At 34.3% G+C, this 143,473-nt stretch overlaps 14 protein-coding genes and 1 long non-coding RNA gene across 31 annotated transcripts; 7 read left to right on the top strand and 8 right to left on the bottom strand.

Moving 5' to 3' along the window:
* Positions 1-1,458: 1,458 nt before the first annotated feature.
* Positions 1,459-2,057, bottom strand: LOC122279544. Its single transcript, XR_006229623.1, has 2 exons — positions 1,970-2,057; positions 1,459-1,866 (listed from the first exon to the last, which is right to left on the bottom strand). It is a non-coding gene; the product is annotated as an uncharacterized LOC122279544 (long non-coding RNA).
* Positions 2,058-4,958: 2,901 nt separating this feature from the next.
* On the bottom strand, positions 4,959-7,188 carry LOC122279541. The gene is made up of 2 exons (XM_043090228.1): positions 5,249-7,188; positions 4,959-5,156 (listed from the first exon to the last, which is right to left on the bottom strand). The coding sequence occupies exons 1-2, from the start codon at positions 5,936-5,938 to the stop codon at positions 5,154-5,156; spliced, it is 693 nt and encodes a 230-aa protein (XP_042946162.1). The 5' UTR covers positions 5,939-7,188; the 3' UTR covers positions 4,959-5,153.
* Positions 6,530-7,799, bottom strand: LOC122278435 (disease resistance protein RGA2-like). The gene is made up of 2 exons (XM_043088623.1): positions 7,292-7,799; positions 6,530-7,197 (listed from the first exon to the last, which is right to left on the bottom strand). The coding sequence occupies exons 1-2, from the start codon at positions 7,797-7,799 to the stop codon at positions 6,530-6,532; spliced, it is 1,176 nt and encodes a 391-aa protein (XP_042944557.1).
* A 17,835-nt stretch (positions 7,800-25,634) lies between these two features.
* On the top strand, positions 25,635-26,589 carry LOC122279540 (chlorophyll a-b binding protein of LHCII type 1-like). Its single transcript, XM_043090227.1, has one exon. The coding sequence runs from the start codon at positions 25,687-25,689 to the stop codon at positions 26,479-26,481; it is 795 nt and encodes a 264-aa protein (XP_042946161.1). The 5' UTR covers positions 25,635-25,686; the 3' UTR covers positions 26,482-26,589.
* Positions 26,590-34,314: 7,725 nt separating this feature from the next.
* LOC122279148 (UDP-N-acetylglucosamine transferase subunit ALG14) lies at positions 34,315-41,769 on the top strand. Of its 5 annotated transcripts, none has more exons than XR_006229484.1 (8): positions 34,315-34,475; positions 34,652-34,824; positions 34,905-35,044; positions 35,738-35,884; positions 36,002-36,061; positions 36,148-36,350; positions 37,099-38,534; positions 41,531-41,769. XR_006229484.1 is itself a non-coding variant. In XM_043089530.1 (7 exons), exons 2-6 carry the CDS (start codon positions 34,671-34,673, stop codon positions 36,322-36,324), a joined length of 678 nt encoding a protein of 225 aa, XP_042945464.1. In that variant the 5' UTR covers positions 34,315-34,475; positions 34,652-34,670; the 3' UTR covers positions 36,325-36,350; positions 41,531-41,769. The 5 variants fall into 5 exon arrangements, 3 of the variants coding, with proteins under 3 accessions (XP_042945464.1, XP_042945463.1, XP_042945462.1); XR_006229485.1 differs by lacking the exon at positions 41,531-41,769 and adding an exon at positions 38,615-38,723; XM_043089530.1 differs by lacking the exon at positions 37,099-38,534.
* Positions 37,167-38,264, bottom strand: LOC122279147 (probable purine permease 10). The gene has a single exon (XM_043089527.1). It carries the CDS (start codon positions 38,262-38,264, stop codon positions 37,167-37,169), a length of 1,098 nt encoding a protein of 365 aa, XP_042945461.1.
* On the bottom strand, positions 41,618-51,608 carry LOC122279146 (protein REDUCED WALL ACETYLATION 4-like). Its single transcript, XM_043089526.1, has 17 exons — positions 51,385-51,608; positions 51,194-51,252; positions 49,514-49,605; positions 48,000-48,137; positions 47,860-47,916; positions 47,712-47,784; positions 46,951-47,109; positions 44,919-45,068; positions 44,546-44,801; positions 43,924-44,039; positions 43,750-43,836; positions 43,552-43,640; positions 43,362-43,424; positions 43,159-43,215; positions 42,540-42,636; positions 42,275-42,433; positions 41,618-42,090 (listed from the first exon to the last, which is right to left on the bottom strand). Exons 2-16 carry the CDS (start codon positions 51,224-51,226, stop codon positions 42,275-42,277), a joined length of 1,626 nt encoding a protein of 541 aa, XP_042945460.1. The 5' UTR covers positions 51,227-51,252; positions 51,385-51,608; the 3' UTR covers positions 41,618-42,090.
* Positions 51,609-57,303: 5,695 nt separating this feature from the next.
* On the bottom strand, positions 57,304-59,227 carry LOC122279589 (WRKY transcription factor 71-like). Its single transcript, XM_043090296.1, has 3 exons — positions 58,713-59,227; positions 58,464-58,610; positions 57,304-58,161 (listed from the first exon to the last, which is right to left on the bottom strand). Exons 1-3 carry the CDS (start codon positions 59,117-59,119, stop codon positions 57,762-57,764), a joined length of 954 nt encoding a protein of 317 aa, XP_042946230.1. The 5' UTR covers positions 59,120-59,227; the 3' UTR covers positions 57,304-57,761.
* A 2,285-nt stretch (positions 59,228-61,512) lies between these two features.
* On the top strand, positions 61,513-62,419 carry LOC122278434 (NDR1/HIN1-like protein 26). The gene is made up of 2 exons (XM_043088622.1): positions 61,513-61,533; positions 61,622-62,419. The coding sequence occupies exons 1-2, from the start codon at positions 61,513-61,515 to the stop codon at positions 62,417-62,419; spliced, it is 819 nt and encodes a 272-aa protein (XP_042944556.1).
* A 6,236-nt stretch (positions 62,420-68,655) lies between these two features.
* Positions 68,656-74,622, bottom strand: LOC122279422 (two-pore potassium channel 3-like). Of its 4 annotated transcripts, XR_006229606.1 has the most exons (4): positions 73,041-74,614; positions 69,611-70,251; positions 69,229-69,354; positions 68,656-69,103 (listed from the first exon to the last, which is right to left on the bottom strand). XR_006229606.1 is itself a non-coding variant. In XM_043090079.1 (3 exons), exons 2-3 carry the CDS (start codon positions 74,177-74,179, stop codon positions 70,104-70,106), a joined length of 1,287 nt encoding a protein of 428 aa, XP_042946013.1. In that variant the 5' UTR covers positions 74,180-74,219; positions 74,317-74,615; the 3' UTR covers positions 69,438-70,103. The 4 variants fall into 4 exon arrangements, 1 of the variants encoding a protein (XP_042946013.1); XR_006229605.1 differs by having other exon boundaries at positions 68,656-69,354; XM_043090079.1 differs by lacking the exons at positions 68,656-69,103; positions 69,229-69,354 and having other exon boundaries at positions 69,438-70,251; positions 73,041-74,219; positions 74,317-74,615.
* Positions 74,623-78,829: 4,207 nt separating this feature from the next.
* On the top strand, positions 78,830-82,362 carry LOC122279942 (probable methyltransferase At1g29790). Its single transcript, XM_043090858.1, has 2 exons — positions 78,830-80,480; positions 81,936-82,362. Exon 1 carries the CDS (start codon positions 79,337-79,339, stop codon positions 80,459-80,461), a length of 1,125 nt encoding a protein of 374 aa, XP_042946792.1. The 5' UTR covers positions 78,830-79,336; the 3' UTR covers positions 80,462-80,480; positions 81,936-82,362.
* Positions 82,363-91,563: 9,201 nt separating this feature from the next.
* On the top strand, positions 91,564-93,655 carry LOC122279940 (probable methyltransferase At1g29790). The gene has a single exon (XM_043090851.1). The coding sequence runs from the start codon at positions 92,077-92,079 to the stop codon at positions 93,199-93,201; it is 1,125 nt and encodes a 374-aa protein (XP_042946785.1). The 5' UTR covers positions 91,564-92,076; the 3' UTR covers positions 93,202-93,655.
* Positions 93,656-96,144: 2,489 nt separating this feature from the next.
* On the bottom strand, positions 96,145-111,506 carry LOC122279941 (pterin-4-alpha-carbinolamine dehydratase 2, mitochondrial). Of its 5 annotated transcripts, XM_043090855.1 has the most exons (9): positions 111,392-111,487; positions 111,235-111,281; positions 110,298-110,401; positions 108,968-109,157; positions 97,451-97,536; positions 97,255-97,378; positions 97,076-97,144; positions 96,497-96,620; positions 96,145-96,402 (listed from the first exon to the last, which is right to left on the bottom strand). In XM_043090855.1, exons 3-8 carry the CDS (start codon positions 110,358-110,360, stop codon positions 96,532-96,534), a joined length of 621 nt encoding a protein of 206 aa, XP_042946789.1. In that variant the 5' UTR covers positions 110,361-110,401; positions 111,235-111,281; positions 111,392-111,487; the 3' UTR covers positions 96,145-96,402; positions 96,497-96,531. The 5 variants fall into 5 exon arrangements, with proteins under 5 accessions (XP_042946789.1, XP_042946787.1, XP_042946788.1 ...); XM_043090853.1 differs by having other exon boundaries at positions 96,145-96,620; XM_043090854.1 differs by having other exon boundaries at positions 96,145-96,620; positions 110,298-110,395; positions 111,392-111,485.
* Positions 111,507-112,672: 1,166 nt separating this feature from the next.
* Positions 112,673-117,100, top strand: LOC122278118 (coatomer subunit zeta-2-like). Its single transcript, XM_043088219.1, has 6 exons — positions 112,673-112,831; positions 114,189-114,348; positions 114,709-114,856; positions 114,960-115,037; positions 116,650-116,734; positions 116,886-117,100. The coding sequence occupies exons 1-6, from the start codon at positions 112,829-112,831 to the stop codon at positions 116,943-116,945; spliced, it is 534 nt and encodes a 177-aa protein (XP_042944153.1). The 5' UTR covers positions 112,673-112,828; the 3' UTR covers positions 116,946-117,100.
* Positions 117,101-126,330: 9,230 nt separating this feature from the next.
* LOC122279081 (carboxyl-terminal-processing peptidase 1, chloroplastic) lies at positions 126,331-136,348 on the top strand. 6 transcript variants are annotated; one of them, XM_043089408.1, is made up of 13 exons: positions 126,333-126,841; positions 127,042-127,161; positions 127,763-127,900; positions 128,893-128,997; positions 129,086-129,254; positions 130,101-130,177; positions 131,425-131,469; positions 132,617-132,700; positions 133,839-133,877; positions 133,958-134,020; positions 134,497-134,626; positions 134,705-134,764; positions 135,962-136,348. In XM_043089408.1, the coding sequence occupies exons 1-12, from the start codon at positions 126,419-126,421 to the stop codon at positions 134,755-134,757; spliced, it is 1,446 nt and encodes a 481-aa protein (XP_042945342.1). In that variant the 5' UTR covers positions 126,333-126,418; the 3' UTR covers positions 134,758-134,764; positions 135,962-136,348. The 6 variants fall into 6 exon arrangements, 5 of the variants coding, with proteins under 5 accessions (XP_042945343.1, XP_042945342.1, XP_042945346.1 ...); XM_043089412.1 differs by having other exon boundaries at positions 126,698-126,841; positions 126,994-127,161; XM_043089411.1 differs by having other exon boundaries at positions 126,699-126,841; positions 126,960-127,161.
* The last annotated feature ends 7,125 nt before the right edge of the window (positions 136,349-143,473 follow it).

The raw sequence follows: 143,473 nt of genomic DNA, 5'->3' as shown, positions 1-143,473 counted from the left end.
AAATATTGTTAGAATATTAGTTTTAAATATTATGAGTGTGTTGGGATTTAAAAACGTTAAATTCTTTATTATATTTTATATAAAAATTTGAAAAAGTGTATGTGGATTTGAAAAAGGTGTAATGATGAGATGAAGTGAGTTGAGGAAGGTTTGGTAACCACAAGTGGAAAAAATATAACCTGGACATAATAACCTGCATCTTATACAAAAAAAATATGCATTGGAACGGGGAATCATGGTCTTCAAGTGGAAACCATATAACCTGGATTTAATAACCTGTTCTCCAATCATCGTATGCAATCAATATAGTTTCTCAGTTGCAAACCACTACAAGCAAATCCCAAAAGTACTCATGAACATTCCTATCAAGATGATGCAAGCTGAAAGACTAAATTGTTAATGCAGTACTCATGAACATTCCTATCTCGATGATGCAAGCTAGTGAACTTCTCTTTAAAGATGAATAATCATTTCTTTTTTTGGGTAAAGTAATTGTGAGAATAGTAGTTATATTTAAAGTTGATTAATTATTCTTTACTTCAACATTGTTAATTTACAGAGTTCCACTAGCTATCTCTTGTAAAAAACCAGGGCATATAGATGGTTTTTCGTGGAAAACGTTTGAAGGCTTTTTTTTTTTTTTTTTTTTTTGTGTATAGGCAATTCTCTATTGACAAAGTAGTAGGCTCTCAAGTTATGGATGTTGAAAAAAAATTCTCAACTTTTATTGTCTGGTCAGTTCAATATACACAATATGTAGACAAATTGCATCATGTAGATGATCCCTCCAATTAAATCCAGAATGATCAAGTGCTTGGTGAGTCATCAGCACTGTAGAAAAAGGTATCATCAAACCTACCTATTATTTAATAGTCTTCCTTTTTAACCATTTCATCAACATGAATCACAAGATGTGTGAGTACTAATATGGCTCTGAATTTTGGCTAACTTTCTCGAGAAAATAACCTCATGGAATTGGCTTTAACTTCCATTTCTTTTATGCATTTTTCATTCTTCTTCCAAGCAGTTCCTTATCTAAATAATTGCGAACCCACATCATGAAGTTCTCTCCCTTGTAGTTAAGCATCAAACCCGATGCCAAATGATTATCCAAATACATTAGATTTCTATAGAGACATGCATGCCCATATTGATCCATATATTCATACATACACAAGTCTGGATCCAAGATTTTTGAGGTACCTTTGTTTCCACTCCCCAGGAAAATAATGTGTGCAGCTTTTTAAACTAAAATGGGTGCAAGTTGTATATGCTTTTAAAACAAAGGCTAGTGGGTTAATAATGCATTGTTTTCTACGAAACTCGATATTTACAGATGAAAAAATTTTTGAAGGGTGGAAAAGACATCGTCATAGGTCAAAGCGGAATTGTTTCCATCAGTTGGCACTTTGCACAAAACTCAGTCTTCTTTGAGTTAAATCTTGTCAAATTCACACATTGATGGAAAATGCACAATTGTTTTACAGCTGTAAAACACAGCATTTTCAGAGATAGAGTGACCAAACAAAAATATAAAGATACTGCAACATATGCTGAAATATCTCACATGTTGATCTAGTTTACAAAAAAACAACAGTACCAGGTTCTTCTCCCTACAACGCCGTCACAAACTACCACTCATTACTCTTGGTTTCTCAAAACTTGTAGAATCGAAAGCAAGGAAGTAACCCAAACCAATATTTTATCCGAAGAAAAATAAGAAGTGAAATACCATGGCCAGTTACAAAAGAAAGCAAGGAAGGTCTTCGCATGCGGAAGAACTGGGCCTTAATAGCAAAGCGAACGCCGTTTGCTGCTTACATCTACGGTGGGGCAGGACCAATTCGTTGGTCCTTCGTCCACTAGCTGGTAAAGATGCTCGAGTGACCATCAGAGCTTTCGATATCAGGTTGGCAAGAAGATCGAGAGTTAGATCGAGACTAAATACAGAGAATGATCAGAAGTTAACCTTGGCAGATCTTCCTGAGCGGATTGCGTGCGCCTAGTTCTCAGCGAATTTGTATTTTGGATGAAAATGGTTTCTCCCTGCGAATTCGTATTGGAAAAATCTACTTAAAAACACAACCGTGCACTAATATGTATATCAATTTAATGTAATTGATCAAAAAATAAATTTTATTAAAAACAGTGTTAATTTAAATTTTAAATATGAAATAATCAGTATTAATAAGCAAATTAATACAGCAATTTTACTTGTATATAACAAAACTCATTCGTATTTTTCTATTCTTCACTCTTTTTTTTGGTTTTTGAAAAGCCACGTTAGCCGATCGGTGCACAAACGGTACACATTGCTTGTACAACTGTAGTCTTTTTATTTTTATTTTGTAACACTCACCTATATGTCTTTTATTTTTGGGCGTCAATTTGGCCTATGAGTGTATATTAATGTCCCTTGTTTTGCTTGATTCTGAACTCCTATGATTGGAGACTAACTTATTCCTCAGCCCCTAATTCACGTCATGTTTATTGTTATTTTTTAAAACAAAAATTTTATATGCAGCTATTTTTTAGTACTCCTTACACACTCAATTAATATGATTGGTTGTATTATTTTTTTAAATATAAAATAACTATTTTGACCAATCATATTTGTAAAGTACACAAAAAGTATGTAAAAGTGACTATATGTAGCAATTCTCATTCTTTGTCATTCAAGTTATGAATTTTAACTCTCTGCTATGTGGCTTTACACTTCCCAACCAGAACGGATTGCTTTTTAAAAGAACTTTGCATTTATGTATACATCTGCATTTAGAGCAATGCATTTATTTTACGATAAGGCTCTCTTATTACATCTCATTATTACAATATTTTTTTATTCTTATACAAATTAATATAATAAACAATTCAACTTTTTTAAATCTTAAAATAATAATAATATTTTATTCAACTTTCATCTCATCTCAACTCACTATCCAAATAGCACCTTAATGTATTTTTTTTTCCCTAATAATGGATTTAAATGAATTATGATCGCATTACATAAATCAAGTTGGAACTAGAAACTTTACCTTTAATTTTGATTTTTTTATTCACCACAAATGACAGAAATGTTTGATACCCTGAAAAACTCACATTCGCATATGAATCAAGTTCATGAGACATTTGTATTAACATGATTACAAATATTTAGTTGTTAGTAAAAAAATGTTAAAGAGATTAGACATATGCTCCACTTTCTACCATTCTGGTGTTGGTAAGAGTTAAAAGATTAGAGTCATTAGACCATGATGGATCCATACCGAAAGATCAATTTTGGAATCAGTGTTTGATCTGCATATTAGACTATTAACGGGCCTATTTAGATCCTTTTTTTAACAGATTTTTAAGGAAAATGCTTTGGATCCGATAATGGGATCTCAAGTCTCGATTGTTTTTTTTTATTTTTTTGACTTAATAATTAAGTAAGTGTTTTTTAATAATATTATAATTTTTTTAATATTTAAGAATAATAAAAAAATACATGAAAAAAATAATAATAAATAAATATTAATATTCTATGAAATACTATAATTAAACATCTGAAACAGATATTAAATTGTATTTTTAAAATTTTTATTTCTACGCTAATTTTTAAATTATCGAGATTTAATTTTATATATTATGATTGAATAATAACGAAAAGTCAACCAAGCCAGTCAATCTCGAGCGATTTATTGAATAATATTGATACTCCGAGCCTCATGAGTCACCATTAATCCAAATTAAAATAATAGAAATATTTGAAATCTAAGAATATTGGTACATATAACTTCTAAGAGATCAACCTATGTCATGTTTGCACTGGATGGATTGGATCAGTTGTTGCGCTAATTGAAGCTGCAAATTAACTAATTATTTAAGTATAAACTAGTTATTTGATCATGAGATAATATATATATATATATATATATATGCATGCTATGACTGTAAGCATTTCTATCTCAAAATAAACAAGCTGGAAATTCGAAGTTACAACTTATATATATATATATATATATATATATATATATAAGAGCACTCCCAATAGATGCTTTATAATGTATTTTAAAATTTTTCTTTAAAATATAGAGAAAAGTTCTCAAAATCACCTTCCATCTGATCTTCTATTTTAAAGAGATTATACAGTTTGCTACAGGGAAATCGCTACATTTGGAGGAGCCTGTACATGGTTGTAAACAATTTTTTATTCATTTCTCACATATCTATACAAACCGGAGGCAATGTAGTCAGGCTGCCATTGTCTTTGGAAATGTAATATTTTTAATAGTTTGAATATTAATTATTTGGTTAGTGGTGATATTTTAATATATATTTTTATTATATAATTTTTTTAATTTTTAAATTAATTTATATTTTAATTTAGCTTATAAATTTGGATTAATTTAAAATAGTACATAATTATATGACATTGTATATATAGAAATATTACAAATATCAAGAGATATGAAAATATCATTGATAAATAGAGAAAATATTTAAAATGAATAAAAAGTATTAAAAAGTATAATATTTAAATGATATGAAGAAAAAATAGATAAGCTGATATATAATATATTGTAAAAGTCAGTATGTAAAATACAAAAAATAAATTTAAGTGATGTATTTTAAAGAATAGGATAGAGATTCCATTGTGTAGGCCTAGAGAATCTATTGAGTGCTCTAAATCACAAAACTGCCGTTACTTAACTCATGATTCTCCTCCGATCCTCTTGATCTGCTTTCTATATAATCAATTAAGATCATCGACTTCCATGCATGCATGAATAATTAATGGTGTTGGACCAGTTAGTCTTTCGAAATTTAATGGAAATTGGGATTTTTTTTCTAAAGAAATAATAAAATATCAATCTCTGTAGTACTCATGCCAATCAATTATTCCCCCCATGCATTTACCGAACACTAGTACTGCAGCATCCATATATGTTATATATTGAAAAAAAGATAGAAAGATAGATCAGGCAATAATAACATATATAGGTACGTACAGATCAAGCAAATACATATATACACCAATCCAACTATCTCACACACTTTATACACACACGTCAATACGTGTATCTATTTATGTATTTTACATATCTTAATGCAATTACATACACTCGTGCTGGCATTGGCTTGGACTCGTGGCTGGTGGAAGGCCGATGTTGCTACTGCATGTGTATAGATATAGAAAAATTAGGGGGAGAACAATAAAATCGTGATTATTTCATTCATACTAAATAAAAATACAAAATCATCTTACCTCACCATAAGTTTCATGTCTTCTATAATCAAGTTCGAGCTCTGGTATGTTCGACCAGTCTTCTAAACAAGTATCGAGTTGATCAGAACAATAATGAATCTTCACTTTTCTTAATGTTTTCATATCATGAATCCCCTCCGACAGAGATGAGAGCTCATAGCACGAAATGATCTTTAACGTCTGAAGTGATTGTAGAGTAGGCAACCACTCTGGCAATGCCTTGAGATTTATACAACCTATGATAGTTAGGCGCTTTAAAGTGTTTGCAAATCCTAGGAGCCATTCGGGTAAAACCTCCGACTTTGGTAACTCTTCTATATGCAAGAATTGGAGTCTCAAATTGAGATCATTTGCATCTTCTCCGCCTCCCGTCAAATCCATCTCTTGAAAATAATTAATAACTAATGACTTTAAGGCAGTTAGGTGCTTGATAATAGGTAGCAAATAGGTCAAACTTCTACATCCATAAAAAATCAATTTACGAAGATTGGTGAGGCACCTGTCCATCTGTGGAAACAAGCATTCAAGTTTTGAACATTCCAACACATATAAAGTCCGAAAAGAACTAAAGCAACATACTCCGTTCTCGAGCAGACATATATCTTTTATTGTTATTATAAGAAACCTAAGGTTGATCAAGTTCCTCATGTCTTTGGGCAGTCGTTTAAGGTTTTCACATCCACCAAGCATTAAGGTTTGCAAATTGTGTAGCTTGCAAATGGAATTAGGAAGTTTCTTGATTGATTCATTACCAGATAGGTCGAGATATCTCAAATACTTTTGAATACCGATGGAACTTGGCAAATCCTTAAAATCAGAAGTACTTAAATCAAGCACCCGCAAAGACTTGGATCTCGAGTTGCATGCTTCAACTGAGGATACGTGCGGTATGGTTCAGTACATGATGGTCCGCACACTAGTTAACTTATTCGAAGACTTTGAAACTTGTTGGTCATTGTCTGAAATTGACAAATGATGAACTGTCGGAGTAATTTCTTTGTTGTCAGCATCTATTTCGAACCATTCTTCTTGGGCAATAGAGAGCACAAGGTCATGGACAAGATCATGCATTTTGAAGGAATAACACCACCAAAATTCTTCAAAATCTTGGAAGAAACATCTCGACATTAACTCCTTAATATACAAGTCTCCAACATCTTCCAACTCTTGTTTTTTGTTAGTAGGTGATCGGAGGATTAATCCATGTGCTAACTATTGTTCAATTAAAATGTAATTGTTGAATTCATGATCCTTTGAGAAATTAACACAATAGGCAAAGCATCATTTCAAATGAATTAGCATTTGATTATAATTCAATCGCAATGCAGGTAAGATGCCTCTCTCATTTTCTTCCAATTCCCAAATCTCATTATCTCTAACTGAATTCCACTCTCTTTCATCAACTTTCGAATAAAGTATACCACCTAAACTCTTCACGGCCAATAGAACCCCTTTACACTTTTTCACTATTTCTTCAGCAATTGATAACAGGCCTGGATGTCGTTTGTCCTCTCCTTCCTTGAATGCACATTTCACAAACAAAGACAAAGATTCTTCATTTGATAGACCATCTAAAGAATGTGTATAAATAGGGTCTAAAATAGAAGAAACATTGTGACTACGTGTTGTTACAACAACGACACTTCCATGAGATCCTCCGTTAAGTAAATTTATCAATTCAATCCATTTATTTCTATCTTTGTTCCAAACATCGTCTAAGACCAGTAGAAACTTTTTATCCTTTAAAAGTTCTCTCAAACTAGTCTGCAATGTATCTTCAGTACTTGATTTCTTATCAACTTTACAGCCAGTAGATTTAAGAATTTCTTCCACCAATCTTGTAGCATTAAAATCCTCAGATACACAGACCCACATTCTCAACTCAAAAAGATTATATACAGTTCCATCATTGTAAATTGCCTTGACAAGTGTGGTCTTCCCTAGACCTCCTAATCCAACTATATATGGCAATTATATTAAGATTTCTGCTTCGATTTGGGTGCATCAAACTCTTTTTTATTTCTTCTTTGTCACCATGCCTACCGATGATTGTTGAAGGATCAATAAAGGAATGAGTCTTCCCCCTCCACTGAGGCATGACATGCACCTCTTCATTCCGTTCAATGAGATTAAACTGAACCTTTTCGGCATTAATATCATCTAACCTCTCTCTAATGTCCTTGATTTTGTAAACCAATTTTAAACGGGATATTGAAAGTGCCATAGAGGAAGAAATGAAATGTCGTACCTTTGAACTTGTGCTTCCGTATGCTGTAATCGCTTGCTTCCTTAAAGCTTTGTACTCAATTTCATCTATCACATCCTCTGCATCATATAAGATATCTTTGAGCTGCCGAAGCCAGATGCTCAGTTTGGGATTGTTTGCTTGCTTGTATTCAGCATCCAAGAGCACGATCTTAATGGTGGAAATCGTGCGCTCAAGTTTTTGCAGGTCGCTTTGGGCGCCCCAAGCTAAGTAGAGCTCTTGATAAACTAGAGAGCCTAATTTCTGCAAGAGACTATCAGCGAGGCCAGAGGCAAGATCAGCCATGTTTTTCTTCAGGAAGGAAATGGATAAACTGAAACCGTATTTCTGGCCTTGGTTGATCTAATAAGACCGAGCAGGTATGAATTATTAAGGCGGCTAGCATATAAACATGATCACGATCAAAGACAGGCTACCATTCTTGCAGCTTTTGAAATTAATTAGTTTTTATATTAAAAAATGGTGCAAAATTATGTAAAATGATTAAAAAAATAGAGTTTTGCACTGCTTCAAAATTCCTAGCTTTATAACCTCTATTTCTATGATTTTTTTTCAAACGTAAAATCGGAAATATGTCCAATTAATAATTCAGTCATGAAGTAAACACTTCATTGGTAAACGTGAGATGGGGCATTCAATAAATTTTTAATTATTTGCTTCCTAGAGATAACTGGAGGGTTTTGGGCAGGACTGTAGTTCACACGTTTAGCTTTCAAAACTTAATTTTCTTGGTCCCATGCTGTTCAAAACATGTTATTATACATATATATATATATATATATTTTGTGCATTGATTCTAGAAATTGTAGGGGGCGCGTGTGAATACCTACTATTTTTTACTTTACTGAAGCAGACGACGTTGGAGGTCAGCTCATTGACAATGCCCGCCATCACTATCTTATTTTTGTTGTAAAATAACATTGTAAAATTGTATGACTACCTTGAGTTAGCAATCAAATGCACAGTGCATAGTGCCAACATAGTACTGGCATAGTGAATGGCCGACATAGCACAGTGCGCATAGTGTCAGCATAGTACTGCATAGTAACTGGCCGAAAATAGTGCCAGCATAGTACTGCATAGTAACTAGCATAGTGAATAGCCGACATATGCACAGTGCCAGCATAGTACTGCATAGTAACTGGCATAGTTCCCTTTGTACGCCTATATATATCGTTGAATTCCTTAAGAAATTCATAAGTTTCATAACTTCTCTTGAGTTCTATCTTTCTCTCTCTCTCTCCTTTTAGAAAGTTTTATAATAAATCTATCTCTCTCTTTACTTTTCAATAGTTTCATAACACGTTATCAGCACGAAAGTTCTGACGATTTTGAAGCTAGTAGTCCTCTACTTCAAGTAAGTTTTTCAATATATTTTTATGTTCCTGATTTATATATGTAGAAAAATGTCAAATCTTACAAAATTGGAATTCGTTGCTCTTGACATTTCTGGAAAAAATTATTTATCTTGGATCCTTGATGCTGAGATCCATCTGGATGCAATGAACCTGTGAGATACAATTAAAGAAGGAAATCAAGGGTCCCTGCAGGACCGTGCTAAGGCAATGATTTTCCTTCGGCACCATCTTCATGAAGAATTAAAAACTGAGTATTTAACGGTGAAACATCCACTTATTTTGTGGAATGATTTAAGGGAGAGATATGAACACCAGAAAACTGTAATCCTCCCAAAAGCTCGTCATGATTGGATGCACCTGAGGTTGCAAGACTTCAAGAGTGTTAGTGAGTATAACTCTGCACTCTTTAAAATTAGCTCGCTATTGAAATTATGTGGTGAAAAAGTCACTGATGATGACTTGTTAGAGAAGACATATACTACTTTTTATTCCTCGAATGTGCTCCTGCAGCAGCAGTATCGATAGCGAAAGTTCAAGAAATATTCTGAACTTATATCTTGTCTTCTATTATCTGAGCAAAATAATGAGCTTTTATTAAGAAATCACCAATCACGTCCTATTGGTTCTATATCATTCCCTGAAGTGAATGGTATTAGATTTACATCATTCTCAGAGGCGAATGGTGCATCTTTTCAAAGAAAAAGAGGACATGGACATGGTAAGAAAAACTATAGAAGTGGAGGTCCTAGAAGTGACCACACTAAAAGGGATAATAATAGATATACACCGTACCACCAGAAGTGGTTCATCTCAGAGAAGGGCAAAGGTCCTCAAAACAAATTTTTAAAGAAAGATGAAGATGGATGCCATAGATGTGGTATGAATGGACATTGGACTCGTACCTGTCGTACAGCCAAGCACTTGGTTGACTTATACCAATCTTCTATAAAAGAAAAAACAAAGAAATTTGAAACAAATTTTGCTGAACCATCATATGCTTTAAATTCTATAAATGGAGAAGATATTACAAGTCTTGATATTTCTGATTTCTTTGAGGATTCTAGTGGTAGAGTTGATCATGAAAGTGTTCCTTTTTAATTAATGTATTTCCTTTATCTTATTATAAAATATTTTTATATTCTGCAATGTTTTGTAATAATGAAAGTTTTATTTATTCTTTTATACTTGTTATAAATTATTGATGATATGATTTATCTGAGAATGGAAATGGAGCATCCCTGAAGGATCGCCCTAAATCAATAATTTTATTGAGTATCTCATATGAGTGATACTTGTACCAAAAACTCATTATGATTTATGCACCTGAAGTTGCATAATTGAAATTGTGGAAAGAATATATATTTGAATGAACGTCTCGAATGTGCTCCTGAAGTAGCAATATCGAGTATGCTCCTGAAGTAGTAATATGAAATGCAAACGTTCACAATATATTCTAAATTTGTGTCAGGTATTTCAGTGACTGAGCAAAATAATGAGTTTTTGATAAGAATCATTAGTCACGTCTTAGTAGATCTATATCATTCCCTGAAGTGAATGATAATGAATTTATATCATTCTATTCCCTGAAGTAAAAAGAATGATGCGTTTCATTCAAAGAAACTAAGAGATTGGACATGATAATGAATATCTTTTTGGGCCAGAAGCTCGTATTGGAAAAGCTGTAAGCTTTCTCTTTGAGATGATATTATACAAATTATTGAATCAAATATTATGATGCATCAAAAGGTGATATGATTCAAAATATTTGTATCTTTTCATGGTTATCTTGATCATCCAAAATCAATTATGATAAGTCGAATGATTTTCATATGGACGTCCATAAAAGAACCAGAAGATTCTTTTACTATAAAGTCTTACCACCAGAAGTGGAAAGAAAAATTTGCTTGAAGCAAATAAGATGAAATTATTCGACGTTATCTTGATTATCATATGTGAACCAGAAGTTCAGATGATAATTAAATTTTGGATACAATAAGATAAAAATGTCTCATATTCTAGCTGCTAAAATCCCAGCGATGATTGAAGTCCCTGTATGACAATTAAGAAATTCAGCTGTCTAAAGACATGTATAAAGGCATGTGAGACTTATCGATACAAAAGATAGAGTATCTCAAAAGAGAAAGGCACAAATAATTTGGTGCTCCTGAAGAGGCCATACCCACAAAACAAGCAATAAAGTCCATCCAAATTCTCTGTATAAAATTCTCCTATATAAACTCTTGAAAAGTATAAATCTCCTGAAGAGTGCCTCCTGAAGAGGTTTTTCATGAAAATGTCTTCCCTTGAAGAGGGACAGGTACCTGAAAATAACGAGATCTCGTTACATTTCATGAATAATGGAGAAATTATGGATAGAAATAAAATCGTTGTCGACAACGTATTTCCATATGAGATGGCAATTGACATTACCAGAAGTAATGATGAAAGTGAATCAAGAATCGTCGAAGAATACGACGTAAAATATTGGCCAAATTTGAAAGAAACAATTCCTGCAGAATTGATTCACTAGTAAAATATGATGCATCGGGACTTATAGTCCAAACACCTAAAAGAGGTTATGCTTGTTGAATATCAGTGGGTATTTATAGAAAGGAAATAAAAGTGTGATATATAAATCACGAGTCAGTTTCTCAATTCCTGCAGAATTGATATCATTAAGTAAAATGTGATGAATATGGACTTGAAGTCTAAACACCTAAAGAGGTGATTTTTGTTAAATATCAGTGGATATTTATATACATGATATAAAAAGTCTGAAACTTTTAAATGAAAATGTGATATAGAAATCACAAGTTAGTTTATTGAAAAAACAATATTGATATGCTTTTAAAGTGGTTGAAATCATATTGAGATTTTTATTAACTTGAAAGTTACCGAGAGTTTGGATTGCATGATTAACTGCATATTTATATGGATCATTGGATCATGATATATATATATATATATATATGAAAATCCCTGAAGGATAGAAAATGTCTGAAACTTCTAATCTGAATACATCAAGAAATATGTATTCTATCAAGTTTCAAAGATCCTTATATGATCTAAAGCAATCCAAACGCAAAGGGGAACAAGTTATTATTGCAGTTTATATATATGATTTAAATGTCATTGAGGCTCCAGAAGAGCTCATGAAAACTGCACATATTTGAAATATAAATCTGAAACCCTTGCGGTTTCAAGGGGAAGATGGATGATATTATTAGTTCTGAAATACCATCTTTTGAATACAATTAGTATTTCAGATTCATATTATAGGTTTAATATGAAGTGTGCATTATTAAAGAAGAGATAAAAAATGAGCACACAGAAATCTACCAGAAGATAGAAACACAAATATGAATATTTGTGAAATATTATTTTATTATCTTGAAGCAAGAATTACAGAAATTTGAGGCACTTTGCCTCATTCTTCAAACGCTCTTGTTCTTCAAAAATCTGCATGGCATCCCTATCTAAAGGGGTGGGCAATCGAAAAGAAGATTTAAGCAAGGATTTTAAATTCCTATTCTCTTGCTTTATTGATTCTATCTTCATGTTGGACTCCAGAAGAAGTCGCTGAAGTATAGCAATATTCTCATGAAGATTGTCAACTCCACAAGTTCTGGATTGCAGTCGCTGAGAAAATGCGACAATGGATGATGAGTATCGGGTACCGAGACTCACAAGCTCATAGATAGCTTCATTATCTGACCTATGAGTCAGATCATTATATTGCATGATAGCACCTGTGGTAGTAGCAGGTACAGCTGATGAACTAGGTGCAGAGTACCTCATATATTGGCCACGAGAAGATCGCTGAGCCATTGTAGGATAAGAATGCAGAAAGAGATTGCAGAGTAAAAATGCAGTATGATTACAGAAAATTGAAGAAGATGAGATGCGAATGAAGATGAGCTGAATATCTCTTTTATAGAGAAAATTATGATACAGCATCTCTCGTGAAGCAAGAGAAAAGAGACGAAATATAGCTTCATAGCTCTGCGGTGCTTGACAGCACGTCTGACAGCTGCGATGCCTGACAACACGCCTGACACCTACAGAGGAGTTGAAAATCCGCGGTGCTTGTCTGATCTTAAAAGGCTGGCCACCGTTTTTATTAAAAAATGAGGTTAGCGGTTTAATGTTGATGAATTCTCCACTAACTGTGTTATTTACAAGAACTCCAGAAGAGTACAACTCCAGAAGAGTAGTGATGAGCAGAAAGATCCAGTTGTGATTATTTTATCAACATGGATCAAGTCCACAGTTAGTTGGATGTACAGATGCGAGTTATCTTTCAGATACACACAAGAAGATCATTGCAATTCATGAGAAGAAAGTTGAAATTGATATCAAGAAGGTATGGTCAAGTAAAAATCTGGCAGATTTATTCACTAAAGCATTACCAACTGCAACATTTAAGAAGATTATGCAGAACAGTGGAATGCAGAGGTTTGAAGACCTGTTATCATGCACTACCAACTGTAACATTTAAGAAGATTGTGCAGAACATTGGAATACGAAGACTTGAAGACCTTTTATCATGCACTTTTCAGGGGGAGTAATGTCTTGAAGACTTATGCTGATTGTACTCTTTTTCCTTCGCTAAGGTTTTATCCCACTGGGTTTTCTTTCGCAAGGTTTTAATGAGACAATCTTAAAGCATTTTACGGTACACATGAATATTGTACTCTTTTTCCTTCGCCATTGGTTTTTTCCCACAGGGTTTTTCCTTGGCAAGGTTTTAACGAGGCATATTCATTATATGTGGTCATCCAAAGGGGGAGTGTTGTAAAATAACATTGTAAAATTGTATGACCACCTTGAGCTAGCCGTCAAATGCACAGTGCATAGTGCCAGCATAGTGCCAGCATAGTACTGGCATAGTGAATGGCCGACATAGCACAGTGCGCATAGTGCCAGCATAGTACTGCATAGTAACTGGCCGACATAGCACAGTGCGCATAGTGCCAGCATAGTACTGCATAGTAACTGGCATAGTGAATAGCCGACATATGCACAGTGCCAGCATAGTACTGCATAGTAACTGGCATAGTTCCCTTTGTATGCCTATATATATCGTTGAATTCCTTAAGAAATTCATAAGTTTCATAACTTCTCTTGAGTTCTATCTTTCTCTCTCTCTCTCTCCTTTTAGAAAGTTTTATAATAAATCTATCTCTCTCTTTACTTTTCAATAGTTTCATAACAATTTTTCCTTTTTATGTTATTAAATTCTTTGTTTTCAAAAGAAAAGGTCTGCTGTTTATCATATGTTGTTCTTCCCTTCGGCTGTTACCTTGAATCTTCCAAAGGCCTTCCTGTTGATTGAGCCATGGGACAGGGTTAAGAGGATATATATGGCCCGTATATTTAACATTTTGCACTGTTTTACGTATTTATCACGACCTTTTCTAATGACCAGATTTCAATAGCACTGTTCACCGACCCGACCGGAAAACACGACAAGAGCAAGCTGACCCGATACCGACCCGACTACATTTTTTGGAATAGTGTTCCGACCCGTTTTTTTTTTTTTTTTTTTTTCACCTTTGTGTAAATATTTATATTATACTTGCAATGTGTTAAAAAGAAAATCAAACCGAGAACTTTCTAAGAATATGTTACATGTCTATTTGTTCTAAAGGCAGATTATTTTTATATTAGTAGAATTCATTTCTCCACGAGAATAAGATAAAAAATATAAATTATAAAACATTCCCACCAAGCAAAACTCCTTCAAGAAATTTCTCATTCCTTAATACTAATGAATGGATACGAAAGTTTTGCGCAACTTCTCGTCTTGTATTTAATAGGATGATGTCAAAAATGTAAATTAATTTAGTAAAATTGTTGAATATATTGATTGCAAATTAGTAGCAACTTAATTTTTTCCAATCATTCATACAACCAACTTCCCTGCCAATGCTTTCTAAACTAACGTTTTAAAAAACAACTACAAAAAATAAACCAATAATGTTCATGTATACTATTCATTTAATAAACCAATAATGTTGTATAAATGTACTTTTAGTAATCACACTAAACCGTAAATCCATAGGTCCTGTTTAATTTTTAAAATACACAAGCGGCTTCAGTGTCCATAGGTCCAACTCCCAAAGAATTGTGTATTCTTCAAAAAATCTTCAGTCGACCTCATTCAAAATATTCTTCAAAGTTATCTCTACAAGAAATAAAAAATAATGTTAAACATATATTTAATTGAAAGGACTATAAGAAAATATTCTTCAAATATAAATCTTACCGGTTTCTAACTTGTAACTTTCATCATCTTCCATTACATCTTGAGAGTCATAATTAATGGAGGGAGCCATCAACCAGTTTTGTGTGCAAATAAGAGCTTCAACTGTTGTTGGGGCCAATGAGCTACGAAATGAATCTAAGACCCGACCTCCAATGCTAAATGCTGACTCAGAAGCAACAGTAGATATCGGAATAGCCAACACATCTCGAGCTATATTGGCAAGAATTGGATATCTAATTGAGTTCACTTTCCACCATATTAGAATATCAAAGTCAGGTGTCGATCCTTCAACACTTTCCATGAAATACTTATCCAATTCTGATTTAGACTCTACCACACCTTTTGATGCTTGATATTGCTGAAACATATTGAATATATCATCCTCATCATTATAAGAAGTGTTACTTTGGGTTTCACCAACACTTGATTGGCCCCTACTTGAACTTATATTGGATTTTGAATATTGCTTATACATCCGCTCAATCATCCTCTTTAACCAATCAACAAGTTCAGATGCTAGCTCATGGCCAAGAATATTTGTAAAACAAAACTCCAAAACTTCCAACTTGAAGCGCGGATCAAGTATAGATGCAATAAACAACATCTTGTTCAATTTCCCAAAATCTCCCCAATACTTGTCATATTTCAACATCATCCTCTTCGACATGGTTTTCAGCACATTACTCTCACTCATGGAAAATTTGTTGAAATGTTTATAGATTGTAAATATTTCTTTAATGAACAAATTTGAAGTTGCATAAATTGAGCCTAAAACCCGCAAAGTCATATCATAAAAAAGCCTCAAAAATTATACAAAAACCTTGATGCTTTCCCAATCATGTAAAGTTGGTATTCCTTGTCCAACCTCACATAAATATGGGCCAAACTCATTGTCTTCATCTTACAGCACCTCAAACGCTGCATAATATTTGAGAGCCGCACTCAACATTAGATATGTTGAGTTCCACCTAGTTGGAACATTAAGACAAAGAAGCCCACCACCCAAAATATTTTGTTTCTCTGCACATGACTTGAACTTATTAAGTCTTGCAAGGGAAGACTTCACATATTTAACTGCATTTCGAATCTTCACAATTGATCTATCAATTTCTTTTAATCCATCCTAGACAATGAGATTCAAAATATGTGCACAACATCTTATATGCATAAGGTCATTGTCTAATACCATACAGTCTCTAAGTTTAGCAATTTTCCTCAAATAATCGATAGCCGTGGTATTAGAAGATGCATTATCGACTGTAATTGTAAATATCTTCTTTATGCCCCATCCAAGTACAGATGACTCAATCTCTTTTCCTATTGTTATCCCTTTGTGATCAGGAACTTTGTTAAAATGTATAATTTTCTTATGCAAGATCCAATCATCATCAATAAAATGGGCTGTTATGCACATATAATTTAGATTTTGAATTGATGTCCACATGTCAGTAGTGATGCAAATCTTATAATCGGATGTCATGAACATGTTCTTCAACTTTTCTTTTTCTAACAGGTACATCTTCATACAATCTCGCATAACAATAATGCGAGAGGGAATTAGAAATCTAGGCTCAACTACGGCCATAAAGTCTTTAAAACCTTGTTTTTCTACAAATCTAAATGGTAGCTCATCTACAATTATCATTTTAGCTACCGCTGACCGTATTTTCTGTTCGTTGTACTTGGCAAGTCCAACACTAGGACTGCTAGTTGTACCATCCACCCCCATCTTCCTAGTCCCAGTCATTTTTGATTGGGGGTTATCCCTTCCAACCCCACTAGTATTAAAGGCTCTACATCTCTCATGATGGTACTTCAAGGATGAAGTACCTTGTCGTTTAGGATGGCATAACAAAACCTTACCACAATAATCGCATTTGGCTTTAGGCTCATCGGGATCCTCGACATCCTCAACCCTCGTAAAGTGTTGCCATACTTCAGATCTACCCCGTCTTCTAGAGATAGGAGGACGAACTTGAGGACTAGTTGTAGGGAGAGAGCTATCCAAAGTTGGAGGTAGAGTGTTATCCAAATGAATCACATTGGGCATTGATTCAGACTCAGATGAAAGCATAGGAGCACTAGGTTCCATAGCGTTCAACTGCAATTTAAGATAACACCACAAATTTGTTAACAAAAATCCCAATACATATGATAGAAATATTGATAAAAATAAGAACTGCACACATATAAAAAGAAAATCCTTATCTTTTTTTAATTTTTTTTTTTTTGGTGGCTAATGTCAATTATAATTTCTGAATCTCAGATTTTGGAGGGTCAAGTTAGAATCTATGTATGTGACTTTCACCTAAATGAAAATATTTTATGGATTGGTTATGAGAATTTGTTCAGAAGGTCACTAAAAAACAGAAGGTCACTAAAAAAGTAATCATCAATGTTTAATATGTAAGTTGTCTAGCTACTTTTATTGGCTCCAGGCTAGCTACTAATAAACTTCTATAGATTCTTAACTTGTACCAAAATTTGTATTGGGCTGGTTTTATGAAGGATGTACCTTGCACTAGTGAATGCATGCCTTAGAGGTAGTTAACATTTTTGTGTCTCTTAATTCGTTTTTTGATGTGGGTTTTTGTTGGTTTTCAGATCTTCTTCACATTTTGTCATTTCTGCCCAAAGATTTGAACTTTTTGAATCATTCAAGTTACATTGGCTGGAGAGAGTATGATATAAATACTGAGCAGATTTGCGTAGTTTTTTTGTTTTTGTCAAGTTTACTGGGTTGTGTAAATTCTAAGTTTGTGTGTTTTTGGTGGTTTATAGATCAAGCAAGTTGAGACCAATAATTGTTGATCCAGGCCTTGACCCTGACGGCCTCAATCATCTCCCAAATGACGCTTGTTTTTTCTTCCTCGTCTTCTTGTAATAAGTCACACTCTCTCTTTCATTTTTATTGTTTTTTCTAATAAGCCTCTTCCTTGGACTAACATTCGTAAATAAAGCTTCTAGATGCCGTAAAACTCACTATTTTGAGGTATATATCAAATAAGAATCCAGAAAAAAGTGTACGATGGCCATTCTTTCTGTGCACAGAGTTGATGTCCCCCCCGAAAAACAAACCCAGCATTTGTTTACTAAATATACCATTCAGGTTTAATTCAAACCCAAAAAACAAACCCATCCAGCTTTAATTCAAACCCAGCTCCAAAAACAAACAAGCCATTCACAGCTTTAATTGAATTTAATTCGTGTCCTGGCAGGCACATTCAATCGAACAGCCTGCAAGCAGCTCAAGTCTGACGCCTTGATGGACCAGATGAAGCTTCACCTGGCCACCGATGCCGGCAAAGAACTCACTAAGAAGATCAACCTCGTTTATCAGATCAATATCGCTCCTAAGGTACCCCCCCACACAATCACAGCCTCGTTTATCAGATCAAACTACTTCCAAACACCAACTTTCGCCAACCCAAAAGCCCAAATCTCCCAAACCCGAGAGAGAGAGAGAGAGAGAGAGAGAGAGAGAGAGAGAGAGAGAGAGAGAGATACCTACAGATAATTTCGAAAATCTGGTGGAGACTTGAGAATGATGAGGGAGAGCTTTGAGCAATAGAGCAACGTCGGCAGGGAGAGAATCACTGCGAGTGCAAGCTGATTTTTGTGCAGGAAACGGGTATCGGGTATTACCCGATTAAAATGGAAACGGTTACGGTATAACCCGTTTCCGATTATACATGCAAACGGGTCGGTATTTTGGTTCGGGTCGGGTACACGGGTTATTTAAACAGCCCTAGATTTCAATAGAATCCTAATTCGACTAGGCAAAATTTAATTTAATTAAGATGTGGTCGATAATGTAAAAGTGAAGGTGAAAGAGGGTGGGTCTTCCTTTTGGTTTGATCATTGGTAGGCAAGTGGGCCTCTCAGTGTTAGCAGGGATGATGTGTCTGCTGATATTAAAATACAAGATGTTTGGGTGGATGGCTTTTGGGATGAAAATTATCTTGTAGAACTGGTCGGCACAGATAAAGCCAACGAGATTATGCATGAAATCGTGGCGGGAAGAGAAGGCAAGGATATTACATTTTGGAAATCGGTAGGCGATGGACTTTTTACGTCTGCCACTACTTGGGATATCATTCGTATCAAAGGCACTAAACAAATGGGCATGGATTGGATTTGGCACCATCTTCTTTCTAAAAATATGTTCGTATGTATGTGGAAAGCTAGATTTAATGGACTGGCTATCACTACAAGAAATTTAATTTTTAGAGACGAAATTTGTTAGGGATGAAATTTATTTCGTCCCTAAAAATACTTTTCAGAGACGAAATTTAAATTTCGTCTCAAAATATGGAGTACCTTATAAATCCGTTCGAACTAATACATATTAGTTCGAACCGGAGATTCTGGGACGAATTAGATCGTCTCCAAAAATCTTAACCGTTCGAACTAATAAAATTTTATTCGAACGGATAATTAATCTATTCGAATGAAAAATAATTAGTTCGAATGAGTATTACCTTGTTCGAACGGTATTATTTAATTGAAAAGATATATTGTTAAAATTGTAATAATACATATTTTTTATATTAAAAAATATAAAAAATATGTAATAATTAATTTAAAAACATTTTAGTTAAATAAATATTATTTTAAAGATATTGTCCTTTTTTTAATTATCGTGAACATTAAGTGTAATGAGAAGAAAATATAATTAATAATAAAGAGGCTAGCAAACACTAAAAATAAAAACCATACATTAATTACATCCCAAAAAGAGTTAGACGTTCTATACAACATAAAAATAGTAAAATAATAACTAACAATATCTATTTATTAAGTAAATCAAAATCCTCATGTAAGGTATGTAAGCATCCTTCCAAGTCCTTTAACTTTTTCATAATGGGCTGAATGAATTCCCTCAATATAAATAACAATAAGGGCTGTCAAATATTATCTTTAGCTCGAATGATTAAAATTCAATTCGATTGGCCGAAAATTTCATTCGAATGGCATTAAAGTCCATTCGAATGAACTTATATTCCATTCGAATGACAATAAATTCCATTCGAATGGTCTTGAATTTCATTCGAATGGAATTTAGGCTCATTCGAACGGAACTAAGCCAAACAAACATGGTTGAGTCGACTCAGTCCCGAATCTACAAACTAGTTTTTCACCATAATCCAAGATTTTAATTGGTAGAAATGATTTAGGAGTAAAGCCCCATCATTTCTACCGATTACTTTTGTGTCATTTAGCCCCAAAACAACAAAATGGGGTCAGAGAAGAAACTGTATCGCGGCATATATAACATAATTTCGTTCGAACGAAAAGGGTATAAGTTCGAACGAAAAGGGTATAAGTTCGAATGAATTATATAATAATTCATAAAAAAAATATATAAGTACAAGAGGTAAAACAATACGTTTTATATTACTAATACTAGTATATAATACTAATATTAGTACTAATAAAAAATTTCTGGACTAGTATATATAATATAGTATATTTATAATATATATTAGATATCTATATTATATAGTATAGAGTATTTAATTAGTTACTTATATATATTGTAAGTAACTAGTATATATATTATGCATTAGATGAGTATAAAATAATATTGTGTAAAGCATTGCATTATAAAGTAATATACTAAGTATATAGTAAAACATTGCATTAAATATAAGTACAAAATACATATATCTAATATATTTAGTTTGTATATTAGTAATAAACCAAGTACTTAGAATATATTATAAAATATTATAGTACTATTAGTTTTCATATATTTATGCTATCTATACTATAATATCACTTAGTATTATACTATTAGTGATACTTAGTATTATACTTATAGTGATACTAATTATAAGTATAACACTATAAGTGATACTAAATAAAATATTATACTATTAGTAATACTTAATATTATAGATTGGTAAGAAACTTAGTATTATGCTATTAGTGACACTTAGTATTATATAGTGTATATATTTTTTACAAATACTAATAATAATATTGAAAATATTATGTGTATATTTATATATTTCTAGAATTATCTATTCGAACGAATATAAAATAGTTCGAATAGAGATAAAGTATGTTCGAACGAATTTTTTTTTGTTTGGAGGAAAAATTCGCACCAAATTATCGGTATATGCTGGAGAATATTCCATTTTTTTGTTCGAACGCTTATATTATTAGTTCGAACGGGAAAATATTGTGGGAAAAATTAGCGGTCTTTTTGAATTTTCGCGTTCGAACTGCTAAAAAATCCGTTCGAACGTAAATTCACATATTATTAAACCCATCATTTCACTTCATTTTCACTCGGATTGAAGTTTGAAAGAATGAGAGAGAGCGACAGAGGCTTTGAGAGAGTGTTGTATAGAGAGAGAGCTTAAAGAAGTGAGAGAAAAGAGATTCTTGAGGGAGAAAAGACAAGGACAAGAGGTAATATGTTTTTTTTTTTGTTATTTTTCATTCCGATTTTCTTTTACAAGTATCTTGATATTTGCTGCATTTATTTGTTGGGATAGAACAACGGTTTAATGTGTTTTATACATATAGGTATTGTGGATTAATATTTTTATTAGATTGCAAAAATTAGAGGTAAGTTTTTATAGTTTTCTAAGTTATTTAATAATCATATTTAGGGATAATAATTTAGTTTTCAATATATTATATTGAAATATGCTGTAGTGTATGGAAAAATTGTGTTTTGTGGATCAGTTTTTTGCTATGTTTCGTGAATGGTTTCTGGCTTAGTCCCATTCGAACACTCTGAATACCGTTCGAATTGAATTTTCTCCGTTCGAACGGAATCTAACTTGACCAGAATTTCGTTCGAACAGTTTGAGTGTTTGTTCGAACAATACCAATTACGTAGATATTTATAATGTAATTATAAAATGTAATTATAATGTATAATTGTAAATATTTAAGTACTATAATTAAATAGATTAATATGTTAATTAGTTAAAATATAATTATAAAATAATTAATTAAAAATTATAATTAAATATTTGAAAATATTTAAATGCTCTAATTAAATAGATTAATACTCTAAATACTCTTATAAAATATTTAATTAAATAATTATAATGAATTATTGAAAATATTTATGTACTCTAATAAAATATAATTAAAATATATGATTCTGAGACGAAATTTTAAAATATTAATTAGTTAAAATATAATTATAAAATAATTAATTAAAAAATTATAATTAAATATTTAAAAATATTTAAGTACTCTAATTAAGATGATTAACATGATGGAATATACTTATATAATATTTAATTAAAGAATTATAATGTATAATTAAAAATATTTAAGTAGTCTAATTAAATAGATTAAGACTTCATTTTATACATTTATTATAATTTCAAACAGAAATGCCTCCTAAACGCAAAAGAATACGTGAGCCATCCCCACCACTTACTAACTCCCGTGTGATTCACCTGTCAACAATGGTGGGCCAACATCACCAGCGCCAGAACAAGGTATTTTATCACTGCATATCTTTTAAATAAAATATGATATTATTTTTTCGTATTGTCTCCATTAAATCTTAATATATACACTTTTTCATATAAATTATGATATTAATTTTCATTTTGCAGCAAGAAGAAAATCCTATTGATTATGATCTGACCCAATTGTATGCTAAAGCACATAAAAATCGTGATGGTGTTTGGAGCAATCCTGAGGCAGAGGCAAATTATGTAAGTTTAAGTTTATTTAATTTCATTGTCTAAATATATTTTTGTTACATATACTAATTTTAATGTTTTTCTTTTTCCAGGACAAGATGATATCTCTTAAAGACACTGTTGCGGATCCATCTGATGAATCATCTGTCAACGATGCTCAAATCTTTTCTCAAGTTCTTGGATCACGTTCTGGATATTTGAGGGGCTTAGGACGTTGCGTGAAGCCATCCTCAACATCTTCATCATCTTCTAAAGCCAGATCGAATGACGACAAGACTAAAAGATTAGATGAAGTTGCACTTGAGATAGAACGATTGAGATCGAAGGAAAAAGAGTTGCTGACCCGATTAGATCAAGCAGCAGATTTAGAAGCAAGATTAGAAGAAAGGCTACAATTAAATAACCAAAAAATGTTTGAACAATTTCAATTAATGATGTCCCAAAACCCTATACCACCACTACCACCATAATCATAATTCATTTGGTTTTTTTTTTTAATTGCCTTTAATATTTATGATGTTTGTAAACATTTGAACAATTGATGTATATAGATTACAATTTGATGTATATAGATTACAATTTGTATTAGTATCAATTTCATTTTGTTTGATCAATGTCGTTCGAATGGTAAATTACCATTTATGCATACATTCGAACAAAAACATATCCATTCGAACAAAAAAATTTCCATTCGAACAAAACAATATCCATTCGAACCAAAAAATTTCCATTCGAACAAAAATATACCCATTCGAACTTACCGGGAAATACAATCCATGCGTTCGTTCGAACAAAAATATTTTCGTTCGAACTTGATTCTGAGACGACATTTTTTTGTCTCAGAAAAAATTTTGCGTTCGAACGGTTTCGACCGGTTCCGCACAATTTCATCCCTAAAAATACTTTTCGGAGATGCAAATTGATTTTCGTCTCCGAAAACTTTCTGAGACAGCCTTTTTGAGACAAAATAGAGACGAAATTTTTTCGTCTCCCAAAATTTTTAGGGACGAAATTTCCATTTTTTGAGACAAAATTTTTTGTCTCAAAAAATCATATCTCTTGTAGTGTATAGACTCTCAGGTGCAATTCTGGGAATTCCGTTGGCCTCTCGATTTGATTGTTGTTGACAAGGTCAAGCCAAAACTTTGAACCATGTGTTATGTTGTGGGAGTATTGCCTCCAAAGTCTGGAAGATGGTTGCACTTATGCTAGGCATACCACATTTGATAGGAATGTCATGGTTGGCAACTGTGATGCAGTGGTTTAACATAGCAAAGAAATCAAGTCACAAGGTTATTTTACTTGGCATTATACCTTATATTATAACATGGCGCCTCTGGTTCCGTCGCTGCAAGGCTTAGATGGAAAACTCTCAAGATTCAGCATCAGGAGTTTGGTTGGCAGTTAAGGTTTGGCTAAAGAAGCTCTCATCTCTTATGGTTAAACGCTGGCCTCTTTCTGACAAAGATGAGGGGATTCTTCGAGCACTAGACGTCCCTTGTGTTTCCCGTGCAAGGACTTGACCGTGACTTGTTTTCTGGTGGAAACCTGCTGAAATGTGGATCAAACTGAATGTAGATGAGAGTTGCTATGGTAACCCAGGTAATTGTGATGAGGAGGAGTCATTTGGGACCATAGAAGAAACTTCAAAGGAGCCTTCCCTTCTTATTTTAGACACAAAACAAATAATGAGACCGAATTGAGGGCATTAATTGCTGGCCTTGCCTTTTGCAAAGAGTTGGGTTTCAATCAGATTTTTATTGAATGTGATTCCATGTTGGTGGTTTCTTGGTTTGCTAGTCGTAAGTGTACGACTTGGTACTTATGGAATTTTTGGGATGATTTATTGCTTTTACTAAGAGATGTGCACTTCACAATTGAACATCAATTTAGAGAAGGGAATAATGCCGCAGATTTCCTTGCATGTCGGGGAGTGGAAGGTCATAATAGTAGATTTGTTCATTATGCTTCTTTGCCACGTAAGTTGAAGGGTATGCTTTAGTCGGATAAGGTTGGATTACCACACGTTAAGAGTTTAAAGGAGGGTTGGTTTCGTTTTGTTTGTTTATTGGTGATTGTTTTGTTTTGTTATAACAAGGTTTTCCTTCTCAATAAGTGGGGATCTTTTTAATAAATGTAAGAGGGGCCGCCCTCTTTGGTTAAATATATATATATATATATATTTTCAACAACATGCTTGACTTCTCTGTAAATGTGAGAATAAATGATAGACAATGGAAAGATTTATAATTCATTATTACTTAAAAAAAAAAATTTAAAAAAAGTCCAATTTCCATGAAATCTCGGCTTTCTAGTTTAGATTAGGATTGTACATAGTCTTCTAAGTGGAACTGGAAGAACGAGATGGAGAAAATAATAATAAAAATTGTTCATAAATTAGATCAAATTAAAAATAAAATAAAAATACTGCAGCCATAAGATATTTCTGTTTTGTACGTGGTCCATTCCAACCCACATGACCATCATATTTCTAAAGAAAAATCTCCTACACTCATAATGCGAGAAGTTTCGACTTTGCACATCATGAATGATACATCTGTTGCACTAACTTACAAAGTCTGCTGAAATAATATTCAAATATCTGGTGAGTGTAATCTGAAAGTTACATGTGTAGCGCCTGCATTGGTTGGAAATTGCAAAATTGAAACCAAGGACTGGTGGGTTTGAGAGTGCCATGTGTCACAAAGAAAAACAAGAGCAAGATCTTGAACGACCAATGGGGTTGAAGATTTGGATATTACAAGATAAGAAGCCTAGCTCAAAACCTACTATATATGGTATTAAATGACGACTCATTTCCACCACCAGAAGTTCAAGAACAAAGCTTTCTTTTTCATTCAACAATGGCTGCCTCAACCATGGCTCTCTCCTCCCCATCTTTCGCTGGAAAGGCGGTGCAGCTTGCTCCATCAACCCCCGAGCTCGGTGTTGCTCGTGTCAGCATGAGGAAAACCGCCAGCAAGTCTGTTTCCTCTGGAAGCCCATGGTACGGTCCAGACCGTGTCAAGTATTTGGGTCCATTTTCTGGCGAGCCCCCGTCTTACCTTACGGGAGAATTTCCAGGTGACTATGGTTGGGACACTGCTGGGTTGTCAGCTGACCCAGAAACTTTTGCCAAGAACCGTGAGCTTGAAGTCATCCACTCTAGGTGGGCAATGCTTGGAGCACTTGGATGTGTCTTCCCTGAACTCTTGGCTCGCAATGGAGTCAAATTCGGCGAGGCTGTCTGGTTCAAGGCTGGAGCACAGATCTTTAGTGAGGGTGGACTTGACTACTTGGGCAATCCAAGCTTGGTCCATGCACAAAGCATCCTGGCCATCTGGGCTACACAGGTTATCTTGATGGGTGCCGTCGAGGGATATCGTATTGCCGGTGGGCCACTAGGTGAGGTAACTGATCCAATTTACCCAGGTGGAAGCTTTGACCCACTTGGTCTTGCTGATGACCCAGAGGCTTTTGCCGAGTTGAAGGTGAAGGAACTCAAGAACGGTAGACTGGCTATGTTCTCTATGTTTGGATTCTTTGTGCAAGCCATTGTGACAGGGAAAGGACCCTTGGAGAACTTGGCTGACCACCTTGCAGACCCCGTGAACAACAATGCCTGGGCATATGCCACAAACTTTGTCCCTGGAAAGTGAGCTTTATAAAAGAAATGTCAAATTTTCGTTTTAGACTGATGTTGGCGATGTAATTATTTGTTTGTTTGAAAAAATCAATGGAGAGATTGATCTGGATTTTGTGTTCTAGTAGTACCCATGATCATAAAAGTTGGGTGTCATCTTTCCATATAAACTGCTAATGGTCTAGATTCCCAACATAACCATGTAAAATCATGATTTCGAGTTGTAACTTTATCCGGAAACTTGGTTTCTTGAATCTTGATCCCAGTATCTATGATGTTCAGGGTTAGCTCACCTCTAGTGAACATTAGCATAACTTCTGATGTGTAATCGCCATGCCCCAAGTAGCCTAAAATCGACAAGTCCATAATCCTTGGACACAGATAGTTGGGGAGATTTTCTTTAATTAATATAGCTCTCTACCTGCTTATTCTCACAATCGTAAGTCTGAAAGTTGTTTTTCCTGATGTTGAGAAGTTTCAACTTTGAAGCAAAATCTGTGCAACAACCTCAAGGATGCGACTAATCTTTTGAATTGAAGTGATCAAGGATGCAGGAAAATGCTATATACTCTCATCCTACTTATTTTTCTATTTTTTCTGACGTGTCAATGGTGTCATTATGTATAAACCTCAAATCAGCTTCTTGCTCTTTAAGAAAAAAGTTGAAAAGATTAGAAGAGTCGACTACAAAAAATTATACAAAACTAATTTCATAAACTAATGTGATTTTATAAGATTCATCATATCTGTTTTACAATAAAAGTAACTTTAAAATCTAACAAATCATATTAAACAGTAAACCCCATCAATTTGTAGTATTATTTTTATATAATTATTTTGTGACTCGAGTATTTTTTAAAAAATAATAAAAAATTCTACGTCAACATAATAATAAGATAAAAATGGAATAAGAATATATTATATAATATAACTTCATGCTAATAACTTGATCTTAGAGCGGAGATTAGTTATCGATAAAGAATTACCATGGGCTCTCAACCAATAATTTTAGCAAGTTGTTAGAAAAAAGTTGAATTTCGTTATGTATACATAGTTAAATCCTCTTGCAATTACTAAACAAAAAATAAATATTGTAACTTTTTTTTCTTTCTATTTTTTTTTTTTTTTTTTTTTTTTGTGTACGTGTATGTGTGGCACTTATTTAATTTGTTTGTTATTGTCTTGATCATGACGTGGTAAGTAAGTACCATATAGGTAAATTCTATTAAGGGTTGTTTAGAAAATGAGATGAGATAAAACTTTTGTAAATAGTAATAAGATGGCTTGTAAATATTAGTAAGATAGTTTGAGATATATATTAATTAGGTTTTGAGAAATGAGAGAGAAAAAATTGAATAAAAAATATTAATAAAGTTAAAATATTGTTAAAATATTATTTTTTAATATTATTTTTATTTTTTTATTTGAAAAAGGTGAATTGATTTTTATTTTTTATTTAAAAAGTTGATAAAATTATAATGATTAGTTTGAAAAAGTTTCAAAATATTTATATTTGAATAATATTTAGAAATGAAATTAGATGAGATGAAATGAGATGAGATGAAAAATGTTTCCAAAGATCCCCATAATGAATTGATGAAATCTAAAAGCTAGGATTGACTATTTTAATACAAAAATACTAATTGTACTTAAGAAAAATGTACAAAACACTTAATTCTACACGTGTCGCCTATTAATATGTTAAAAATTATGAAATTGATAAAATAAGTCTTGTACGTAAAATTATAAGTAAATTGTAAGTATGTGTAGCAGTACACGTTCTAATATATGGGCATTAATTCAAAAACCGGTGTAAAAATAAAAATTAAAAAAAAAATACCAAAGACTAATTTGAAAATATGTCAATTCCATTGTACTAATTTTCTCCCAAGTTTTTGTTCTACTAATTCCACTTTGTTTAAATATGAAAGGAAATGAGTCTTGAAACAACGTATTTTAAGTCACATATTAATTTGATGGGAATTATCTTCTTGAGAAATGATATTTATACTTGTAGAGTGCACAAGCGCTGCATAATTTAAAAAAAAAATGAGTAAATACAAGCCCTACAGGAAAAAAAAACACTAATGATACTTTTATATTTAAAATTTTTTAAAATTATAAAAAATATCTCTCCTAAAACAATAATTTTTCTCATTTAATAAAGGGCCTGCACATGCAGTCCCTATTTGGGGACTACAAATAGAAATTCTCTTTCTTTAATAGTAAATCATACTCTTTTTTAAAATAATTATGCAGCGCTTGCATACTCTATGAATGTATATAGCAGTAGTCTATTTTCTTTGAGTTGATTATTTATACTATAGATAAATGTGTTTATGTTATGAAACTAAAAGAGAAATGATATTGCAAAATAAAGTGTTGTTATTCAATAATAAAAACCTTGAACTTATACAAGTGAATGATACTCATATATATAGGAGTACAAACGCGGTTTATGTATAACTTAAGTCTTAATTGATGGCTAAACAGCGATCATAATTGACTGCTAAAAATGGTCATAATTGATGGCTAAACAGCGGTCATAATTGACAGCTAAAGATGGTCTTAATTGATAGCTAAATATGGTCTTAATTGATGGCTAAAGATGGTCATACAAATCCGTTTATAACACTCCCTCTTTAGATGATCATACATAAAGAATATGCATCGTTAAAACCTTACCAAGAAAAAACCCAGTGGGAAAAAATCAAGGGCGAAAGAAAAAGAGTACAACATTCATGTGTATCACCAAGTGCTTTAAGATTGCCTCATTAAAACCTTGCAAAGGTTTTGCATGATAATAGGTTTTCAAATCTCCGCATTCCAATGTTCTGCACAATCTTCTTAAATGTTGCAGTTGGTAATGCTTTAGTGAATAAATCTGCCAGATTATCACTTGACCGTATCTGCTTGACATTAATTTCACATTTCTCCTCATGAATTGCAATGATCTCTCTGTGTGGATATGAAAGATAACTTGTATCCGCATATCCAACTAATTGTGGACTTGATCCATGTTGATAAAATAATCTCATATCAATCGTACCTCGGAGGTAACGAATGATATGTTTAATACCATTCTAATGTCTTCGAGTTGGTACAGAACTATATCTTGCAAGTAAATTAACTGAAAATGCAATATCATACCGAGTGCAATTTGCAAGATATATCAAGGCTCTAATTACACTGAGATAAGGTACTTCAGGATCAAGAATTTCTTCATCGTCTTCACAAGGACGAAATGAATCTTTCTGCACATCAAGTGATCGAACAACTATTAGAGTACTCAGGGGATGAGCTTTGTCCATATAAAAGTTCTTCAACACTTTATAGTTAAAGGTTTTTGTGTTGATGTATCTCAATATTGTGTACCAACTCTTTAAATAATGCAGTTGGTAATGTTTTGGTAAACAAATTCGCCATATTGATTCAATATCGTTTTAATATTAAATTTACTACTCTTCTAGAGTTGTGCTCTTCTGAAGTTTTTGTGAATAACATAGTTAGTGGAGAAGTCATCAAAGTTAAGCCACCAACCTCCATATTTAACAAAAATGGTGGCCACCATTTTAGACCAAACAAGCACCGCATGATTTTATAGCTCTTATGTAACTGTCAGACGCCGCATGGCTATGATGCTACATCTCTTGTCTCTTGTAGAGAGATGCTTCATTAGAGACGCAGTGAAACAATATAGATGCTTTATCCTTCATTTTACTCACCTGAGGATGTTGATCTTATGATAGGAGCAGAGATTCATTTTTCTGGAATGAGTTATTCTGATGTCGTTTCAAAATCAAGATTTCTTAGTGCTCAATATTCTGCCTCTGTTACGACCATATCTCGGAGGTTATTAGCTAAAGTAAATAAGGTCAACCAACTCAATAATCAAATATCTTAATTGCATTAGGAGCTCTTTGCGAAGAGTCGTAAGAACAAGAAATTGAATGAAGAAAATAAGGCGCTAAAATAGTATGCCCATGATTTTCAGCCATGTATAGAGAATCTAGAAAGAGAATGGGCTCAAATATATGATTAGCCGCAACGAATATTGGAAGAAGTCCAAAAACTTAGAGAATAAGGACAAGATGCATTTAATATTGCTGCAGATATCTAAAAAAGTCCAACTTCTAAGAGAGTAAAGGCAAGCTGCTTTTAATTTTACGGCCTAGTAAATAATTGTAGGATATCTGTGTTTAGCGTATCCTCTATCAATATATATAATTTTGTCTTACTTTCATAATTTTCTCTATAAAAGAAATATTCAGCTCATCTTCATTCGCATCCCATCTTCTTCACTTTTCTGTAATTAGTCTGCATTCTTACTCTGCAGTGGCCCAGCAATCTTCTTGTGACCAATATATGAGGTATTCTACACCTCGTTCACCAATTGTTTCTGCTTCTACCATAGGTGCTATAAGGCAATACAATAATGATCTGACTAGTAAGTCAGATGATGATGCTATCTACGAGCTTGTGAGTCTCGGTACCCTATACTCATCAACCATTGTCGCATTTTCTCAACGACTACAATCCAAAACTTGTGAGGTTGACAAACTCAACGAGAAAATTTCTATCCTTTAGCGACTTCTTCTAAAACTCAACATGAAGGTAGGAGCAATAAAGTAAGAGAATAGGAATTTAAAATCCTTATTTGACTCTTCTTTTCGATTGCCTATTCTTTTAGACAGGGATGCTAAGTAAATTTATGAAAAGCAAGATCGTTTCAAGAATGAGGCGAAGAGCTCCAAATTTCTGTAATTTTATTTCGAGATAATAAAATAATATTTCACAAATATTCACGTTGTGTTTATATCTTCTAGTAAATGTTCTGTGTGCTCCATTTTATTTCTCCTATAATCATGCACATTTCTTACAAAATCGAATATGAATCTGAAATACTAATTGCATTTAAGATATGTTATTTCAGAACTAATAATTTCATTCATCTCCCCCTCGAAGTTGAAAGGGTTTCTGATTTATATTTCAAATATGTGCAGTTTTCATGAGCTCTTCTAGAGTCTCAATGACATTTAAATTATCTATATAAACTGTAATAAAAGCTAATATAGATACTGAAAATATATGGAAAATAGCTTGCTCCACATACATTTGGATTGTTTTAAATCATATAAGGATTTTTGAAATTTGATAGAATAAATACTTCAGGACTATATGCTTCATGCATTTCATATCTAGTGATCCATATAAATATGCAGTTAATCATGCATACCCAAATTCTCGATAACTATCAAGTTAATAAAAACCTTAATATAATTTCATCAACTTCAAAAGCATATCAATATTATTTCTGCGAGAAACCAACTCGTGATTTATATATCACATTTTCATTTCTTTTATACAAATACTCACTAATATTCAATAAGCATCACCTCTTAGGTGTTTGGACTACAAGTCCATATGTATCGTATTTTACTAGTGATATCAATTTTGCAGAAATTGTTTCTTTCTATTTTAACCAATATTTTTATGTCAGTATTCTTCGATGGTTCTTGGCTCACTTTTTTCATTATTTTTGGTAATGTCAACTGCCATCTTATATGAAAATATGTTGTCGACAACGGTTTTATTTATATCCAGAATTTCTCCAATACTCATGAAATGTATCGAGATCTCATTATTTTCAGGTACATGTCCCTCTTCAAGGGAAGACATTTCATGAAAAACCTCTTCAGGAGATACTCTTCATGAGAATTATACTCTTCAGGAGTTTTTATTATGAGAGAATTTTGTACAGAAAATTTGATAGATCTTATTACTTGTTTTGTGGGTATGGCCTCTTTAGGAGCACCAATTTCTTTTTTTTTTGGTACTTTTCTCTTTCGGGATGCTTTATCTTTTATATCAATAGGTCTCCCACTCTTTTAGACATGTCTTAAGTTCATTATACTGCTAAATTTCTTAATTGTCCTACGATGATTTCAATACTCGCTGGGATTTTAGCAGTTAGAATATGAGACCTTTTTATCTTATTGCATCCATAAATTAATTATCATCTGAATTTCTAGTTCACCTATGATAATCAAGATAATATCGAATTATTTTATTTTATTTGATTCAAGCAAATTTTTCTTTCTGCTCATAGTGGGAAGACTTTATAGTAAAAGAATCTTCTGGTTCTTTAGTAGACGTCCATATGAAAATTATTCAACTTATCGTAATTGATTTCGGATGATTAAGTTAATCATGAAAAACATACAAATATTTTGAATCAAATCTCTTTTGATGCATCATAATATTTGATTCAATAGTTGTATAATATCATCTCAAAGAGAAAACTGGTAGTTTTCCAATACGAGCTTCTGGCCCAAAATCATAAAAGTACTATAAAAATATTCATTACCATGTCCAACCTCTTGGGTTCTTTGAAAAAAATGCACAATTCATTTTTGAGAATGATATAAATCCAATACCATTCATTTCAGTGAATGATATGGAACTAGTAGGACATGACTAATGATTTCTTAACAAAAACTTATTATTTTGCTCAGCCACTAGAAGACAAGATATAAGTTTAGAATATCTTGTAAACTTTTGCACTCGATATTGCTATTTCAGAAACACATTCGAAGCATTCATTTTAAACATATATTCTTTAGTGGCTTTTCTCTACACAATTTCAATTATACAACTTTAGGTGCATTAATTATAACGAATTTTTGGGAGGATCCCAATCTTTTGGTACACGTATTGCTCCTTTTAAACTATCTCACATAATCAATAGATATTTTATTACGAGATACTCAATAAAATTATTCGTTTAAGGCGATCCTTCAAGGATGCTCCATTCCTATTCCAAAATGAATATTATCATCAATAATTTATAGCAAGTATAAAAAAATAAATAGAACTTGTATATAAATTATGTGAATGAAAATTGACCATAGATATAACTGAAATGTAAATTATGAAAATTTTAATTCACCATAGATAATATTCCCCACAGATATAACTAAAAAATAAATTATGAGAATATTAATTCCCCATAGATATAACTAAGATGTAAACTATGAGAATAAACGTAGAATTTTATCAAGTAATAATAAGGAATATAATCTTTAATACTCACATTGGGGATTGCAAATAATATATTAAAAAATTTACTTGAAGTAGAAGATCACTAACTTCAAAATCAACAGAACCTTGTGCTAATAAGGTGTTATGAAACTAAAAGAGAAATGATATTGTAAAAGAAAGCGTTGTTATTTAATAATGAAAACCTTGAACTTATACAAGTGAATGATACACATATATATAAGAGTACAAATGCGGTTTATGTATAGCTTAAGTCTTAATTGATGGCTAAACAACGGTCATAATTGACAGTTAAGAGTGGTCATAATTAACGATTAAAGATTGTCTTAATTAATGGCTAAACAGCGATCATAATTGACAGTTAAACAGCGGTCATAATTGACAGTTAAGATGATCTTAATTGATGGTTAAATATGATCTTAATTAATGTCTAAAAATGATCATACAAATCGGTTTATAACGATTATTAAAAAATTAATTTTATTAAAGTTCTCTTAAAGTGGATAATTTTTTAGAAAATAATGGACAAATAATTGTCAAATAGAATACAAAAAAAACAAAACACAACAAAATAAAAAACAAGAGGAGAGGCAAACCCGCGACGGTCATTAAGGGAAAATTACGAACGCTTCACCACAGAACACGTGTAGCGGCACCCACAGCTTGACGGACACCCCGAATCTAACTGGACGTCTGCACCATGAAGAATTGAAACGGACCGTCCCGGACAGGACTCTAGAGAATGGGCGGCTCGGCTCCCCTCCACCGGTTTAAACCGCTTTTTGCAGGGATGATAGCCACGTATATAAAATCAATCCAAAGGTCAATACGTTACACGTCATTCATCTCTATCTATCACCAATGTTACGCCGTTTAGTCTCTCCTCCAAAGTCCAAAGCTTCTTGTTCGAATCTCTCTTGTTCTTCCTCTGCTACGCTGCATATTTTTCTGGTAAGATATTCGTATAGATCCGTTGATTATTTCAGATTCGCTGTTATCGTTTGCCATTCTCTTCAATGAATTTGAATTTCTGGTGAAGTGTGAAATTGATGCCATGGTCTAATTTGGAATTTAATCAGAATTACAAATCTGATTTTCCAATTGTTACTTTTATTTTTTTTTGGTAGAATTCTTCTTTATTCACAAATGGAGAACGGCAATGGAGAAGTTGCCATTACTTTCGCCATCATTAGCCTCACCTTGATGCTGTTTCGTGTCCTGTATGTTATATACCGGAGTGGCAAACCTCTTCGAACAGAAGCTCGAGGAGCTCTCAGTACCCTCATTGTTTTAGGTTCAGGTGGGCCATGGAGCTGGTTTCATTACTGATTCACGATGTAAACTAGAGTCGTTATTTATTGGCTGTTATTTCCATTGTAGGGGGTCACACGGCCGAGATGATTAATCTGTTGTTGGTGCTGCAAAAAGACAGGTTTAGTCCTAGATTCTACATTGCTGCCGCTACTGATAATATGAGCCTCCAAAAAGCTCGCACGCTGGAGAACAACTTGGTTGATGAGGTAAGTAGTGATATATCGTTCTGCACTTCTGCATATTTTAGTCTTAAATGTGAGTTCTTCAATGATACATGGACAGGTCCAAGTTGGGGGTTAGATAGAGTCCATTCTTAGATGTTAATATACAACTACATATATGTATATATTCAAGAAGTGTTATCATTGTTGAAATTGAGAGTATGTGGTAGGAGGTAAACCGTTTTTTAGTTGTACTTATAAAGTGAGAGGAGTGGGAAGCATTTTAGGCTTGATTGTTGATAATTTTTTTGTTAAGGAGTCATGAACCCCTAAGATAGTTGAAGAGCAACGGTTAGAATATTGGTAATAGTCCTCTGTTATCAGTACCTTTTCAGCCTTATATAGCAGTTTCATAATATTTGCAGGATTTGTTGAGTGCATAGGTTCCTTGTTGTTATGCACTTTTGGTTGTGACCTGTATCTTTTTTCATCCAATTTCTCTAGCTTTTTATTTACACTCCGTTGAAGAAGTGGAATATTATAGAAAAAAATGGAAACGGACGAAAAATAAATGAGTTAGAGAACATAGTTTGTCAGTGTTTCCAACTTTGTTGCCATAGGAAGTAAGCAAATAATGTGTTTCTCATTGAGAGTTAGTTCTGCACTGCATTTTATTTTTATTTGATTGTTGCAGGTTTGCCAACAAAAGTTTCTTTTTTGAAATGATTTCTACTGCAGAATGGGGTCAAGGAGGTTCAAACTGCTCAGTTCATGCAGATCTATCGAAGTAGGGAAGTTGGTCAATCATATTTCACCTCTGTTTGGACAACTTTAGTTGCTATGGCTCATGCATTCTGGTTAATGACTAAAATTAGACCCCAAGTGGTATTCTCTCTATCCATTTTTATACTTCCAGACATTTATGTTTTGTACACATTACCCACACATGGACATTTCTGGGATAGTTAATTAATTTGTAATTAACTTTTTGCATAACCTCAGATTCTCTGCAATGGGCCAGGGACTTGTGTTCCACTATGTGCAATTGCGTTCTTTTTCAAGGTGTGGATGGATTAAGCCTTTTTGCCTGTTGTCTCGTCGGTTTCTGTAAGATGATGTTGGAGTTAACCTTTTAACCTTGACTGCAGGTTGTGGGGGTTAGATGGTCATCTGTTTTCTACGTTGAGAGTATAGCAAGAGTGAGAAGGCTCTCATTAAGTGGCTTGCTTCTTTACAAATTACGAATAGCGGATCAGTTCTTTGTGCAGTGGCCACAACTGCAGAGACAATATCCACGAGCTCACTATGTTGGTTGTCTCATGTAGTTTATCAAATGCAGCTGTCAACATTGGTATAATTCTCTTCAACCTCCAAGTTTTGCAATGCAGTCAAGATTGCCATTTTTATCTATAGCCTACCTATGTTCTCTTTGTCCAACTAGAGTTGCTCACTAGATAGTGTATGGTAATGTGGACTAATTGTTTCGTGAATTGAGGCCATGAGGAAGAGGGAGAACTACTTTTCTGCTGTACGTTTGATAACCCAGAGTTCAAAAAATTTATGATTTCAGTTTATAATCTCTATCATGTTGAAAAGAAAGAATTATTCCGGCTTGCTTGGGAATTAGTCCAGATATGTTCTTTACATAAATATACATTGTTTAAAGGAGAAAGCGATGGGAACTTAATGTCCAAAATCTATTCAGGTTGGTTGGTTGTTGCTTGTATCATGACACTTTCATGATTCTCTTTCGTTGGGCTATATGTGATGCCTTCCGTTTAATCTTTGATTATTTGTCCCAAAAAAGTGATACCTTCCCCTTTTTTGTGTTACATTTCCATATATTTTCAAACAATTTATGAATGCCGTCCCTATTTTATTTATTTTTTTGGTCTCTCTTTTAACTAGTATTATAAAATTAGGGCAAGAACTTGAGAGGATCATTTTCAATATAACAATTACATGGCAAAATAATTTAACAATACATTTAATTGGGATAAGGGCATCTGCTTGTCTTCCACTAATAATCATTCCATGCATAAGCATAAAAGTGTTACTTGCATTAGCCTCACATTGATCTAAACATGTGTCTTATCCAGCACTGTAGATTGCAGCCTAAAACAAAAGGAACCTTATTCATCCATCAACCTCTCCATGTTGGGAAGCATTAATCGGAAACTTCATTGGAATTTCTATCTTCGGGCTTGGGCTGATAATCGTCGAGGTACTGCTGATAGACGTACGAAATAAAGCCCCAAATAGCCAACACCATGGAGACCACCTTTATTCCACCAAGTTTGTCATGGAAAAAGATCACGGCAAGGACCGGAACAATAGGCAAACCCAGAACACTTATGGCATTGGAGAAGAGGGAAGAAACCTCAAATACCAATCCCATGCAACCAACAGAGAAAACCTGCCACAATATGGCTGTCCAAATCACAGTCATGAGATATGAGACCTTCCCCAGTTCAAACTCCTCCATCTCTCTGTTTAAACCCTTCCACTCTCCGCTGGCAAAAAGTCCCACCAAAGTAGCTGAGGTTGCAACAAGTGATTGGTAAACTATCATGTCCATGATTGCTGAAAATGTCTCCCTTTTCAGAACCCTCTTAAAGGCAAGCTGTGTGAGGGAAAGCACCAACCCATATCCAGCAGATGCACCAAGTGTGCAAATGAACCCAATTATATACTTCCCTTTGGAGACTCCAGCTGTGAGGTCTGCAGAATGTGTTTGAAGAACAAGGAGAATGGAGGATATGGTGAGAAGGACTAGAGAATTGAGTATGAAAGGAGTGAACTTCTGGGAATTGAGGAAGAAGGAGAATAAAGCATTGAACCCCAATGTTGAGGAACTAATGAGGGAGTAAGTAGAGACTGGAAGGTACATTAGCCCAGTTGAAAACAAGAAGCAATCTACTGCTACAAGTAGGCCAAGGAATACATAAACTGTTGAAAGTGTCAAGGCTGAGGGTGGTTTTGAGAGGACTGTTTCTACTTTGGGGGGTTTGTTTTTGGGTGCTGAGATGAAGTAGTAGGGAAGGAGGAGTGGGAAGCCTCCAAGCTGCACAAGGGTTCCTAACCATTTGCTTTTTCCACCTTTTGCATAATATAATCTTCCCAGTATTAAAGCTGATGACTGCCCAAAGAGGAGAAAGAGTGTATATATGGCCATTCGGAGCCACCTTTTATAGTTTCTTTGTTTGCCAATTGTTGATAGGCTGCTGGCATGCATTTGCTCAGTTGAGTTTGCTTGTTTGGCCATCTCAGCTGCTAGGAGCGCAGCGAAAGGATTAGTACAGTATCAAAAAGGAGATCAAGGTATGTTTTAGCTATTATCCGAACTGAGGATATCAAGTGGAAGAGAGATTGATATGGAATGGGCCCTGTACAATAATTATTGAGCATTAGGCTGTCCAAAAAATCCACACAATAGTAAGAAATGTTGTAGAGTCCACTACATATGTCCATCTCTCCAACTAAGGCATTCAAATTTGAGGAACAGCGTGAGAAGACTTTTCCCCCCAAAAAAAAGGTATATGACAGACTGTTTTGCACACTCAATCCAGGATATTCTTATATTTTCTCTTAAGTTACATGTTTTGGTGTTCTTAGAAAGGATCTTTCATTCAAGTGGATGATGTCTCTAGACTGATCTACATCAGAACCCAAGAATCCATTACTAGTGAGGTATTAAATGTTTTTGGTCTTTGATGCTGCGGTATTCTCTTTTTATAGACTTGTTGGTACACCTCTCAATTAAATTCCAAAAAGCCTCTTTTCCGTTCTCCTCAAATCACGCCAAGTAAACATGAGAAATTCAAGTTGTACACACAATTCCTTGTTCCAATAAACGCTGTAGTTTCTTGGACTTCAGCATGGTCTTGAGGCTTTTATTTTTCCCCCTCAAATTGTATTATAATTTATAGAAGAAAGGTTTTGCTAGGAGTACTATGAAATTCTAACTGCTGGAGCAGTGCCATATCTTTATGTTCCACCACCTAGGTTCAAGCTAGAAACAACATAGTTTCGGTTCTCTCTTTCTGACTTCCCTTTCTTTTCTGAAAAATGATTAGGTGATAGAGGTCTTTTCTAGCCCTGGGTACCTAGATATATAGGCAGCATCTCCATCTATATGTTATTTCCTTGATTGGTACCTCTTATGGTCTACAAGTTCCAAAAAACTGAAAAGAAAAGGCACATAACTTGTTCTTTGGGGACACAAAGGATTTCTTTCTTCAAAACTTAAAACCCACATCCATATGTGATACAATATCTCACTCAAAGTCAAAGCTGATGCATGTTCAGCAATTCTACTGCTAGACAGTTTTGAATTATCTGTCTGTTTCTATCATTACTGAAGTAAACTAGAAATAGAAACAGAGCTCTTGTAAACCCTGCCAAATCAAACTAAATTTATCTTCCTCTAGCAACCTTAACTAATTTAAAAAAATGAAGATAAGAAACTTCTCTCTTGCTAGTTAATATATGAAAACCTGAACACTTACTCATGATGTGGAGCTGCACTTCCTGAGCTTCTCCCATGTTGAATATCAAGAAGCTTCAAAGATGAGAGAGAGAGAGAGAACGAAGCATTTAAAAGATGCAATTTTGGTAGTGAATAGGTGTAGGCTTTTAGCGGTGCAATAAACATTTCCTTATATTATTTCTACCCTTTCTTGCAACACTTTTGAGTGTTTTGAAAGGGATTGGGATGTTCTAAATTATTCTTGAAAAGTTGTCATAGTCTATATTATTTAAAAATTCTTACCCCACTCAAACTCAATGCAGCCGGCCATGTCAATTTCCTTGTAAAATAATGTACTGTATATGTGGTTAAGATGAATCTTGTGTAATTAAATTCATATGTTTTCTGATGAACAACTAGTTAATTACTATCATTAAATAGCACAATGATGTATTATTGGGTTGCTTATCCTTTTTTGCTATGCCTCTCAACCAATTTTCCAAGGGGGCTGGAGTGACGCCTAAATCAGAAGGTTACAAAGTATGTGAGGGGATGAGGACACCTGTTTGTTTTTTAGCAGGTGTCCTCAAATACATGATAGTCACAAATATACATAATGTATATATACATATGTATGTGTGTGTGTGTGTGCGCGCGTGTGTGGTGATCACATGCCTTGGTGGGTCTATTAGGAAGGTCTTTATAGTTGAAACTTGAATTGTGCACTCTAGGGGATATAATTTGCCGGCTAATTACACCCAGTTCCTGACAAACTGAGGTGCTGGTTTCTTTCATTGGATGAGATGGTGGTGGCAAGATATTTTAGAGTTTCATTCTTGCAAAGAAGTTCATTGTTTGTGGATGATTAGAGTGTAAATCCTACGAGGAAAACAATGAGGTCATTCTCATATTTCTCACAAAATTCCTACACGCTCACTCTTTATTTTAGTGTCCTTAACAAAGAGATCGAATAACTTTTTGTGTGGCCAAGAAACTTATATTACCACTAGAAAAGAGGTCAAAAGGATGAGTTAATGAACAATAATAAATTATGGGATACGTCGTCTTTTTTTAAAAAGAAAAAAAAATAACTACCAAGTTGGAGCAGCTAAGCCTGATTATCAGGAGCTTGTTTTCTGAAATGGCATTTCAACATTGTCTGCACTTTTATTATTTTAAGTTTCTGTTCACACTTGAATAGAGCAAGAATTTCAAAACTTCAGTGGCTGTCAACACTAGTACTGTATGTAGTGGGTGAGATTGACCAAACTAAAAGGCAGATGTTATTAGATGCCTATTTTCACCATTGTGCTTCGACTTTTGGTAACCTGATAACTAATCGGGCACTAATTTTATTTTATTATCAATGATATATGCTCAAGATTGCATGGAAAGTGTAAAGCAACAAACTGCCTAGACTTTTGCTGCAAATCTAAGGCTTTTTGGTCCCTTAAAAAATTCATGAAACATATGGTAAAAGGTTTGGTAGAATTTACCACAGATGTGCTTCGTTTGGGCCCGATTTCTGTTTGGGAAAGCCTTCAAACCACGTGGTGTGAAGGCGAATTTCACATCCCTAATGGGAGAGGAGGACACGTCATCTTTCTATCATTTTTACCTTATACTCGAATACAAGTGATAAGTCTTTTTTAACGTCTTCCCTTCACTTTTTACATCGAGCTGTCCTCAAGCCCGTCGCTCTCTCAAGGACATCGAAGTCACTCTCTGTCGATCTTCATCGCAGTGCAAGGCTGTCGAAGTCCAGTGTGGTTATCTCTCTGTCGATCTCCGGCACCTTTTGCACCGCGTCCTGTTCAAAGCGGCTCTCTTTTACAACCGCCTTAAAATCCAAGCTTTAAACGAACTAGGGGCACATCTGAAACCTAGGCCTACTCCTTTGAAGCCAACATGACCAAGACCTTCAGAACCAAGAGAATCCTTGGCTTCTACAATGGCACCGTGCATATTTTCCCTTAACATCTACTCATTCCATTGCATGCTTCAATACATACATACACTAATCTAGTCGAACTTCGAGTGATACCCATCTTATCTTATGCCAGGGAGTTCATGCATGCAACAACATAGGCCGGAGCTAAGATCAAGGGAGGAAGTTTTCCGAGAAAAGTGTATATAAAGATCCAGAGAAATGTTTCAAGAATATACGGAAAAATATTTCCTATTTGAATACACCAAGTTCGTATATGCTCCAAGACAATCAAAGTTCATTAGTATTATTATCTTGCATTTCTTCGATGCTAGACATGTAATTATATGCCACAGGAACCTACATTTTCTTCAATGATTGAACAAGATACTTACCAAAAAAATGATTGAACAAGATAGAGAACGAATTTATATGCGGCAATTACAAATATTACAGAAAGGCAAAAAAAAAAAAAAAAAAAAAAAAAAAAAAAAAAATTCCTATCATTTCCTGCACTCTGACACGCTGCAATGCATATCAACTTCTACTTTCAGCTCTGATAACAGCAATCAATTGCAAAATTTGCTTTGGCAGCTAGACTTGCAACCAGCATCTTCCAAAGTCCCCTTATTTAATTCCCACTTCTATGGTTTGGAAATATCTACGTAGCTCTATCTAAGTCTTGATTTGTCAGGCCTGTAAGAGTACTTCCAATTAGCGATCATCGTATGTGGGTGAAAGAGAATTAAAAGATCCTCTAAAAAAATTTGTGTATATTAGATACCAGAATCTCTTACCCACAATTATGATAAAAGCCCTTCACAAATCCCAAGTATGAGATTTCTCTCTAAAAACAATTAAGTGCCATGAAGAGGATTACCTATGCATGAGGGATGTGAAGAAGAATGAATGAGATGAAATACAACGACAGGAAAATGGCAGCCCCAGCAAGAAAATTATATAGCAGCCGCTGGTTGTCTTTTGTGGGTATGAAAACTGTCTTCAGTGTATTAGTTAATTCAAAAATCCGAAGAGATACCTGCATAAGCAAGTCCAGAGAGGAGCAAAAAAATGCAACAAAAGTGGGTCATGGTTAGTACTAGTGGCATATGAAGAATTGAAGGGTCAAGAAGAAATATGCTTACAAGGACATAAATGGCAGTAGTAAGCATGAAGTTAAGCATGGGATATTCTGGGACAAGAGAAAGAAGCCACTTAGGCTGTCCATTAGGCACGCTTGATCTGCAGATGCATATACGGAAGTTAGAAACACAACTGAGTTGAGTCGGCATTTTGCGTCAATTTTTTATCCGTGCATTTGCATGTTAGTGAATTTTTAGGACTTTTCCCTGGTAATGCCAGAAGAAGTGAGACAAGGAAAAGATAGATATCCACTTGTGCTCAGTGCCTTGGATTCTCCCCCTTCTTTTTATTTAGACTTGGGAAGGGACATGACGTTTGCTTTGATATTAATTTATATAATGAAAAATGAAATTTTCAAGTACTTCTTGGAAGTTTTAAGAAGAAAGCTTAAATACCACATCCAAAAAGTAGAAATAAGGAAATGGTTTTGAATTCATAGTATTAATTTACTCCCAATAATGGTTACATGAGCTTACGGACTTATATAATACAACATACATCAAGACTTGAAAAATGGCAAGATGTTTTCAAAATAAATAAACACAGATTTATTATAATGTTAGTATAACGTAGCACTTGGCAAATTGGTGAAATATAAACGAAATGAATAAATTTACAAACCTCAACCAGATATGGAACTGAGAAATATAGGTCTCCAAAGTAATCTTGCCCAGCCACCTAATAATACCAAGTGGAAAAATAAGAAACCTCAAAATATGGTAGCAGAATACATTCAAGTTCATATACAAAAAGCCATTCAATATTCCTGTAAAGGGGGCGGTTCAAGTATTAAATTGTTCAATTGTACAGACAAGAGAACATACGCAAAGAGAGTCAATGAGAAACTCCGAAACTGCTGAGTGAAATTTCGCAAGCAAATATAAACTCTGATATCACAAAGAAGGCAAATAGTAAGATGCTGGAAGATGAACAAGAAAGAGTTACTTGATTGCACATGCTATGTGGGAAAGTAACATTAGAATAGGAAAAATAAAGTAACTAATCAATACTCACGTTATGGGAATCCACGATGTGTAGGGATGGTATTTGTTGTATGTAACCTTGTCCAGCTTATAAATACATTCATACCACAAGTAACCAACCTAGAAAAAAAATTTAATGAAATAAAGACAACGAGAAACCCAAAATAGATAAACAATAATGTGTAAACAGATAATAAGTATACTGTTGTCACAAAATCAGGCAACTCACAAATAAAGAAACTGCAACAATGCTTGCTTTGATGGAGATTCTCCTTTTGATCTCACATTCCTCCAATTTCTCCATCCATTTCTCAATCTAGCATGTTCATGTATTTGAAACTTTTAGTGGTTGGCACACCAAGAAAGCAAGAAATACCAGATGATCAGACATTCAAGAAATTACATTGGGGTGATAATATGCATATATCATTCCATTGATCCATATATACCGATCAAGTCCAGATCTGAAATGCCATTCATGCAGGCGAGGGAGATCTGGTTTTGCAGGATCAGTATAACCTGTCATTAAAAGTAATGTTACGCATATGAAGCCAGTAGGTATACGCATAATCATAGATTTATTCTTTTGATAAGTAATCATAGATTTATTCTAAAAAATACCTTTAACTTTAAACACAGGAGTAAGCTTAACAAAATCCAATTTATCATATTAAATCCATACAAAATGTCTTTACCAATATTATTACACGGAATATGAGTCCATACATAAATCCACATTAAGAGGAAGGTGGTGAAAGATCAAAGTTCAAGGGTGATAACACTGATAAGCAAACTGACTAGATCACTCTAATCAAATTGCTCCCAAACCTGAAGCCCACAAACTAAAGCTTTAAATCCAAGTACGAGTTGGGTACTGTCTAAGTTCGGCAAAGTTCACATAAAGTACTAAACTAAACAAGCTGACTAGCTGAACCATGAAATGACTCGCTAAATTTCAGATTAGTATTGATGTAGGAGCAAGTAAAAAATAAAAGACAAAAGGCAACACAAAATTGGTTACTAACCTAAAATGAAGGCTAGTGGACGCCAGAATATGTAAAAAACTCCAGGAATTTCCCAAATCAAGATAACCACAAGAAAGCATCCAAGAATCTTCACAGCCATCACTGAGCGTATCTCATTGTACTTGTTAAAGATACCAAGGGTTCCATACACCATTAATGTGAAAAGCGTGTGCATTGGACAGATGTAGTACAGCATATAGTCATTGTTCAGAACAATGCAACAAAATGCTACAAAGAAATTTAGCCGCCACATCATCTGCATAATATAAATGATGACTTAGAAGATCTTAGACTAAAAACATACAAGGAAAAGAAAGCAAAGAAAAGACTCTGTCAATGATTGTTTGAGTTAAATGGTTATACGGTGTATTACCTGAGCAAAGCGTGCAATGCTAAAATCCTTTCTAATGTAATAATAGGAAAAGTTGCCAAATCCAGTCATCCAAACATACGCAGCAATAAAGATACGTATTGCATTGTATATCTCCGTTGCAGCAAAATAATGGTACATTAGAAATAAGACCTGCAAAAACATAAAAAGAAATGTAGATGCCACTTCAGACATTAAACTGATGTCAATCCCAAAAGGTTGCCGCATTATCAAAACCTTAACATTCCAATAAAAGAAAAACCAAAATCAAATAGTTTCACAATTTCTCAGTAGCTTTTATTATCCAAACCAAAATGCATGGCTGAAATGAAATAAAATAGACCACAGGTGAGAAAGTTTTGAAGCAGTTTCGGGGTTGAAAGTGAACTTGGATAAATCAAAGATGGTGCCTATTGGAGGTGTGCAACGTTTAAGACACTTGGCTAATACTCTGGGGTGTAAGATCTCCGCACTTCCTATGACATATCTTGGCCTTCCACTGGGGGCCGCCTCAAGAGCGGCTCTGTTATGGGATACAGTGATTGAGAAGGTAAGAGCGTAGATTAGCAGGTTGGAAGAGAATGTACTTGTCAAAACGGGGTAGGATTACCTTGATCAAGAGTACCCTATCTAACCTACCGACCTATTTCCTATCCTTGTTCCCTATTCCAATAAGTGTGGTGCTTCGCATTGAGAAACTACAGCGGAACTTTTTGTGGGAAGGACTAGGTGAGGAGTTCAAATTCGTGGGAGAAGGTGTGTAGTCCTCTCTCTAATGGTGGTTTGGGCATTAAAAATTTGAGAACTTTTAATCGGGCGTTACTAGGAAAATTGATGTGGAGATACTACAAAGAACCAGATGCGTTATGGAAGTTGGTGATTGAGAGTAAATATGGTAGCCTTTTTTGGGGGGGGGGATGGTGAGAGGGACATATGGACTGGGGCTGTGGAAATATATAAGAGGAGGATCGGGGGTTTTCTCCCGTCACACAAGTTTTCGTCTAGGAGATGGGGTTAAGATTAAATTCTGATATGATACTTGGTGTGGTAACTGTGCTCTAAAGGACCAATTTCCTGCTCTCTTCAGGGTCGCAAGTGATAAGGAGGTTTCAGTAGCGGATGTCATGGTGATAGTTGGGGAACAAATCCAGTGGAATATCAACTTCAGCCGGGCGGCACACGATTGGGAAATGGACAGTTTTGCAGCCTTTTTCAGCCTCCTGTACTCACTCAAACGGAGCAATCAGCTTGCTGATTTATTATGGTGGATTCCTACAAGTAAAGGCTTGTTCTCGGTTCGCTCCTTCTATAAGTCTCTTTCACAAGAGTCTCCCATTCAGTTTCCTTGGAAAAGGCTTTGGAGATATAAGGCGCCTCCCAAAGCAGCGTTTTTTGTGTGGACCGCTTCCTTGGGTAAGATCCTCATAACGGATAACTTGAGGAAAAGGGTGGTCATCGCAGATTGGTGTTGCATGTGTAGGAATGGGGATGAATCTGTAGACCATCTTTTATTACACTATGAGGTAGTTCGAGGGTTATGGAATGAGATATTTAGTAGACTAGACTTGGGCTGGGTTATGCCCATGACAGTGGTGGCGGTTTTGGCTTGTTGGACAGATTTGAGAGGCATTCAACAGATCAAGGCTATGTGGAAGATGATCCCTATTTGCATCATGTGGTGTGTGTGGCAAAAGCGTAATGAATGAACTAAATTTTAATGGCCAAAATTTTCATGATTTTCTTGTATCTATTGATCCTACGCACTGGGTAATTCATTGTACTGAACATGGCTTTTGCCTATTCTTTTCATTAATATACTTTGATTGTACTTCTAAAAAAATAAAGGTGAGAAAGTTTTACGATGTTAGAAAAAACGAATATAATTGAAGGTAAATTAAGCAGTTTTGCAGACATAGGAACACAAGTAATGCAAGATCACATACTACAAAAGAATGAAAGCACTTAGATTTCTTTTCCCAAGTGAAAGTTAAACGTTACTACTAATCACAAGTTGTGAGCTTTGAAGACTACTTGCCTGCATCCATCCTTTCCATTCCTCAGTTTGATGCCGATTGAGGTAAAGTAAGGATTTTCCAGAGAATGCTGACACATCATTATGCTTCTTCAAAGAAGTCATTGCTGAAACTATGATGAGGAGAATGTAGAGAAAGAGGAAAAGATCACGATTGTATTTCTGCCCAAGGAAAGAATTAGCAAAGATTATCAAAATTGTTAGTAATATATTCCTGCCAATGGTGTGTATCATCATCTGAATTTTAAGCATACAGTATACAAGAAAAGAAAAAAGTAGGGAAAATTACAATCAACCCCTTTGAACAACTTTACTCTCCAAACTACCACTCTCTGTAATTTAGCCCTTCTTTAAGTCAAATCTTAAAGATCATGTTACATCACTTATTTTCAAAATGGGGGGCTAAATCACAACTTTGGTAGTTTTGTAGTCATATTCCAAAAAGAATGGTAGTTTGAGGGGGTAAAGACTGTAAAGTGTGATTTTCCCAAAAAGTTAATGCTCTACTATTATCTAATGTTTTACCAAATGAAAATTCACGTCATCAAAAAGTAAGTTGTCATAACTTGTAGATTGACAGGAATGAAGCAGTACTATACTCATGAAAAAAAGAACAAGTATCCAGAATTATATAGGAAAAAAGGTGCCTTGTGGAGATAATTATGCATCATAATATCTTGGGGTAGCATCTGAGGATAAAAACTATCCTAAACAGAATCATGGATAGGACTAAAGAAACATAGTCAAAAGCAAGACAAAAGCACCTTTGCAGATCCTCCCAGTAAATTTGTACGATCACATATGTAGAAATACAGCAGAATTGCACCCAATTCAGACCTACGTGAGTGTAATGTCATATAAGAAAGAGAGGAGGCTAAGTTTTGTATCTCAATAAAAAAGATTGTGACTTACATTGCTCTTAAAGTTGCTCTATTTTCTAGCAAAAAGGAGTCGTCCATGGTCAGGAACCTACAAACATGAAGAGCAGAAGGTAAGAATGCTTAAGACAAGAAAAAAATGAAAGTACATAAGGATGAAACATAGTAAGTGACCTAATTAGATTCGTTTTTATTGATAAACTATGAGACTTTGCAGATGCTGATCTTGTGAGACCTCCTTCCAGCAAAGTAGTCCGATCATCTTCTTTGATTGTCTCCTTTCCCAATTCAACCATATTAATGTCTGAATGACTGCAACCCATAAAAATTATCATCAGAGAATATTCTATCCAAAGTAACATTATTTCTTCCTCTCAATTTCACGAATAACAATCTCCTAAATTTTGAAAATATATCAAACAGAAGATGAGACTTAGCATCTGTGCCTGAAGGAGAAAAGTGAAAATTTTAATTAAGCACTAAATTAAATATTAGGAAACCAATTTCAATAAAACTTAGAAATTGCAGCATCAAATGGAGATCAAACCCTTTTAAATTGAGACACATGGTATAAAGAATAAAATTAGTAGGATCTGTGTGTTCTCTCTCTCTCTCTCTCTCTCTCTCTCTCTCTCTCTCTCTCTCTCTCTCTCTCTCTCTCTCTCTCTCTCTCTCTCTCTCTCTCTCTCTCTCTCTCTCTCTCTCTCTCTCTCAATGCCTTTTTAACAGCCAAAAGATAATACCAGTACTTATAAATGATCCCACCCTTTGTTGTATTCCACAAATTATTTGGACCACCATAGAGCCACAATATAGGCCCCCACACTTTCTGTCAATGTGATGCATTGTCATCCTAGGATTTCATCTAGTGTTGCCTCAGCACTGTCCCTCAATCAGTGTACTCCCTAATACTGTTTCTTAACCATGTTCTGTTTTGGGATTATTTTTTCAAGGAGTATAGGAATTAGAAACATGGGTTTCAGTTTCTTTTCCTCCCAATTGATTTGTCTCACTTTTCAGCTTTGGGGTTAAAGGTGGTTTCTTTCTGCTTGGGTGCCAAGAAAAATGATGCTAAAGGAACATAAACTGGTAGGAAGGGACTGAGTTTCCCCAATTCTAGACAAGACCCATTAAGAGAGGTTTTTATAACTTCAAATTTCTTTTTCAATGCACAATCAGAAGCTTACTTTTTGTTTAGTGTTTTAAAGTGGAGATTTTACTTTACATTGGCATCAAAACGTGATCATATGGGATAAATAATTAGCATAAATCAGAGGAAATATTAGAAAATTTTTAAGTCAGTGAACTGCTAGCCAACCAAAACATACAATTTTCAAACTAAGATGATGCCTCTTCTGCTTGCACTTTATCTTTAACAGGCAGTTTTGCTCAATAGAGCAAGAAAACTAGCAAAGAAACAACTCTAAATTTCTTGCCCTATTCCAAGGCAGCTGCTTGACTCCTTCAACCATTCTAAAAGAGAAGAGGGTTTGGTATAGCCACCAACCATAGTATCATAATCCAAGTATACAATTATGGACAAGTAAAAGAAGGGAAGCAGATTGATATTCAGTATTGGTTAAACTATGTAACATACAAGCAATTGGAAGCCAATCGAAACCACCGAAGATTCAAATAATCCCAATCCATAAAATCTGTAGCCCCCCATGTTGAGAGAAGAAACTTACACTTTAGAAGGATGAGAAGATTTCCTATATTCAAGGAACTCTGAGTATATCCATGCGACAAAAATTTGTACCATTCCAAGCAAAAAGGACACCTAGAAAATATTAAGGAATATCCATTAATAACGGGAAAAATTTTGTCAAAGGTGAAAATAACTAAACAGAGACAAGCAAACAGAACAATAAAGAGGACATAGTCCCTCAATAAATTCTGAAAATAACATGAAAAGAAAAAAACTTATTCTAATGGAATAGATGTTGATTAGGAAAACAATGGCAAAAAATTGAGCAGCCAAATAATGAGTACCAGATTTTCATTGGGCTAGCATCAAAATGTAATCGTTGGGGGAATTCCAAATTAATATGGAAGGGTAAGGGAAAAATAAAACACAAGAAGCAACATGACATGCACATTTACCGAGCAAGTCTCTTACAGAATTGGGATTGGGGAAGAAGCAATATGGCATCCTAAAACCAATTGGGATTGGGGAAGATGCACTCAAGTTTTTTACAGAATTCGATCTCATGCCCACGAGTCCATTTTTAGAGCGGTTGCAAAGAGCGTTATTGTGGACATCCAACAATCCCTCTCTTACAATGATGCTCCTGAGACTTGAATCAATGACTTCTAACTCTGATACTAATTGTCAGACCGTGAGCTGCAACTCTACCTAAAAGCTATTAAGGAAGGCACACTCTCAGGGCAGTGTTTCCAAACACCCGGTGCCAATCAAAAAAAAGGAAGGCACACTCAAGTCTTAAATATTCAACATCACACCATGCAGGCTTGGTTTAAAGTGGTCGCAAGAAGCAGTATTGTGGACACATCTCAACAAAATTGGTAGCAAATCTTGAAAAACAATACACATGAATCCAAGGAGTGTAGCAAATTTGAGGCAAGTTCAAAGGACTTCAATATAGCTCATTGTCACGTGAAAGAGACAATTTAAATTATTTAGGGCCAAGTTGCTAGCTCTTATCGCAGTTTACATGTAAGCAATTTACCATCATTGAACCCAGTTTCGTCACCAGCTGGAATTGCTCAAATAATATTTAGCCTGAACAAACTATTAATGATATAAGGCAGTGACTTTTCTCTCTCAAAAATAAAAGCCACCAAATTACCAAGCACCCTATATGAGCTGAAAAGGTAAATGCCAATTGACAGTGGAAAAAATGAACCATGAATGGATCCATTCGTAGATAAACAAAAACATGAATATTCATTTGGAGTTTTCAATAAATGCATCAAAAGAAACACTTTGCTCCGTAGAACCAAATGCATAAATTTAGAAGAAGCAAATAAACATTCTGAACAAAAAACTTACACATGCTAAGAGACACATAAACACTTTTTTTTTTGATAGGTTAAGAGACACATAAACACTAACATACTGGTAAGTTTGAAAATGATAATATGCACATTATATGATGAATGGATTCCTCTACAGATAAAGTGCTCGCTCTCTAATTTCCAAGAAAATGTTACAACAGGAAAAAACTTGCATGCTCGACAAAATTCATGAGGTACAACAGACTTCAGCCCGAATTACATTATTAGCCAATAATATCAACTACCAATTCACCATTCAATTCAACCATGTCTGTCCACTGTTCTCAACATCCACCCAAAAATGAGCAGAAAATTGAGAATATGACACAAAAGCATCCATAAAACCTCACCTGACCGGGCGTAAGTGGCTCGGAAACCACCATCTCCGGTCCCGCAAAACGGTTGGAAACTGCCAAAACCCCAAGAAAAATTAACCACGTCAATGGATACCAATGCAGTCATTGTAACCTTATGGCAACCAAAAATACATTATAAAGAGTAGAATTGTGAAATTCCAATGGCAGATGGAGAGGAGAAGTACCCTAGCTAGGGATGGAAGAGAGAGAGACAGAGAGACCCAAATGCAAGAGGAGCGAGCAGGAGGAGTAGAAGAAGAAGGGAGGAGGAGAAATCCATCGCTTAAAGAATGGAGAAAATGTCGGAGGGTGAGTCCCTCTCACTCCTTCTGGATCTGTTCATAGCGGTTGATAGCTGTTGCGGTGGGTTGAGTCGTGGTTGTGCTTTTGTTCTCAATCAGTCACTCCTTACTTTTTTTTTTTTTTTTTTTCTAATCACAGTCACTCCTTACTTGACTCAGTACTCTAGCTTATATTTTTTAGACATATATTTGCAACCGTAGGCTAACTTTAAAAAAAAATGAGTAACAATGAATATATATATATATATGTAAAAATTTTATTTTTTAATAGTAAATTTTATTTTATAAAAAAAAAATATATACAGCACTTGTACAACTCATGTCTTAATATTATTTTTAAAATATTAATCTATTTATATAAATTTTATATTTACTTACTATTTTTCAAAGGATCGGAATACTCTACACTTGCATATGTAAATATCATTTTTTTTTCCTTCTATGTTTCGTCTACATGAACTTTTGCCTATCTTTACTATTAATAAATAAATAAAATTGCACATTAAAAAACAGAGTTTCTTGGGTTGTTGGTACTCTCAAACCTCTTTTTATCTTACTTTAATGAATATTTGATTATAAATTGTGGTAATGGGTAAGCCTTATTACGCATGTTATGTCCATATGGGTGGGAAGTTATTAATTAACTTTCCAACACTACCACATCTTACCATATGAAAACTCTTTAAATATAAAAGTTTACGTACATTATTTTAGAGTGTATAAAAGTTAAAGAAAAACTCTCATCTCTCTACATTTTCTTAGAAAAACAATATAAATTTCTTGATCTTAAAACGTAAAACTTTTTAAGAGACTATAGTAACCTCCTAAGTAACGTAGAAATGCAAACAACAAAATGACGTAGGCCGTAAGACGAGCAAAGATTCAACATTATAGAAATTCAGCTCCTTGAGGTAATCTGATTTAACTTTATTTAATAATAAATAAATAAGGATAGAAGTGTTTGTCTGGTTAATCTTAGAAAAAAGTGGGAGAAAAAACAATAAAAGGATAGGCATTTTTTTAAAAAAAAAAAAAATACAAGGGGTGGGGTAGATACTGATAATAAATTATCTCAACAAGAGTTTTCTTTAATCAATAATTGCATTAAAATAAAATGAAGAATACAAATCAATAAATTGGATTTGGATTCATATTTTTCAGCTAAGACAAAAAGGAGAAGATTGAAATAGTAATTTGGGTATTGATATAATTAGGAAAATGGGCACTTAAATGAATGAATTTGTTGTTTTGGTATAAATGTGAATGTAAATCTCCACATACTCTTTGACTAGACTGGACAACCCATGCTGTCATGTAGTGCATGTAGTTTACTTTTTGAAGGGGGCGAGTACAAGATGGCATGTGAAAAACCACATGCATGCCTATCTTTTGGCTAATTTTGGTCATGATGCTGCATGCTTCCAGTTGGATATTGACGGTCCAGATTATGGCCCCATGCACAAAAATATTTGAGTAACACCGCTATACTGCTAGTCACTTTTTTTCACTTTTTTTTAATATATTTAAATATTTTAAAAAATATATATATCAATATACTTAAAATCACTTCTTTAATGATAAGTAAAAAAAGACTACCAAACGATATACTGTAGCAGTCCACTATGTGCGGCATACAAGCTTTATTCAAAACATTTGTGGGTTAAGTTGGTCATGCAAAGAAGGGGAACATTAATGGCCCCAGTTCTGTCCTAACACTCCCTCCTCTATTCAAATACCTTTGTGGGTAAGCCATGGATGGTAAGAGTATAAGGACTATGATAGTAATTTGACTAGCTTAACTTCTACGATATATATATAAGATGTTGTTCTACCTAAAGTCGTAGCTAGATCTAAAGATTTAACAGTAATGAGGGGTACTACCAAACTTAAAACTTGCAGAAGTGCATATGAAGAAACCCACTTATAAATCAATGTAACCCCACATGATTGCAGCTTTCTTTTTATTGATTAGGACAAGCAACTACACTTCAAAAAACAAGAAAGGACATGCAATTGCTAAAATTCATCAGTTTTTTTAAGGCAATTATCACAAGATCAATATGATTTCGTTATGACAGTTTGATATATGAACCAAACGCTCAAGACTAGTCAGCCTAAAGAATGCTGATGAAAATGACATGGTGAATGTATATTTTTATGTATATATATACACTTTTCATTGTGGAGTCTACTTTTTACAAAGAATCTAAATAAGGCAGCTTGTATTTGAACATCTCCCACTCAAATCGAGCTTCACTCTTGCACCTACTGTGATAGAGTACATCTCTTGCCCAAGCTAAGCTCCATGCTCATACTTAGCACGGTCGAGTACATCTCTTTTCTAGCTCTCCAAGCTGAGCTCCGCGCTAAAAATTTTTTATCACTTAACACAAACAAAATAGAAAATTAGGAACCTACTCTCAAAATTTATTTTGCTACAATCTTCTACAGCCTATCTCCATCGCAATTAACTTGAAAATGCTCAAAGTCTTCTTATTGAGCAAGTTGACCTTAAGAATGATGGGCATCTGTTAGGGGATAAAATTTCTTTGGCCCAAAAGGCATCACAAACCCAATCCAAAGGTCTACCATCAAGAAGCAAGAGGAAAAAGATAAGGAAGAGGAAGTATCAAAGAGAAAATGGGGAAGATGACAAAAAAGAGAGAAATTGGAGAAATTGAGGAAAGCAAGTTAGACACACAAGGAGGAGTTAGATAAAATTGACTTCCTCGCCTACTACTGACAGGGTCCAGAATAAAAATGACTTCTAGATGGTTAAACAGGAAGCAGAAGAGAGGTCACATTCAACCTCACAATGAGAGTTCTAAAGAGAGGGTCTTCTTCGAGAAAGAGGTTTCCGACCTCTATTGTACAAAGAGAATTGAAAAATCATGAGAAATTGTAAAATAATCATATTATAGTATATTTATCCTCCAAACGACTCATGAATGTAAGTTCTATGCCGAACCATGTAAATATGTATCTCTATATCTATTTATATTTCTTGTATTTATTTTTTCTATTCACTACTATGGATCTACGTATAACCACCATACCACCACTCTTTACCGCCATTGTAGTCTCTTAGCCAACTCAATCATCTAGTCTTGGACCACCTCAATGAGCCGGAAATGATTATTTATTACGTTCGGGCACCCATGTTGGGCGATTTTTGGTATTAACATTAATGGGTTTAGCATAAATATATATTATATGGACAAAATTAATGACCAAAAAATCACGGATTTCACATGATGATTGATGATGAGTCTGTCTTCCCTAGCTGCTTGTCAAGGCTTATGTGTAGAATTACTAGGTACCCAAATTATGGGTTTTATTTTTCATTTTTTAAAATATCCACAAACGTTTATTTCTTACTTTTTATTCAAAATTAGAAATATATATATATATATATCTTTTCCAAGAAATATTAATTAGGTGATCTTGAACATTATTAATTAAGGACCATCTTGTTAATTTATATTTAAAGTAATGATAGGGTCTAATTTGTCACAAAATCAGCTAATTAGATATAATATTTTCTACGTCTGATAAAAAAAAAAATTAATGATATATTTTGAAATCATGATAAATTGAATGAACCATGCAGCATGCATGCCTTTGAGACTTTACATAAATATATATATATATATATATATATATATATATATAATAATAAGCACCTATCCCGCTTCTACAGGAATGAGCAGTAAATTTTTACATTCCATTTTTTTTCTTCCGTATTTATTGCATCGTTACTTTTTTAACCTTTTGTTTTCTTCCTTTGTGTCTGTTTATATAAGGATGTTTTGGTCTTTAATGAGGTTGTGTCAGTGATATTTTTTCAGAAGAATTTCAGTCCACACAAATATATATATATATATTTATAGAGTAAAGATCACGCTATTTTTCTCCATGACTTGCTGTAATTTTCGTTGGTGAAATGTCCTCCATCGTGGGTGGGATTTTCTTTTTCTTTTCTCTTTTTCATTTTTAATGAAAGGGCGAGGGCTTGATTAGATCATGAGCTGAATTAGGGCTTTGAACATGTTGTTTTCCCAGCTACAGCCAACTTAAAAGCGAGATGAACTACCATGCACAGAGGACAATCTCATGTACGTGTTAGTAGTAAGAGATCATGACAATCCCACAATAAAGAATGGCATTGTTTAATATTCATTATAAAAAATTATTTATTTATAATCAGTTATTTTTTATGAAAATGATTATTTCTTAATTAAAATAAGTTTATTCTCGTCACAAATATATAGTCATTATTTTTATTATAAATAACTCATCATAAATACTCATTTTTTTTATAATGAATTATAAATTAAATGGTTTTTGAAAGGTCAAAGAAATTTAAAATCTCATTTGAATAAGCTGTAGTACTATATATGAGCGAATCAAATACATCACATGAACGTACGTACTTACGGTACTTGATCATATGCTTATGAATGAGACGAAATTAATAAGTAGGATTAAGGGATCATCTCACTCGTTTAATTAAAAGAATTGAGTTAGGATCGATTGACTCCTATACAACTATTTGACACGATCACTTGAACAACCTATATATAACTCAGATTAAATATTGGATCAAGTTAATTAATATTAACTCCTATATATATATATATAAGATTAATTCTAATTGCTTAATTAATTTCTTACCTCTCCTGTTTTTAATTACGGAAAAAATCAAATTATTATAGTATATAGTCTAAATAGACTGCACATGATACGACTCAAACCACTAAAAATATAAGAAAATTTATAATAAAGTCTATTTAAAATTAATTAGATTTAGTTTTTTCCCTCCACAAGACCATCCAAATATGTCAACCTTAATTAGTTTTAATTTGATCTTTTAGGTACTATTTGTTAGAAATCTTAGATCAAAGTGTACAATATATTGAAAGTGTTTATATATTAGTACTTGATCAAGCAGAAAATTTGGAATCTAATGCGATTGTTTCATAGATATTTTTGATCTGACATTATCTTCGATCTCAGTGGTGGACTGTGCTATGTGGTAAATACCAAAACAACATGCACTCACGTATTCTACAGCTTAAATGTCAGGGGTACTAAAGAGAATTAAAATATTTGAGAGAGAGATTAGCTAGAACACAAAAGGGAAGAAGCTGTATTCTGATCAGTATTTCTAACACTATTAACCCATGAACTCATGTCCCCGACAAGTACTCAAATCGTGTAATTAGTGCAATAATTTCTTCCTCATGTATATACATTATTATCATGATAAGTACTTGAGAAAATTAAAACATGACAATTAAATGTATTAATTGGTTTGCATCGATAGAAAGCCAAATTGGAAGGGTAGATAATTAACTTAATGGGTGGGTAGTTAGGATTTGTTCTAACTCGTTTTTTTTTTTTTTCCTTTAAATTAAATCACCCAGTCCGGATTGCTTGGTCATAAGGAACTTCCTCGCGTTGATTTATGGCTGGAGACCGTAGAAATTTGCATGTTATTTGGGTCCCCCACAGCCAGATTGAAATTGACTCTGCTTTTGGAGACACTAGAAATGTCGACCATATATAATTTATAGAACTTGGAGCTGATCTTTCATGCATGTATGCTTTTTATTCTTGAACCTTTTGGTTTTGGCACATAGATCCCTTTGACCTCCCTTTTTAGGAGAATAACATGCTGCCTTTTTATTTCATTTGAAAGTTCAACAGTAGGAGTAAAAGGGTACATAATTCCTGCATTGTCATGCATTAATTAATGCAGTTGGAGAGAATCGAACCAATTAAAGGTCGATATTCTGGAAATTCAAAGGCAAAGAAGACCCTTTAATTGAACAAATCAAAGGAAAAACGGAGGAAGAATCTCTCCTACTTGAAAATCACAAAAGGATTATACATACACCGTATAGCTAGGATGTATAGTACGTACTACAAGCTCAGATTACACTGAATCATGTGTCGTACATGTTCCTTTTTTTCCTTTTTGTTGTCCAAAATCACTAAACTACACCATGCCACGCGCGTACCAAACCTCGTGATCTTCTTCCATGCATTTCCCAGAGGGGCAATTCAAGAAAAATTGTTAACTTCAATAATCAAAAGATATTTCAACTTTACTTCTAAACCAAGCTAGCTAGCGTGTGTCAAAGTGGCCGCCTTCTCGGGAACAACAAGAAGTACTGGAGAAAAACATAGTTACGTATCTAGAAATTGTTCGTCAACGAGAGAAACCAATCGAGAAAGGAAGAAACATTAGCTCTAATTCATGGATCATAATTATATTGTTCAAGGAACATCGAGGGAATTATCATGTCTTGTAATAATCCGCAGTCAGGAAGTTGATGATCATGATGAGGGCTGTTAGGTAGTACTGGATTTTGCTGCTGGCTATTCATTATTTGAGCAGGCTGCATGATCTGAGCATGAGCCGCAAAATAGTGTTGAGGAAATGTTGGTACTGGTCTTGCTGCTGCTGTCGGCTGTGTGAACATGTAAGGTGAGAAAATTGCTGCAGCCGCAGTATTACTAGTTCCTCTAAGCGTTGCGGGAATTGGGTGGTTGTGCTGACCTTCATATGTCGTTATCACAATGGTTGGATCTTGATATGACCTCTCAACTCGTTTCTTGACTGTGCACTTCTGAGTTGTACACCTGTAATAGCTCCTGCTTTTGGAAATTAACCATTTCAGTTCTCAGATCGATCAAGTTCTTCGAGACCAAAGACATCAGATTATCACAGCACATATATATTTAATGCTTCTTTAGGTTGCAGAACACTTTAGGGTTTTTTTATATGGAAACAAAAGATCCACATGCATGATGGGAAAGGAATATTGATCAGACTAATTAATACGGTCAAACAACATATATCTTGCAGTAAAACTTCAGGTTTCGGATCTCTTCTTTTGATCCCATGCAGATATGCAAACTAATTTGCTTTTGGGTGGAAGAAAATGATAACTTACCTTGGATAAGGGCTGTTCTTGACAGCCTTCTGTCCATATTTTCTCCATCTATATCCATCTTCCAGATGATCAACCTCACTCTTGGTCATGAAAGCGAACCTTGGATCCCTTTGCTTTTTCTCTCCTTTCTTCTTTGCTTTGCTCGGCCTGTTGATTTAACTCATATTAATATTGCACCATCCTAGAAAAAAAAAAAAAACAAAAAACAAATTTGCCATTGATTTACACACCAAGAATATTCAAACTTACACTTTCTTAGAGCTTTCCCCTCCATCTTCCAATTCTTTTGGTTGCCTATCTTTGCTACTCTTGTGATGATCTGAATCTTCTTCAGCACCAGCCTCAGTTGAAGAGGAAGACATCGAAGAGTTTGCAGTCACAAGAACATCACTACTACCAGCAGCATGACCTAAATCTCCAACTTCCCTAGGCTTCAGATTGCTTTCAACCGAAGCAAATACTTGGGATGATGAAGGCCGTGACCACTGATGATCATTGAAGCTGCTCATGTAATTATAAGAAGGATCATCAAATCCTTGTGAATAATTATTGTAAGGAGGCTTTTCATTGTATGATCGGCTGCCAGTCCCACTTTCAAGATGCTGATTATCTCGAAATAGGTAATGGTAGAAAAGGTCTTTAGATTCATCAGACATGGAGATGGAGGAGGAAGAAGAAGAATTAGGAAAAAGGTGGCTTTGACAGGAAGCTTTCGTTCTATGACTAGTATTTGTCCAATCTCCTACACTTATCTCTGGTAATGTGATTGGGAGTTTTATATATAGTAGAAAAGAGCAGAGGGAGTCTAGGTTTGAATGGGACTTATGCTATAACATCACTTTAAAAAGGAGGTTGACAAAACACCCTCCTAGTCACAAGTCCAAAAAGTGCCTTTCAGATATAACATTATTCTTATTTAGTTTTTCAATACTCCTATCCTAAGTTTTCTATATTATATACCATTCACGTCATTTAATTGAGTAGAGAGATTTTAAAAATTTAAATTTTAGAAATTAAATCTTACAATTTAAATTACGTGGATATATAGTATACTCTTCACTTTGATTTAATAATAAAATAACTCTTAATCTTTTTCAATTCCTTAGACTGTGTTTGGAAACACAATTATTCTCAGTCGACTTTAATTTTTATATTATTTCACTACTATTTATAAATAATTTATTATAATTTATAAATTATTTATTATTATTCATAAATAATATAAAATACTCTTAATATCTAAATAGAATCCTACAACAAATACAGAAGATTTTTTTTTTTTAAATTAACTTTTGGTAATAAATAAATAAAAGAGGATGAGACAATATTCCGGTAATGTAATGATTAAGATTCTCTCATTTCAATTTAAATTAATGGCTTGGCCTGATCACTCTCCCCGAGCTTATAAAACTCATTTTTATATACAAAAGTAACAAAACTGAGTTGATTCTTTCGTCTCAGGCCCACAAATTTCTAAGGGGTCATCGATATACGAGGAGACCTACAATACAATAATTGAGATGATCGTGATCAAACTTCAGGAGTATGCTCCAACTCATCAATTTCAAGTCCTCATATACCCTAACATTTATAAGTAGAGCACTATGCAGGAGATCAGCTCAAGGAAATTGGCAAAATCTTAGAGACTGTGATATATATATGGCTAGTGAGAGTAGCGATTATGTGTACTGCTTGGGTCTTTCCTTTGTTTGTAATATTTGTGGACAATTGTCTCCTTTGACGTCTGTTTTAGTCTTCGATTTAATTCAATTATTTTTTTTATATATGAAAAGAAATATTTTTAAAATTTACGTAATTTAATACGATATGTTAAAAGATTTTATGCGTCATTTTCGATATCCAAAGAGTTATTTCGTGGACAATACATGAGGCGTGCTAAGAAAGCATGACTGATCTCGTTGGGCAGTCGTTTTACCTTGTCAATAATCAACTTTCACCTTGAGTCGACGCATTTGACTCATTAATTTGAACGAGTTAAGCCGTTTAGATTTGGTCATATGGTTAGAATTAATTATATATCATGAAGCATAAACAATATAGCTAGCAGCTTGCTGATCATATATAATTTTTAAAACTAGAGCTCTATATACGTACTTTCTGATCATCTGCATATAATATAATTCATGTTAATTAATTTTTAGTGTTGGGTTTTTTATTAATTTAATTAAATAATCTCCTAACAGTACTTTAATTTACGAATAATAATTAGTAAAAATGATACTCTTTCTTTATCACATAAAGAGACACAAAAAAATTAACCTAAAATCATGATCAATGCATGGTTAAGAAAATTATAGACCTAATTAATAATTTTAATTAATTGATAATTTTTTTAATTGAAAAGGGAAACACTATTGATCTAATTGGTCATCGGTTTGCTGAAGAAAAAAGGGTAGAAAGCTGTTTTTAACAGTAATTTTAAAAGAAATTAATCATTTAACCAAATAATTATGTGAATAGTTGGATGAATGATTGGTTTATATATAGATATATATATATATATATATTCATATTGTAAAAAAAAAAAATTAATAAGTTCTTTATTAAAGAAAAAATTGTATTCAGAATTCATTATCTTACATCATACCATTTTAATTAGTTACCTATTTTCCTAAACTTTACCTCCAATAAAATAAAATTCTGTCTCTCATTATATTATGTTAAATTTATCCCTTTTTTTTTTAATAAAAGTTTACAAAACTTTTATATTTTAAGACAGTATAAATCATTTTATCATATTATTTATCTTTTTTCGAATTATATAAATCTTAAAATCTAGACAAAATCCCAAAGCCATCAACCGTAACGAGGCCGTATCAAACTCTTTCGTACTCATCAACATTACAACAAGAGAAATGATAATTATCATTATAAGTGTATAAATAGTATATAATTATTTTTAAAAAAATTAATATATATAAAAAAATTAATTTTTTAATAATAAATATCACTCTTTTTTAAAACGATTATACCATTTGAAAACTTTTATAACAAACCTTCGGAAAAGGACTCCGGTGTATTAATTAACATGTTTTATAGGTTTGGAAAGGTCAAAGCACATGTGGCTAGCTAAGTAAGAGCATCCCCATCCGGTTCCCTATATCATCCTTATCCCTAAATTTTGGGAAAAATTTTAGGGATTTGCTCACTTTTGTGTCTCCATCCGGTTCCCCATTTTGGGGTTTCTGTTTAGGGTTTGTACAGGAGTTCCCCATAGATGGGGAACGATTGTACATCCCCATCGCATCCTCATCCCCAACGATTTTCCTTTCCCCCCCGCGTCTTCCTTCTCTCTTGCGGTCCCACCTCCTTCCTCCTACCCTCAAGCCTACCGTACTGTGGGCCCTCGCCATAGCCGCAGTCAGCCCTCCTTCCTCTGCCGTCTCATCGCCGCCGCGACCGTCCTGTTCGCCATCCTCGGCCTGCTCTTCTTGATCACCTGGCTCGTCCTCAAGCCCCGCCTACCGGAGTTCCGGGTCGACTCGGTGTCTGCCTCCCCTCTCAATACGACTCGCTCCCAGTTAACCGCCGCGTGGAACATAACCCTCGTAGTCCGTAACCCCAACACCAAGCTTAGCATCTACTACGACCGTGTGCAGGCCTCTGTCGTCTACAAGGACGGGTCCCTAATCAGTATGATGCCGTTATCGCCCTTCTTCCAACCGAAGAGGAACGAGACCCGGGTTAGGTTCCAACTCGGTGTGGTAGGTCAGTACGTGGGTGAAGACGTGGCGACAGAGATTTCGGACGAGAGGGCTGGTGGGTCAGTGGGATTTGGGGTCAGAGTGCTTGCTTGGATGAGGTTTAGGACTAGATCTTGGTGGAGAACGAGTCAATGTCTGCTTCGGGTTTACTGCGATTGGATTCAAATTGGGTTTGACCCGAGTAAAGCTTCCGGATCTTTGACGAGTCAACCCGGGTCTTGCACTAATTAAATAAAAAAATACTAAATAATAAAATATGCCATCACGTTAGAAAATGCACTAATTAAATAAAAAAATTACTATTTTTATAATACAAATTTCGGTTAAAAAAATATTGTATTTGATAGTCAAAATCGTAAAAAAATTTAATAGAAATTGATATTTGAAAAAAAAGATAATAAGACAAAAGAGTTAGTAGTTAAGATTGTAAATGGAAGAGAGAGAAAAAAGTAATAAAAAAGGAATAGAGAAATATTATTTAATAGAATAGAGATAGGGATGGGGAATGGGATGTGGGAGGTTTTTAGAAGATGAATAAAATTTAGGGAAAAATTTGAAGAAAGGTGATTTTAAGTTAAATTATAGGGATGGGGATGGGGAATGGGATGTGAATGCTCTAAGAGCATCTTATCAAAAACAAAAAAAAAAAGTTAAGAGCATGGTATACATAATTACAAGGAGCCAAGCAAGAAATTGCATGTGTACTGATTATAAATCGGCGAAGACTACGGCAATTTCTCGGCGGTCCAGTCAGTCACGGCGGTCGCCTGCTTTTTTTTTTTTTTTTTTTTTTTTTAGCGACAATTTTGGGTCTTTTGGTAGAGGATTACACGCGTCCTAAACCCATGGCCACCGGCATTTAACAGTAGCCGACACATGACGGCCCGCACGTGTGAGACACTCTCAGGCTATAACCCTACATCAATGTTGTTTCAAACATGCATTTTTGCACCATTGTTAAGATGACTGTTTGACATGAAAAATGTGTATGGAGTTAAAAGGGAATTGTGAAAGCCATCATGACCCTCCCAAATTTTAAAGCCCTTATACACATGGGTACCGTGAAAAGTGTCCGCGCGCCTATAATTTTTGAAAAATTTAAGAATCTTCCTCTTCTATTTGTTTTTTCTATAAAATTTAAATCTATGATAACCAATTGAATCGGAGAATATTGACATTCGCATGAATAGATACACAAGATTTATACAAAATAATGTACTTTTTATGAGTTTTATTAAGTATAAATAAAGATGTATTAATACTGATTCATTTATATTTAAAATTTAAATTAATATTTTTTTTAATAAAATTTACTTTTTAACCAATCATATTAGATTGATACACATATTAATATGTAATTATACTTGCAACTAAGTTTTTTATTTTTTATTTATTATTCATTTTAATTGTATGAAAAAGAAAACTATAAGCACATGGATTTTGATTTTTCTACAACTCAGTTTATTGGTAACGACCCCACTGATGTTGACCAATGCAGTCCATTCATGAGCAAAATCACAAGGCCAGCCATGAGATACGTTAAGGCAACTCTTGAAAAATATTCTTCATGATCAATATAATACAATACAGTACAAAACAATAAGGAAAAAAAACAGAGAACACGTCCTAACTTTATACTATAGTCAACAGCATTGCATTTTCTTGCAGACACTCCAGCCGATGAATTATGTGATTTAGTCAAAATAGACTAGCTTTGAAAATTCAAATGGGACAAAAGTTCCTTTGTTGCAAACATTGCTAGAACCTAACTCTCGTTTGCTATTGAGCTAGTCAAAGATCCATTTGGGAGATGGATTTAGATTTTTTACAATTTTAAACCGGATTCAAACTCTAGATTTTAAAGTAGAAGAGAGATAGACATATGAAATACATCATATAATAGTTATAGTTGTCGGGATGATTTTCTCGGACGATATTAAATGTTATCATGTCTACTATATGTATCTATCATTCTTTAACTCTAAACTCTAAAATTCGATTGAGAACGGTAGAGAATCTAAACTCGTTTGTGATTCATGTTCCAAACGAGAAAAGAAACCCTCTAAAAATTTTATAGACCGATAGAAAAATCACCCCCAATTGATAATTAGTTGAATAAAATCGGTTGTTTTTTGGGTCATGCTTAAAATAAATAAATAAATAAATAAATCATAAAATTGTAACCAAGACGAGAATTCAAACTATCTTTTTCTTTTCATATTTGGGATTTTTGTTAGGGTCATAAGTAGTTGCATTATTATATATGGAGAAAACTATTTAGTTTTTCAATTTTTACAAAATTTATCATTGAATTCTTAATAAATTCACAATTAATATTTTGATTGTACAGCTATCCACGTGACATTGACTGACACGCCTCATTTTGATTACACGTGTCGTCTTAATATTTTAACAATCCAACAAGCCCCGTGACATTGGGCGACATGTGTCATTTTGATTACACGTAGACTATTCCATTAAAAAACTATAATAAAAAACATAAAAATATATATTGAAAATTAAAAAATATATATTTTTATTAATTCTAAAGCAGAAATTTTATTTTATTTTTTATTATGTTTTTAATACATTATGTATTAAATTTAAGACAACATTTGTGGGTAAAGAATGCTGCTCTATTTTTAAACTTCAAGAAAATTTGCTGAAAAAATGTCACAAATCGATCAAAGGACAGCCATCAAAATTTAGTGTAATGGTAGTTACAAATTCTAAATATATAAATTTCGCGAAGATATTTTATAAAAGAGTAATGTTATACATCATATCATCATCTTACTGTATCTTATTATATATGATATGACGTATTTATCACTATTTGATGATAAAGAAATATGTAATAAATGATCATTCAATAATAGTAAATGTGTTACATCTTATTTAATAAGATGCAAACATGATGGCATTACGATGTATAAATTTTTCTTTTCATCATCTCATGATATAATATTAGATGATAGGTTCATAAATAAAATATAATAAATAATCTCTAATTATCTAATATCACATCATAAAACGGTAAAAAAAATTATGAGAATCAAGTAGCACTACTCTTAAATTATTATTATTATTATTATTATTATTTAGTTAGATCCTACAACATTTAGATATAATTTTTAAATAAAAATTAGAAAACATGACGTGCCAAGATGACTGCTCATACGTCACCTGCATAATAGTACTGTTCAATAACATAAAAATTTATTAAATTAATCAAGTGGTAGTATAGACAATGGATGATTAGGAGTCTAGGACGTTGAATCTAGAAGAGTAAGATTGGTTTTTGTTTCCTTTTTATTGGATGAGATTAAAATAATTAGTTTAATTTCTTTTCTTTTCTTTTTTATAATTTTACGCCCATTTTATTTTATAATTTTCCCTTCTCAAAATGAAATTTTTGGTTCTGCCCATTTTTAAAAAAAATACGAATTTTATCGAATATTTAATATTGTATCTATCTGTTTGTACATCGGATCATTCAATCGAAAAAAAATGATAAAGAAAATGACGTTATAGGTCAATAATGATAATGGAAATCACTATCAATACAAAAAGAGGGGCAGGTTGTTGGTTAGGTGTGCAGTATGAGAAAAACTATCTTTGAGATGTAGACAGACACATTAATATTTTGATTAGAGCACCCAATTAGTCCTTAATTGAAGTCTTAATGATGCACTCATTGTCTCTTCTCATTTCAGTGATTTCACATCCATATATCCCAGCAAACGTCACTGCTTTCATTTGCCTAACCCTGTCCTGTATATGACTATGTTGCTGGAAAATGGGAACAACCAGGATTGTATCGACCATTTATCATGCTGGCCTTTTGAATCCAAACATGGTTGATTTGCTTGAAAGCAAACAACGTTCATTACATTGGCAATTGAGACAAATTAACCAAACATGATTTTTCCTAATTTGTACTATAATGGTTGTAGCATGTCTCACATACCACATATTCATTTAGGTTTTACCACGACGAGTACACATATGAATACGTTTGAATGTTAAGAGTATCTCAGATTATTTGTGAATAGTAATAAGACATTTTATAAATAATAATAAATAGTTTATGAATAATAATAAAATAACATGAGAGAGTCTAAACTCACAAACAAAACTTATATCGGCCGTGTTGTTCATTTTGATTTTTACTGATTCTGGTCACACAAGTTAATTATATTCAATTAGGTGTGACATGATTCTAGTCACACAAGTTAATTATATTCAATAGGTGTGACAGAAGATAATAAAATCTAAGATGGAAGAATAATATTGTTGGTTAAAGTAAGTTTTAATATGATTTTTATTCATCTATTCCAGCATATAATAATGAGGCATCAATGTATCACCTCACTGAAACTCTTGACAAGTTCAATTTTTTATTTTATTTTTTGTTTCAAGTGTTGATTATTTCAAGTGACTGGAAAGAGAGAGTCAGGATGCAGCAGTCAGTCTTCATCCACTCCACTTAAAATGTTCCAAAAGAGGTCAAAATTTCCGGTTTATATTAAAACATCACGTTGCGGAGCAAACACGTGATCTGGCTTTTTCTAATACACCTAGCTACTTTTCAAGTACTAGAGGTCTTGCTTCTAATGTGAAAGGTCTTCTTTTGGTTTGATTCTTCCTAAGGTCAAGAAATTATTTAACTGATTTTAAGGTTGTTTTTTTTTTTTATTATTATTAAATCAAACTCAACTCACCTCAATTTATTTTAAACTAACTGTTAATAGGATATATTATATTTTCAACTTCTCGTAAAAAATAAAATTCATCTCAACCTATTTAATAATGTATTTCAACTTAAAAAGTTAAACCCATCTTAATTTAAGAATGTTAAATACATCTTAATAAAACTCACAAAATACTACTATTCACAATCAAACTCAACTCATCGTAATATCTAAATGTAGCTGGCTAAAAATTTGATTGGACTTTTTTTATAAGATTTAAGGTAATTCATTTCTTGCATACCACACTATAAGAAAAATAGATTTTTATAATCAATTTATTACAATGAAAAGACTATTCGACCAAAATTAGAAAAATAGATTTTTGTGATCAATTTATTATAACGAAAAGACTATTCAACCAAAATTAATTATAAATAATCTTTTCATTACAATAAATTAATCACAAAAATCGATTTTTGTTATAGTGCGAATAGATGCCCCCACCATCTATTCTACTAGTAAACAAGAATATAGAGAAATAAAAAGAACCTATTTTTTTCCCTAAATTATTCTTTTATTATTGAGTCAGAAGGATGAGTTGACTGGATCCATGCTATAAATTATAATATCTGAACCTGTTTTGTGTTCTTCTTCTTTCTTTCTTTTTTTTCGCCTCCTTTTCTTTTGGGTAAATTAATGCTTTATGAAGGCATATTCTTTGCTTGAAGACAGCCCTCTTCACTGAATTCAAAAGTTTGGGTTAAGATTCTTCAATTAAGTAATTGAGAGAAAGAGAGACTTGGGTTTGAGGTCCTAGAAGGACCTTGAGTGTGAAAATTTGTGTTCAAACAGTTGGTAGTACTGAACCTTCTGGGACCAACTCAAACAAGAATTATACTACTTATAAGTTGGTGTGTAAATACGGCTCGGTGTGAGATCGATTACAGTTAATTAAAAAATAAAGCACAAATAATTGTTAAAATTTGGTTGATCCAGCGGACACTCGCATGAGTATTGTGTTTGATGTGTCTATAAGTCAGATGACAAATAAATTTTTTAATGTAACGAATCATATAAAATAAAGTTAATTTTTTCTTAGATTACCACGTCGCTTTAGTTTCGACAGTACGACCCCCAGGGGAGGGGGAATCGGGGGATTGGACATTTCCACCATGAAAATGCAGATCGAGGTGCATAATATTCCATTAAACATGCATGCATGTTTCATCTGCAGGTGACGTAGACAACATGCAACATGTGTCTGTCTGCGACAATGAATATGCCATGGATCTCACTTTTCACGATTGGCAAAAGAAATGACAAAACACAGAGGGGCCACAGCAACATGATTCATGAAGTAGCCGACGGCAGTGCGTTAACTTGCACGCATGCTGTATAATGCAGGGTTTGGCTTCCCTCCTATAGCTTTAGAACAGGACATCTCCAGTTATTAAAATTATAGCCTTCCACGTCATCAACAGTCAAAATAAACGGCATGGATCAAGGTGTCTTTCTTCTGCTATCTAAGATCAATTTTTCTCGTCCTGTAATGCAGACGTTCCAGAACTTGGAAGCCCCAAAGGCTGAGTGCGCTGTGCACCTAAATAAAATGACAAGGTTTTCTCCAAGTTTTTCTCTATATTTAAATGTCTCATATAAAATAGAAAGATATATAAAATAAACTTCACAATATTTAATTTGTCAGTATAAATATTTCAAATATTATTAAAAGAGTAATAAATATTATAAGGTCTATTTTATGGGTCGATCTTCTGCATACTAAGATCAATTTTTTATGATTTCATAAAGTGAATATATACATTGGCCAAATTCAAATGATTTGGGTCCATACTGTTCATAAAAGTCGTAAAAGTAATATAAATTAAATAATAAAATTTACATCTTTCTATTATATATCGGTTCTTGTGAAATACTTCACTTTCTCGTGAGAAGTGCCAAAAAGAGAAGAACATGGTTCGTCCAAAAATCGAAGCTGAGATTTGATCGTGGAAAAACTGTGGAAGGGATCGATCTCACAGAAGCGGTGGGCCGACCAAGTTACCGACAACATTGTATACGATACGATATCTTTTAATACTAGGACCCGAACCTCATGATCATCGACAGGCAAACTCAGCCCGCACTCGAAAACAATCAAAAAGGAGAAACTGGTGCAGGTAATCATGGATTCTGCTGAAAATCTATACTGCTAGAACTCGATCTGCACGTGAGAGTAACGATTTCCACGTTTAAATTTGCAATGTAAGTTAGGAAGTCAAATTTCTCAACTCTGAAGTGATATCTCCCGTCACATTTCAAAAAGTAGATACTGTCTACAGGACTTACACGATCCATGTCACATACAGGATCACAACCACACTGAAAGAGATGATGGCAGCAACAGTTCTGAAACCAAGATATAACTTGAAATTACCCTTCAAGATGCCTTCCACCAAATGCAAAAACACTTTCCTGGAATCCCAAAGAAACACTTCAGGGCTCTGTTATGACACAGTTTTACAATACAAATCACGGGAGGAATGGAACCCAATCAGTTGGTGCGAAGGGGAAAGATGAGAGAGATTTTATATGCTTCATGCTTAATCTCAACAAAGCTGTTTTTCATTCAAACAATTTACAAACATTTACAATGCAGAACTCCCCCCACCCCAAAACAAAAAGGAGGAGGAGAAGAAGAAGAAGAAACGCTTAGGAGCCAGAGACGAACCGTTGAAGTATTGAGCTTAATCTTTTATCTCCCAGGTCTCTGCAAAAGAATCAATCCCAACCCTTGTACAAGATACTCCCAACAAAACTTGAACAAAACCAAATATAGCTTCCATTGGGAAAAATTCTTCCGCATATCCAAACCCCTGATCCGCCACGCATTACCTTGACAGATAGGAGCAAGTTGGCAGATGGTAATGTTCACCATCTTACCACATGAGTGGGCAACAAAACTGCCGGGAGGTGGTATTTTATCATGCAATTGTAACGATCAATACTTCATATGCTGTCATTTTGGTTGAATAAACTCGAACTAAAACCCAGCACTCCAGCATCCATGACCAGGGTAAATAGTGCAAACTTGCAAGTGGAACAACTGATAAGGTAGTGACGTTCCACTATCATCTTATGCAACTTGAATAGAAAACATATGGTATTTCTCTCCTGCCTTTCGCTGGTGCTATAAGAATAACATTACCAAGGGTACTTTAATGTCAATGATGATTCTCCATGAGATCGGCAAGAGTTATCTTTCCACAGTTTCCGGTGTCTAGCCTATCAAATTTATTGCAGATCTGCATAATGTCTTTCTCCGATACCTTTCCCATCTCCTTGAGCTTGTATACGACGTATTCTGATTTACTGCATATATAAAACAGCATAAATACTCAACAAAGACTCAACCTAACTGTTTGGGTTCATTTCAAATCAAGACATATGAAGATAACATAAATAAATGAGAACGAGAAAGAATAAAAACTGATGGTGATATCAGAGATCAAATAGAGCAAGATGAGAGTGAACTAGTAAGTATGGCACAATAAAGAGAGAAGTTAGTATCTTGAAGAAAATAATTCAATAAGAAGGAAGATGATAAATCTGGGGCCTGTGGGCTTTTATCACTCACTGTTGGATTACTAACAGACCTCTGCTTTCAAGCCAAAACAAGAGAAAACGGATGACAAGCAGCCTGAACATGGAATGCCTTGCCTTCTTTAATATCTTCAGCCAGATGCCACATTATACCTACTTCCTTTTAGTATAAATCCAAAGATACAATAACTATTAACCAAAACAAGTATTTAAGTTATTCCTTTACAGAAAAAAGTAATATGAAACTCTTAACAAGATTTCTTGACAGATCCTAAACATAAACAGAATAACAATGGAAACAAATCGTAGAGCAGAGAAGCGACAATAATCAAGAGCCCTGTTGATTTTTCTTCTTTTTGGTGGACAGATATAGGCAGAAAATCATCCAATCTATGGCTGTGATGCAACTGTAGATTTCATTTTCCATGCATTCACTCATTAGACCACAGGTACAATTCCTCATACCCTGACATTTAAAACTAATGCATAAATCCATGTGATCTTCAACTTCTAGCCATGTTTATCGAGATGGGTATTTTTGTAATTTTAATGGGCGATGGAAGATGGCAGTAGTAGAACATGGCTAGCTTGGTTTATTGGTCAAATTTCTGAAATGAGGAAGTCCTACACCTACTAGAATAAGAAAATTTTGCATACCTGTAAATATCGAAGTTACATACAAAGATCATAACGATTTAATTATGAGATTTTAAGTGTTTCAAATAGTTCAACGCATGGTTATCTAGCTAATTTTATTCTCCATCTTTCTTTCCTCCCCTTCCCTGTGATTTTCAGCACTTTCATCATCCATTTCAAACCCGGAACCACACCCTATTATGATCCTTTAACCTTGATATATCCTTATTTGATAAGGCATACCTTTCAACAATCAAAATTTAGTCCTTGACAGCTCCAAAACACAAAAGAACCAAATTTCCTGCTCTCAGGTTTCTGCTTGAAGCCTCAGATCAGGTTTCCAGAGAAGAAGACGATATATGAATGCATGAAATGTTTTAAAATGTTTTTGGCCTAATGAATGATATGAATGTGTGATGGTACTAGAACTAAAAGCCAGAGGTGACCATTAGTGTATGGTCCATAGAGGTTGGCTCACTTGAGTGTAAATCATGCGAATGCAAGTTATTCAGCTGTGATAGGTAAATGCTCAATACCCAAGGAGGCTTACAAAATTGCACCATTGCTTATCATGTTCTTCATACCATAGACGCAAGTCCATTCGTGGCAAGAAAACAGAGTCAGGATCCTCGTGATCGCCAACCTTGACACAAGCCATAAAAGTGCATAGGACACGAAAAGTTTCACGGAAGAATGCTTTATTATGATGTGCATAAAATATATTACCAATGCTGCAATGCATTTTAAAGATAAAGAACGTTTACAACTCTTTTTTTTTTTTTTTTTTGATAGGATACAACTCTATTTTTACTGTATTATAAAAATAGGGTATTGGAGTTTTCAACTAGATGATGCTTTTAGTTAGCGTTTGTAGCACAATAGGGGATTAATATCCATTGTAATGTTTTAGATTGAAGACCGAGTCTAATGTTTAAGTTTCTTTTTGCGCGTTACAATGGCATGGTACATTATTAAGTTTTACCAATAAATATGGCTTAGGCTTTCAGTTTACAGAATTTTATTCTTTCAGCTATAATATGAACAGTATGTAGCGTCCAAACCCTACTGGAAAGGTGGGTTGCAGTTTTAGGACAAGTTTGGGGCCTCAAATGAGACACAAAATTCTCATCTAATTTCATTTCATCTCATCCCATCTTATTTCCAAACATTTTTCAAATACAAAATTTTCAAACTTTCAAATAAAAAATAAAAAACAATTCTAACTTTTTCAAATCCCTAAACAAAAATAATATTATAAAACTATATTCTTACAATATTTTAATTTTATAATATTTTTTATTCAACTTTTTCTCTCTCATTTCCTAAAATCTAAAAAATATTCAACTCAAACTATCACACTACTATTCACAAAATTTTCGTCTAATATCATTTTATCTCATCTCATCTTATTCCTAAACATAATTCAAATACAAAATTTTTAAACTAATCTTTACAACTTTTTCAAATTAATCATTATAACTTTTTCAAACTTTCAAATAAAAACTAAAAAGCAATTCCAACTTTTTTAAATCCCAAACAAAAATAATATTATAATACTATATTCTTACAATATTTTAACTTTATAATATTTTTTATTCAACTTTTTCTCTATCCTTTACCAAACTCAAAAAATACTCAACTCAAACTATCTCACTACTATTTACAAAATTCTCATCTCATCTCACTCTCCAAATGAGCCCTAGTCTCAACCAGAATGTTAGTTCTTACTGTTAAGATGAACAAAAATACAGCACGAATTCATATGCTTGAGGATGACATTCAGTTGATAAAGTGCCAATTCCAATAGAAACTACAGGACTTCTCAAAGCATCCAAAAGCCAATCCTAATAAACTTTTAGAGAGGTACAAAAGCTAATTATCGGTTAAACGAGGTTCAAAAGATAATCGAGACAAATGTATACCTCACAAATCCATTGTTATCAATGTCAGCAGCAAGAAACTCAGAAACAGTCATATCCTGACCAAGAATCCACTTTGCCATCATTCTATGCCGCTTATCCACTCTTGCCTCGGCCAAGTACAGAAAGGCTCGAGCAACCGCCAGTGTTGAAACAAGCAACCAAATTGAAGCAAAAATACGACCTGACAAGGACTTGAATGCCCTGTCACCATACCCAACTGTCGTGACCGACATAACTGAGAGATAAAACGAATCCAACCAACAAAGCCTCTCCACAAAATGCATTACACCAACACCAATCCCAATACAAAGAACCACAACCCCCAATGCCAATGCCACCTTCATCCTAATCCTCATCCTCCCTTTCTTCACATCAACTATGTAAGATCTTGGGGTATCCCTCTCACCCTTATTCTTCACGGTCCTCAACAAGTAACTCTCCTGTAAATCAAGCACATAACTCACCATCCCAGTAAGCAAAATATCAACAAAACCAAAACCCACCAGCACAAACATTATCGAAAACAACTTGGTTGCTGTGCTTGCCGGCGTAATGTCACCATAGCCAATCGTGCACATCGTCACAATGCAGAAATACAGAGCATCCACTACCGGGTGGGTCTCATCCGCCGAGAAATCGTCCTTGTTGAACCAATATATAATCACTCCAAAGAACAAATACAACATAAGAAGAATACACGCTTGGCGAACAATCGATTGGGACCCAAATGGCGGGCTAGGCACAGAGGGGTGGTTAATTTCGTTGATTACCGCCATGGCTGGCGCGGTCTTAGAGCGGTGAAGATTGATCTTGGTCCATGGATTATTGGGGTCGAGGAGCCAACCTTGTGGGGACTGTAACAGCGATTGTGATTGAGGGTCTTGCGGGGTACGGAGGTCTATAGAAGTTGAAGAAGAAGAGGGTCTTGGGGAGCCGAGAGAGAGGGTCAAGGCATCCACCAGAGGTGAAGCGTCTTGTGGGGAAGAGGAAGAAGGGCCAAAGATGAGGCGGTCTTTGAGCTCAGAAGGGGTTAGAGGAAGAGAGATCTCGTCGTGCTCTGGAAGTGGTGCTAGAACCGGCGGCGGTGGTGTTAGCTTTCTTCTTGGGCTCATATACGGCAGCAGAGGCTCTTTCTCCATCTGGGGACTTGGGGTGTTGCCAAGAATACCACTTCTGGAGCTGCGGGCAGACCAGGAACCAAGAGGTATTCGAAACGAGATTAATTAGAGGTCTTTAGAGAAAATGGACATTGTGAGAAAGAAAGTGCGGAACATACCGAGTAACGAAAGAGCACTGATTTTCAGAGAGAGAGAGATGTCGGTGTGTTTTGTAGAACGGAAAGAAGCGAGCTTATTCGGGAAGAGAGAGAAGCGTAGGACTTAAGAAAGCGGCAGAGAAGAGACAGATACAGTCTGACAGAGTTGAGGAAGAAAGCCAGAGATGTTACTAGATTCAATATGTGCAGAGAAATATGCTAGTTGGAAAACGCACCTTTATGGCTCGTGGTTGTAAGTGGGAGAAAGGCAATCATTTTCCTCTAAAGATAAATAAAAGAATGGTAAAAGGATTACTTCCCTATCAGGTTGCATCGGCGGAGTGAATTCCGAGAAATGAGAATGATTAGAGTCGGAAAATGAGTTTTGTTTATATTTTTTGAGTAAATAAAATATAATATATGGTTTCTCAATTCTCCATGTGAGAAAAGGATGGCTCAGGTGGTTGTCTGTCACTGTCAATCCTGACCATGACACAACTTTCTTTTATTTTTTCTATCAATTTGACATTGATAATTTATCGCAATTAATCTATACTATACTCTAAAATAAAATAAAGTAAAATAATACTCCCGACTTTATTAAAGTATGATGGTAAATATTAAAAATAATAATAATAATAATTTCAATAGTGAATATATAAGCATAGTAAAATTATTTAAAAATAAATAAATAAATATGTAATTTTTAATAATAATTTTTTTTTTAAACTGTATTGTGTTTACGCACTTATATATATCATTATTTTTTTTAAATATTTGTATGTATTTTTTTAAATATTAACACAAATAATTTAAAAAAAAAAAAACCATATAACAGCTATAAATACCTTTTGATCCTCGGCACATGTACCACCATAAAAAAATAATAAAAAGAAGAAGAAGAGCATAGCCACAAGAGAGATTTCATGTTTTAAGATAGAATAATAATGAAGGAATAATCGTTATTATAATTCTTTATACAATTTATACTTTAATTCAAAATGTTCTTATAAATTAATATTATATTTATGAATTATTTTATAAAAATGTCTTTCATAAAAATAAAAATAAATTATGAAATTGATTTATGTAAAAATAGTATTTTTATAAAAGATTATAATTTTATAAAATTAAAATTTATTTTTAATAATATAACATACTTATAAAATTATAAATTATATAAAAAAAAAACTATATGCATATCATTATCCTATTAAATTACTAAATAGATTGTCCCATTAAAATAAAATAAAAAACAACTATTTATTCAATAGTTGAGCATGTACCATACCTTGATAAGATCAAGCAAGACCACAAAAATACAACAGCCAATCCAGTTGTCCAGAGACTTTTCCTTTTCTGAAGAAATAAGGAATTTTATTAAGAATGCTCCTTAAATTGAATACAAGAAGATCCCTCATCCATGTCCATAATATCTTCAGATATTTCTAGAGCATTTTTTTGTTAGTAGATGAGCCACTTCAATTGCTTCTGTATTGACATGTTGAACATGCCAGTGATCAAACTTAGTAAGAGTTTTTTTTTCCATGTCAGCTACTAACATTCATGTAATGTTCCATTGAACTTCATTACCTTTATGGCATTGACCACTTGTAAGTTGTGAGGCATCTCCCTCTAAAATCACATTCCTCAAACCCAACTCAATACCAAAAATTGTAGCTGGAAGTGCAGGTAGAGTCTCAACTAGAAAAGCATATTTTTAAACATGTGATTAGTTTCATTGGGAGAGTATCAAAGCAGACTCTACTAATATAATTAGCTGTATAGATTTTTTAGTAATGTTAAATATAGTTATTTTTACGTATTTTTTGTGCGCTCTACTAATATAATTAGTTGTATAGATTTTTTTTAATATACAACTAATCATATAAGTGAAATGCATGAAAGAATATATAAAAATGACTATACATGAAATTTTAAAAAAAAAATTCAGCATTCTAAATTCTGCATATTATATTGGACCAACTCACTTTCCTGTTGGTGCAGCTTGAACATCAAGCTAGGCAAAATACAATCCTGCTCTTTTTCAACACAACCAACAAAACCTTGTATCATTTATGTGTCACTCTCGAATCATTATGTTAATCAATAATTTAGCACCATCCTTCCTTCCAAGCACTTTCAATAATTTATAATGATGTATTTACAGTGACTATGGCATTCCAATTGGCATTTATATTCCATATCTGATTCATACGTGGAATATGACTGTTCAACTACTTATTTAGCATTTAATAATCTTGTTTATGACGTGGCATTATTAGATCTCTCATTTTCCATCTTTTGCAAGTGTTGTGTACGTCTACATTTAATAAGGTGTCAAAAACACTAATTAAAGCAAGGAAAAAGAAAACCCTTCAATTTTATAATAATATTGTCCAAAGAGTAGTTCTACGTATACTTACAGCTTTATTTATATTTTTTTAGAGTAATATTACATGCAGTCGTGAAGTGTATAAATATCATACAATCGCTTTGAAATAGAGTATGGTTCACGATTAAAAAGTTAGTTTTTTTTCATGTAGGTTCCTTATTAATTCACTTTTCTCAAAGAGACTGTATGGTGCTTGCACAACCACGACTGCAAATATCATTTCTTATTTTTTTAACAAAACTCATTTTATTAGTTTTTATTTGAAATTTAAATTTAATGATTTTCAACATATACCCATGGATAAGTAAATTTTTTATAAATTTTTCTTAAATACATTTAACAGTTTTCTTACCCAAAGGCACCACAGTCTGTGTAAAGAAAACCTGATCCAAATGCTCCATCTCAAACTCACCAATATTTAATCCTTAGGTCACATGCAGTCTATTATCATTTCATGGATCTTAGATAATTATGCGATTGATCACTCTCGAAGTTTGAGAGTTACTCTTAAATGATTATTGTGCAATAAGTAAGATTTTGAATGTTTATTACATATAATAGCTGGCAAGAGGTTTATCCAGACTTTTGACTTGTCCTTTTGAGTTCTTTTTCTTTTTGTGATGGGGTCATATGTTTGTTAGAAGCTGCTAATGTGATGTTTGGCTATGAGAAATTGTGAAGTTTTTAGATTTTCTAAGATTTATAGTAAAGTTTTGAATTCAGTTGGAGTGATCATATGGATTTAAATATTGAAATAGAATATTTAACATTGATGCGCTCTAGTATACTGTTTTGAGATTATTAATATATATTTAAAGTAAGAATTGATAATTAATTGTATAATTAGCCAAACATGATCATGCCTTGTTAGAGCATTCTCATTGGATTATGCAAATGTAAATTTAATGAGAAATTTAGCTAATAGGACTTGAAAATACCCTACATTGAATTATCTAATTTCAAAGTTTTTGACTTTTAGCTAAAGTAAAATTAAGGTTTATTTCAAATTTGATTGTTACTATTTCACATCTAAATGAATAAAAAATAATATCTTTATACATTCTCTCTCTTCCCTCTATTCTCCATCTCCGTTCTCATCCTTTCTCCTACATTATTTCTCTATATTATTTAATAAAAAATAATAATATATTTTCATATAAACTCTTAATTTAGAAAAAAAAATTAATAGAAAATAATTTTAAAAAAAATTATTAAATTTATAATATTTTATTATTATTTTGACTAATAAATGAGTAATCCAATGTGAAAATAAGTTTTGAATGAAATAGCCAAATGTAAAATCATGTCATATTATGTAAATTGTACATTTGCATTTAGATAATCCAATAAAAATGCTCTTAGAGCATCCGGTTGCGTATAAATTTTAATAAATAAATTTAACCTTTTGATAAAAATCCATCTCCATCCAACTATCTATTTTTGGGGAAAGGTTTTGAGATTTAGACAATAATTCCCTAAATATGGAAAATTATTGTTAATACCTAAATTATTTTTTACGAATATTTTGTTCTAACCAATAAAAAAGATTTTTTTTTAATTATCTACACTTTCTATCGTACTCATATTTGTTATAGTTAAAATTTAAAAAATTGCCATCCTTGAAATGATCTAATTTAAATTTATCATTTGTGAAAATATGATTTTTTAAAAATATTATTATTATAAAAGTACAAATTTCATAAATATTATTATTTAAATAGATAAGTAATTTAAAAAAAAAATTGTTACCAATAAAAAATCAAAAAGAGTTTTACTATGTATAAGTAAAGTCGCGTACTAATCTGAATATTAATATTGATTCATTCATATTTAAAATTTAAATTAATATTTTTTTAATAAAATTTATTTTTTAATCAATCACATCCAATTAATATAAATATTAGTACGCAGTTGTGTGTAATTAAATTTTTTCAATCTTATGGGTACAACAAATCACTAAAGTCGTATAAATAAATAAGTAGAAAAATTAATAAAAAAATAAAAAAATATTATTTTAACAAAGAACAATTTGGACTTGGGTCGCAAATTCACGTGAATCCTCCACTTATTGTCTCGCCCTTTCTTTAACATTTTCTGCGTTCATTAATTTTCCAGTCACTATTGACTGTTGTTACAGAACCAAACCCGAAGTCGAAATGTTACGATCTGATGAATTACATGAACACACTGACCTGTGTAGGATTATTTTGTATAATCTATGTGCCTTAAGTATTTTTCGAAATAAAATAGTGGTGACTGCTGAGACTCTCAGCTCCTTTCGGCCGACCCATGCAACCTACTTTACTCGTTTAGATCCCAGCCAAATCTACTTGATTTTGCGTCAAACTTTGTGAGGTTCCAGATTCCATGTCTCTCCTTCGCCGTTACAGTTCCTCGTAACGGCCATGGGAAGAAGCTGAGAGGAAGAAAGCACATTATCTGAATCTTGTACCCGAATAGCTCACATGTCGGATCTTAAAGCTTTTAACTTTACTTTCACTGATTAGCTAAACAAACAGTCAAGCTTAAAAGCAAGCAAAATCTGTGCAGCGATACAGATACAGCAAAAGCCAGCAAGCTAGAGAGCAGAGATCCTCCTAAAAGCAAAAGCTGTAGAGACTGAACAAGGCCAAGGAAGGTAGAAAAATGGGGTTCACCATGAGTCTGAATCTGCTACTTCTCGTAGCCATGGTGGCCACCAACATCCTCTCCCTCTACCATCTCTCTTGCACAATTCAAACCTCTGTAAAACCCCCAGCTCCGCCTCCTGTCCCTGACCGACTTCTTCACCAGCTCAACACCATACGCGCCACCATAAACCGCCTCACGCGCCTCCAACCCACTACCAATCCTGCCACCAAAGCCACCGCCGGCACCGCCACCATACCATCGGATCTCCTCCTCTACTCCCTCATCTCTCCCATCGCCACCTCCTGCCACTACCACCCAGACCTCCTCCACCGATATATGAATTATACCCCATTCTCTCTCTGCCCCCAGGACTCCGACGGGGTGGCCGAGACCCTCATCCTGCGTGGCTGCCATCCACTCCCTCGCCGCCGGTGCTTCTCCCAAACCCCACCAAAGCCCACCTCGTCTCTTTCCCACAATCCGTTCTCTCCATCGCTACCGGATCAAAACGTTGTGTGGGATAAATACACATGCAAAAGCTTCAACTGCCTCGTGCGCTCTTACCCAAACCTGGGTTTCGACCTCTCTACGGAAGCCACCCGATTGATGAGTTACAGGGACGACCTGGACCTCCCGATCCCACAACTCTTACAGATTGCCAAGGCGGCTAATTCTGTGCTCCGTCTCGGCCTCGACATTGGTGGCGGGACCGGGACTTTCGCGGCGCGGATGAAGCTCTACAATGTGACTGTTGTGACAACGACGATGAACCTTGGCGCTCCGTACAACGAGGCGGTGGCTCTGAGGGGCCTGGTTCCGCTGCACGTGCCGCTGCAGCAGCGGTTTCCGGTATTCGATGGGGTGGTGGATCTTGTGCGTTGCGGCCACGCCGTGAATAGGTGGATACCGTTGACGGCCTTGGAGTTCATGCTTTACGACGTGGATAGAGTGTTGAGGGGTGGAGGGTACCTGTGGCTGGATCATTTCTTTAGCAAAGGGGTGGATCTTGACAAGCTTTATGCGCCGTTGATTGGAAAATTGGGGTACAAGAAGGTGAAGTGGGCGACAGGGATCAAGGCCAATTCCAAGAACGGGGACGTTTACTTGACTGCGCTTTTGCATAAGCCTGTGTCCAAATGAAGGGGGAATTTGATGTAAGGTAGAGAAAATTTTCTGTGTTATATGCAAAATATCAGAATTTTATAGTGCTTTAGAACTTGGGTGGAGTTTTCTGTGCATTTAGAATTAGGTTGCAGTATTTTAACTATAAGTTGGTTGGATCCGGCATTTGTTGGTGCTACTCTTAATCTGAGAAACATTGAGTATGCTAGGTCTTTTGGTGAGAGGACAATTGAGTGTAAAGGTTGTTGAGAAATATAAGTCAGGGGATTTGTTGCTCTTTCTGATAGCGTAGGAGAGAATTCGATTGCATTATTATATACAGATTTAGGTCTTTGAGGCTCTGCCAATTCCAATTGATTTTGATGATATTTTGTCCACTGCACAGATCTGTCTTGAACTCTTGTTTGCATAAGTATGTCTGCAATATCATCGAATTATTTCAGTGTTTCTGGAGTTAGATATTGCCTTAAATTCACAAACTAATTGTCATTTTGGAACTCTCTTTTGATGTGCCCAAGTTCAACAATCAGAATCCGCATCTATGTAAGTGTTCTGGAACAGTTTCTTTCTTCTTTTTTTTTTTATAAGTAAAAAGAATCGAGTTTCTTGAGCCCTAGATCAGTAACCTTTTCACCCGAGTCCTGCTATGGCTGTGATATCGTCACTAGTTTTCTTGAGATCTCTACTGTATACTGGTATAATCGTCCCTTCTAGAGTGTTTCCTGAGAAGTGAACCTTTGTTTTTGGGCTGTGCAATGGATTCTGGTAAAGAAAGTGAGTTGGCATGCCTTGCATCAACCTGGATAATCCCTTAAAATTCACATATACTCTAGGCGGAGGTTAATAACCCATAGTAGTGATGAATTGTTAGTTAACATTTTGAATCTAATTCAAGAACAAATGTTTTTGATAAGTAAGACAATATTTTATTGATATTGAAATAGGCATAGTTCAAGTACATGGGAAGTATACAAGAGATTACACCTAGTTAGAAACTAGAAACTGATATAAACTGTTTATTTATTGCATAAAATGGACACAAGCCAACTAGAAACGGATACACCTAGCATCAATAAAAAATCAAATATGATTCAACTTTTTTGCATAAGTTTGCATGCGAAGAAAACTGAATAGGATTGTCAAAAATTAATGGGTTCCTTACGAATCCAAACAACCTAAAGACATCATATTCTTGCTTGGCCAAGTTTCGTAAATCATTATGCACTGTGGTGGTTTGATCCTTCTGTGAGTTATACTGTCATATCCTAGGAAGTCCAGCAAGTTCAAATCCCTTAAACTCTCTTAACCGTCTCCATTTCAATGGATTGAGGGTTTTGAGGATTTGATTTTGCTTCTCTCTCTGTAGCCTGTTCTCTATTTTCTCCTCATGAAACTTAAAATGTATCTATCTAAATTAATGAACACGTACCAAGATCCAAAATTGCCCATTCATGCGACTTTCTGCAACTTATATTTTGACTGCTTTTGGTAGATTCTGGTTGGCTTGCAGTATTGATCGCTGAGAATATTGCCCGCTCGAAGGATTGGATACCATGATTTCGTACACGCCTAGAAGATATAGTCCTTGGGGAAGGAGTTTAGCAAGCAAAATATATTACTTCTAGCAGGGTGGGTTATACACTTGCATGTTATAAGGGATGTAAGGGGTCGTAGAATGCAAAGAAGCATAGGAAGTTATAATTATGGATGTATATCTACAGGGATCTTGGGGGGAAAGGTTTATATGAGGTGGATGGAAATTTTTAGGTACTCCTGATTTGGTATTCACATCCTCCCATAAAATGTCACTAAATTGTTTATGCAAGTCCTAACTTTCAATGGCATGACATATTGTGATGAGAAAGGAGCACTACTGATCTATATTCTGGAACTACCTAATAATTACTCCAGTTGGATAATCTTTATTGGTCTTTGAGAGATTATTGCTATTCCTGTCAGTTATGTAGAAATGAACCTTCAGAGCAGTTAAGCTTGTTCTATCGACCACCATGTGGTGGCCTTAGCCCAAAAGTGAAAGTATGGATTCCATTACATGTTATAAAGTGGGGAAAGGAAGCAAAGCATAGAGAAAGGGTAACAAAAAAGAAGGATCAAAACTCTTTGCCTTTTCAGGTGCTATTGCTGCCTGGTTATACAGCCAGAAAGGGTTCATAGAAATCATGTGCCGCCGCGTTGGATAAAATGTCTTTATCCTATCATGTCCGTCTTTTTAACATTCTTGTCTTCACTGCCAGCGAAAAAGGGAAATCATTTCACTCTTCATTTAGCTTTTACTTCGTCGATTATGTTGTTAACTTTCTAGAAAATGGGCTTGAGCCTAGTTCTGTCATTTGTCCAAAATACTTTGGCAACTTTCTATAATATCAAACTTAGATTAACGGGGATGCTTATATTTTGAGACAGCCATGACTCTGTTTCTATGGATTGCCAGCCTCTTTACTGTTAGCTCTTCATTTGTCATATTAGCACTCATCTTCTTAGTGAAGACAAGAACGCCAAATGGACATTAATATAATCCCTCTTAAATAGACAAATGCTACTCTAAGGTAGTCCCCTTCCAAAACCAAAATATCGACTAGAAAGAAGCAGTTTGTGGCTGACAGAGCATCCTTGCAACGTTTCTACATCATCTTTATGCTAGCGGCTAAACCAGCAGCTGTTCGCCTCAACAGGTTTTGCACATCAAGTCCTTGCAGCAAGTATGAAGTCATTTTCAGTAAGTCCACCTGCACAAATGCAAAGCATGTTAAAGAGGAAAGAAAGACAGAAATATCCAGTTCACTGAAAGCTCGCCCAAAAACAATAATAAGAATATCGTCTAGATCTAGAGTGGAGGGCCAATATCAATATGGCCCAAATCAAAGCCCAAGGCCCACTACCCTTGAAGAATATCCATTCGGAGAAGTCACTTGACTGCCCTGATTATTAGGTATAAATCCTCAACTTATGGATATTCACGATATGACGATCAAATAATTCCAATAACTTAGGGATAAGCCTTACACTTAAGTATAGCGTGAACCTAATTTGTTGATAGCATTGATCCAATGGACCTCTACACCTATATATATGGGTAATAGTTAAACCTCAATCCATCTAATTACATTCTTGAATTATTATCTATAATTTGTTACTGAATTAGGCATCGAAGTTGTCATAGGCACCTAGGGCCACCCACATAGCGACTTGTAGATTGACAATTACGATCAGTGGTGGGACACGTCCTTTACGTAGAGACAAGAATCAATTCTAATGCCTCTTAGAGTGATGTCTAGCAGCCTCTTTTAATGACAGTTAGGGGATATAGTGAAGTTAGCTGCTTTTAAGTCTAGTTAGAGTTATATTGGTGCTACCTGCACCCCCATTAACTAGGTGCCTCAGTCCCACCCCCGACCCAGATTCCCCCATGGGCGGGGATGACGGTTTGGGCCACCGAACCCTGGCACTGCCTCTCATGGGCAGGTGCCCCCTTCTGGATGCAGGGTGTAGATTGGCCCCCCAATTCATTTATCGTCTGTTCAACACTATGTTACACGGTTGTAGAATACATTGTACAGATCTTACAAAAATTCCAACAAAATTGTACAAAGCATTAAAAAATATAGCTCTTATAAATCCAAACAAAAAATATATAAATAAACTTACAGATAAGAAATCTAACAAATCAAACAAAAAACCAAATTGAACAAATCGAACAATAGACCCACGAGCGACCCACGAGCCACAACCGTGGTCATGGATCAAACAGATTAATGGGATGATCTATATGGCCCATGGTTGCCATGGTCATGACCGTGGGTCATTAAACTTGAAGACCAGTCACGACATCACAAACTCATGGTCGCTCGCTCCTCTAGGGTTGGGCAGCATATCACCACCAATTACTACCGTATCCAACATCTGCTTAGCCAGGGTGATGGCCCTGTCCACAGATGGGGGCATGCAAGCAAAGTTGGGAGCTGGAGGTTGGGCCCACTTACCCTTGTCCATGTCCTATGTATCTTAAAATACTAATCATTATAACTTTTCTAAATTTTTAAATAAAAAATAATTCAACTTTTTCAAAATTTTAAAATAAAAATTATATTAAAAAATTATATTCTAACAATATTTTAACTTTATAATATTTTTTATTCAACTTTTTCTCTCTCGTTTCCTAAAATCTAATAAATACTTAACTCAAACTATCTCACTATTATTCACAAATCATCTTATTATTATTCATAAAATTTTCATTTCATCTCATTTATCAAGCAAAGCATGTTAAAAAAGAAAGAAATATCCCAATTCACTGAAAAGTCGTGCAAAAACAATGATAATATGGTCCGGATCTAGAAAAAAGAATCAATTTCATAGATTACAGATCAGTGACAAATATAAATGCATTTTGATCCAATGGATAGCATTATACACATTAACAAACATGTTAACTGAAGTAAAGATACCTTCTGGCTTCTTCAACATCAGCTACGGTTTGTAAACTTTGTATCAATGCGGTGATCATACAAAGCTTTCATATCTTCCATTGGCTCCATTCAGAACAACACTGGCAACAACTAAGGGAAACTTTAAAGTTTCCATCTTAAAATTATCAATCTCATTTCATTCCATCTCTTTTATAATCATTCAAATACAAATACTTTCAAACTAATCATTACAACCTTTTCAATTAATCATTACAATTTTTCTAAAGTTTCAAAAAAAAAAATAAAAAATAATTCAACTTTTTCAAATTTTCGAATAAAAATAATATTAAAAAAGTATATTCTAATAATATTTTAACTTTATAATATTTTTTATTCAACTTTTTCTCTCTCATTTTTCAAAACCTTACAAAACATTAGATCTCATTTGGTTATGCAGTTCAGATGAGATGATATATTTTGAATAGTAGTGAGATTTTTAGTTAAGATGAGATGAGATGATTTGTAAAAAAATATGTTTGAATAGTGAGATGAAATAAAATAGTTTTTACCTTTTGGGATTTGATAAAGGGGTGGGTCCTGCTGTTTGGATAGCAACCGTTCACTTATTATTTTACACTATTCACTTTACTATTTGTTAAACTTAAGGTTTTAAGGTTCGTATAATTATATATTTATACATTAATTTTGATGATAACAAATGAATTCAAAGAGTAAAGAAGTCTCAAACTCAAGTTATCTACACAATGAAGTCAAGCACATTAAGGAACCAAGCATGAGTAAGAAGGGAACAAGTTTACATTAAAACTCATAGAGTAATGTTGTAAATCTCTTAAAAATTTGAAATTAGGATTAAGGCTCAAAATTAATATTTTATCATAAAGCATTAAAATACATTTTCCACATGTGCATGAATATTTTGAAAATTAAATTTGAAAAATTTGAAAGATGATTGATTGTCATCTTTCACATGTGAATGACATGATTGAAGTTTTGAATTTTGAAAATATTAAAAATAATTGATTGTCATCTTTCACATGTGTATGCTTTATTTGAATATTTTCAAAAGTGATTGATATTTTTTTTGACTTATAAAAAAAGTAGATGATTTTGTTTGAAAATTTTGAAAATATTAAAGATGATTGATTGTCATCTTTCACATGTACATGCTTTATTTGAATATTTTCAAAAGTGATTAATGCTCTTTTTGACTTATGCAAAAGGTAGATGATTTTGTTTGAAATTTTTGAAAAGTAAATAGTACTTATTTTGTCATAAATGAAAAGTTAAAATATTATGTTTGAATTTTTTGAAAAATAAATGATGTTGTCTTTGACAAATGAAAAAGAATGAACTTTTATTTGAATTTTTAAAAAAAGTGAATAATGTTGTATTTGACATGTGAATCTTTTTAATTTTGAATATGAAGTCTCATATGCCTATACATAGATTATTTGAGAGTTTCACATTTACAACACCAAGAGCATACAACATTCATTCAAAGTTTTCATTCTCTCTTCTCTAAACATTGAATCTTAATCCTTGTTAATTTTGAGAGAGATATCGTTTGGGCTGTATTGTTCTTATTTCACTCATTGAGAATTGTTTTCTGATAACTTACCCACTATTAGTTCTTGTATCAGTAAAAAGGTTTGTATAACTCTTGTGCGTGTAGAAAGTGTTATACATAGGAAATAGTTGAATCACCACGTGTAAGATGATTGTAAGTATAGAGGTTATTCTACACGGATCCTTTGTAGCGGTGTTGTTCAAATGTGTAATAGGTTTTTATCTCCACTTGAATGAGGTTGAATAGTAAATTTGTGGATCCTCAAGGGGTAGCTTGAGACGAGGGAGTATGCAGTGGGGCCGGACCTCGTTAACATACTGAATTTGCTTCTCTCTTACCCTTACTCTTTATATTTATTGCTGCTTCGTATTTTGTTTATATTTTATATTGTGTATTTGATTTATAATTGTTAATTTTTTAAATATAACTCAATTCATCCCCTCTTGTGTTAGTCATCTGGGCAACACTGTTTTATGTCATATTTACACTGTTTATTTCACTTTATATTGTTTATGTTAGTGGATGTTTTCAAAACTTAGAAATGAAATATAAACAATTCATGCTGTTTGGATTGGCAGACTTGATTGTCGTATAGCCTAGAAGAGATACTAAACCGGACCTAACTCAAACTATCTTATTACTATTCACAAATTATCTTAATACTATTTAAAAAATTTTCATCCCAACTCATGGGTCTATATATTTTTTTTAAAAAATAGCTTCTTATAAATATACTAAATAAAAGAGGATGTTGGGCTATAAGGTTTTACATCATAAATGATGCTTTGCTAGTTAAAACTTGAGAGATCTTTTTAGAGAAAATTTATTTGTAAGTTTTATTTTACACACCCAGCGTGTGCTTATGTGGAAAGCTCGTGTGCTGATGTGCAAGCTTTCCACAAAAGCTATATTAAAAAATAATTAATATTTTGATTTTTGATTTTTTATTTTTAAGTTAGAATATGTCCCATTTTAAATGATGTGTTAACACACAGACTTATGTAAAGGAAAACTCATCTTTTTAATATTGAAGACAAACATGGAGAGGTAAGAAAATGGAGAAACCGTTTATCTCATAGCTAGGCATTGATCATGGAAGAAATATATATAAATCTATTTGTTTTTATCATTCCTCTGATTTGCAGCAACTGCATGGTGATTCAAGAAATATTCTCTTCAAGGATTTAGAGAATATTTGCTCGACCTCAAAATGGAGTTCTTGGATTATGAATCATGACAAAGAACTGGGACATTGTACTGCATATACATTTCGAAAGATCTATGGTGGTATCAAAATTCATTGGCATTGGCATCGTCAGTGTAATCACATTTGATATTGCAAAGATAGTTGAATGTCTCCACACACCTTCCTCTTGCAAAAAGTACTTCTAGATCTTTAGAGTTTGACAAAACTCCCACATGGTCTCAAGTATCTCCGAGATCTACAGAGTTTTTTGTTTTTGTTTTTGGAATTCTAGAGTCTAGATTGGAAGAAAGAAAGACTATAAAGTGAGTATATGGTATTTAATATTACCTTATCACTTTACTCAATCAATCATAAATGTTATAAGACTTAATTTATGTGTCTATTTCTTTTTCATTTTAAACTCTTGAATTCGGGCAGAAATTCGAGGGTATTCAAATTCAAATCCCTCCGTTACTCATAAAATTAAAAAGAAACAGAAGAAGATCTTGCAAAAAAAAAAAAAAATTGTGATCAGTAAGGAGAATATGGTAAGGTGTCCAAAACCTTATTGGAGTAAAATATTAACAATAGTCAGAGAACAGCACCAGTAGATGATCAAATAGGGGGTTTTTTTTTTTTTTTTACTTAAAAAGCATGTTCGGAATAAAGTTTCGACTAATCTTTGTAATGAACAAGTTCTCAGTTAAGAATTTCTCATAACTACACTTGGATAATGCAAAGAAAAATTCTCCTTATCATATGGCCTAAAAATGGTTTGCATTCAAGAATTTTAAAACTGGACTTGAAAAAAATTAAAAACTAAATATTTCCTTATCTGCAATAAAATCCTATATAGCCGATCCATTTACAACTCAAGAGTGGCTCATTTGTTTTGGCAAATTATTTTATCACATCTCATCATTATAATTTTATTAAATTTTCATATAAAATATTAAACAATTCTTTTTTTCGAATCCTAAAATAAAAATAATTTTAAAAAATAATATTTTCATAATATTTTATTTAATTTTTATCTCATCTCATTTCACCTATATAAACAAACGAGTATCAAAAGAATTGAATACGGGGTAGAACAAAACCAGTTGAGCTTCTTTGTCATGTTAACATGCCAGTCCTAAGTAGGGATGTCAAATCGTGTTAACTAGTCATGTTCGTGTCGTGTCAAAGCATGTATATTATACTATATAGGTCAATCTTAACCCAACTCTTTAAGCTTATCGTGTCAAAATCTCAAACCCTAATATGACCCATTAATATAACGGGTCGTGTCGTATCAACTTGTTTTGACTCATTAGCAAATATTATGAAATAGATTAACGCGACACAATATGGCATGTTTCAAACTGTTTATGTAAATGGATTAAATAGGTTCGAAATTAACCATTTTGACTTGATTAAATTTAGTAAAATTTTATATAAATATTAAAATCACAATATCTATAAAAATTATAAAACTAATTACAAGTCCAAAATTACAATCCAAATAATAAAAATATTGAAATTAAAATTCTAACAATTTTATTTTTAAGTATAAGGGTATAATTGTAATTTTAACTTTTTTAACGTGTCATAACGGGTTGACCCGTTATCAACCTGTTAAGCAATCGTGTCTTAACGGGTCAACCTGTTTGGACCCGAACCCTTTAAGTCTAAGCCCTAGCCCACTATTATCGTATCGTGTTCGTGTTGAGTTAACGGACCATGTAATATATTGTCACCCCTAGTTCTAATGGCTATTTATGGACATTTGAGTCTCGAACTAACTTTTCAACAAGATGAAAGTTTAAAAAATCATGTCGTTTAGTACACAACATTTTTCACAATTATGTTTTAAATGAAAAGTATTTATTTTATAAAAATACCTTCATCTTATAATATTATTGTAAAATGTGTCATAAAAATGTGGAGTGCGTATATCATTACTTTTTGATTCACAAGGCAATAAGATTTCATCAAAATGGTAAGCCAAGCATAAAAAGTTACCCAACACTCCAGAAGTTAGCAAGCATTGAGCTCAAACCCATCAACCCCCAGTTTTATTAGTTTTACTTATATATGTTAATATGGTATATTTTAAATAATTTCATATGTCGATTAATAATTGATAGCAATTTAAAATGTGTGTTATCATTGTATGAATGAGAATGACAATTACTAGAATGAAGAATAATACTTTTCATATTTAAATTAGTCTAATTTAATATATATATATATATAGCCTAATCCAAATGGTCTCAACTCACTTATTAATCCTTGGGTCCCCTGTAGTCTTTTATTTCATGGGTATCGGATAATTATTTGATGATTCTTAAAGAATGGCTCTATAATCACTGACTTGGCATCTAAATTTGGGTCTCAATAAGTGTAATTTTATTTTATTTTATTTTATGTATTTTTAAAATATTCTTAAATATTTAAAAATAAATAAAATTTACAATATCAATAAAAAAATATTTATTTAATCATTAAGTAAAAATAAAATATATCTGAAAAAATGTTCAAAACCACAGTTTTTGGTACCGTACCGTACCGGCCGATACGGCCGGTATATTCCGTACCGGTCACCAGGCCAGTACAGGTAAGGTACCTGTTTCGTACTGGCTGAAATACCGGCCGTACCGGCCGGTACTGGCCTATATTTCGGCCTGTATCGGCCTGTACCGGCCGGTATTTCGGTATTTCGGCCTTCATTTTTTTTTTTTTCATTTTTTTAAGTTATAATCTTATTTTTTTACCCCAATTCATATTAGACTATTTATAATTTATATATACATATGTATTCATGTATAATTTATTCATATATAGATTATTATTTTGAAATGTAATTTATATATATAATTTATTTATATATCGACTATTCCGAAATGGTACACGAAACGATACCGGTACCGAAATATTTCGTTCCAGTGCCTTGACCGGTACGCCATCCGATACGGTATTCAAAACATTGTTCGAAACCCATTAGCGAAATGCCAAGCATTTCTCAATCCTTAAAAGATGTAACTTGTCATTTGACTTCTTTTTCTTTTACTGATGGGATCATAAGTTTGTTTTAGCCATATAGTTTATTAGAGCACTTCCAATAAATTTTTCATCATATCCTTTAAAATATATCATCAAATTTCATTTTTTCTATTTTACATACTGACTTTTACAATATATCATATATCATCTTATCTATTTTTTCTTCATATCATTTTAATATTATACATTTTAATATTTTTTGAGAGAAAAAGTACAATGAGAGAAATTAATTTGAGAGAAAAAGTACAAGAAGAGATAGAAAATAAATAAAAATATGTTTACATTTGAGTACATTTTCTTCTACATCTAGAGGCAATACTTTACAGAAATAAAAAATAGAAATAAAATGCACCATCCGTTAGATGCACCTTTTAGACAACTTTTCTTTAAATTTTACGTAACAATGGATTTTACAAAATCCACTGTTAGTTCTCTTAGGTAATGTGAAAGTGAATAAGAACATTTGAATATATATATATATATATATATTTTTAGATACTTTCCTTTGTAAAAATAGATAGGTATATTTAAAGAATTATTTAAATATAATTTTCAACCATTGAAATTGAATTTTCTTTTGAAAATCTTTCTTAAAAAATGAGAGAACCAAACATTAACACATGTATTTTTATCAAGAGAAATAATATTTATAGTCGTGGTTGTGCAAGCGGCATACAGTCGCTTTGAAAAAAATGAATTAATATGGGACCCATATGAAAAAAAAACTAACTTTTTAATCGTAGACCCTACTTTTATTCAAAACAATTACGCAATGTTTATAATTCCACGACTATATATAACATTGTTCATTTGTCAAAAAGGATAAACAATGCTTCAGAACCCTTTTATCTTGGCAGCAGCGACAGCAAGACAAAGCAGACAAGGATGCCACTTCCTCAACCATCATTCTGAACATAGATATATCCAAATGCAATCTGCATGAACGAATCCCTTTGTCAAACAAGAAGTTGGGGCCTTTTGGTCCCTAATTCACGTGCCTCCTGTTATTTCTTTCCCTTTCTTTCTTTAACATTTTCTTTCTTTATTAACCAATTCTAATTGACCTGCATCAAACTTTGTGAGGTTCCAGATTCCATGGCCCCACCTTCGTCATTACAGTCCCTCGCGACGGCCATGGGAAGAAGAAGAAGCAGAGAGAAGCAATACACATCATCTGAATCTTGTACCCGAAGCTCTCCCACATAGGATCTTAAAAGGTTTTGACTTCACTTTCACTGATTAGTCAAACAAACAGTGAAGCTTAAAAGCAAGCAAAATCTGAGTACAGCGATACAGATACAGCAAAAGCCAGCAAGCTAGAGAGCAGAGATCCAGGCTAAAAGCAAAAGTTGTAGAGATCCAGGCCCGAAACTTGGAAGGCAAATAAATGGGGTTCACAATGAGTCTGAATCTGCTGCTTCTCGTAGCCATGGTGGCCACCAACATCCTCTCCCTCTACCATCTCTCCTCCACAATTCAAACCTCTGGGAAGCCCCCCACTCCACCTCCTGTCCCTGACCGACTTCTCCACCAGCTCAACACCATACGCGCCACCATCAACCGCCTCACGCGCCTCCAACCCACAGCTAATCCTGCCACTAAACCCACCGCTGCCTCTGCCACCCTTCCGCCAGATCTCCTCCTCTACTCCCTCCTCTCTCCCATCGCCACCTCCTGCCACAACCACCCAGACCTCCTCCGCCGATATATGAATTATACCCCATTCTCTCTCTGCCCCCAGGACTCCGACGGGGTGGCCGAGTCCCTCATCCTGCGTGGCTGCCATCCACTCCCTCGCCGCCGGTGCTTCTCCCAAACCCCACCAAAACCCACCTCGTCTCTTTCCCACAACCCGTTCTCTCCTTCGCTACCGGATCAAAACGTTGTGTGGGATAAGTACACTTGCAAAAGCTTCAACTGCCTCGTGCGCTCTTACCCAAACCTGGGTTTCGACCTCTCTGCGGAAGCCACCCGATCGATGATCTACAGGGACGACCTCGACCTCCAGATCCCACAACTCTTACAGATTGCCAAGGCGGCTAATTCTGTGCTTCGTCTCGGCCTCGACATTGGTGGCGGGACCGGGACTTTCGCGGCGCGGATGAAGCTCTACAATGTGACTGTTGTGACAACGACGATGAACCTCGGCGCTCCGTACAACGAGGCGGTGGCTCTGAGGGGCCTGGTTCCGCTGCACGTGCCGCTGCAGCAGCGGTTTCCGGTGTTCGACGGGGTGGTGGATCTTGTGCGTTGCGGCCACGCCGTGAATAGGTGGATACCGTTGACGGCGTTGGAGTTCATGCTTTACGACGTGGATAGAGTGTTGAGGGGTGGGGGGTACCTGTGGCTGGATCATTTCTTTAGCAAAGGGGTGGATCTTGACAAGCTTTATGCGCCGCTGATTGGGAAATTGGGGTACAAGAAGGTGAAGTGGGCGACAGGGATCAAGGCCAATTCGAAGAACGGGGACGTTTACCTGACTGCGCTTTTGCAGAAGCCCGTGTCCAAATGAAGGGGAAATTTTGGGGTAAGGCAGAGAAAAGTTTTCTGTGTTGATTGCAAGATCAGAATTTTATGGTGCTGTATACTTGGTTGGAGTTTGCTGTGCATTTAGAACTAAATTACAGTATGTTAAATATAAGTTGGTTGGATCCAGCATTTGTTGGGTGTAGTTTCAATGTGAGAAATTATTGAGTTTTCTTGGTTGTTTTGGTGAGTTGACAATTGAGGATTGAGGGCGATGCTTATGCGTTAGTTGGACCAAAGTTGAATCCGGTTGAAGGCAGGGGATTTCTGGTGTGGTAAGTTACTGTGCTCTTTCTGATGACATAGGAGAGAATTTGGTTGCAATATTGTATCCATATTGATGGCTCTGATACTCTGCCAATGGCCCAATACCTTGGCCGAGTGACACAGTCTCTATTTCTACTTTCTTTTGGATATAAGAATTGATTTATTTCGTTTTATCTCTTCTCATAATTATAATTTTTTTAAATTTTTATATAAAAAAAAGTAATAATTCATTTTTTTTAATTTTAAAATAATAATAATATTAAGAATTAATATTTTAATAATATTTTATTTAACTTTTAACTTTTATTTTAATTCGTCGTATCCCATCTCAACTCATTATCAAACCACACCTTAATCTATCCATGGACAATTTGAGAGGAAAAAAAAAATTTAATGCAAAGTGAAAAATGAAACTCTTCAAATCTTTTCTCCATCAAGTAGGATTTAAGCACTTCACTTGTGTGCTCGATTATTGTATTATTTGATTTATCCCTTCCAAAATCAAGAGGGCGACCATTGATCAAAAGAAGGAAGAAATAAAAAAATCGAAGAGAAATGTTATATCTATAAAGGAATCTTATAAAATAAACTAATAAACTAATGTAACTTGGTATAATATTTCAGATTCTTTTTACTGTAAAATAGATAGATATATATATATATATCACACAAGATCACAAATCTATTAATGTAACTTATATGATATTTCAGATTATAAAATTTTTTCTCCATAAAATAGATTTAATATATCACATTAAGTCACGTTATTATTTTGTAAATTTATATTTATAAAACTCATATGTGATCTAGCATTTCCCATAATCGAAGGGTGACCCAAGCCCAGGTGAACAGAAATATCAACCTTGCTTCCCCAAACCATATAAATTATGTGGCCACAATACCGTGAGTTTAGGAAGATTTTATTCTTAGTTCTAAACAGCACTGCAAGGATAACGTACATAAATTGAATTTTGAGTTTTTCTTGTTTTTGGGATTCATGAAGGGTAACGCTACAGTTACCATTGTAGCTTCCCGTTTTATTTTACCGCTTGACATGGCATACGTATAAATAATATTTTAAAAAAAAAGGTGGTCTCCCGCCCAACATCCCTCCCCCCTTATTTCCTCTTTAGACTTAGAAGCAAAGTTTTAAATTCCGTTCTGGCCAGAATGGCCGGAATTTGCAATTCTGGTGTAGTGTCTGATACACTCTACCACCCCATTTCATTTCACTTCAAATTCCGGTTATTTCGGTTGGAATTGAGCGTTTCTGTCCCTATTTCGTTTCGAGATATTTTTGTAAAAAATCTCCAACTTCAAATAAGCCTACCTTCATTTCCTCCGGCTCCTCTGTCAGACATCTACCGGCATCTAGTCCGCGCAACAAGAGATCCATTTTCGGTGCTAACTTCCAGCTCTCCTTTGTCCCATCTCTAATTCGAGAGGTATATTTCTCTTCTTCTTTTTTTCTCTCAAGTTTTGAAACATCTTTTTAGTTTTGGTATTCTCCTTTGTTTGTTTGTTTTTTGTACGCGGCATTCCTTGACCTCAACGAATGAGCAATGTTTTTGAGATTATAGATAAAAACAAAGCAAAATCGAGAGAAAAGCTATATCGTTGGAGAGGCAAATGTGTGTAAATATTAATAATATTGTTAAAAAAATATGATTTTTTCAGTTTCAAAAAGAAGCAACTAGCTTTTTAGTTGGTCGAATCATTTCCTTGGTCATATACAACTTCATAGCGTTTCGGATGCTCCTACAGTAAGTCATTTCTTTAGGTAGTAAGATTGAATAAGTTTGACAGTTGTAAGGACTTGAAAAAGTAAATAATTTTCTAATGTTAGTGTTTTCCAGTACACGAGTAGGTTCAGACTCATGCAAGTGGTTGTTGACTTTGGAAAATCCTATAAAACGATGATGGAGGGACGAAGCTTTATTGGGAATGGGTTTGTGAGTTTGGAGGTTGAGGTGACGAAGATCCGAGCTTACGGGCTTGAAATTTTTTTGACTTTAAGTTGAACACGACATAGATCCAAGCTTACAGGAATGGGTTTGAAGGTTGAGCACACGGAGGGACCAAGCTCGGGAATGGGTTTGAAGGTTGAGGACACAAAGCTCCTTGACCAAGCTCGGGAATGGGAATGGGTTTGAAGGTTGGGGAAGGTCACGGAAGTACCAAGCTCAGTTTTGGGAATGTGTTTGAATATTGACAAAGCTTGGGAATGGGTTTCGCGCTCGAAGAGGAAGAAACCGTTTTATCTATAAGACATGCCATGTCAAGCGGGATGGTCAAGCGGGATGAAACAACGGTGGACGTAGCTTTATCCTTCTTGAAATCCATTAAAGAGAATCAACCAACTCTTATTGTAATAATTAACAAATCATCAGACAAGACGAAATAACAAGAGAATTTGCAACTTTGGGGAGCCTTCAGCTGGATTTATTCTATGCCGGGTAGACTTGGTTGCACATGGCATTGAGTTGAAATGGCATTGACTAGATAAGAGTATGAAGATGCTCCTCATACCCTGTAAGGACAATGCCAGGGGGGCCTTAGCGTATTTGAGACTTTTTAAAAAAATATTTTTTTATTCTTAATACTTTTAACATTCTTAATTATTTAAGAATAAAAAAATATAACTTAACTAATAGTCAATATCTTAACCATTAAAAATAAATAAATAAATAACCGAGCGATAACTTTAAACAGTAATATTGAGGGGGCTAAGTAGTATTTTCCGTCGGAAACAATCTTAAATGGACATCGGAATTAACTATGGAGCCTCCATACACACTCATAATATAGACTTCCATTAACAGGACATGCAGTGTAGGGAAGGTCTACAGAATAGCGCAAAATATGGAACACAACTGATCGAGTTCTATCGTCTGGACGCACAGCTGCTATGTCACATATCCTGAAATTCTAACAAACAAAAGCTACTCCAAGTCCATTTCAAATCAAAGTATCAACCAGAAAGGAAGCAGTCATGGCACATCAACACAGCTTACTTGCAACGTCTCTACATCATGTTTATGCCAGCAGTTTAATCGGAAGCTTTTCGCCTCAACAGGCTTTGTATGTTAAGTCCACTTATCTTCGCAGCAAGTATGAAGTCACTTTCAGTAAGTCCACCTGCGCAAATGCAAAACATATCAAAAAAAGAAAAGGAAAGAAATATCCACCGTGTACGCAAAAGCAACGATGTGCAGAAACAAAGAAAGAATACTAAACGTCTGGAACTAGAGAAGGAATCACTTTCAAGTTTCAATGCCTCGTTTGAGTGATATCTAGCAGGCTCTATTATTGACGGTCAGGGGATATGGTGAGTTCAGTATTGAGGGGGTCAAATTCATGTAGGTACAAAAATGCCCTGAACTGAAGTATAGTAATATTAATAACCCATATACAAGCTAAAGGAAGAAGAATCCATTTTAAAAAATTGGTGCGATGCAGGTCATTGACACCAGGACCAAAACCTCAACTAAACATGTTTACAGAGAAGATAAGTTGAAGTTAACCGCTTCTAAGTCTGGTTAGAAAGAATCTTATTATAGTTAAAACACTTGTCCATATTGGTTATCTCTTACCAACTGCATGTGTCCATATTTCGATTGTTACATTGTTCCATCCAACAAGATGAAGATCTGGATGGTGACCTGTATTCAACATATATTATGGATCATTAACAACATAAATGCCAGCTTCCAGGTAATCCAATGGATAGCATTATACATATTCAAAAACTTGTTAACCAAATGTAAGATACCTTCTGCTTCTGCAACCTCAGCAACGCGTGTAAATAATTCCAATCCTTTGGTAAAACTCTTCACTCTCCATGACCGATTCAGCTTCAGCATGCCACCTTCATTGACCAAATTCCATCCGGCTACCTACACAATGCAGCGCAATAAGAAGCATGACTTTATATCATTATGAAAGGCAACATGTGTTTAAATGCAAACCTGTCGAATTAGCTCATTTGCTGCTTCCTCGGTCATGGGTCGCAGGTCCTTTGAGGCGCATGGCACACACTTCTTAGTCGACAAATCTAACATGGCAGACAAAAGTTTCAGACTACAACCCATTTCCAGTTATTCATTTCTGATAAATCAAGTAGTACAGAATCCAGCTTGGAAAATGGATCACATTGAGGGCCAAGGATGGCAAGAAACTAGACACGATGCAATTCCAAGTCCACAAATGGGAGAGCATATGGGAAATGCTGAAGAATATTTCAATAAAAAGACAAAAAATTGATCGGTAAATAAGAATTTCATTGATGATAGAAAATAGGCGAAACCCAAGGACATGGGACATATACAAGAGCAGCACCTATGCCATAGTCTAGGGACATATACAAGACAAATATTAATAAAAAAAATAAATTAAAAAAAAAAAAACCAAAATAAACTAGTATGCCTCTATGTTTGGGCAAGATTGAAATACAAAAAGTAAAATTGATCGATTTAGAAGCTACAAAAATAAGTTGGCATGTATTGCCCTATAGCATCTAATGACCATGTATCCCGTTAGGCCAAGAGGACAGCACATGCAGTAGGCAATAGAGGCAACTTCTATCTCAAGCATATCTATGTTTTATTTTTTGATAAATAAATAAATTATATTGATCAAAGAATGGCAAGGTTAGTACACAACTCTAATGCCTTAACTAGGTATCTGAACCAGCTGTGAGTGCGTTAATACATACTCCACAGTTATTGTGGCCCCATGTATTCTACGTGTCACAATTGCCATGTCTCACGCAGTATATGGGTCACAATTGCTGTGACCCCATACTTTGCGTGCCACAATTGCTGTAGACCCCACGAAACTGAATGTGGCTCCATCGGCATTAGTGCCTAGTGCGCTCCGGTGACCAGCTAGTTAGGTCCCCACCCGCTACCCGTTGACAGTATTTCGTCAACTCAGGGGATTTCACACTTATTTAAACACTCCAGCGTGAACAAATGAGTTTCACTAGGATATTACCCCATCCTAGCACTTAGGGTCATGATTGACATGAATAACTTGACTTGACTGTTCTCGAAATACAAATACTGTACTCAAGACGAAACATGACTGGAATACGAAAGGACATAAGGCCTGACGTAACATAACGTGACTTGAACATAACTTGAAAGACATAACTAACTTGATATATAACATTTCGTAACATGACAAAAACATGTAACACAATATTTCATAACATGGTATCACATGTAACGGAAAATACACTTAACATGACATACTTGTAACAGTGAACATGACATGACATACATGTAATAGATGAAATATTTAACATGATGTACTTACAATGTATAGTAATAAGTGACAGAATATCTTGTGTAACAGATGAAAACTCATGACAAAATAAATTCTGTGTAACAGATAAATATGTGATAAGTTGGTATGACATGGCATATATGATAACACATATACATAAACTGTAACTCCTTTACTTAACACATACACAGTAAACTGCTAGTAAAATTTTTGACATCTAAATTCTTGACATATCTTGTGCAAAAATATCTCCAGCCCACTCCCCACGAAATCATATTCCTTTACACTTTTCATTGAAAGAACACCAAACACTCTTGGAGACAACTTTTAGGTATTCTTTTGCACACCTATTTCGAAACTTTTATCAGTGCTTTATCATAAATTTTCCTTCATACAAGTTTCTTTTTTAGTCTAGTTTACGTGGATAGCTTATGTGTTCCATTTGAAGATTATTTGGTTAGTCAAATATTGTTTAAACTCTAGAAATGTCATTCTAGATGATAAACTGAAGAATATGTTATATTTTAGAGTTTTTTACTGAGATAATGGATAGATCTTGATCCGAAATTTTTATGGAGTATTGTTAACGTGTATATGATTATTGGTTGAGGATTTGTTGCATGATTAAAGGTTTTGATGAAAGATTTTCTTAGATCTAGAAACTTAAAAACTGGAAGAGGAAAGACAGTTTCTGTTTTGAGAAAGTTTAAATCTTTGGTGGTTTAAACCTATTCTAATGGCTTTGATAATTTTATTGGAGGATCCTAAGCCTTTTATATACATGTTAGAATATTATTTTGAAGATATTTGATGTTAGTTTCAAAAATATGAAATTTTATACAAAAAGATATTCAGATAGGCCAAAGTGTGGATGTTCTGGGTTAAATTTATGTTTTGGTTAATTTTTAACCATGTGATCCTGAATTAGAAGCTTATATATGTTTTAGGACATCTTTTTAAATCATGTGATGGTTTGGTTTGAAGATCATATCTTTATAAATCATAAATCAAAATGTTGATCAAAACAAGTTAGAAACAAAAATCAATGGAAATAACATATGGAAATTTCGGCCCTATGGAGATTTAATAGTTGTAATTAGTTTAAAATTTTTCTAAATTGATATTTGAGTTTAGGATAAAATTTACATGAGACATGTAAATTTTGGTGACTTTTAGAGTTAACATGCAAAATCCTTAAGTTAGGAAAAATGGTCATTTTCCTACATGTAGAGGGTAAAATGAAAATTTTACTCTTAAATTAGTATTTTTCCATATTTCAAATTATTAGTGATTTAGTTCTAACTTTTAGAATCACTAATTACAATTCCTCGTGATCGCGCTTGAACTTTCATAAGAAATGCAGAGATCGGGGTAACACGTAGTTCCTTTACTTAGCACACTTACATAGTAAACTGCTAGTAAGTTAAAAGCTAACTTACCTCAATCTCCACTTTTCTTATGAAAGTTCAAGCACGATCACAAGGAACTGTAATTAGTGATTCGACAAATAATCATATACAAAGGTTAACAATATTTCATAAAAATTTCGAACCAAGATCTATCTATTAGGGGTGCTACCTGCATATGCGGGGGCGGGGGCACCCCTTCCCCGCACCCCTTCCCCGCACCCCATATGCGGGGGATGAAAATTTCATCCAGCACCCCACCCCTGGAGGCGGGGGCGGGGCTAGCACCCCATCCACTTCAAGAACACTGTTCTAATGGGCTTAAAAAAACTTGTCTAAAAATATTTTTTTTAAACCCAAATTATTATATAATTAAATCGTAAATTAAAATTTATATATAATAATTTAAAAACTAATAACATAAAAATTATGTTACTAATTTTTAAATTTATTAGACTTGTTCATAAGAGTCACAAGAGAGTGAGACTTGTTCATCACAAGATTGCATATGGCATGGGCACCCTAAACCACATTTATATAGAACTCCAAAGCCATACAAGAGTTGTTAAGTAATGTGGGACTTAACAACTCTTGTATGGCTTTGGAGTTCTATATAAATGTGGTTTAGGGTGCCCATGCCATATGCAATCTTGTGATGAACAAGTCTCACTCTCTTGTGACTCTTGTGAACAAGTTTAACAATTTGTAATATATATTTATATATATACAATTTGTAAAATATAAATATATATATTTATAAATATAAGTATAAAGTGCGGGGTGGGGGAAAAGCGGGGCGGGGTTGAGCCCTGCCCGCCCCCCGCCCCCCGCTTAGTGTATTGCATGCGGGGCGGGGGACCCTGCCTCGGCATGTGCGGTGCGGGGGCCGGATAGGCCGGGCCCCTGCTGCCTACCCCTACTATCCATTAGCTTGGTCAAAAACTCATAAATATAACATATTCTCCAGTTTATCTCCCAGAATGATCTTTTTAGAGTTTAAACAATATTTGACTGACAAAATGATCTTCAAATAGAACAATTAAGCTATCCACATAAACTAGACTAAAAACGGAACAACTTGTATGAAGGAGATTTTATGATAAAACACTTACAAAAACTTCAAAATGGGTGTGCAAAAGAACACCTAAAAGCTGTCCGAAAATGTTTGGTGTTCTTTTAACGAAAAATGTAAAGGAAAATGATTTCGTGGGGAGTGGGCTGGAGATATTTATGCACAAGATATGGAAGAGGATAAGGCTGAAGTGAGGGTTGAGTGTTGGCCTTTCTTACCCAATAATATATACAAAAATCAGCTTAAGATATTTTCTAAAGATGGAGTGTAAACTTGGAAGAGTGAGGTGACTCTTTTACTTTCTCCTTCTAAGCCCTCTTGAAGACATCTGATCAACTATGTGAGGGATAAAATTACTTGGCCAAAATCAATGTTAAGGTGCCCAATTTCGTGGGCCTAAATCAAATAAGTCTCAATTTGGGATTTTAAGAGGGTTTGGGTTGCTATCAAAGTCCAAATCCAATTTCTCTTGATCCAAGTGTCAAATACTATACATTAAAAACACACTTCTGATACCATAATGAGTAATAATACTATGTGATTAGACTAAAACTTATACGATTAATAGATTCGTGAAAACTTATGTAGTTTTCATGAGATTCCTAAAGCTAACAGAAATTTTACCATTGAATTTCTAGTGGGCTATTACAAACTCCCCCTAAAAAGAAATTCCGTCCTCGAAATTGACATAAGTAACAAACCAAGAGTTAAGGAGACATGTTGCCTACGAACCTACTTTCACAGTCTAAAATGTGTGTACGATGATGCTCTAAGCATTCCATTTCTTGCCAATACAAAGTTAGTTCCTTATCCAATTGAGCAAGTCGAATCTTTCAACGTTTCTCCTGCATTTCACGCACTCGTTGTGCAGAAAGGGTAGATTTTTGTGCAGTCTTGTCTTGCCGTGCCATAGAACTGCAAAAGAATACAATCAAGATAGAGAAAAATCTACAACATGCACATTGAAGAATGATCTACAACATTCTAAAATGGGCACACATATACTTTATTGATATCCAAACAAAAAAGTACAATATCTGATATAGTCAATCCCGTGCAAGTGAACCACAAAATATCAACTAAGTAGAAGCCAAAACAATTCTACAAGACTGAATTTAGATGTCAAATAACTGGAGGTACTTGGCTCGCATATCAACTTCCTTCTCCCAAGTCATCTCTTGATTATTATGATTTTGCCAAAGTATTTTGACCGATGAGATCTTACGGTTCCGCAACTTTTTATCTTTCAAGTTAATAATTTGCATCGGCTTCTCTTCATAGATTAAGTTGGATTGTATAGGTATACTATCGGGATCCACTACTATTGGTGTATGATTCCCAAAACTCTTCTTTAAAGAAGACACGTGGAAAACATTATGAATTCCATGGAACTCAGTTAGCAATTCCAAACGATACGCAACTATTACCACTTTCTCCATTATCTCATAGGGTCCCACGTATCTCGGACTTAACTTGCATTTCACTCCGAAACGACTTACTCCTCTCATAGAAGATACCTTCATATAGACCTAATCTCCAACTTTAAAATCTATGCTCCTCCTTCGATTATTAGCGTAGCTCTTCTGTCGACTCTCTGCTGTTTTCATCATTTCTTTAATCAGGTGAACTTGGTCTTTTATCTCTTGCAAGACTTCTAGTCCAACTACTTTACTTTTCCATACTTCATTCCAATACAAAGGTGATCTATACTTTCTACCATACAAGACTTCATTGGGTGCCATTTGAATAGTGGCCTGGAAACTATTGTTATAAGCAAATTCTATCAAAGGTAGTTGCTTCTCCCAACTCTATTCGTAATCCAAATCACAGGCTCTTAGCATATCTTCCAAATTTTGAATCGTCCTTTCTGTCTGCCCATCTGTTTGTGGGTGGTACGCACTACTAAACCTCAAACTAGAACCTATCGACTCTTATAAACTTTTCCAGAAGCGTGACGTAAAACAAGAGTCTCTATCTGACACATCATCTTAGGCACTCCATGCAATCTGACAATCTCTGCTATATAAATTCTCTTCAATCTTTCTAGAGAATCTGTATTCTTGATGGGTATGAAGTGAGCACTTTTCGTCAGACGATCAACTATTACTCAGATAGTATTATTTCCGCCTGAGGTCTTTGGAAAGCCCAATATAAAATCCATCAAAATATCCTCCTATTTCCATTCCGGGATTGGCAATGATTGAAATTTACCGGCCGGCTTTCGGTGTTCTGCTTTTACTAATCTACAGAAAGAATACTTGTTCACAAACTCTGCTACGTCTCTCTTCATTCCTTCCCACCAAAAAAGCTGTTTCAAATCCTGATACATTTTTGTACTACTAGGATGAGCAGTGTAAGGTGTTTTATGAGCTTCTTTTAGTACTTTTTCCTTTTTGTCTGCTAGAATGACTCTTCGGTCCTTATAATACAGAGTCTCATCCTCTTTGAGGCTAAAGTCCAATGGTCCTTTTGACTTCTCGATTTTTTTTTACAACTTCCACAAGTTTACTGTCTTTCTTTTGACAGTCTTTCAGTCCTTTCCAGTCCAATTGAATGAATTCTTGGATTATAGTCAACATGATTTCTTGACTACGGTTTCTAATTAACAGTTTTCTCATACTATATAAGAGGGAATTTACTTCTGATGACGGAACAGATGAAGTTTCTAGTCTGCTATTGCGACTTAAAGCATCAGCTACCACGTTGGCCTCTCTAGGATGATACTTAATGTCGCACTGATAGTCGCTGATTAATTTCAACCATCTTCTTTGCCTCATATTAAGATTCTTCTGCTCAAACAGATACTTTAGACTTTTGTGATCCGTGAAGACTTCACATTTCTCGCCATACAAATAATGTCTCCAAATCTTAAGAGCAAAAACTACTATCTGGGTAATAGTTGATCGTTTGACGAAAAGTACTCACTTCATACCCATCAAGAATACAGATTCTCTAAAAAGATTGATGAGAATTTACATAGCAGAGATTATCAGATTGCATGGAGTGCCTAAGACGATCGTATCAGATAGATACCCTCGTTTTACGTCACGCTTCTGAAAAAGTTTACAAGAGTCGATGGGCTCTAGTTTGAGGTTTTGTAGTGCGTACCACCCACAAACAGATGGGCAGACAGAAATGACGATTCAAACTTTGGAAGATATGCTAAGAGCCTGTATTTTGGATTACAAATGGAGTTGGGAGAAGCAGCTACCTTTGGTAGAATTTGCTTATAACAATAGTTTCCAGGTCACTATTCAAATGGCACCATATGAAACCTTATATGGTAGAAAGTGTAGATCACCTTTATATTGGAATGAAGCAGGAGAAAGTAAAGTAGTTGGACCAGAAGTCTTGCAAGAGATAAATGACCAAGTTCATTTGATTAAAGAAAGGATGAAAATAGCACAGAGTCGACAGAAGAGCTACGCTGATAATCGAAGGAGGAATAAAGATTTTAAGGTTGGAGATTGAGTCTATGTGAAGGTATCTCCTATGAGAGGAGTAAGTCGTTTCGGAGTGAAAGGCAAGTTAAGTCTGAAATACGTAGAACCCTATGAGATAGTGGAGAAAGTGGGAGTAGTTGAGTATCGTTTGGAATTCTCAACTGAGTTCCATGGAATTCATGATGTTTTCAACGTGTCTTCTTTAAAGAAGAGTTTTGGGAATCATACATCAATAGTAGTGGATCTCGATAGTATACCTTTACAATCCAACTTGACCTATGAAGAGAAGCCGATGCAAATTATTGACCTGAAAGATAAAGAGTTGCGGAACCTTAAGATCCCATTAGTCAAAGTACTTTGGCAAAATCATAATATTCAAGAGGCGACTTGAGAGAAGGAAGTTGATATGCGAGCCAAGTACCCCCAGTTATTTGACATCTAAATTCAGTCTTGTAGAGTTGTTTTGGTTCTTACTTAGTTGATATTTTGTGGTTCACCTGTACATGATTGACTATATCAGATGATGTACATCTTTGTTTGGATATCAATAAAGTATATGTGTGCCCATTTTAGAATGTTGTAGATCATTCTTCAATGTGCATGTTGTAGATTTTTCTCTATCTTGATTGTATTCTTTTGCAGTTCTATGGCACGGCAAGACAAGACTGCACAAAAATCTACCCTTTCCGCACAACGAGTGCGTGAAATGCAGGAGAAACGTCGAAAGATTCGACTTGCTCAATTGGATAAGGAACTAACTTTGTATTGGCAAGAAATGGAATGCTTGGAGCATCATCGTACACACATTTTAGACTGTGAAAGTAGGTTCGTAGGCAACATGTCTCCTTAACTCTTAGTTTGTTACTTATGTTGATTTCAAGGACAATTTTTTTTTTTTTTTTTTATCTATTGGCTTTAGGAATCTCGTGAAGACTCCATAAGTTTTCATGAATCTATTAATCGTATAGATTTTAGTTTAACCACATAGTTAGTATTATTACATACCATGATATCAGAAATGTGTTTTTGATTATTAGAGATAGTTAAAAGTGTCAAAATGTGTTATGATTTGTGCCATTAGACTCGATGGATTATTTAAGATCTTATGGCGCAATAACTCTTTTTCATATTTTCGGACGAAACGCCTGTTCGAAACTGTGATTTTATTTGTAAGGTCACTTTGGGGCTTTCTTTTTTTATAAACGATTTTCACTGTAGTTTCATATGAATATTTAGGATTTTTCGATACTAAGTTTATCATGCACTTTTTCGGAGTGATTAGTAACATCGATAAGCGCATCATGTGCAATAGTTTTAAAATCACAATGTAGAATGTCCAAATTAAGTTAGAAAAGTTTTAATTTGACACATGGAAAGATCTTAGCCACACATGATGTATAGTATTAGACACTTGGATCAAGAGAAATTAGATTTGGATTTGATAGCAACCCAAACCCTCTTAATATCCCGAATTGAAGCCATTCGATTTAGACCTATTAAGGCACACGAAATTGGACACTTTAGCATTGATTTTGGCCAAGTAATTGCATCCTCACATGACTGATCATATGTCTTCAAGAGGGCTTAGAAGATTCTAGAAAGGAAAAGTAAAAAAGTTACCTCACTCTTCCAAGTCTACACTCCACCTTTAGAAAATATCTTGAGCTGATTTTTATGGATATTATTGGATAAGAAAGGCCAACACTCAACTCTCACTTCAGCCTCATCCTCTTTCATATCTTATGCATAAATATCTCCAGCCCACTCCCCACGAAATCATCTTCCTTTACACTTTTCATTGAAAGAACACCAAACACTCTCTCGGACAGCTTTTAAGTATTCTTTTGCACGCTCATTTCGAAGTTTTTGTAAGCATTTTATCATAAAGTCTCCTTCATACAAGTTATTCCTTTTTTAGTCTAGTTTACGTGAATAGCTTAATTGTTCTATTTGAAAATCATTTGGTCAATCAAATATTGTTTAAATTCTAAAAAGATCATTTTGAAAGATAAACTGAAAAATATGTTGTATTTTGGAGTTTTTAACTAAGCTAATGGATAGATCTTGGTCCGAAATTTTTATGAAGTATTGTTAACCTGTGTATATGATTATTTGTTGGGGATTTGTTGCATGATTAAAGGTTTTGATGAAATATTTTCTTAGATCTAGAAATTTAGAAACTGGAAGAGGAAAAATAGTTTCTGTTTTGAGAAAGTTTAAATCTTTGGTGGTTTAAACCTATTCCAATGGCTTTGATAATTTTATTGGAGGATCCTAAGCCTCTTATATACATGTTAGAATATTATTTTGAAGATATTTGATATTAGTTTCAAAAATATGAAATATTATACGAAGAGATCTTTGGATAGGCCAAAGTGTGTATGTTATTGGCTCAATTTATGTTTTGGTTAATATTTAACCATGTGATCTTGAATTAAAAGCTTATATATGTTTTAGGACATCTTTTTAAATCATGTGATGGTTTGGTTTAAAAATCACATCTTTATAAATCATAGATCAAAAGGTTAATCAAAACAAGTTAAAAACAAAAATCAATAGAAATAACATGGGAATTTCGGCCCTATGGAATTTTAATAGTTGTGATTAGTTTAAAATTTTTATAAATTGATATTTGAGTTTAGGATAAAATTTACATGAGACATGTAAATTTTGGTGACTTTTGGAGTTAGCATGCAAAACCCTTAGTTAGGGGTAAAATGGTCATTCTCGCACATATAGAGGGTAAAATAAAAATTTTATTCTTAAGTTAGTATTTTTCCATATTTCAAATTACTAGTGATTTAGTTCTAACTTTTAGAATCACTAATTACAGTTCTTCGTGATAGCGCTTGAGCTTTCATAAGAAATGCAAAGATCGAGGTAAGTTAGCTTTTGACTTACTAGCAGTTTACTATGTATGTGTTCAGTAAAGAAACTACAGTGTATGTATAACATGTCATGTCATACCAAGTTATCACATATTTATCTGTTATACAAAATTTATTCTGCTATGAGTTTTCATCTGTTATACAAGATATTCTGTCACTTATTACTATACATTGCAAGTACATCATGTTAAATATGCCACCTGTTACATGTATGTCATGTCATGTTCACTTTTACAAGTATATCATGTTAAGTGTGTTTTCCATTACATGTGATACCATGTTATGAAATATTGTGTGTTACATGTTTATGTCATGTTACGAAATGTTCTATATCAAGTTAGTCATGTCTTTCAAGTTATGTTCAAGTCACGTTATGTTACGTCATGATTTATGTCATTTTGTATTTCATTCACGTCTCATCTTGAGTACAGTGTTTGTATTTCAAGAACAGTCAAGTTATTCATGTCAATCATGACCCTAAGTGCTAGGATAGGGTAATATCCTAGTGAAACTCTTTTGTTCATGCTTGAGTGTTTAAATAAGTGTGAAATCTTCTAAATTGACGAAATACTGTCAACGGGTAGCGGGTGGGGACCTAACTAGCTAGTCACCGGGGCGCACCAGGCACTAACGCCGATGGAGCCACATTCAGTTCCGTGGGGTCCATAACAACTATAGCACACGAAGTATGGGGTTACATCAATTGTGATGCATACACTGCGTGAGACACAGCAATTGTGACACGTAGAATACATGGAGCCACAACAACTGTGGAGTATGTATTTAAACAGTTAAAGAATAAGTTTTAGATCACGTTCATGTTAAGTCAAGTTTCAAAGCAAGTTCATGGTAAGTCAAGTTTCAGAGCAGTTCGGTTTTGAGTAAAACCATATGTCCCATAGGTGAGTTCTAAAAGATAAAAGTTTAAGCTCCTCCATCGATCTCTCTTGGTCTTTCCGCTCATTGCGCTCCTGCCACAAACACCACATAATGCATAGAAGGATCCTCCTCCCAATTTCTTTAATTGGTTGCCTGCCTCTTATATTTGACTAACTAGCTAGAACTGTCTCCACTGTCTTCGGCATAACCCAGGCCATATCCATTCAAGCAAAAACCTCATTCCATAGAAACCTAGCTATAACACAATGCAAAAGGAGATACTCAACCGACTCTCCCTCTCCTCTACACATGCAACACCAATCTGCAATGATAATCATCATTTTCCTCAAGTTATCAATGGTGAGAATCTTTCCTAGAGAAGCAGTCCATACAAAGAAAGAAACTTTGGGAGGTGCCTTGTGTCTCCAGATCTTCCTCCAGGGGTACTGAGTATTGGGCTCTTGGGTCAGGGCCTAATACAAAGAACGAACGGAAAAAACACCTTTACCTAATAGAGTCCACCACATAACATCCTCTTGTTGCTTGTTTGGTCTTATAGAGTATAAGAGTCCATAGAAATCTGCAAAGCTGCTTATTTCCCAATCTTGTGCTGCCCTACTAAAATCAATGTTCCAAAGTATCTGTCCCCCCGAAATCTCCATGATCTCTGACACTGCAGCATCCTTGTCTCTTGCAATCTGGAAAAGAGAAGGATACAGGTCTTGTAAAGCCCTATTGCCACACCAAACATCTCCCCAGAATTTGATCATCGATCCCACACCCAGTTGAAACTTAATGTACTGGTTAAAAACCCTCCACCCTCTTCTTATATGTTTTATTAACATAACAAGTTTTCATAACTTCTCGTAGCTTCATTCAACTTTTCATAGGCTATTAAGAAAAGATAAATGGTTACTCTCACATCAAAATTGGTGCCAAAGGAGTCCTAAGGAGGTCTTCAATCCGAGTAGATGACAATTGCATGGGAAAGAATCCAATGTAGATAATGAGGCAAAAGAGTTTGAATAATAACAGCCATTGATGGGAAAAGTGAGGGGATTAAAATAACTCCAAACTATTATCCAAGCCACTAATTAATGTAAATCCAAAACAAATACTTCACTTCTAAAACTTATCATTTGAAAGTAAAAGCTGCAAACCATACCACCTGTCAAGTCAGATTCAATGTTATATATGACATCCAATCACAATGTATGATTTTCAACCACCATTTCGCTAGAAAATATGGAATATAATATATATATATATATATAGAGAGAGAGAGAGAGAGAGAGAGAGAGAGAGAGAGAGGTGTATTGTTGGAAGTTAGTGATTTTCCAATCCCTCCTCCTCTTGTTTGAGAAGTGTGAATCAAAAGTAACAGTGAATTCATTTATCTTTTCAATTGAAAACATGCAACCATAAAATATGCGTCAAGTAATTTTCATGCTTATCTAGCCTATTCAGATGTAACTGGGGAGAGGACATTGACTCAAATTTGGCTTCAGCACGGCCAACTGCCAAAACATATCTTTTTTTTTTATAAGTAAAAAGATTTTATTGATCCACGTAATTAAGCGTCAGCTAATATTATAATTAATGTAAACTCTAGCTAGGTACTTTTCATGTATACTCTATTTGTACTTGAGCTTTGCCTATTATTATGAATAAAATTTCTTGATTACCGATAAAAAAAAATGGAATTCCTTGGATTATGACAAAGAACTGGGACCTTGTACTGCATATAAATTTTGAGCGATGTTGGTATAAAAATTGCATCATGAGTGGAATCACATTTGATAGTTGAAGTAGAAGATAGTTAAATTATCTTCACACACCTTGGCCAGTGCAAAAAGTTCTAAATCCACAAAGTGAATTCCTATTTGATGAAACTCCCACATGGTCCTTAAGTATCTCCGTTACTCGTATACTGGAACTGTAACTATGTACAAATTTCACATTGACAAAATAAAATTAAAAAGCAGGAACAAAAGAAACATTTTGCAAAACTGAAAAAGTTGTGATCTTCATGGAGCATATGGTGAAGAGTACAAGGCCATATTGGCGTAAAATATTAGAAATAATCAGAAAAACATTTGACATTTTCACAAAAATCATCTTAAAATTGCATGTAGATTCAATGCGATTTATTGTTAACTGAGCTCTACATTTATGCCAACAGAAACATAACCAAATGAGTTTTTACTCTTTAACATGCGAGTCCAAGGGGCTATTTTTGGGAATTTGAAAGCCAAACTAGCTTTTGGACAAGATGAAAAGTTCCAAAAATCCTGTTTTTCACATGCACCAATCTGCCAAATAGGACATGTTTTAGATGGCTGACTCATTCTTCATTTTTAACAGCATAAAACTTCCTTTAGAAACCATGAAAAAATAGTATTTGTTTTTACCTTAACAGTGATTCACAACCATGAAATAAAATCCATCAAAATGTAAAGCCAGGCATAAGCACAAACACCTAACAATCCAGAAGCCTTGAACTCAAACTCATTAACCCCTTCTTTTACAATAATAATAATCTTAATATAAAAAAAACAAACAAACACATACAAATTCCAGAGTTGCACAGTATAAACACTGAAATCCAATAAAGACATTCTTCTTAAAATAAAATTCTTTTTTTTTTTTGATAGGTGCTTCTTAAAATAAAATTCTCATTGCTCGCCAAACAAAAAAGGACGGGTTCATGAAATAAATCACAATTAGAACCCTAATGAATCGAATTAAAAAAACAAGGGTTACACGGAGATATACCGCTCATGATTCACAAGCAGATCTCCAAACAAGGACGCTGATGACACCTGCAAGCATCAAAAGCAAAAGCTTTGTTCTTTAGAGCATGCACTTTAAATAAGTGGGTATCAATATTCAAGCCTGCACGCAGAGGGACATGGAGTTCCAGAATCCGTACCTTAGGCGTATAGAGAGAAAGAGAGGGGATTCTTAGCATCCGAATCATCACAACGTTAATCCTTTCGACTCCTTGCTTAAATGTTTTGCGTTGTCGTCTTTTAGGTCAGAAATTGATGTGAGATATTTTATTATAAATATCTAATATATAATATAATATTATATTAATTTATAAATTTATTTTTATAAAATATTTTTATAATTATAACACTTCTCAAAAATAAATAATTGTGTATGTCACACAAACACTACAACATATTTCAAGTTAATATCGGCCTAAAACAAATTCGAGGATCTTCATTTCAGTTCGGTTTGGTTATTGAGGATTTTTAAATGAGAATTTTAAGTTTTAAGATAAAATATTAAATATTATCATTATTTTAAAATTAAAAAAATTAAATTATTTATTATATTTTATATAAAAATTTATAAAAATGGTAATAATGAAATGAAATTTATATTTAAAATAAAAAATTTTAGTGGCTAAACCAAGCCTTCATTCCGGTCCAATATTTTATTATGTCTACTCTTTTTACTCTTGAGTTTTCAGTAAGCAAGATAACATTTTAAAAAAAAAACCTTATAAGTTTTAAAAAGCTCGTGAGTTCAAACTTTTATCAATCTCTCGTTAGGTTGACAGAGGTTTTTTATTTTATTTTTAAATTTTTTTTTCTTATTTATTTATAAACCGAGAATCATATCGGTTTGAGTAACACATTGACAGTTTTTTAAATTCAAGTTTTTAAAAAATATGTACTGGCATGCTCAACGAATACTTATTTTCTCTTAATTATAATTTTAAAAAGTTAATAATCGTAGACTACTTAATAGAAGAATCATTAAAACTTATTAACTAAAAAGTGGGAAAAGAACGAATTGCTAATAACTAAGGAATTGTTTAGATATAAGAACAATTCTTAACTCATTTTATTTAATTATTATAATTTAAAAAAATAATAATATAACTATTAAATATGTCTGTTAACTAAATCTATTCATATATATATATATATATATATTTTAATAATTAAAGAATTGATTATAGATAAATTTATATATATTTTTAATTTTTTTTAATAATTAAAGATATTCAAAAAATAATTAAAGAAAAAAAAATTATTTATATTAATATACATATTTACTACTTACGAGCATATTTAATAGTCACTTTAATATTAATCTTTAAATTTTTATATAAAATATAATAAATAATTTAATTATTTTAACTTTAAAATAATAATAATATTTTTTTTCAACTTCTAATCAGTACATTTATCTCATTTCTTAAGTACCTCCGCCAATACCAATCCTCCATTTTTTCCCATTTCATTCAGCACTTGTTCAACAGTTCGATATTCATCTCTTTCCTTCGTGTTTGAACAACCGGACACGGGCTCAAAAGTCCAAAGACTTTCCCTGAGAAATTTCGCCAAGCAACATGGTCAGTTTCTTTTCCTGCTTTCTCTAAGCTAGTAATATGTCTCACATCCTCAATTGATCCGAATTATGCGTGTTTGGAGTATTTTAGGGTTCGACTCAGACCTCGATCTGTTATTTTGAACTGCATCTAGGAATTTCATTGTTCGGATTTAGTCTTATGTGTCTGTTAACGTAGATCCGATATGTGTGGATAGAAGGCATTTGATCTCCCGTATTTTCTAACAGTTGGTCTCATAAATATGTTTCTTAGACTTAGATCCCCCTCCCCTCCCACCGAATAAATAAATGTTATTATTATTATTAATAGCAGAAAGTACACACTAGATTGTAAATGTGTGGCAAAAGGGACCGTGTGTTTATTGTGCTCCAGATCTACCGGATATGATTTCTCTTTCCTTTTTATAGAGTTTATCTTATTGATTGAAAATTTCACCAATTTTAAGAAAAAAAATTTTAAAAAAATTACTCCCTTGAAGAAGCATGTGCCTAGAAACATATTGATCCGGACTTTAAAATGTGTAAATTATAAAAGAAACTAAGAATTCATGATCCCAAAGAAGTCTATCGTTCCTCAAATTATAATTACAGGATATTGTTTTCATAGTTACAGTCTATCGTTCCTCAAATTATAATTACAGAAGTTTTTTTTATTGGCACCGGGTGTCTGGAACAAAGTCCCAACTAATCCCAAGGGTTTTATTTTGTAAACTTCTTTCTTATGTTTCTTGAATGTGTAGTATGTTAATCATGACCATTGCTAGGAAATAGGCATGTTATAGCGTCTATGTTAGTATACTTTACATCAGGAGCCTCTGTTGAGAGCTCATGTGCTTCTAATTAGGTTACCACAACTCATTACATACTAAGAAGATAACAATTTGGGATTTTGAGGTATAAACTTCCTCTAAAAGATATTAGTTTTGGTGATCTGAAAATGTGATTCTATTATCTTCGTTTATTTGTTCTATCCAAAAGCAATAGAAGGTATTTACCAAGCCTCTTGTGGCATTTAAAGCTCTGGGAAGGAAGAGGCTAAATTCGATCAAAGCCTAATATGATACTATCGCATTCTAATTTGGCTCGTGTTATACTGTGGCTGGTTAGACATCTTGTTCTCCATGTTTAGCAGTGCAGCTGATTCAAATGTTTTATCTTTACACATGATTGCAGGGAGCTCAAGATTGTCTGCTGACTTTCATACTTTCTTGATAGGTTATTAGTCAAATAATCTATTTTAGTCCATCATTTTAGAGATGTTGTGTTGGATACTCTTGACAGGGTTAGAATATGGTCACGATGATACTGTTAAGAGTCAAGTTAATGGTAATCTAATTACCATTTTTATTTTTATTTTGTAGGAGTCATGCCCTTCAATAAAAAACATCCTACTCTTGGATTCTGAAGGGAAGCGTGTCGCTGCCAAGTATTACTCAGATGACTGGCCGACAAATAGTGCAAAGGAAGCATTTGAGAAAGCTGTTTATACTAAGACTCTAAAGACAAATGCACGGACAGAAGGTACCTGTTTCCATTTTGTCTTGTTGTGAAGTGCTTCATTTTTATCAATGGGCAACTTTGCAAACTTGTCCATCCCATTATAGACATGCAAGCCTTGGCTCTATGTAAAACACTGCTGATTTTGACATTGGAAGATAAATTACTCTAACTTTGAAATAATAATCCTTGTATCAGAATTTTATGTAAGTTAACTGCGTTGAATATGATTTGTGAGTGACAACCTTTCTGTTTTGATCACCTGAATATGAATCTTAATCCTTTTTTGTATTTATTGGTGGATGAAAGCAATTATTTACATTTACAGTGCTTAGTTTTGATTCTCATTGTTTACATGTTAACATATTGCTACTTTATTCACAGCTGAAATAGGAATGTTTGAGAATAACATCGTTGTTTACAAGTTTATTCAAGACCTTCACTTTTTTGTCACTGGGGGTGAAGACGAAAACGAGCTCATCTTAGCCACTGTTCTCCAGGGATTTTTTGATGCAGTTGGCATTCTTCTTAGGTTAAACGCTGTTATTTTTTGCCCTCATTTTTTAATTCAATTCTGGTTATTATTGTTTATATACTGTCTTATCTACTTTTGTTTTTTTTTTTTTTTGTTCTAGAGGTAATGTGGAAAAGAAGGAGGCACTAGAAAACTTGGATCTCATTCTGTTATGTATGGATGAAATTATTGATGGCGGGTAAGCAATTGGCTTTTTTGTTTATATTTTTCCACTTTCTTTTGCTTTGCAAACTTCTATTTGTTAAGTTTCTTGGCTTTATTTTTATTGATCTTGGCATCTAAAACTGAAAGTCTTGATTTTAATTATTTTTTGATCAGTAAACAAGAATTTTATTGAAAAATTAGAGCCTATAAATCCTTGCTTGTAAAAATTTATTTGGTGAAATTAGTTTTAGAAGATTTTTTTGTGGAATTGAGTAGTTATATGTTATTGTGAGGCAGCATGCTAGTCCATGAAAACCATATTTGGAAATTGCTGTGCCCAAATCATTTGCTTCAGTATTCCATTTTGGCAGTGTCTGGTTTGTTGGGGAGGTATGACGATTGACCATGGCTAGTTGTAGGGGAGTGCCATCTGGTAGTTTGGTGTGATGCTGTCATATTGTTAAAGATACTTTTTGTAGTTTGCAATTAGTATCTTCAATTAATTTTTATTGGACATTCCAAAATCTCCATAATTTTTTTAACTGCTATCAAAATGGTAATAGTTCTTATGTGAGTTTCAAAATTTGATCTTCACACATTCATCGAAAGAAACTATGTGTGGTATTTTTCTGGTCATCTATTTAAAAGTGATGGTAAGTTTTGTGAATTTTGTTGAAGTTTGGTGTCAACTTCTCAACCCGCCTAAATCCTCCCAGTACCACAATGCTTTAGAATTATAAGTGGCCTTTTGACGCCTCATCAGTAACCTAATTTTGTGGGAAGTGGGCTAGTTGTTTCTTAGTTGTTAGGTGTCCCCAACTCTTGTTGGCCATATGCTCAAGAAGTGAGGGTCTCAGTTCAACTCTTCTTGATTGAGGACTATCGACCTTGCAATGTTGAGCTGCACGAGAGGTGCTTGATGGCTTTTTAATAGAAATTAATTCATAATGCTTTGACAAATTATTGGCCTTTAAACCCCTAGGGGTTGGCTCAAATGGTAAAAGCCTTAGTTTTAGTGGTGTGCTCCATTCACGTCTAAAATTCGAATCCTCTTAGGTGCAAACAATTGTTAGGGGCTATTAGACTGGGGGATTTTCTTCCTAAGTTACCCGGGGTGCATTTGTGGGAAACGTCAAGGGCCTATGCACCCTAGATTAGTTGGGATGCTGTTCCCGAACAATTGGTGCCAATAAAAAAAAAAAAAAAATTATTGGCCTTTAAATAGTTCAGTTAATTATTTTCTCAACTTTGACTGGCTTTCAGGAAGACTTTGTATTTCTTTCCCTTTGTAGTCCAATATGAAATTCACACGATCTGATATATGCACAAGTTCTTGTGGAACACCACTAGTATCTGTATTTATTCTGTAAAATTTCATTTTAAGAACTTATTTGCACAGATGGGAACGGATGGGAAACAGGGTTGAACATTTGTGGTCCCTTTTTCAAGCAGTGAATCCACGCCCATCAAGTCAATACCCAATCATAGTAAAAAATGCATAAACAGTGAACATTTGGATAATATGTTATCTTTCTATTCCTTACTGTAAATGTTTTTTTCTCTTTCCCTAGCTATTGTGTTCCCCACTCAGCCTGCAATGTAGTCGTGTCTTCCCATTCAGATTAACTTATTTGTATTTGCTGCAGTATTATTCTTGAGACAGATGCAAATATTATAGCGGGGAAGGTTGCAAGTAACAGTATGGATTCTGGTGCTTCTTTGTCTGAGCAGGTATCAAAATCCTGTTCATCTCAACCCCCTCCCCCTATTCCCTTTCATCTGAAAAAATACACACATTCTGGTTAAACCAATCTACAAAGTACAACCACCGGTAGCATATTCAACTTGTAACCTTCCTTTACCCTTTATTTTTCTATTGCAGACAATAAGTCAAGCATTAGCCACCGCCCGCGAACATCTAACAAGATCCCTCCTTACATGATGATTATGTGGGACAAGCGCAGAGGAGCGGCGAGGGAACATATTTTTGTGTACTGTTTGGCTCCATTATTTTCGGTGTACTCAAATTTATTTTAATCCTGCAAGGCTGCATGCATGTTGGTAGCTTCCTTAATTTGAATCAATTTGTTTTCTGTTCTTTTTTTTTTTTAACTTGTTTAATTTGTACTTTGGAGGCAGTAAGATGCACCCCTGGGCCTGCACACCTACGTAACAAATATTTGGAATTTCATGATTTAGAATCAAACTCCCCTGCTGACTAGTGCCCAATGCTTTCAATTGGGGGAAGGGCATGTTTGAGTATTGAAATGAGATGAGAATTCTCTGAATAGAAGTGAAATAGTTTGTGAATAATAATGAAATAGTTTGAATTAAGATATTTTATTAGGTTTTGTGAAATAAGAGATAAAAAGTTGAATAAAAATATTATAAAATTAAAAATTGTTTGAATATTCTTTTGTTCTTAAATTTGAAAAAATTGTAAGCTTGAAAAAATTGTAATGGTTAGATGATAATTAGATAATAACGATGAATATTTAAAATTAAAAAATGTCTTTTTTTAATACCTAAAGTTCTTTTTTGGAATGTAAGGTGATCAATGATGTGAATAAGCATCTTTGCATTAGATCCCTTCTTTGTAGCTGGAAAGTCGATAGTTTTGCCTTCAACAGACTAAGTTATGTGATATTGATAGATACATAATTCGTAGCATGTGGGTAGGAGTGTAATGGTTATGTCCAGTCTAGTTTTGGATAAAATTTAAGACCGAACTAGTATGATTGATTTTGCATTTTTTAAAATTAATTACGTACCGATTATCCTCCTAAACTGGTACTCTGGTTTCCAGTTCGGTTCAGTTCTTTTTTCAGTTTTAATATAGTATATTATATATAATATATTATATTATATTATATAATACTATTATATTATATAATATTATAGTAATAATATATTATAATATATAGTGATATAGTATTAGTATAACTATTAATACAATAAATTATAGTGATAAAAGATTTTAAAATTTAATATTATATTAATTAGTAATTTATCATATAATATAAAATTATTTCATATATAGTTATAAAAATTAAAATATATATATGAACCGGTCTAATTTGGTTTTAGAAAAAGAAAAATCAGAATTTGACTGATTTTGATCGATTTTAAGAAAAATAAAACTGGTACTAGATCGAATCTAACTTGGTACTGGACTAAATCCATCAATTTGGTCCAGTTCACTGGTTTTTTTTTTACACCCCTACCTGTGGGGTTGTTGCTTTGTGGGGTTGTGTTATTTAACTTCATAGGGGGCTTCAGGAGGTGTGTTGGTGATATGGGATAAACGAATAGTGGAGATAGGTAAGGATTGTATCGTGTTGTTTTTGTTGGCTGTAACTTTTAAAAACATTGAGGATTGGTAGATGTGGGCTTTAATGGGTGTGTATGGGCCCAATGCGGATAGAGAGAAGTTTTTTGTGGGAGTAATAGGTGGGTCTATATTTCGTATGGGATTTACTTTGGATTTTTTGTGGAGATTTTAATATTGTTAGGTTCCCTAGTGAAAGGACGAGGGCATCTACAAGTGCAATGGAAGCCTTCTCAGAACTGATCTTGTGGATATTTCGTTGAGAGGGGGGGCCTATACTTGGTCTAATAGTCGAGAGGGGTTACGACTGGATAGATTTCTAGTATTTTCTTCTTAGGAAACACATTTTCTAGATCTATGTTAGAAAAGGTTGCCATGGGTATATTCAGATCATTTTCCAACTTTGCTTGATTGTGGTGACATTTATGGGGGTGGGCGTCCCTTCAAATTTGAGAATATGTGGTTGGAAGTTGAATGATTCGTAGACAAGGTAAGGGAATGGTGGGATAGTTACTCTTTTGATGGTACTCATAGCTTCATGATGGTGGATAGACTTAAAATCTTTAAGTCCAATAAAGAAGTAGAATGAAGAAGTATTTAGACATACAGAAGTGCAGAAAAATATTATTTGGGAGGAGTTGCATGCTTTGGAGGAAGGGGAAGTTAATGAGGTTTCTTTGTTAAGGAAGAATGCGGTGGAGACTGAAATTGAGAAAATTTTGTTGATGGAAGAAATATCTTGGAGGCAAAAATCAAAGGTGCTTTGGTTGAAGGAGGAGGATAAATGCATTAAGTTCTTTCACAAAGTGGCTAATTCATATAGACACAACAACGCTATTGAAGTTCTTCATTCTGGCTCAAATGTGTTATATTCTCTCAAAGAAATCCAAGAACATATAGTGTAGTATTATGAGAATCTCCTTGTTGAAAAAGTAGAATGGTGCCCCAAACTTGATGGTTTAATTTTTGATCAGCTGGATTTGGATGTAGCATGTTGGTTGGAGAGGCTGTTTGATGAAGAGGAGGTGTATCTTGTGGTAAAAGGGAAGTGCAAAGATAAAGACCCAGCCTGGATGGTTTTTCTATGGCTTTCTTGAAGAGTGTTGGGATATAGTGAATGAGGAAGTAATGCAGATTTTTCATACAAATCATACTAGCCATAAGTTTGAGAAGTCAATAAAACGCTACTTTCATTACTCTTATTCCGAAGATAGTTGGTGCTTATGAATTAAAAGACTTCCAACCTATCAGTTTGGTAGGTGGGATTTATAAAATCATCTCTAAGGTGTTAGTTAATCGTATGAGTTTGGTGATGGACAATCTCATTTCTAAACTTTAAAATGCTTTTGTTCGGGGTTGGCAAATTTTAGATTTAGTTTTGATAGCAAATGAGTGTCTGGATAGCCGGTTAAGAGAAGGCATCCCAGGAATCTTTTGCAAGCTAGACATGGTGAAGGCTTATGATCATATGTGTTAAGACTTTCTTTTCTATATGCTTAGAAGATGTGGCTTTGGGGATAGGTGGTGTGAATAGATTAAACATTGTGTTTCGACTGCTTGATTTTCAATTTTAGTCAATGGAAGATCTTATGGTTTTATTTTAGACTTTTAGGGATTTGAGACAAGGAGATCCGTTATCTCATTTCCTCTTTATCATTGTAATAGAGGCTTTGAGTTGCATGGTGGAGGCTGTCGTAAGGGGGGCTTTATTGCTAGTTTTTTAGTAGGTAGCAATAGTATGTTAGTTCTATTTCTCACTTACTTGCGGATGATACCCTCATTTTTTGTGATGCTGTTAGTGGCCAGATCCAAGCCCTAAGGGTAATTTTGCTGTGTTTTGAAGTTGTCTCAGGACTCAAGGTTAACTTGGCGCAATGTGGGGGAGGTGAGTAATATAGCCTCTTTAGCAGAGTTATTGGGTTGTAAAATTGCCTCTCCTCCCATGAAATACCTTGGACTTCCATTGGGGTCGTCATACAAAGCAAAGAGTATTTGGGATGGAGTAGTAGAGAAGATTGAAAAAAGATTATCGGCTTGGAAGCGGTTATACCTATCAAAAGGAGGGAGATTAACTCTCATTAAAAGCATCATTTCCAATCTTCCTACTTACTATTTTTCTCTCTCTCCATTACTGGTGGGGGTGGCAAACTGGATAAAAAAGTTGTTTACAGCTTTCTTGTGGGGTGGCATGGGGAGGAATTCAAATTCCACCTTGTGAGTTGGCAAAGGGTGAGCTATCTGATTGCAAATAGGGGGTTAAGGGTGTGAAATTTGTGTGTTTTTAATAAGGTATTATTAGGGAAATGGCTGTGGACGTACCAAATGGAAGGGAACTCGTTGTGGAGAGACGTCATTGATCACAAGTATGGTTGTGAGTGTGGGGGATGGTGTTTTAAAGAGGGTATGGGGTCTTATGGAATAAGCCTATGGAAATTCATAAGAAATGGGTGAAACACTTTTGAAAAACATTTCAAGTTTGAGGTGGGTGATGGATCATGAACCCGCTTTTGGTTCGATGTATGGAGTGGTAAGAGCCATCTTCGCACTGTATTTCCAGTTATTTTTAATTGGCTGGAAATCATCAGGCCCCAATTTCAAAAGTACTATGTCGTGCCAATGAGACGATAACTAGGACTGTCACTTTTACAAGAAATGCTCAGGACTAAAAATTTGAAGTTAGCAAATTTTTACAGCTATTTGTATTCAGCAAAGCTAGGTAGGTGTTAATGGGTATGACCGTATGTTGTGGACTCACACAGAGAGTAAAAAGTTTACTATTAAATCTTTTTACTAGGTTTTGATAATCCAACAGCCTACTTTCTTTCTGTGGAAGAGTATATGGAAGGTGGTAGTATTGTCTAAAGTTTGTTTTCTTTACGTGGACAACCGCATATGGAAAGATTTTAACAGTTGATAATCTTAGAAAGTGAGGTATGATTATCATGGAATGGTGCTACATGTGTAAAAAGAGTGGGGAATCGACAAATCATTTGCTTTTACATTGTGAGGTGGCTGGGGAATTATGGATTGGTATCCTTAGTAAAGCCTAGCTGAGTTGGGTTATGCCTAAGAGTGTGGAGGATCTACTTGCATGCTGGAATAAGCCTCACAATAGCGCTCAATTGGCAGCAGTGTGGTGGAAGATACCATTGTGTTTAATGTGGTGTTTATGGTCGGAAAGGAATTATGAGTGTTTTAACAACAAGGAGCGTGTAGTGGGAGATATTTGGAATTTTTTTGTATTCTCTATTTTCCAATGGTTTTTTGCTATTGTATTGAAGTGTGGGAATGTTCATGAGTTTTTATCTTCTTTCCAGCTCACTAGAATGTAATTAGATGTCTCACTTTGTATACTTCCTGTGTACTTGGGCATTGCCTAGTTTTTTTTTTTATTTAATAAAGATTATTACTTATAAAAAAAATATTTTGTATTTGAGTGATATTTAAGAGAAAATTATGAGAAGTTTTGAGATAAGATGAGATGTTCTCAATTCATCTAAATTTCCAAACATGGTCCAAGAGAGATTGGAAATTGTTATAGATATTATTAGGGGTGTTCAACCGGATCCGGATCCGGATATCCGGCCATAACCGGATTCGGCTTTTAAAAACCGGGCGGTTATCCGCCCGGATTCACCCGGATTCCAATCCGGGCAGATAACCGGATTTAATCCGGATATCCGGATTATAACCGGATACCCGGTTTTTTGAAAATTTTACCTTAAAACCCGGATATCCGGGTTATAACCGGGTTTAATCCGGGTTTTTTTTTTTTTTTTTTTTCAAAGACTTTAAAACTCTAAAAAAAAAATTTTAATCTGATATCCTGTTTCAATTGTCCAATTTGTTTTAAAAAATAATTTAAACACATTTTATAAGTTTAAAAAAAAAAAAGTAAATTAAAGAACAAAATAAATAAAAATGCAAAATAGATAATATTTTTGTTTAAATCTCAATGCAAAACAGAAATTTACAAAGAACAAAATAAAACATAAATTTACAAAGAAAAAAATAAATAATAATACATTATACCTAATTAAACTAATATAATGCTGCTACTATTTCAAAAAAAACAAAAAAAAATTACAATGAGGAACCAAATCAGGTCCAAATCAGCATCAATCTGGACTTTAGGCTATCTTCGTCTATCAGGTCCAAATCAGCATCAATCTGGACTTTAGGTGAACTTTTTGTGGCCTTTTTGGTAGCAAACGAGGAACCAATCTCCAAGAAGGTTTCTTAGCCTTGACCTGGGCAAAGAGGACACCAAAATTCAACTGACTAGCCAAACATCAATGTTCAAGAAACTGTATAATCAATGTTCAAGAATTTTTTAGACTTTCATTTTACAATAAAAGAACTAACTCAGAAAACCCATTAATAGAGCTTAGTTGAAACAAGGTGTGTAAAAGCAACTTCAGCCTCTTCTATATTAAAAAATATCATTAATCAAGCTTTCTATTAGTTTTGAAAGCATACCCTTTGAATGATCAAGCAATGTTCCAGCTGTTGCTGAATAAATCAACTCCCATGTTGATCAATACTGAATTAAACACGAATCCAAGATTATTACTTTCACAACAAAGAGTAAACAAAAAAAAAATAGCAATGTCATTTAACAAGAACTGGTTGATTTTAAAAGAATGAGATCAAAGGAAGCCAAGGCTTACTGTCATCTCAACAGTACTATTGCTGTTCAGGACAGTGAATTTCCAATCAGGAACGTATGTCCTATAAATTACAGCTAAGTAAACAATAAGAACACTTGCTGCCACAAGCCTGAAAATTAGAACAGAGAACAATTTTAAAATCGACTTTATTAGGAAATTTTTCTCATGAATTTAAGACAAAAAACACTTCCACAATATTACCAGTGCCAAAAGTACAACTTGAATACAGAGAACCAGCTGGACGCTGGATCCTTGCCTCGGGCATCTGTTGAAAAGATTTCCACCAGTGCCACAACCAAATATCCAATAAGCCCATTTATGGTCAAAAGCAGAATAATACTAATAATAAAAGACAATGCAATGTGAAATATTTCTCTGACGGGCTAACAGGATATCTAAATTTCAGGTCAGGCCAAAAGATTTATGGTAATATCAGAGCTTCTCCTAACTCAAAAACAGTGTCACATGAAGACTACAGGGATAAACTAGATTAAAATGTATGCTGCTTTCTGCTTTAGTCTTGGGCTATAAGGAAAGGTGAGGGAAAGGTAACTAGATTATATATATATGTGCAGGTAAGTTTCACTTTCGTGTGGGCATGCAGTGGGCTTGCTGAAGCCTGCAGGCAACCGTATGATTATGCATATATGGGTGATATATATGTAGTATCTGATCTCTGAATAAAACCTGTATATGGCGTTTGGAATATGTTTTAAGAAGTTGCAAGCTGTGGTGAGTGTTTATCCAATTATATATCCGTAATATATATGCCTATGCCTGGATCAAAACTTTGTTAAATTTGAGTTCATCATCTCGATTTGCTTATTAAATGGCTGGTTGTTTTCAGATATAAAATTATAATCATTGATTCATTATTAAATTATATAATTTGTATAAAGTTCAATCAACTTATAATAAGAGCCAACTTTTCCACTAAGCAAGTTAGGTGGCTGTCTAAGGCTCTACAGTGGAAGAAGACTCAATAAATTAAAATGAGAAGTAATAAAAAAAATTGAAAAAAAAAATGAAATATCTAAACTCTCAAAGAGACATTAATACTGCTAAGATTAAATAAATTATCTCAACTTCAATAAAATAAGCCAAAGACATTTGAGAAACCAAACAGCCCACGCCAAGGAAGAAGGGACTGCTATATTTTCAAACAGCGAAAACCCCTCCCATGTTTACATTTCCTACCTTATATTGGGCTTAATCGAAGAGACTCCAAAGACTAACAACACAGAATATATGAATAAGTGATCCACGAAAACCCCTCTCGCAAGCAGGCAGAATAATGCTAACAACACAGACAATGTTGGGGTCACCTTTATCGTGGGAGCACATCACTAATCAGGTACTTAACCCAGAAAAAAAAAAAAAAAAAAAAAAAAAAAAAAAAAAACCAACTGAGAGAGAGGCAGAGACAAATCAAACACAAACCCAGAAAAAAATCTAACTAAACCGATAGAGAGACAGAGACAGAGAGACCAAAAGCATGAAAAAGGAAATCCAACCAAACCGAGAAAAAAAATCTAATACAAACCCAAAAAAAAAAAAGCCAATACAGACCTAAGCGAAAATCCAATACAAACCCAGAAAAAAAAAACCAACCAAACCGAGAGAGAGATAGAGAAAGAGAGATTAACATACCGTATGCTTCGAGAGAGTTGAGAGACAGCGATGAGAGACGGCACGGCTAGGGTTGAGAGAAGACTGAAGTTGAGTGAGGCTTAGCAATCCGTTCAAGCCTTCGAGAGAGTTGAGAGGAAAAGAAATGAAAGAGACCGCAACGGTATCGTTTTCGGCAAAAATAAAACCATGCGGATCCGTAACCCGGTTACGGATTACCGGGTTTTACAACCGGATCCGTAACCGGATCCGTGTTTTATAAATCCGCCCGGGAGTAATCCGGGCGGATAACCGCCCGGATTCACCCGGATCCGGAAAAAATCCGGTCCGGATGCACACCCCTAGATATTATGTAGCAAAAGAAAATGTCAAAGCAATTAATTGTAATATTTTTGCTATTTGGACGTAATAATTGGATGGATAATTTGGAATCACTTCCAAAAAGTGTTGTATAACTTTTGTCCTAACCATGAAACCAAGATACAAGAATTTGAATTTTCTGTAAATCACAAAATCCCCACTTTCTATCTTTTTAACCACGTATAATACACCAATCAACATACCACTAAATGTGTATTTATTAAGGAAGGAAACTAATTTTTCCGCAATTTGGCAGCTTAAACTCCAAGTAGTATATATAAAGAGTTATTTTATTTATAAGTCGGTATGAGAATACACCATTTATCGACACATTTAAGAAAAAAAAATGAATATATTATTTATATCATTTATGTGACACGATTTGATTTGTAAGATTTTAAACTTTAATTCTTACAAATCAAATCCTGCGACATCAATAGTGTGGAATATGTATTGCTGATGACACAGTCTATTATGCTGATGTGATAGAATTTGATTTGTATAAAAAAATTAAGAGGTTTAAACTTACAAATCAAATCGTATCATATTAATAATATAGATGATGTATTATGACACCTGTTTGTGAATAGTAGGGGTGTAAAAAAAAAAAAAACTAATAAACTGATCGAGTTCGTAACTATTTCTTACAGACCAAAAATTAGGTCTAAAATGATCTGGTATTAATTTTCATATTTTGAAAACTTGTTTGAATATAATTGGATCGGTATATATATATATATATATTTAAGTTTTTGTAAATTATATATAAAATATTATTTATATAATTTTTATATTGTATTATATATATTATTTATTAAATTGGTAATTAATATAACATAAAATTAATCTTATATTCTTAATATAACATTTGAATTCTTATATTAACGTATAAACTTTAATTTTATAACTTTTTAGTCAAAAATTATAAAATGAGGGATATGGATCAATAACTTACTAAAATTTTATTGAAATATAATTTTGTTTATCCGTTAAATCTGAAAATTAGACCGAACAGAAATAAAAAAAACTGTAAGTTCCAATTTTAATAATTAAACGGTCTAGTAACGATTTTTAAATTTTTAACATCGATATATAATGGTTTTGGTTTACAAAATGTCCCAATTCTTAAATTTTTAAAATTGATAAATATTAATTCGATTTTACAAAATATTCAAAATTGCATAACTCTTTCGCAAAAAGCATTTAGTCCATGTGTTATTATTTTTAACACGATATTATTGTAATAATTTTTTAAATTAATCAATTAAATAAAAAAACGAATAAAGATATAATACCATCATATTATGAAATGAGTTTTATTTAAGTAGAAGCCAATCTTGCAGATTTACAATCTCTTTCTTATGAAATTCAAGAAAAGAATAAACACTCGGGTCCTCACCACCACCGAACCAAAATCCAGCGCTAAAGATGAGGGTCTCTACCCTCTCAAGCTCCTTGCCCATCCTCCCACCATCACCATCAGAAACTCGGAAGCCTCAAATCCTCTGCAATAATTTCACCACCACCCATGGCGTTTCTGCTGATTGGGCTAAGAAATCCCTGATTGGAGCTTTATCTGGAGCTCTCTCCTTCGGGATCCTCTTCTCGTCTCCGGGCTCAATTGCATTTCAGTCTCCAACAGTTCAATCACCTCCTCCTCCTCCTTCTTCGTCTTTGTCTACTAAACATGACTCATCGTCTGAGCTCTGCCGCGAAGACGAGCGACTAGTGAAGGCCGAGACTGGTCCGGAAGTGGTGACTAACGAGGGGATAGTGGAGGAAGCTTGGGAAATCGTCAACGACAGTTTTCTCGACACCGGTCGCCATCGCTGGTCTCCCCAAACATGGAAGGTACATACAAATTGAGATAACTATATCTGTGATCCGTGTGTTTGTATGTAATTATGAATATGTGTGCGAGTTCTTAGAGACGAACCGGTAAATTTCTTGCTGTGGCAACTGACAACAGCTTTTTAATTCCTGGGACTGTTTGAGTGCCTAAGGGCTAATACGGGGCCCGTTTGACGTATATAGCCTTTAAATGCTTCCAGCAAAAAAAAGAAGATATTCTGACCACTTCCATTCCGACGAGATCAAAGGCCCACGATATTATCAAACGAATGTTGGCGAGCTTGGGTGATCCTTATACGCGTTTCCTTTCCCCTGAAGAGGTAATCATCATACAGTTATATATTTATGCATTTATCTCAGTGTGTGTGAAGACTGAAGAGGACTTTGCATGCCTTTGCTTCTCCCCTTATCAAGCACACTACATGCAGGGAGTGGTCCTTGTATGGTAGTTAGAACAGTGGTCGACACCGTTGGTTGGTTAATCTTTGTGTTTGTATCTTTCCGCAGTGCAATACCGATCAAAAAAAAAAAAAAAAAAAAATCTTTCCGCAGTGCAAATGATATGTGGATAAGCCCTAACCAGAGAATTTGACAGAATTTCTTTTGAATTCGTTATATTACTATTATTTTCTTTCCTATTGAACTTTCAAGCAGTCGAGGTTGGGTTTCTCTTAATTGTGATTCTAATTTACCAATTGAAAGCAGAACATTAAGGTGGTTGTGGTTGTAGGTTACTGCTATCGATTTGCTTGCCTTTGCTTCACTCCTTCACTTGTGTTGCCACATTAGCGTACTTGATGCTTATGTTTGATATTTGTTTCACATTTGTTGCGTCTCCCTTAGGCATACATAATGGTCTTTACTTACGAACTTTTCAGTTTTCTTGTTTCCGTGTTATATGCTGCTTGTCATTGTTGAAAGTTCTCCAAGATGGCAAGGTATGACATGAGTGGTATTGGGCTAAACCTTAGGGAAGTTCTGGAAGATGATGGAGGTGTAAAACTGAAGGTACTAGGACTCCTGTTGGATGGCCCTGCACATTCTGCTGGTGTTAGACAGGTACCTACGGAGCTAGAATTATGCATGCAACATGCAAATGTTTGTTTCAGTTTGTGCCTTTCTTTATCCTGAACTCTTGATTCATGGTTTGAGTCTTGGAGTTCATATGTTATGAAAACTCTTTCTTTGTGCAACAATGAGTGATATGTTTTTAATTCAGATTATGTTGAGTTGGGTAATTATTTTAGTTTTAAACCACTGCATTTTATCTAAATTTTACTCTAATTACTAGCCTTGTATCCACGGTTCTCAGTTCTCTGGTCTCTAAGCTGTGGTTCTTATTTAAAAAAATAAAACCATATTTGTTGGATATGGTTCATGTCATTTTTCACCAATTTCTTGGTCTGTTTATTTGTATTTATGTTAAGTTTTTTCCCAAGTGCATAATGTTGAATTATCCACATGAAGATGGAAGTACAATGGGGGAAGACTAATATAAAGATTTTTCCCAAGATTGCAACTGAATAACAATATAAAGAAGTGAGAAACAAAGAAAAAACTTCATAGATTTTCTTTCCGAGGTGAATTCCACTAGATTTCTTTGTGTGCCAGAGACAAATGGAAAGGGTACTGATAGTGGTCAAGGCATGCATATGCCTAACTATCGAGATGGGTTCTGCCACCATTATATTTTTCTATTTGTTCAGTAGTGCCAACTTCTACCACACAACTCAGTTGTTTGGTATTGTTGGCATTAACATTCCAAAATGTATTAGTCTCACCAAGTTACTTTTTTCTTTTCTTTTCTTATTTCCCCCATTTAGATTTTTTTTTTTTCTTTTTTCTTTTCCTGTTTTGATTAATTAGAAACAGAATATGGCCCTAGCTAGAGATGAATGGTGGAAAAGGGTTTGCGTAGCCATACACAAATACTTCCCCCCGGAAGTTCCATTATCTATCTGCATCGACTCTTTGCCAGCATTTGTATATATCTGGTTGTGCATAATGGGTTCCCTTACATTTATTTTTTTTCCTTTCTTCTACCTCATTAGGGGGATGAAGTGTTAGCTGTTAATGAAGTAGATGTGAGAGGGAAATCAGCATTTGAAGTATCATCTTTGTTACAAGGCCCAAATGAAACATTTGTGACTATTAAGGTAGTGGTTTTAATTTCGTCTTGTATAGTAATACTATGGTAAGTTTATTTGTGACTTGTCTTCATAGTGATTATTCTATGAATTTCAGGTGAAGCATGGGAACTGTGGGCCTATTCAATCTATTGCAGTCCAGAGGCAACTTGTTGCTCGAACCCCTGTCTTTTATCGTTTGGAGCAAAGTGAAAATGGCAATGCTTCTGTTGGCTACATGCGATTAAAAGAGTTCAATGCATTGGCTAGAAAAGACTTGGTGACTGGTAGGTGTTAATTGAATCAAACCATATTTCTTCAGAACCTTTTTGTATAATACTTCATATTTTTGCAATACACAAACCTTCTAAGTCTCAACAACAGGAAACTTCTATGCAATCAATGTTGGTCCTTTATTCTCATGCTGCTACGTGCGTACACAAACCAACAGAAAGGAGCACAAAAGTGGATTAAAAATCTAATTTGCATTTCCTCTTTAGGCCTGGTTTGGATACCAAATACCAAATTATCTCATCTCATCTAATCACTACAATTTTCCCAAATTTTCATACAAAATATAATAAACAATTCAACTTTTTTCAAATTCCAAAACAAAGTTAATATTAAAAAATTATATTATAACAATATTTTATTTAACTTTCAACAAATCATCTCATCTCATCTCATCTGAACTGTATAACCAAACAAGGCAATTCATGCCTTTGTAGGGTACGACTGGATCCTTTCTATTTTTTAAAAGAGTAGTGCTACACATATGCACAATTTTACGCATAATGTTATACGTATAGAGTGATAGCCCCATTTTATCAGTATTTTATTTTTTAATTTGAATTTCGAATTTTGAATTTTAAAAGTTTTACCCATTTCAGTAGTTGGCACATCAGCACGTATGGTTTTGTAAGTAAAATTTTTAGCATAGATAGCGTTTTCCCTTTTAAAACTATTGAGGCTGCCATCATGGACCTATTTGGCTCTTTGGCTTGCTTGGATCCTTATTCTTTTGTGATGCTTATGGAAAAACTAACTTCAAGAGGCTTTGGTTTGCTACATACTTGAACAATATAGCTTTATTGATTGTATGAGTCTAATAAATAAAATAATTATTGTTGCAGCCATGAAGCGACTTCAGGATATGGGAGCCTCATATTTTGTTCTGGATCTTAGAGATAACCTTGGTGGATTAGTGCAGGTTTGTATTCTAGATTGATCTTCATGTTCAACTTAATAGGTAGTTTTGATGATTTAGTCAAGCCATCTGTCATTGGATTTTCCAAGTGTGAACTCTATTTGTTTTGTTCATCTTATACTTGTTATTGTGTCATCTTCTGATATTTGGATCTCTTTTAAGATAATTTTTCAAATGAATCTAGAGAATTTTTTTGGTTGAACATTCAAATGTCCATAATTAAGCTTTTCGTAGAGGAACTTAAATTTATAGAGAAGAATTTTTTGAGGGACTTAGGTTGCTACAATGAGTATTGGCAAGGAAGTGAATTAGGTTAAGGACTAAGAGAACAAAACAATGTTCTTGTTGTGGCTTATACACGTGCATAGGATTTGTGAGGAAGAATTCAGATTCCCAGGAAGAGATTTCCACAAAGAAGCAAAAGGGTCAAAAGTAGAAAGACCCTGTTTATTTGTCACCTGCAAAGTTACTGTCGTTCTTCCTCTTGCTTTTCAATGGACAACAAAATTATTAGCATGGGGTAGACAGGCCGAGAAAGTAAGAATTGTTGCAACATTTCTGGGACATAGCGTTAGCTAAAGAACCCATCAAAGAATTACACCTATCAGATCATCTTGATCCACTTCAATAACTGCTGTCTAGGAATCCACTCAAGTGTCAATATTATTCTTTGCTGTTGGTACAGTCTGTGTGTCATGGGACCTGATGAGGACATCAAAAGATTTGAGTTAGAGAGATTGTAATGTCCCTCTAAGCTTCATATTGGATGGTGAGTATGATATAAGTGCATTTAGCAGAAAGTCCTACATTGTTTCCTTGATGGAACTGGTATAATATTCTAAAGAGCTCCAATTGTAACTTTGACCAGCCCTTTTAGGGTATAGGTGCACATATGACTGGCACTTTCTTTTAGTTGTTCCAATGTCATCTTTCCAGAATAACCTAAATAGAAGAACTACTAAAGACAGTGCTGATTATTGAATGCTATATTACCATGAATAATACTCATTCTAGAATGGCGTGGACAGTGGATGGTATCCGCGACATTTTTTCCAGCTTACATGTCCTGTTCCTTGTTCTCTCTCGTATATTAGAATGTGTACTTCTCTGCATGTCTGATCAGTTTCTACAACTCTTGTTTGATTTGATGAGAGATACGAGGAAAATTATATGTTCTGTTAATTTGCTTACATCATTGCAATTAGATATTGTAATATTGTGAGTTTGATCCTATTCTTTTCTTATTTCAGGCTGGAATTGAAATTGCCAAACTGTTTCTAAAAGAAGGGGAGACGGTAGTGCAATTTATTGAAATTGCGTTTGATAAATAATTTTTGTTTGCAACTGTGTTTTTATTTGCCTATATTTTCCATGTCTCCTGTGCAGACTATAATATTTGCAGTTATTTGCATCTTTCCATCTTCCCCCGTTTCGGCTCTTAAAAGCAGTCAACTAATCTTTTTGATTCGTTGAAAAGCATATTGGCAGTTGTGGGTTGCACTTGAAAGTACCGTTTACATAGAGCATCCAAAAGTAGAAGTTTCTTGTCACTGAGCAGAAAATATGATGAAGTCATTGGAATCAATTCCACTTAATAGATTTTAACATCCATGTATATGCCTGCCTTCATCATAATTCAATATCCTCATTATTTAATAAATCAATCCCTTCTTCAAAAGAATCCGTTTGAGTAGAAACTTGGATTGATACAAGCTCTCTTGCTTTGCCCACTACCCTAGGAATTTGCTTCTCAATGTCCTAGTGTACTTGGGCAGAGTATTTTCTTTCTATCATCCATCACACCCAGATACTTGTAGAGCAATCATCTCCTAGAGTACTTGGATGGTACAATACACCAATTACAGGAATTCTAGCATTTAATCACAAATTTCAACAAATAATAGATCCAGCAACTGGTTATGCGGGCTAAACGTTTATTATTTAAGAGCTATGTTATCCAGAATTAGGATTGGCTGAGTCTGTAAGGAAGGGATCTAGGAAGATAGGCAGAGTTGGTTGATGGCTGTTGCTGGTGTTCTGTGGTGTCTTGGAGAAGACGCGTTTAACTGTAACATGGAGGACTTTTGGCCTTATGGTCCTTTTGCATATGGGAGAATTACCTCATCCTTGATCTATGTGGAGAATTTGTCCCTAATTCTTTTGAATATTTGTTGAAATAAAAAACTTTATGTTAGGGATAGATCTATTAATTAATAGTGATTTGCTGTTTTGCTTTGGACCTTTCCCTTGCAAAAATGGTAGCAGTGCATTTTGGGCATTACTTTATCATGTTGGCATTCTTTTTCCCATCAATAATGTTTCACATCAATAACGCCTTTATATATCTTTAATGCGCAATAAGTTTCTATGCTAGTACTTGTTAGTGCATATATCTGGTCTACAACCAGCATATCCATGTGGTGTTTTCTTCTGACGGCACAGGTGATTTATACCGTTGGAAAGGATGTTCAGTACCAAAATACTATTGTGGCGGATACTGCACCATTGGTTACAGCTCCAGTTATTGTATGTACTCCTACATCTGAGATCTTTATGACAAGTGCTCCATCTTTGTTCTCATTTATCACGTCTTCTCTTTTTAGTAGTCAATTATGAAAATAGATCTCTCATTTCAGACTTTCAGTAGCAGTATACTTAAATTTGAATGAACGGCTTGTCTGTGCAACCAGGGCCTGGACAAAGGACAATTTTGACGGTGACCTGCCATATGCAGGAACTAAAATATAATTAAGTTTATCACTCATTAGCATTATAGTCAATTTTGAATCAACATGTCTGTCCAATATGGATCTGGACACTGATGACAATGAACTAGCATATACAGTGACAAATAAATTTGAATGGCATCATAAGAATGAACGCATGCATGATGTCTGTTCCAAATATGGAAATGAGGCCACAATATAAGTTTTTTCTTTTGTAGCTTCTCCTCTGTTGATTGTATTTTGTGATAATTGGGATGCAATGCAAATGACTGCCATTTGGCCTTATCAAACAATTTATGAACTGTTTATTTTGAGGGGCGTGAATAATTTGAGCTGGGAAAGAGCTGTTTAAACTTTGTGTTGGATACATGGATTGTCATAAATCTATGCTTGTCAATTGGTAATAAGCTCGATCTTTCTTAGTTTGTTCGATTTGGTAAGCAAGGTTCTAGGCTTCTAGGTCAAACTTTAGATTGCCTATCGATCTGTTTTAAGCTGAAAACTGATTGATTGGGATAATGAAAATACATAATTGATTGGAGTTGCTCAATAAAAACTTATAATGAGGGATGATGTTACGGTTTCATTTACTCTAAAACCAGACATTGCATCATAAACAGAATTGCTTAACATACTTTTTCCTAATTCCTTGACGTGGTAATGCTTTGAATGGGCTTAGCTCTTTGGAAAAATGAGCTCTTGGTGGACTTTTCTGCACTCTACACTGCCAAAATTAGTTGCCAACCTCTTCCAGACTCTTTTTTTTTTTCTTTCGTAAGTGATTGTAAAATATTGACCCATAGCATTCCTGGAATGATATCATCGAATCAATCTTATAAGCTTTTCTGTACTATCATGTTAGGAACTGTGACCACTGACCATGTAATGTCAACCATGGTGACCTTTAGTACCAAGTTTTTAACTTTATTTTAATGCAGGTTTTGGTGAACAACAAAACTGCCAGTGCCAGTGAAATTGTGAGTGGCTCTCCTAGAGCATTTGAAATTGCTTTTTGTAGTTTACATTTGTACTATTGTAAATGGTACTCTTATCACAGGTTGCTTCTTCGCTGCATGATAATTGTAGGGCTGTTCTTGTGGGGGAAAGGACTTTTGGCAAGGTTCAGATATTCACTCATAACTGCTGATTTAATAATCTCTAGTGGTTCGGATTTGTCTTTATATGCCATGTGAATTGTAAACAAACATCTATTTAGTTGGGGAAAAAGATACTAGAAAATCGTGAAAGATAATCCCATTAAAGTCTATAGAAGCTGTTCAAAGGAAAAGTGTATTGTACTCAGCTTTAAACTTTCATATGGAGGATTTTTTGTTCTTTTGCACTTTGGACAGTTACAAAAGATGCTTTTATTTATTATTGGTAGGGATAAAAATAAACCTACCTCTGTTAGTTTCTGCTCTCTCCAGCTATAGCATGGGTTTTGTTTTTCAAGATTTGTATTTAATAATTGATATCCGACTAACCAAAAACTAGGTATGCGATTATCCTGGATTGTTTTTATTACATGCTTTAAAGTAAGAATTAATGGCAACTCCCTCCTTTTAATTCTGATTCTAGGTTGTATATGTTGAGCAGGGTTTGATTCAATCTGTATTTGAACTTCATGATGGATCTGGTGTGGTTGTTACTGTTGGAAAGTATGTCACACCAAATCACAGGGATATAAATGGCAATGGAATAGAGCCTGATTATCGAAATTTCCCAGGTAGAGTTCTTTGTCTATTTCTGCAATTAAGTGATAGTAAGGCCCCATTTAATCTAAACAATAAAGCACCACATACAGCTTGGAGTGATGTCAGGCAGCATCTATCTCAGTGCAAGCTTCAGCAAGGATGAAACAGAGGTTATGGCCTTTTTTATCTTTAATTTCTTATGCATTTTTTCTTCATTTGTTCGATCGCTAGTGTAGGACATGATCATGTGAACACTTCCTTGTTTTTATTGAAAATTTATCTGTGGAAGTAGCCAATCAAACAAGGAAGAGTGATTTGATTGGCTTGCTTTTGTGCCTTGTGATCTTGGACATAGTGCACAATCAACTGGTAGGGGTGGCAACTCGTATTCGCGGGTTGTGTTTGTATCGTTTCAAGTCATGATTAAATTATGTGGGTTAATCCAAACCTGACCCGTTTAATTAAACGGCCACTGTTTAATTAAACGGGTCAGACCCAACCCTTAACATGACCCATATAAATAACAGGTGACACGACATGACCCGCTTAATCTGTTTAGTAATTAACCTGTATTCAGCCCATTTCAACTTGTTTAACCTGCTTTAGCATGTTAACCCATTTAATATAAAACGGGTTGAGCTGACTCATTTATTTTTTAACCCAATTAATATAATTTCATATATAATACAATGATAACTATAGAAATCATTCATAGTTACAACTGGATTCATGATAAAACATTTTATTATCAATATCCAAACCAATAATATAGAAGAAAATTAATATTTTCATAAATTAAAATCACATATTAATGAAAAAAGTTTAATAGGTATTATGTAGTCAAGTACTAATATTAACATTAAATATTCTCAACAAAAAAGAAGACATATAAGACTGAACATTTAAAAATTTGAAAAGATAATTTATTTGTAGTATACGGATTGATTGCGAATTGATCCGTTTATTAATCGTGTCTAATTAGGTCAATTCATTTTAATCCCAACCCATTTATATCAAACCCAAACCCACTTATTTTGTGTCGGGTTCATGGGTTGTGTCATGTATTGCCACCCTTAACTGGTATACAACTTGAAAGTAGCCAAAACAGCTTTATTCCTAAACAAGGACACAACTGGAAGTAGTTAAAACAATCTGCATAAACCAACTGATATACAACCTGGAAGTAGCAAAGCAAGCCGATAATATGAATTTACGTTTGCTTTTGTGCTGTATGAGCTTAGATATGGTGCTCTAAGGCATTTACTTCTGTACGCCTAGGTATATACAGCAGTTTTGAACTTTTGAGGGACAACAGCTATTTTGGATTTGAAGTGTTGACGGTATTAACTCCGGCTTTATTCTTACAGGTACACAATTCTGATTTGATCAGCTCAGAAGAAATTACCCCGGTGATCACCATGAAAGAAATTTGCGTTGAAGCTGGGTGTGGGGGTTTTCAATCCAATTCATTGCCACAAGAAGATTTCATGGCCATTATTGTTTATACTTGAATTTTCTGGAAGACTGTAAGTAGCAACTAGCACGCCAGGCTCATCAAATAAAACCCCAATTGTTGCAAGAAACTTATTCATGTTCTCTTCATTATTATTGAAAAGAAAAATATTTAGTTCTTACTTTAATAGTTCAACAATGGTAATAGCTTGTACTGTACTGAGACAAAGTAGAACTGATCAGTATTATACTAATGCAGCATTGAAACAGAAACTCAGAATATAGAGAGTTTTTATTTTAAATTCGTTGTACTGATAGACAAAATTAGAGGCGGATTAATGTTGTTGTGCTTACTCTTGTCCCTGGAACTAATACTCCTGGTATATTGTTACTAATTATTCTCATGTCCCAGAAAGCTTTGTGAATGTATTGGGAATACATTTTGGGGTACCAATCAGATTGCATCATCCCCTATCCTCCTCAGTTGCAAACTGTATGGAATTGTCGTGAACTCAAACCCAGACCCTTGGTGGTTGGGTATGCTTTTAGGTTCACATATCTGATAAGCTCGATTTTGCAGACTTTGTTTTGAACACACACTCACCCTTGGCTAGATCCTCTTCATTGTTAGCCTCAACGGTGAGGACCCAGGAAAAACAAAAGGTCACCGAAAGAAATTGTCAGCTCTCTTATTTATTTAAGCAGCCCATATGCATTTGTTAAAGGACAAAATAATATAACCTCTGGTTTTGGACTTACTCAATTGGTAAAGGCCTTAGACTTGGGGTATGTTCTCTCATGTCTAACCATTTTTTCCTTGAATAATTATCTGAGGTACACTTGTAAAAAATTTCTTACTGAGTGCCTGTGCTTCTCCAAAATTAGTCAGGATGTAAACACACCAATCAAAACTTACATAGCCTTGCACAAATAATTTTCATTTTCAAGGTTTCAACCTATGTAATGTGAGAGCATTGTAAGTGTCTGAAGTTTAATGAATAAAACATATTGCATTTGCACGATATCCGAATTCTCATAGCCATAAAAAAAAATACATTCATATTTTCTACTACCTTTTCTCATTTTTACAGGTAATTACGAATCACCCACGACACTCAGGTAATCTTCATAACTACCATCTCTCTAATTTCATTTCTCAAGGCAAAGCTGCTAAAGGCAACATAAAATAATCTAGAATAATGATATATACAAGTTAAAAATGTACAAACTCTACATAGGTCTTTTATAAAAAAGTGAAATATTGAAACTTGTCCCTGGCATTTCTTAGTAATCTAATCCATTTTTGCAGCACAAGCTAGCCCACCAGTTATCCCGACACCAACACTCCCAACAACCCCAACCACTCCTACTCCTCCTAATTCACTGATCATGATTCCCTTCACCACTACTACTGCTGCTGCTCTTCTGGGACTACTTCTTGCACCATATTATCCTTAACTCATGAAACATGCCAACTTAATTAATTCTTCAGTTCTTCTTATCTCCAAAGTGAGATCGATGGCAATTCACTCAATTCATTTGCCAATTGCCAGCGAGTCAACGACTCTAAACTCGATCCAAGGAGCTAGCTAGGCAAGTACTACTCGAAATTCACGTTGATATAAAAGGGAGGAGAAAATCAACAAAAGGGTGGAGAAATGTTTTAGCCACAAAGAAATTCAACAAAAGTAAATCTTCGAACTGATATGGCTTGATGCGATACGGTAGATTGTAACGCTATTTTTATTATAAAGTAGATTTAACGTATCATATAAAATTACGTCAATTTGTTGATTTATTTTTATAGGATTTCTTTGTGGCAATAACACTTCTCTTACAAAGAGAATTTATGAAAATAAAGTTTATATACAGATACGGTTTATTAGATATTCTTAATGATAAAACGAATTTCACAATCAAATGTATTATAATAAATCGTAAAGAGATTTCACAAAAGTATACTCGCAAACTAACGTGGTTTAGTGTGGTACATTAGATTGTAAAAATACATTTATTATAAAATAGATATATCATATCATATGAAATTATGTTAGTTTGAGAGTATATTAGATATTTTTGTTTTGTCTGTATATTCAAAATATTATGTATGATTGTAAAAGATTTACAATCTTTTTATTTTCAAAAACAGCTATGCCCTACAAAGTTACACATAACTGTATAAAAATCACCTTGTGGAAAAGAAAAAGTCTAGATTCAGTCAATTTCATGGACGAATCGCGCATAGGACTGTTCATCCGGATTTTGGACCGAATATCCGGGTGTACCCGACCCGAAACCCGGATTTTAAATCCGGACTGGGTTTCAGCCCGGATATACCCGGTTATGACCCGGTCTGAAATCCGGGTGCATTCGGGTTTTTTAAAACCCGGAACTGGATTTCCGGGTATTACCCGGATTTCTTCTTCTTCTTCTTTTATTTTTTTTTTTTAACTTACAAAGTTAGTCGCTGGTGTCACACTAGACCATCGGAGCACAGATTGTGGATATTACAATGATCCTGTTCTTCTTTTATTTTTTATTTTTATTTTTAAAACTTACAGCCGCATGATCCTGTTCTTCTTCTATTTTTTTTTTAACTTACAGTCGCCAGTGTGCTACACTAGACCATCGGAGCACAGATTGAGGGCCACCGACACGCCAAGAAGAAAACCACCGGAAGAAACCTCCACCGCCGCATGCTTCCACACCCATGATGTTCCTGCACCCACAATACAGAAATCTCTGTTTTTAAGCATGAAAACAGAGCAAAACGTTAACATATGTCCAGTAGAGCCCAGCCACCGGAAACCGCCAGGGTAGTGCTTCGTTCTGCTACACTGAAACCAAAATACTTCCACCTGGAAAACCAGCCACCACTGCATCTTGGAAGCCACCGTACGTCCAACAGCCCTCCACGTTTCCTTCCTCAGCCACAGATAACGCCGGTCATCACTTCTCCCTTTTCAGGTTGTCACCGCCAGCAGAAGACGCCAGGGAACGAGCCTTGATCGTCTGACGCCGATCAGTTGGAGGTCAGCACCTTCGCAGCAACCCCCCCAACCCACGGACGTTGCATGGTATACGTAACTCTCTCTCTCTCTCTCTCTCTCTCTCTCTCTCTCTCTCTCTCTCTCTCTCTCTCTCTCTCTCACAGTGTCGTTCCACTGCCCTCACTCAGTGATCATCACTGGAGTCTGGGACGTTAGGTCCTTAAGTCACTGAGTGACTTAACTCGGGTTCCGTTGCCCCTCAGTTAAGTGGATTTTAAAAAAATCCGGGTATTGGGTTTAAACTCGGATTTTAAAAATGCGGGTTTCGGCTCGGACAAAACCCATAACCAGACATCTGGTTATCCGGGTTCCGGTCCACCCGATTCGAATGAACAGTCCTAATCGAGCATGAACTCAAGCTGGGATGCCAAGTCAAAAATTAAATGCAGTATTTCAATGAATAGGTGGGAGAGGAATTTGTGGAAGGCGGGGAGGGATTGCCTAAAATAAAATGGTTTGTTTCATTATTTTTCAAGAGCAAGTCTATATGCAGTCCTCCTTAGAGGACTGTATTGCAGTCCTAGTGTATGAAATGACTAGTTTATCCCCTTTAAAGCATGAACTGACTACATTACCCCTATTTCTTCACCAACCTAAACCCAAAACATTTCAAATAGCAGAAAATTGTTTTTCCCTCTACTGTGCATGCCCCCTGACCCAAACCACTCTCTTCTTCACCATCAACGACCACCCTTAACCCAATCTTCTCCGCCCCTTAAAAATATTTTCAAATGCTGTTCTCTCAAATATTTTGTCCTGAATTTTTATTCTCTTCCCTCTCTTCCACAAAGCCACTTATCCTTCAATGTTTGGGTTTTTTGTTCTGGAATTTAGGAAAAGCAGTTGTAGAAGATGGAGAAAATTAGAATGTTGGACAGAGTTGTTTGCCTAGCCAAAGTTCTCCTCAAGAAGAGAAGAATTCTAGTGTTGGATGAAGCTATTGCTTCTATCGATACTACAATAGATAATTTAATTCAAGAAACAAGGGGATGCTAAGAATATATATAAAATTCTGGGCTTCGTCATATTTATAAAATTGCTAAGAATCATATAGATTATTATCACTTATATAAGATTTCGTACATCATTGAATTGATTTTAGCTTATTATTGCTGTTGTTTTGCTTAACATAGGCAAGGTTGTAGAGTACGACTCCCCAGCTCAATTACTCAAGGATAATTCATCTGCATTCTCGAAGTTGGTGATTAAATTCCTGAGGAGATCATCCAAGAGTAACTTCCATAGAGATCTGTCTTGAGGGAGGGCAGAGATTCGTTTTCTTATTGCATGGTATACAATCACACCTATCACAATGCTCCGAGTTGCAAAAATTAAAACTGACAGTGAAAACGCAAGAAGGTTCTCTGTGCAAATCCGGTACTGTTCAATTGAGAGGTGGGGAAAAAGTCATTACAGCTCAACCATGTGCGTTTCACGATGGGGAGATGGGGCGAGGGGAGGGCGATTTCATCTGAGGAATGAAAGTTTCTCTAAGGGCCAGAAGACCTGTTTCATCGGCGTCATGTCCCCATTTTCTTTCATGTAATGAAATGCAGTGTTTTATTTAATAATGAAACGCTGCGTTTCATTTAGGTCTGCAATGCAGTCCCCATTCAGGGACTACAAATAGATTTATTCATTTTTCAAACAGTGTGTTTTAACTTTGTATAGGACCCTTCCCATTGGAGCTCCATCTCCTCCCCTATCTACTACCCCATGGGCCCATTTCCCTCCATCCCTAATCCTAATTTCCCTCCTCCCCCTTCAACAACAACAAATAACTCTTCTAGTGAATAATAGTTCCATTCTTTTAAATTAGAGACTGATGTCGAGATACACCCCTTTTAAATCATTTATCTAAACATATCCTTTCCATTTTTCACGTGGTGGATGTAAAACTCTCCAAATGGACATTCTATGAGAAAGAAAAATGGAAAGGAATGGACTGAATCTAAACTAAATCTATAGAATTCATTTGAAGAAAAAGGCAAAAAAAGAAATAGGTATAGACTGAAAAATGGGTATAGGACTGAATCTAGACCGAATCAATATTTCGAAATGGGCCACTGAAGAAAAAGGAGTCTATACTTTTTTTTTTTTTTCCCATATTTTGTTTCCACGAAATGGGCTGAATTTAAACTTTTTCTTCTATAAGATCCGTAACCTATACTTTAAAGCATTCAGTTCATAATTAATTAAAGCAGCCGACCTTTAGACCTGGGTTGGAAAAAAAGGATATAACACTTAAGTTGGAGGTGGTCCAACTTTCAAGATTTGGAACAGAAATGAAGAACACTAACAGAGGAATAGAGAAACCACTAAAATGAGAAACCATGAACACTGTATCTGATTTTGCACACTGCAATCACCGAAGAGAGAGGATACGGGTTTCTCCAATTAGTTCTTCCACGTACAGGACATCTTCTTTCTTCCTTTCTTCTTCTTGTTTTTATTCTTTCTTTTTACTTTTTTTTTTTTTTTTAATAAAATAGGTGTTGACATGCAGATTTCGTACAGGTCGTGTGCCGACTCATCTATACCTAGAAGAATTGGAAAATATCAACATATCATGTAAGCTTGTGCTAGGAAAATGGAAGAAAATGAACTAACACGTCGTAAGGTGGTGACCTATACCGTAGTTATGAAAAGAGAAAACCAGTTTCCAAGTCCAAAGTTCGAGTAGTTCATAGATTATAAATTTTTGCTACTTGTTATTCTACACACCATACATCATATTTATTTTTATTTATTTTTAATTTTTTTAGTTTTATTCTTCTTAAACTAATTAAGTTCTTCCACTCATCATCTATAACAATACATTTAATTAGATAAAAAAAATTAAAAAATTATGTATGATGTATGGTGTAGAAATAATGAGTAGAATTTTTCTAAATTATAATAATGAAAACATTGTTGTTTTGAATTTTTTTGTAACTATAATTGATTTCACAATCAATAGTACTATGACATCATTCTCCTATCATTCTCTAATGTGATATTAAATTATTGATAATTTACTTATCATTCACTATTTATCATTCAATCATATGATGCCACCTAAGAAGATGATAAATAGAAGTTTTTATAAAGAGAAATGATAGAGCCACCATACTTTTATACACATATTTTGTTCCGAATTTTTTTTTTCTATTTAATGGTTAAGAAATTATTTTAAAAAAAAATTGTAAAATTGTGTTTTAAAATATTTAAAGTGATTTAAAAAATATTTAAAAAACAAATTACACTATTCGTTATCCATTCGATATCCAACCTTTGGTGGAGTAGCACCGCTGTTTTATAAAACAATCACTGGTTCAATGTAGAGTAATCAATATTTCTTGGTAATCGTATTAAATAATTAAAGAAATGGGCTGAAGAAAAGAAGAAAAAGTGAATTCAAGATGAACTTAATTTAGCAAACTACAGCTGTTCATCCGGGTTCCGGACTGGGAATTCAGGTGTACCCGACCCGGAACCCGGGTTTTAAATCTGGGCCGGATTTCGGCCCGGGTACATCCGGTTATGACATGGTTCGAAACCCGGTTGAATCCAGGTAATCCGGGTTGTACCCGTTTTTTTTTTTTTTTTTTAAACAAAAACCTATATTATTAATTTCCTTTCAAGCAGCATATTTTTCATCTAGAGGCCTATATTCCATTACAAATTTTTCAATACAAAATGTTGCTAAGCTTATTCTTTTATATTAGAAAACTAATTGCCTTTACATTTTTAACTAAATGCATCTAAAATAAATAAATTCAATATTTATCACATCATGCAAAACATAATGCAATCACTACTTATTACATTACATTACAAAATAGAAAATTAAAATATATGAAATGAAATTACATATCAAAAGTGGATTACATAGAGCCACCAATACATAATGCCTGCTTCATGTAATCAATGCATTCCTCCACAGCTGATACATGTGTAATGAGAACCTCCATTTGCATCTCCATTCTCAAATCCACAAAATAGGTGCCTGATAATTTTCCCACAGAATAGATGCATGCAATAATTACATTCTTATGACTTGAATTACTTGGCGAGGGGTATTGGGTCCTAGTAATAAATGTTAACCAATTGATAGTGATATACCCTTTCCAGCCACACCAAATCAACAGCCAAAACCCGGTCCATCTTAAGTTGTTTTTCTAGTAAGATGCACAAGCTTTACAGTGGGAAAAAAGTATCCCCATTTGATCTCAGAAGGGTTGTACTAGTTTCTAGGCCAAAGAACTTACTTTAAAACTACACTCCTTAAGAAGTTTAATACAGGCAATGGGAATCAAACTAGATAAAGCTAGATAATCATATAAAAAAAATATTAAAAAAAAGAGTTAGATATATATATATATATATATTTATAAG

The sequence above is a fragment of the Carya illinoinensis genome, chromosome 10, assembly GCF_018687715.1.
Source record: "Carya illinoinensis cultivar Pawnee chromosome 10, C.illinoinensisPawnee_v1, whole genome shotgun sequence".
Taxonomy (NCBI): domain Eukaryota; kingdom Viridiplantae; phylum Streptophyta; class Magnoliopsida; order Fagales; family Juglandaceae; genus Carya; species Carya illinoinensis.
Note: the sequence above shows the minus strand (reverse complement) of the source record. Positions and strands in the feature narration are given on the sequence as shown.

Excerpts from the sequence above, each read along its gene's own strand:
- LOC122279541 (XM_043090228.1), bottom strand. The coding sequence starts at position 5,938 with ATGCTTGGTGGATGTGAAAACCTTAAACGACTGCCCAAAGACATGAGG.
- LOC122278435 (XM_043088623.1), bottom strand. The coding sequence starts at position 7,799 with ATGGCTGATCTTGCCTCTGGCCTCGCTGATAGTCTCTTGCAGAAATTA. Across the intron at positions 7,198-7,291 it reads TGATCCTTCAACAATCATCG|GAGGTCTAGGGAAGACCACA; the intron begins GTAGGCATGGTG and ends TAGTTGGATTAG.
- LOC122279540 (XM_043090227.1), top strand. The coding sequence starts at position 25,687 with ATGGCTGCCTCAACCATGGCTCTCTCCTCCCCATCTTTCGCTGGAAAG.
- LOC122279148 (XM_043089530.1), top strand. The coding sequence starts at position 34,671 with ATGGAGAACGGCAATGGAGAAGTTGCCATTACTTTCGCCATCATTAGC. Across the intron at positions 34,825-34,904 it reads CCTCATTGTTTTAGGTTCAG|GGGGTCACACGGCCGAGATG; the intron begins GTGGGCCATGGA and ends TTTCCATTGTAG. Across the intron at positions 35,885-36,001 it reads CTAAAATTAGACCCCAAGTG|ATTCTCTGCAATGGGCCAGG; the intron begins GTATTCTCTCTA and ends GCATAACCTCAG.
- LOC122279147 (XM_043089527.1), bottom strand. The coding sequence starts at position 38,264 with ATGGCCAAACAAGCAAACTCAACTGAGCAAATGCATGCCAGCAGCCTA.
- LOC122279146 (XM_043089526.1), bottom strand. The coding sequence starts at position 51,226 with ATGGTGGTTTCCGAGCCACTTACGCCCGGTCAG. Across the intron at positions 44,802-44,918 it reads GCATTGCACGCTTTGCTCAG|ATGATGTGGCGGCTAAATTT; the intron begins GTAATACACCGT and ends TATATTATGCAG. Across the intron at positions 43,425-43,551 it reads ACATCGTGGATTCCCATAAC|AGTTTATATTTGCTTGCGAA; the intron begins GTGAGTATTGAT and ends TTGTGATATCAG.
- LOC122279589 (XM_043090296.1), bottom strand. The coding sequence starts at position 59,119 with ATGTCTGATGAATCTAAAGACCTTTTCTACCATTACCTATTTCGAGAT. Across the intron at positions 58,611-58,712 it reads GGGGAAAGCTCTAAGAAAGT|GCCGAGCAAAGCAAAGAAGA; the intron begins GTAAGTTTGAAT and ends TTAAATCAACAG. Across the intron at positions 58,162-58,463 it reads AAGAACAGCCCTTATCCAAG|GAGCTATTACAGGTGTACAA; the intron begins GTAAGTTATCAT and ends TTCCAAAAGCAG.
- LOC122278434 (XM_043088622.1), top strand. The coding sequence starts at position 61,513 with ATGTTTTATAGGTTTGGAAAG. Across the intron at positions 61,534-61,621 it reads TGTTTTATAGGTTTGGAAAG|GGATTTGCTCACTTTTGTGT; the intron begins GTCAAAGCACAT and ends GAAAAATTTTAG.
- LOC122279422 (XM_043090079.1), bottom strand. The coding sequence starts at position 74,179 with ATGGAGAAAGAGCCTCTGCTGCCGTATATGAGCCCAAGAAGAAAGCTA. Across the intron at positions 70,252-73,040 it reads GATAACAATGGATTTGTGAG|TAAATCAGAATACGTCGTAT; the intron begins GTATACATTTGT and ends TTATATATGCAG.
- LOC122279942 (XM_043090858.1), top strand. The coding sequence starts at position 79,337 with ATGGGGTTCACCATGAGTCTGAATCTGCTACTTCTCGTAGCCATGGTG.
- LOC122279940 (XM_043090851.1), top strand. The coding sequence starts at position 92,077 with ATGGGGTTCACAATGAGTCTGAATCTGCTGCTTCTCGTAGCCATGGTG.
- LOC122279941 (XM_043090853.1), bottom strand. The coding sequence starts at position 110,360 with ATGTGGGAGTTTCATCAAATAGGAATTCACTTTGTGGATTTAGAACTT. Across the intron at positions 109,158-110,297 it reads AACTTTTTGCACTGGCCAAG|ATTGCAAGAGACAAGGATGC; the intron begins GTGTGTGAAGAT and ends TCTCTTTTCCAG. Across the intron at positions 97,145-97,254 it reads TGAGGTTGCAGAAGCAGAAG|GTCACCATCCAGATCTTCAT; the intron begins GTATCTTACATT and ends TGTTGAATACAG.
- LOC122278118 (XM_043088219.1), top strand. Across the intron at positions 114,349-114,708 it reads GACAAATGCACGGACAGAAG|CTGAAATAGGAATGTTTGAG; the intron begins GTACCTGTTTCC and ends CTTTATTCACAG. Across the intron at positions 115,038-116,649 it reads GATGAAATTATTGATGGCGG|TATTATTCTTGAGACAGATG; the intron begins GTAAGCAATTGG and ends TATTTGCTGCAG.
- LOC122279081 (XM_043089408.1), top strand. The coding sequence starts at position 126,419 with ATGAGGGTCTCTACCCTCTCAAGCTCCTTGCCCATCCTCCCACCATCA. Across the intron at positions 133,878-133,957 it reads CTGCCAGTGCCAGTGAAATT|GTTGCTTCTTCGCTGCATGA; the intron begins GTGAGTGGCTCT and ends CTCTTATCACAG. Across the intron at positions 134,021-134,496 it reads GGGAAAGGACTTTTGGCAAG|GGTTTGATTCAATCTGTATT; the intron begins GTTCAGATATTC and ends TATGTTGAGCAG.